The sequence below is a fragment of the Oryza glaberrima genome, chromosome 9 (genome assembly GCF_000147395.1).
Source record: "Oryza glaberrima chromosome 9, OglaRS2, whole genome shotgun sequence".
Taxonomy (NCBI): domain Eukaryota; kingdom Viridiplantae; phylum Streptophyta; class Magnoliopsida; order Poales; family Poaceae; genus Oryza; species Oryza glaberrima.
In genome coordinates this window covers 21,621,664-21,745,589 of record NC_068334.1, presented here as the reverse complement: position 1 = coordinate 21,745,589, position 123,926 = coordinate 21,621,664, and the positions used below count along the sequence as shown (strand labels likewise).

At 44.7% G+C, this 123,926-nt stretch overlaps 16 protein-coding genes and 1 pseudogene across 17 annotated transcripts; 9 read left to right on the top strand and 8 right to left on the bottom strand.

Moving 5' to 3' along the window:
* Positions 1-2,661: 2,661 nt before the first annotated feature.
* Positions 2,662-4,524, bottom strand: LOC127784101 (probable serine/threonine-protein kinase PBL23). Its single transcript, XM_052311291.1, has 2 exons — positions 4,009-4,524; positions 2,662-3,894 (listed from the first exon to the last, which is right to left on the bottom strand). Exons 1-2 carry the CDS (start codon positions 4,223-4,225, stop codon positions 2,852-2,854), a joined length of 1,260 nt encoding a protein of 419 aa, XP_052167251.1. The 5' UTR covers positions 4,226-4,524; the 3' UTR covers positions 2,662-2,851.
* Positions 4,525-4,896: 372 nt separating this feature from the next.
* Positions 4,897-10,056, bottom strand: LOC127783859 (glucomannan 4-beta-mannosyltransferase 1-like). Its single transcript, XM_052311005.1, has 3 exons — positions 9,763-10,056; positions 6,247-6,345; positions 4,897-6,161 (listed from the first exon to the last, which is right to left on the bottom strand). The coding sequence occupies exons 1-3, from the start codon at positions 10,054-10,056 to the stop codon at positions 4,959-4,961; spliced, it is 1,596 nt and encodes a 531-aa protein (XP_052166965.1). The 3' UTR covers positions 4,897-4,958.
* Positions 10,057-21,684: 11,628 nt separating this feature from the next.
* On the top strand, positions 21,685-26,255 carry LOC127785276 (ABC transporter F family member 1-like). Of its 2 annotated transcripts, none has more exons than XM_052312714.1 (6): positions 21,685-21,946; positions 22,041-22,114; positions 22,205-22,415; positions 23,248-23,482; positions 24,373-25,662; positions 25,760-26,255. In XM_052312714.1, exons 1-5 carry the CDS (start codon positions 21,767-21,769, stop codon positions 25,428-25,430), a joined length of 1,758 nt encoding a protein of 585 aa, XP_052168674.1. In that variant the 5' UTR covers positions 21,685-21,766; the 3' UTR covers positions 25,431-25,662; positions 25,760-26,255. The 2 variants fall into 2 exon arrangements, with proteins under 2 accessions (XP_052168674.1, XP_052168673.1); XM_052312713.1 differs by having other exon boundaries at positions 25,757-26,255.
* An 11,193-nt stretch (positions 26,256-37,448) lies between these two features.
* Positions 37,449-41,185, bottom strand: LOC127784590 (P-loop NTPase domain-containing protein LPA1 homolog). The gene is made up of 7 exons (XM_052311924.1): positions 40,881-41,185; positions 40,541-40,800; positions 40,354-40,435; positions 39,735-40,130; positions 38,813-39,553; positions 38,555-38,686; positions 37,449-38,127 (listed from the first exon to the last, which is right to left on the bottom strand). Exons 1-7 carry the CDS (start codon positions 41,028-41,030, stop codon positions 37,741-37,743), a joined length of 2,148 nt encoding a protein of 715 aa, XP_052167884.1. The 5' UTR covers positions 41,031-41,185; the 3' UTR covers positions 37,449-37,740.
* A 784-nt stretch (positions 41,186-41,969) lies between these two features.
* Positions 41,970-44,226, top strand: LOC127784592 (chitin elicitor receptor kinase 1-like). The gene has a single exon (XM_052311925.1). The coding sequence runs from the start codon at positions 42,249-42,251 to the stop codon at positions 43,314-43,316; it is 1,068 nt and encodes a 355-aa protein (XP_052167885.1). The 5' UTR covers positions 41,970-42,248; the 3' UTR covers positions 43,317-44,226.
* Positions 44,227-48,307: 4,081 nt separating this feature from the next.
* Positions 48,308-49,429, bottom strand: LOC127784593 (ethylene-response factor C3-like). The gene has a single exon (XM_052311926.1). The coding sequence runs from the start codon at positions 49,365-49,367 to the stop codon at positions 48,663-48,665; it is 705 nt and encodes a 234-aa protein (XP_052167886.1). The 5' UTR covers positions 49,368-49,429; the 3' UTR covers positions 48,308-48,662.
* Positions 49,430-59,954: 10,525 nt separating this feature from the next.
* Positions 59,955-64,155, top strand: LOC127783857 (uncharacterized). The gene is made up of 2 exons (XM_052311003.1): positions 59,955-60,138; positions 63,608-64,155. The coding sequence occupies exons 1-2, from the start codon at positions 59,955-59,957 to the stop codon at positions 64,153-64,155; spliced, it is 732 nt and encodes a 243-aa protein (XP_052166963.1).
* Positions 64,156-76,350: 12,195 nt separating this feature from the next.
* On the top strand, positions 76,351-76,746 carry LOC127785433 (ethylene-responsive transcription factor ERF096-like). The gene has a single exon (XM_052312883.1). It carries the CDS (start codon positions 76,351-76,353, stop codon positions 76,744-76,746), a length of 396 nt encoding a protein of 131 aa, XP_052168843.1.
* A 7,705-nt stretch (positions 76,747-84,451) lies between these two features.
* LOC127784296 (uncharacterized) lies at positions 84,452-87,285 on the top strand. Its single transcript, XM_052311503.1, has 7 exons — positions 84,452-84,826; positions 84,931-85,115; positions 85,356-85,706; positions 85,790-85,990; positions 86,093-86,163; positions 86,426-86,565; positions 86,709-87,285. Exons 1-7 carry the CDS (start codon positions 84,520-84,522, stop codon positions 87,008-87,010), a joined length of 1,557 nt encoding a protein of 518 aa, XP_052167463.1. The 5' UTR covers positions 84,452-84,519; the 3' UTR covers positions 87,011-87,285.
* Positions 87,286-87,592: 307 nt separating this feature from the next.
* On the bottom strand, positions 87,593-88,690 carry LOC127784299 (peptidyl-prolyl cis-trans isomerase CYP19-3-like). Its single transcript, XM_052311506.1, has 2 exons — positions 88,590-88,690; positions 87,593-88,265 (listed from the first exon to the last, which is right to left on the bottom strand). The coding sequence occupies exon 2, from the start codon at positions 88,255-88,257 to the stop codon at positions 87,718-87,720; it is 540 nt and encodes a 179-aa protein (XP_052167466.1). The 5' UTR covers positions 88,258-88,265; positions 88,590-88,690; the 3' UTR covers positions 87,593-87,717.
* A 1,380-nt stretch (positions 88,691-90,070) lies between these two features.
* LOC127784298 (protein SRC2-like) lies at positions 90,071-91,146 on the top strand. The gene has a single exon (XM_052311505.1). The coding sequence runs from the start codon at positions 90,163-90,165 to the stop codon at positions 91,033-91,035; it is 873 nt and encodes a 290-aa protein (XP_052167465.1). The 5' UTR covers positions 90,071-90,162; the 3' UTR covers positions 91,036-91,146.
* Positions 91,147-91,169: 23 nt separating this feature from the next.
* On the bottom strand, positions 91,170-92,523 carry LOC127784297 (putative pectinesterase 14). The gene has a single exon (XM_052311504.1). It carries the CDS (start codon positions 92,396-92,398, stop codon positions 91,178-91,180), a length of 1,221 nt encoding a protein of 406 aa, XP_052167464.1. The 5' UTR covers positions 92,399-92,523; the 3' UTR covers positions 91,170-91,177.
* Positions 92,524-94,589: 2,066 nt separating this feature from the next.
* On the top strand, positions 94,590-96,721 carry LOC127784295 (protein SOSEKI 3-like; annotated as a pseudogene).
* A 2,370-nt stretch (positions 96,722-99,091) lies between these two features.
* Positions 99,092-103,634, top strand: LOC127784764 (ACT domain-containing protein ACR10). Its single transcript, XM_052312132.1, has 6 exons — positions 99,092-99,534; positions 99,623-99,877; positions 100,221-100,326; positions 102,357-102,684; positions 102,784-103,068; positions 103,180-103,634. The coding sequence occupies exons 1-6, from the start codon at positions 99,375-99,377 to the stop codon at positions 103,327-103,329; spliced, it is 1,284 nt and encodes a 427-aa protein (XP_052168092.1). The 5' UTR covers positions 99,092-99,374; the 3' UTR covers positions 103,330-103,634.
* A 264-nt stretch (positions 103,635-103,898) lies between these two features.
* Positions 103,899-104,897, top strand: LOC127784766 (uncharacterized). The gene has a single exon (XM_052312135.1). It carries the CDS (start codon positions 104,128-104,130, stop codon positions 104,722-104,724), a length of 597 nt encoding a protein of 198 aa, XP_052168095.1. The 5' UTR covers positions 103,899-104,127; the 3' UTR covers positions 104,725-104,897.
* A 238-nt stretch (positions 104,898-105,135) lies between these two features.
* On the bottom strand, positions 105,136-106,394 carry LOC127784765 (probable 2-oxoglutarate-dependent dioxygenase SLC2). The gene has a single exon (XM_052312133.1). It carries the CDS (start codon positions 106,289-106,291, stop codon positions 105,155-105,157), a length of 1,137 nt encoding a protein of 378 aa, XP_052168093.1. The 5' UTR covers positions 106,292-106,394; the 3' UTR covers positions 105,136-105,154.
* Positions 106,395-113,542: 7,148 nt separating this feature from the next.
* LOC127783856 (uncharacterized) lies at positions 113,543-123,470 on the bottom strand. The gene is made up of 17 exons (XM_052311002.1): positions 122,828-123,470; positions 122,617-122,729; positions 121,332-122,138; positions 120,938-121,244; positions 120,531-120,696; positions 119,965-120,067; positions 119,714-119,827; positions 117,770-117,874; positions 117,603-117,640; positions 117,320-117,508; positions 116,847-117,026; positions 116,045-116,229; positions 115,862-115,957; positions 115,437-115,482; positions 115,243-115,349; positions 114,676-114,777; positions 113,543-114,608 (listed from the first exon to the last, which is right to left on the bottom strand). The coding sequence occupies exons 1-17, from the start codon at positions 123,188-123,190 to the stop codon at positions 113,976-113,978; spliced, it is 3,654 nt and encodes a 1,217-aa protein (XP_052166962.1). The 5' UTR covers positions 123,191-123,470; the 3' UTR covers positions 113,543-113,975.
* Between the last annotated feature and the right edge of the window lie 456 nt (positions 123,471-123,926).

Sequence of the window (123,926 nt, the reverse complement as noted above, 5' to 3'; positions counted from 1 at the left end):
ACTCCCTCCATTTCAGGTTATAAGATGTTTTGACTTTGGTCAAAGTCAAACTATTTTAAATTTAGCTAAGTTTATAAACAATTATAATAATATTTACATTACCAAATTAATTTTATTAAAATAATAATTAAATGTATTTTTATAATAAATTTATTTTGTGTCGAAAATATTACTATTTTTTTCTATAAACTTGGTCAAACTTGAAACAATTTGACTTTGACCAAAGTCAAAAATATCTTATAAAAATGAGGGAGTATTTCTTTTTCTTTTATATAAAATCCACCGTTTAGCGGTTAAGAAAACGTGATAATAGAAAAATGAGAAGGTTGTAGTATGGAGCGAAAGTTTAGAACTAAATCAATTGGGTCGCATGAACGATTAATTGGAACTGTCAACTAGCGTTTGTATTACGTCCGTCCGTGCATCTACCTAATACGAGTATAGTGCAATCCCACTTCCACTATACGCGGACATTTCAATTCGATTGACTTTGTCTCTTAGGTTGCTCGATCATTTGCGAGAAATTTGATAATATGTCATCCATTCCAATGCCGTGTACTTTTGCCCTTCGCCACGTACACATGTCAGATCTTAGGTCCCGCCCAACGCCGTTGCCGCTACGCCCTTCTAGTTGATCTATCCACTCAAGATCGATCCAAGCCAAGCTTGCCCGCCCCTATCTATGTGCCTCGCCGCCTCGGCCACACCTTTGCTGCTGTCGTCAAGAGGAGGAGCTGGTAATTAAACTAGCACCTGTTTTCTTTTCAATTAAGTAATAATATAATTTTCAAATAGTAATTAAGCTTATTTACACCTGCTTGCCTGCTTAATTGGAAATTATAGTATATTACATGGTCAGCATGTACTGCAGGTGGCCGGTCGTTGTACGCGTAAAAGCGTAACACCGTGTAGATCCTAATTTTTTTTCAAACTTTTAACTTTTTCTATTACATTAAATTTTTCTACTCATATAAACTTTTAACTTTTTTGTCATATCGTTTTAATTTTAACTAAAATTGAAAGCGTGAAATAAACCCAGGCTAAGAAGAATTGGAGGAGGAAGAAGAAGAATTCTGCAGGTTGTTGGCCTGCTGCAGTCTCATCTTAATAATTTCCACACGATATAATTAATTTATACTAGTACCACAAGAGAGTTCCAAATTGGCGGCTCAAGACTACTGCGGCTAACTGGTCATGTGACACGTATGTTAGCTGCCAGTTGACTACTCTGCTGGCCTGTGGCGTATTACGCAACTAAACTAATCAGATCGATCCATTGATAGATCATCATTCAAATTAATTCTGCTGACGACAATTCGATGTACACTAAGGCTGCGTTCGATTGGGGAACAATGGGAGAATGTTTGTTTCGTTTTCTGCGCGCACGCTTCCCAAACTACTAAACGGTGTGTATTTTGTAAAAAATTTCTATATGAAAGTTACTTTAAAAAATCATATTAATCTATTTTTAAAGTTTAAAATAGTTAATACTCAATTAATCATGCGCTAATGGCTCACCTCGTTTTCCATATCTTCCCAATCTTCTCAATCTCCTCTCCCTCAAACATAGCCTAAGGCTGGGTTCTTTCAGGAGAGAGAGATAGGGAGATTTCACTCGTTTTCCGCGCGCACGCTTTTCAAACTACTAAACGGTGCGCTTTTTGCAAAAATTTTCTATAGAAAAGTTGCTTTAAAAAATCACATTAATCCATTTTTGAAGTTTAAAATAGTTAATATTCAATTAATCATGTACTAATGACTCACCTCGTTTTGCGTATCTTCCCAATCTTCTCTATCTCATTCTCCTCAAACACAGCCTAAGAGCAGGTACAATAGCAGGCTATAAGCCAGCTGCAAACATATTTTAAAGAGATAAAAGATGAGAGAGAAGGGCAATGGGCTACAGATTTGTAGCCAGCTGTAGCACGGACTCCAAGACGTAGTGTATGTATGACAAGTGGGACCAGATATTAATAGTGTAGTATATAACTATTGTATGAATTGGCTATTAAGTTGGCTATAAGTGAATTGGAGCTAGTAATTGTCTATACTATTAAACTTGCTCTAAGGGCAGTTCCAACCCATAGTGTCCATAAGCAGTATCTATGATGCCATGTCAATAAGACATCACAATAGAAACTACACTCTACAACCCATGGTTTCTTAAAATTGGTCATTAATAAATACATCATATCTCTTCTCTACCAATAATATTTATTCTTCATCTATTATGAAGACACTATTCTCTTCCAATGCAAAACTTGATAGTGTCTAGTGTATAGGTTCTCGTGTTGAAGCTGTCTTGCATGAGATCCAATTTCTTTCTCTCTTCACTCTTTCTCTTAGTTAATATAGTGTCACATAAGCTAAAAACCTTACATGACAATATAGTTAATACCATAGACACCATCCTAGGTGGGGTTAGGACTGCCCTAAGCATATCCATGCGTCAACTTGCTACTAGCATTTACAGGTTTAGGACCTTTGATTTGTTGGTGCAGAACCCAAGGCGCTTGGATCAGCCACCGGGCATCGATCAGTTGATCATCAAATTAAAATTTCAGTTGATTAAAACTACGTACTAACTGGTCGTAATTATATTAATTACTCCTAACTAGTATACTATATAGTTATATTAGCAAATTAATTAAGGACAGCAATCAGGGGTAAGGACAGTCAATCGTATCGATCGAGTGTATATGCATACGTGCGTAAATTAAGCTAGCATGTATGTAGGTAGGTACTGTAGCTATATACTGTATAAGTGAAGTAGAAGTATATGACATATTATATAGATAGTGGTAGTACATGTATAGAGAGAGAGAGAGAGAGAGACGATCGATATGATTGATTATGCGGCGGGGCGTTGGTCATCGTCGTCGTCCTCCGGCGGCTGCAGCTTCTGGGGACGAGGGGCAGGCTCGGAGGAGGCGCCGGCGACGGTGAGGTACTCGAGCGCGGTGACGACGTCGCTGATGGCAGGGCGCATGGCGGCGTCCTCCTGGAGGCACATGGCGGCGATGGCGAGGGCCTGGTAGAGGCCCTTGGTGGGGTAGGCGCCGCGGAGCAAGGGGTCGGCCATGTCGGCGAAGAGCTTCTTGTCCTTGAAGCGCGGGGCGGCCCACTGGACGAGGTTCTGCTCATCGTGAGGGCGGGCCATGTCGATGGCGCGGCGGCCGGTGATGATCTCGAGGAAGACGACGCCGAAGCTGTAGACGTCGGAGCAGGTGGTGAGCTTGCCGGTGAGAGCGTACTCGGGGGCGCAGTAGCCGTAGGTGCCCATGACGCGGGTGGAGACGTGGGTCTTGTCGCCGACGGGGCCGACCTTGGCGAGGCCGAAGTCGGAGAGGCGGGCCTGGAAGGAGGAGTCGAGGAGGATGTTGGAGGCCTTGAAGTCGCGGTAGATGACGGGGGGACGAGCAGCGTCGTGCAGGTGCTCAAGGCCGCGGGCGGCGCCCTGGGCGATGCGCATCCGAGTGGTCCAGTCCAGAGCCGCGGCGCCAGGGGGCAGGTCAAGCAGGTGGTCCTCCAGGGAGCCGCGGGCCATGTACTCGTACACCAGGATGCGGTGGTCGCCGTCGGTGCAGTACCCCAGCAGCGTCACCAGGTTTGGGTGCTCCGCCAGCAGGCTCAGCATCAGCACCTCCACAAGGAACTCCCGGTTCCCCTGCATCCCGTTCCGGTCCAGCTGCTTCACCGCCGCCTCCGTCACCGTCCCCTTGATGCTCAGCCTCCCCCGGTACACCGGCCCGAACCCTCCCTCCCCCAGCAGCGACTCCGCCCTGAACCCGCCCGTCGCCTCCGACAGCTCGCCGTACGTGAACGCCCGCGCCGTCACCTTCCCCTTGCCGATCTTCAGGATCTCGTCCGCCACGCGCTTGTGCCGGTAAGTCACTGTCCATTCATTTATCCATGAAAATATACAATGTCTGTTTCTTTGTTTGTTGTATTCCGAAAATGTAAATATATGGAGTAGCTTAGCTAACTAACTAGGAGTACATACGATACCTGACTCTGCCACGATCTCGTTCACCAGGTTCACCAGGTTGCTGTTGTTGTCCCTGCTGCTCCCGCCCAGGCTCCGCTCCGACGCTAAATTCTTCTTCTTGCTGCTGCTGCTGCTGTTGCTGCAGCCGCTAGAGGAGGTCGAGGGAGGCGCTCCGTCGCCATCGCCGTCCCCCTCGCCTCCTCTGTCCTCGGACTGGAAGCAGCAGAAGATGCCCATTATATTTATGGTGTGCTGGGCCCTCCACCAACGCCAGCAGGAACGAATCCTGGAACCAGATGGATGATCCTCCAACTCTGCTCCTCAACCAGCATCCGGTTCCAAACTGATAAGGCCTAGCCAGCCAGCCACCAATCTGATGATCGATGATCGATAACAAAGGGATGTATAATTTTAATTGAGATTATCAAGGATGATCGCCGGACGGCGAGCTTGTACCGTACGTACAAACTGCCGACGAGCGAGGCGCGCGCGCGCGAATGGAATGGGGAAATCCGATTGCTTAATAACCTTTCTGGCATTGCCCATTGGAATGGATGGGGTAAATTAATTCGTCCGTTATTAGTTTATTATTATTATTTGTTCCGATGAAAAAAACAAAAAGCAGAGGTGCTCTGTTTTTTTGGATGGCTCCTAATCTGAGCCAGAAACACAACCAACCGCATGCCGGCCTTGGCCTGGCAACGCCAACTATATTAAGACTGCCTGCAGTTATCTATCGATCCATGTAGTGTACGTAGTAGTAGTATTTTATTTATTTATTTATTTATTGGGTAAATATATATATGTATATATTACCGGTGCCCAGTGGCAGGCTGTGCATACTGTTGCTGATGAGTGGAGTAGTAGTTAACTTGACAGCCAATCGATGGATATAATTGAGGTTTGTATGCAGGAATATAATGGATGGAATTATACATGGATGCATGTAGAGTAAGAGTAGTAGTAGCTGCTAGGTCCCGACGTAGCCGAAGCCGACGATGAAGGCGGCGGCCGACTGGAGGAGCAGGTAGATGTAGAAGCTGTCGCGGCCGTAGGCGATGTCGTAGAGGGCGCAGTAGAGCAGGCAGGCCCCCAGGAGGATCTCGGCGACATGGACGTCATTATTGAAGAAGCTTGTGCGGCTGGAGCTGGTGGTGGTCTTCCTCCCAGGCCTGGTGGTGGTATTAGCTGGCTGCTGGTGCTTGGGGTTGGCGTTGCCTCGCTTGTCGGTGACGACCCACTCGTTGGCGCGGGTGGCCTCGAGCAGGCCGATGAGCGTGGCCTTGGTCCGGTGCATGGACATGACGTTCTCGAAGAGGATCCAGAAGATGAGGAGATGGCAGGAGCGCGGGGTGCAGGCGGCGTTGAGGAGGGTGATGGCGGCGGGGACGTAGAGGGCGACGTACTTGGGGAGGCGGACGTGGTCGGAACCGGCGAGGACGCAGGCGGGGATGACGACGCAGTAGAAGGAGAAGGTGAGGAGGTGGGCGACGAGCTTGCGGAGGAAGAAGAAGTCGTAGAGGAGGTGGAGCTTCTTCCAGGGGGACACGCGGGCGGTGGGGCTGGTGAGGACCTCGAGGAAAATCTTGCGGAACAGGTTGGCGGGGCCGCACGACCACCGGTGCTGCTGGTACCGGTACGCGCGCAGCGTGCTGGGCAGCTCGTTCCGCACCCCGACGTGCCCCACGTACACGAACCGCCACCCCCTCAGGCTCGCCCGCACCGCCAGGTCCATGTCCTCCACCGTCGTCCGCTCCTTCCACCCGCCCGCCTCCTCCAGGGCTCGCACCCGCCACACGCCCGCCGTGCCGTTGAACCCGAAGAAGCCGTGGCACGCCGACCCCACCTCCTGCTCCACGCGGAAGTGGTAGTCCAGCGACATCTCCTGGATGCGGGTCAGAAGGCACTCGTCCGCGTTCACGAACCGCCACCTCGCCTGCACCAGCGCCACCCCCGGGTCCGCCACCAGCACCGGCACTGTGCGCAGGAGGAAGTCGGCGTCCGGCTGGAAGTCTGCGTCGAAGATGGCCACCAACTCACACTCCCTCGCGTACGCCTTCCGCAGCCCCTCCCGCATCGCCCCCGCCTTGTACCCGCTCCTGTTCCGCCTGTTCTCGTACCTTATGCTCACGCCCTTCCCCGCCCATCGCCCGCACTCTCCCTCCACCATCTCCTGCAATCATTATATATATGTTCTCTAATTAATTTCCTCTTTCCAAATTACTAGTATATACTGTATGAAACACAGACGTACGTACCCTTATGGCTGGATCTGTAGAGTCATCCAGCACCTGAATCACCAGCTTGTCAGATGGCCATGTCATCCCACACGCGGCACCGATAGAAAGCCGGTAAACCTGCGCATTGCACCGTACACCCCTGTTTTATTAGGCCAGATCGATTTGGTAAAACCAACTCTTCATATATATGCACATTAATTTCATGTTCTGTTCTGGACAATATACTAGCACTATATAATTACTGTGGAAATTGACATATATTATATTAACTAGCGTAGTGGCCCGCGCAGATTGCGCGGCTAGCATTATTATATTTTCTATCATATAATTACATATATGTTTTCTCAATGTATTATTCAAATATATTAAAATGAAAACATTATTTTAAATATTGTACTACCTTTACAAAACTACTAATGTATAATATTCATGTATAATATTCATATTGTTTTTTATATACATGTTAGTTATTAATTATTTTTAATATCAAATTTTAGTTATTTGTAAATTATATTCCTATGTGGACTTTAGGCTCTTCTTTCAATATTATTTATTTTTAATTCTGAATTTTTATTATTTCTAATTGTATTTCTATGTGGACTCTAAACTCATCTTTCAATATTCTTTAATTTTTAATTTCGAATTTAAGTTACTTCTAAATTGTATTCTTATATTGACTTTAGACTCCTCTTCCCATGTTTTTTTAATTTTGAATTTTAGTTATTTGTAAATTATATTTTTATACGAACTCTAAACTCTAATTTTAATTTTATTATGTTTATTCTGAATTTTAGTTAGTTTTAAATTCTTATATGGACTCTATACTCTACTTCTAATATTCCTTATTTTTAATTCCGAATGTCTATTATTTCTTAATTGTATTTCTGTATGGACTATATACTTTACTTCTAATATTCCTTATTTTAATTCCAAATTTCTATTATTTCTTAATTGTATTTCTATATGGACTCTATACTCTACTTGTAATATTCCTTATTTTTAATTCCGAATTTCTATTGTTTCTCAATTGTATTTCTATATGGACTCTAGTCTTCTCTTCCAATATTTCTTATTTTTTAATTACGAATTTCAACTATTTCTAAATTGTATTTCTATATGGACTATGTTTTTCTTTTTCTCTGATTAATGTGGGAATTTCTAGGCCGTGAGAGCGAACGTGGAGGCTTCTTTTTCTATTCCTTTAATAAGTTAATAGATAGATATTTCTTAATATGCCTTTTTTTTTCTTTCTTCAGTTTTTAACTAATCCTAATCTATTTCTATTTTTTCCGCATCCCCAAAACATTGTCCGTTTCCAGTTTTTCCCGTGTAGAGTATGTTTAGGTTTTCCTTTTTTTTACCGATTGTCCGATTCAAGTTTCTTAATGTCTTTTTTTTCTTTATTCAGTTTCCAGTGTGTAGTATGATTAGGTTTTCCTTCTTTTTTTTACCGGTTGTCCGATTCAGAGTTTCTTTTTTTTTCTTTCTTCAGTTTTTAACTAATCTTCTATTTTTATTTTTTTTATTATTTTTTTGGATTAATGTGGGAATTTTTAGACCGTAAGAGCGAACTTGGGGGCTCTTTTTTCTATTACTTTATTGATATAATAGATTCTTTTAGACCAGCCGGAGAGAGTAGCAAATTATCTAGACCAGAGAAGTGTATTTTATGTACATAGTTGAATTTGCTGTTTTGATTTTTATATATATATTCTTGCACATGCACTTCAAGCTGGGAAAGTACTCCCTCTATTTCATATTATAAGACTTTCGAGCATTGTTCACATTCATATAGATGTTAATGAATCTAGACATATATATATATATATGTATATATATATGTCTAGATTCATTAACACATATATGAATGTGAGTAATGCTAAAATGTCTTATAATATGAAACGGATGAAGTATATATTTTCATCCCTAGAGAGGATAATCTCATTTTTCATGAGATAGATCAAATATATATTTTCAAGCTGGGAAAGCATATATTTTCATGCACTTCAAGTTTATATTTTTTGATAATATCATTTTCTCAATACACAAACATGCAAGTTCAAATTTAATTTCTAAAAATTATAACAAAAATATCAAATAAAATTGTGGATTCACATTAACTGATTTCAGTTTAATTTATTATTTTTTACAACTCGTAGAAGTCAAATTTGATCTTGCATATATTGTAAAGTGATATGTCTCATATTAATTTATCTTATCATTTTTTAAAAAAAAATATGACTATTTAGATGGTAAGAGATGTCTCCTCGATGGATAAAAACCTATCTTCCTTAGATCTTAAAATCTACTTTCTGCATGTGCTTTTGTTAGTTAGTGCATCATATGTGTCTATTCGGTCGTTTCGCACGAGCTAGCTAGCGATCTAGGCACTACAAAAATTGATTTTTGCATGCTTCTAAAGGTGCGTATCATGGTGCTTTCTCTGTTTCATGCTACAACATGTTTTGATTTATTTATTTGTCATCTAGGCTCACTAGTGTTCATATAATATTTTTAGATGGGATATATCCATATAAATTTGGACACAAACACATTAATTCATATATAAATATGTTCAAAATCTAAAGTATATATTATAATTAATGTGAAATAGATAAAGTAGTTGTCTAGAAACGAAGATCGGTACGGCTGGGAAGCAAAAAAAAACCAGAAAGGAAACATGACAGTAGTGATGATGCGTGGGCCAGGCGCAATCAATGGAGATTTTCTGCAATACTGCTGGTGCAGTAGCAGTGGCTGACGTGTGGACCCGGAACTATATGTCAGCCTCTGCTACTGCATCAGCAGTACTGTATAGGATATGCATCCAGGCGCAATATATGTATATCATCGTTAAGTACTAGTTTGTTTGTTTCGAGATGTAATGACGTGCACTCCTATAGTTGACATATATACTGTTGCAGTACCATGCATATATTATAAATGCACTTTTCATACTAGCTAGCTGATTTGTTTTGCGTGTATATATAATTAATTTCTTACTTTACATTAGACGACGTGGACAAGCATGTAGTGGAAGCACGGAGAGCAAGTTCAGCATGAACGCACCCAACTGACCATGCATTTGCGCGAACTAACAATGTACTACATGTGAAGTTCGTTTTTTTTTTAAAAAAAAAAGAAGAAGAGGAAGAAGAGAAGAAATCAGGCATTTTGCATGAGGAATAGAAACCACAGGCGCGGCAGCGCGCAGCTGGGGGATCGCCGCCGCGGCCGACCGCAGGCCAAGCTTGATTAATTGTACGTTCTGGTTGCTCGATCGCTTAATTAATTAGTATATGTGTGTGTTAATTAATTAATGTTACACATATGCATTGCTGTTTCCCAGCGTGGTGTGGTATGTACATATACAAGTGTAGGCGGCTAGGCGGTGGCAGTGAGAGATGGTGGATGGATCGATAGGAGTAAAAGTGTTGGGTCGGGAAAAGCCAAGAAATTAAAGAGGACGTATATACAGTACAGTACAGTACAGTACAGTATAGCAAGAGGTAGCACGCACAGATTACTACTGACCTGTTTCTCATTGAACATGGGGATCTGCACCAGGACCATGGGGCTGTTGGCCGCCTCCGGGTCCTGCAGCAGCTGGTCGTTTTCAGCGCCATCGTCGTCCTGCTCCCTCCTGTTGCTGCGGCGGCGGCGGCGGCGAATCAGCCACAGGGCGGCGACGACGAGCGCCATGTAGAGTCGCTCGAGGAAGAGCATGATCGACATGGCGACGCAGACGTAGACGGCCAGCTGCAGCGTCGGCAACACCACCCCGCACCGCACTGCCCGCCATGCCCATGCCAACCCGCCGCTCATCATCCGGACCGACCTGCCTAGCTTGATCGATCTTACTTAAATTAATTAATTGATCAACGTACCAGCCGATCGAATATATCGATATACAGGAGTACAGTATATATGATCAATTAATCGATATGATCGATCAGTTCCCCGGGCGCCCTTCGACTTGGATTTGACCGCCCAGGAGCTGATGACCCGCCTGTTCTATTTCTATACATATATACATACGTACACCTTTATTGTCATATGTAGCCTACCATTGCCATACAGCTAGGTGCCTACTCAGAAGACATGTTTGAGACTGCTGCTACCTACTACGTCCGTCCTAAAATATAGTAACTTTTGGCTATAAATTTAGACACATAGTTGTCTAGATTCATAGCTAAAAATGCTTATATTTTGGGATAGAGGGAGTATAATTCTCATGTAAACCTCTTAATTAGTACACGCACGCATAGATCGTTTCCTTTACATTATATATATATATCTCACAAGTCAGATCCATTTTCCCCCCCTAAAAAAAGGAACATGCATTTGTTTAATTAATCTCTGTTTAAATCTAGAGTTGAATTTGCCGTTACACTAAATACGGGATACCTCAAAGATATGCACATACATCAAAGAAGTAACACTTACAACTTCTACGAGAAGACAAATCCCTTAAACAAGAGATGGCTAGCAACCTCACTCTAGCCAGCCCGATCCAAACAGCTAGCAGGTTGAGAAGGTCGCAGATCCGATGCAACTGATGACCTCCTCGCTTGGTGATGCGGCGGCAATGATTGCGGTGGTTGTGGGGAAGGGGAGGGAGGATGGATCGTGGGAGGGGAAGGAATGCAAGGGTCGAAGGGGCCGAGGGACTTACTGCAAGCTAACTTCTCCTTGTTTCATACATTCCAATTTATTTACTGAATTACCACGATTCATGTTGTGAACCGACAATGATACTGTCATGTATCTGGTGGGCTGCATGGGCTGCTGGAGAAATGGGCTTGGCCTAGCTCACATACTGAAGGTGCAAGCAACCAAGAAGTATAAATACCAACCGTGGCAGTGAGAGAAGACATCGATAAATTAGAACCTGATGGCTGTGGCCTCTTCTTCCTCCTCTTGATTTCTCCTCTAATCCCCTTCTCTGTGTTTCTCTGATTCCCTTTACCCCCTGCTTCTCTTCCCAATCTCTGCTGCTAGTTCTTCCAATTTGTATCCCTGAACTTGATATACAGAGTTGGAGAGGATATATTGCTCCTGTGCTTGTGTTCACCAGTGAGATTCATGTGGGATCGTGACAATATGGTATCAGAGTAGTCGATTCATGGGATTCCGATCTGGGAGATGCAGTGGACGACACATGGTGGCAGTGACGACTGTTGGGGCCAGGATTTGAGCCATGGAGGTGACAGTGTCGGAGGCGCCCGTCAGGTGTTCGATGAAATGCCAAGCCGGTTAGGAACTGCTGCAGGTGCTGCACTCCATGTCCAAGTGAACCACCTCATCTACCCTGTGTCTACCAATGTGATGCATCAAGTCTTCAATCCCTACGGAGTAGTGGTGGTGCAGATGCTTGTGGTCGATGCATGGCATGTGGAGGCAATTGTTTGGTTTCGGACGACCTTCGACGCAGAGTGGGCTCAGGCTGAACTCCACGGCCGCAATATCTACGACGGGGGCTGCGTGTTGGATGTGCAACATGTGTCTACCTTGCTCGAAGACAGAGCCGACATTGCGCCCACCAAGTGTTCGATGCAAGTACCAGGATGTGCCACCACAAAGTCTGATACCCAGAGCACTCCTACTACTCTGGAACACGTGTTCCCGGCCACCATGAGCCCATCTGCGGCCTCAACCAAATCAGCAGTCACAGCAACGTCGGCTTCGCTCACCGAGGCCATGGAGGCTGAGGCTAGCATGGACAAGGTGGTGGAGAACGCAGGCAAGGCCATTCAAGACCTGTGCACTAGGATCGATCGGATTTTGGAGGCATTTCGCGACACCAAGGTGGATTTATCCGAGAACAAGGATTCCACTAGAGATGTGGCAGTGTTGAGCGCCAACACTAGTCCAACTACCATTGCATTGGAGGTCAGTGCTGAGGCTGGCCCAACTAACCATGTTGACTCAGCCAAGCTTGGCATGGGAACAACCATCGAGTGTTCAATGAAGGGGAAGAATCAGTTGGTTGATGATGATGGCAAAGACATGGCCAACGATGAGAGAACTGAGCTCATTGAAGTGGATACCAAGTTTACTTCTGTGAATTTATGCTTCAGAGATCCATGGTTAGCCCTCAATGCAATTCCTTCCAGGATCTTGATTGGGTGTCTAAGCCATGACCTTGGTGTTAACAGTCTCTCGTTGGTTCCATCTACGTTGGAAGTGCCATAACATTGCTTTGTATTGGGCTCAGTATGTAGAGTTAGCTCTCCACCAGTACCACTTTGGAGAGTGGCAGTTCCATTGTACAGCGATCAGGTCTATTTAGGTTCTCGGCCCTCGCCATGGCCTGATCCATGGTTGCATTCAGGCAGCGGAAGTGTGGTGGTATTTCAGCCTCTCCAACCATGGCCACCCCCTCTACAAGCCAAGAGCAAAGGTTCTATTGTTGAGCAGCAGCTAGAACTGTGGCATGATCCTCAAATAAAACAAAATAACAAAGGTGTTGTGGTGAATTTCCTACAACCCAGACTTTCACCTGACAAATGGAATGAGTCTTGGTTCAGTTGTGATAATGCTTGGGAGTTAGCACAAAGTCACTGCAAGTTCTTGCTGACAAAACACATGGCCTTGATTGCACAATATGAAAAGAATCGCTTTGAGCAAGATCTAAGTCTGTGTATGGTAAGCAAAAGGGCATCCTGGAATCTTTGGAATCTGTTGACTGAGGGATCAATATCATTAATGGAAGCAAAAGCACAATTGTTTAGGAGGATGCATTGGGTTGGTAGTAAAACTATGGATCAATTTGTGTGGAATTTATGCATGCCGAATATGGAGAAATCACCATGGCCACCACCTCCTCATAAGATCAGAACTGATTTATTGTGGTTGAATTCGCATGAAGTATCATCTCTCCAATTCAATGCTGAATTCTGGAGGTTGCTGGCAAGAATCAATTTGTTTGATTGCCATTCTGGACAAGAGGATATGCAGCTGTTCCAGGCAGGTGCAAAGCAGTACTCTCCTTTGGTGGTTAGAATGGCCCTTGCCGATCATTTGCAAGCACCCTGGGACCCTGGAGGCAGTAACCTGGTTACTCTCTTGCATGTTAGGAAGGACAGGCAGCAACCACCACCACGACCACTGCAAATTGTCTTTCCTATTGGATTATCTGGTGTGAAGGTCTGGCTATTGTTTGCTCTCACTTTGGTGCAGTTCCTTGGATCGGTTACCACGTATAATGCAAAGTTTTGGAGATTTTTGCCTGATAGTGTTTCAATCCAAGGGAGTAAAGAATCCAATTTCAGGGTTGCATACCTTATGTGCAGAAGTTCAGATAGGCAATTTGCAAGCAGCAATATAGCTCTGAACATTCAAACAAGCTCTTCTTGTCATGTTTTACACAAGTGTGGTCAAGTTCTAAATTCTTGTCAAGCACCAAGTTCATTTTAGCTCAAACTTACAGCAAGTTGTTTACTGGGCAAACATTCTCTTAGAAGGAAAGGCATAGGTTATGTTCCTACTGACAAAAGAACCCATTTACAAGTGCTGCTGCATCAACTTATGTACAAGAAATCATATCAAATGTATGAGACCAGAGCTCAAGTGCTGAAACTGAGAAGGCCTTGGAATCTTGGAATTCTTCTTCTCAACAATTCCTTGATGGCTATCTACAGCAGAAGTTGTTGCATCGACTTGGGGACAAGTCGATTTTTAAGGAGGGAGGAATGTCATGTATCTGGTGGGCTGCATGGGCTGCTGGACAAATGGGCTTGGCCTAGCTCACATACTAAAGGTGCAAGCAACCAAGAAGTATAAATACCAACCGTGGCAGTGAGAGAAGGCATTGATGAATTAGAACCTGATGGCTGTGGCCTCTTCTTCCTCCTCTTGATTTCTCCTCTAATCCCCTACTCCGTGTTTCTCTGATTCCCTTTACCCCCTGCTTCTCTTCCCAATCTCTGCTGCTAGTTCTTCCAATTTGTATCCCTGAACTTGATACACAGAGTTGGAGAGTATATATTGCTCCTGTGCTTGTGTTCACCAGTGAGATTCATGTGGGATCGTGACAGATACAAATTTATTACGGTAGTCACCCGAGTCGCCTAACAACCCATGCCCTTCCCCTACAAGGGTGATGATGGTACACGCGACCGATGTGCAGGCATCATGCCATCACTTGTCACTCCTTACTAAATGCGAAATTCGCTTGTCGATGAGCACGTTGCATCCCGTTGTCATTAATAAGTTGTTGTTTCCCTCAAGTTACAGATGTGCAGGCTCGATCATCCCGTCGTCGCATATGCTTTCAATAGTTGTATATAGCTTTGTATTTGCACAACTTTAACCTCCCTCCATACTAAGGCCCTGTTTGGATCCGGAGGGCTATTTAATAGCCCTTCAGAATCTTGCTATTTAAGAATATTAAACGTAGATTACTGACAAAACCTATTCCATAACCTCTAGGCTATTTTGCGAGACGAATCTAACGAGGTATATTAATCCATAATTTGCTACAGTGATGCTACAGTAATCAGCCGCTAATTATGGATTAATATACATCATTAGATTCGTCTCGCAAAATAGCCTAGGGGTTATGGAATCGGTTTTGTCGGTAATCTACGTTTAATAATCCTAAATAGCAAGATTCCGGAGGGCTATTTAATAGCCCGGAGGATCCAAACAAGACCTAAATGTCTAGGGGCTCGTATGTACTTTTTTCCAAATAATTGGCTCGATCATCCCATCGTCACATATGTTTTCAATAGTTGTATATAGTTTTGTATTTGCGCAACTTTAACCTCCCTCCATACTAAATGTCTAGGGGCTCGTCTGTACTTTTTTCCAAATAATTGAAATGTAAACATAGGAGTAGGGTGTATTTATAAATAAAAATATATTAAATGTTTGAGGGTTTATTGGCAATATTATTTATTAGCCGGCACAAACTGGGTTTCGTGCAAACATCATCAAAAGTCAACGACATTATCTATAAAAAAACAGCAACTGAGAAAGTGTTATTTGTGCGCCTACATTTAAATAAAATTACATTATGCATCATTGTGAATATAATATAACTTGCTGAGATTTATTCTTATATAAAGTGGCTCAAAGTATAGCCAGACGATTTAAAGTTCTTTTACTATTCCACTAAGTACCGATCTAACCTTTTTCTTGCCATTTGTCTCTCTGTATTGGGCCTGGTATTCCATAGCCCAAAGGCTCACATGTGGAGACCCACTTAGTGGAGCAACCTAAGCAGCGACTCGATCAAGTTGGTCGATCTCTCTCCCTCTTCGCTTGATCCCTTTCTCTCTCTAGTCTTATCGCGTAACACCATCCTTCCGGTCCTCAGCCGCCTCTTTGATACTCCCTCCATCCCTAAATATTTGACGCCGTTGACCTTTTTAAATATGTGTGACCATTCGTCTTATTCAAAAAATTTAAGTAAGTATTAATTCTTTCTCTATCATTTGATTCATTGTTAAATATACTTTTATGTATACATATAGTTTTACATATTTCACAAAAGTTTTTGAATAAGACGAATGGTCAAATATGTTTAAAAAAGTCAACGGCGTCAAACATTTAGGAAATGAGGGAGTATATCGTTTAGATTGGTCCACCTCCGGGGACCGCTACCATCACCACCTACTGGAATCAACACGTCAAGTTCCCTCGAATTCGGCCTCTCTCCGATATCCGTTGCTCTCGGCGGCGGCAGGATCTTGGGCCAATGTATCTCTGAAGCATCTAGGCCCCCTGTAGGATCAAGGAGGCCGACTAGAGGGGGGTGAATAGGCGGTTTTAAAACTTAATGGCACTTAAACAAAACTAACCTAAGTTGCTAGGCAAGGTGAGGTGCAAGGTTAACTAAGCAACTAAGTTAAGTTTTGCAAACCTAGGTGATATGGGCTCAAATATGTCTCTATGAATGTAAATTGCACAAATGTAAATGCAACAAATAAATGAGACAAGAGACAAGGAATTTTTCACTGAGGTTCGGAAACTCGCCGGTTTCCTAATCCCTGTTGAGGCGAGCCCAACTCTACCGCTCAACCACAAAGCCCCGCACGCCCCCTTCGTCAAGGGGTGGGCAAGGTGGGAGCCAGCCCACGGAGAGGACTACCCAAGCCTCGATCACTAGGGTAGTTCTTCCTTCACTCCGAAGGTGGTGAACTCCAAACCACTCACAAACGGCGCCGGGCCTCCTCCACAATCTCCTCGGAGAGGTCACCGGGCAACACCTCCATAAGCCGTCTAGCAGGCGGCAACCTTCAAGAGTAACAAGTCTAGGATGCTTGCCAAGGATGATCAAGTGTCACACTAGCTATAACAATGAAGCAATGCACTTGGATTGGCTTAACTCATTCTCTAACACCTCACTAGATAAACTAAGTGCCCAAGGGTGTGAGAGCTCTTGTAAGGGTTCAAGATAATGCAATGGAGTGCCAAAACCTTTCCCTTGCTGCTGGGGAGTGGGTATATATACCCCCAACCACCAAAACTAGCCGTTGGAACCGAAATCCCCAACTATGTGCTCTGCCGGTCAGACCGCCGTTGTGAGGCCGGTCAGACCGGACTACTTTGTAACGGCTAGAAAACTAGCCGTTACAGGGCAATCATTGAGCCCACTCAACTTGGTCGGTCTTACCGCAGTGTAGTGGCCGGTCAGACCGTCCACGGCTCGGTCAGACTGCCGTCGGCTCGGTCTGACCGGTTGCGGCTCTGGCGGCTCTGTATCGCCACCAAAAACCAGACCAGTGCAATAGACTAGTGGGGCCGGTCAGACCGGCCTTACCACGCCGGTCAGACCGGCTAACAAGCCCGGTCAGACCGGCCTAATGCCCATGGTCAGACCGCAGGTCACTTTTCAGCTCAACCGACCGTTAGTAAAACGGCGATATCTCTTGACTTGGGTCTCGGAATTTGGCGTTCTTGGACTCTATGGAAAGCTTATTCAAAGGGCCATCCAACCCATGAAAAAACCATCCAAGAAACACAACTTAAGCCAAGGATAAAGGGCTCACACTCCAAAGGATATCCACCGGACATACCCACAAGATGTCACTCACTCCTATTGGACATGCCCACTTCTTTCTTGGTTTAGGACTTGATAAAACTCATCACACTTGGCTAGACAAGCCCACCAAATGCACCTATATGCATATGAACTAATATGGCACAAGATCATCCACAAGCTCCCGCTTCATAGACCCCTCTTGATAGTACGGCGACTATCTAGCAAATCCGGTCTACACCAAACACCAAGACCGGGAAAAGACTAAGAAAACATTCTTAGCTACATTATACCTTTGCCTTGCGCCATCCATCTTGGGGTCAAGCTTGAGTTGAGATCAACACTTGTGACCATTTGATTCAACCAAGTTTATCCAAGGTATTTACCATCATTTGTCAAGACTTTCTTCTCATCACAAGCTTGATTTCATTCTTGTCGACACGGCGATGCCCTTGGCTTGGTGACCATCAACCCATGGTGTCATCCATTAGCCTCATCACAATTAGACCTATTCCTTTGCACATCTCAAAGAAGAACATTAGTACCAACAAATCGGTTGTCATCCTCCACTTGGTGACCAACCGGTTGCATATGAAAGATATGGATATGTTTGTTGAGTATTCATTAACATCACAAGTGTCATATACTCGTATACAAGCTCAAGTGCAAAGATCCGATATAAATAATAGGTGAACAACATGGATCTAGAACATGCACAATAAATGTATAGGATTTGCTCCCTCTAAATATATGCATACAAATAAATATACCAGAGATGCAAGTGTATGAATAATTAGAGAATGACCAACGGGGGTTTATCCTATACACATAGAGAAGGCATATGTAGTAATGATGTAGATCAACATAAAACACATACATTCATGATCTCCATGTTCTTAATGTAAATGAGACTAAATAAGATACGACTCGAGTAAAAATTAGTCTCACACTTATATATCAATAACATGGAAATCATATATATGAACCTATCAAAAAGTAGGAGATAAGAAGTGCTACATATCGTTTTATCTCCATACATTTCATCCTTGTCATGATTAAGGTCCATCACAAAAGAATGCATGTCTTCCACATCTCATTATCGGGAAATAACCTAGTAGACAACTTATGCAAAAGAGAGGTTAATCCCATAAACATTGGTTTATCATCTATCACCAAAGTAACAATTACACAAATTGTTTAATCCAAGGTCTTTAAATCTTTTCTCTCTTTGGTGATGGGTAATAACCCGATATAAACAATATAGAGAGATGAGATGAAAGATGATTTCAAATCAAGATAGAAATCTTATAATAAACAGAATATAGAATAAGCTCCCCCTCAAGATGTGCATACATATGGATATAAAGGAACACATATGCACATAATCAATCAAGATCAATGAGGGAGCTCACATTATATTTTGGATCCACAAGAGAGACCAAGTTAGAATATGTGAAGTTTGATACATACCTCTCATCATTTTTATTTTCATATCCAAATGAGACTAGTCAAAGAAAGGCTCATAAAAACGTTAGTCTTATATAATTAGATTTGTCATTAATCACCAAAACCAAATTAAGGCACTTGAACTTACACCCCCGTTGTTAATTTTGGTAATTAATGACAAGCACTAATTGTGGACTAACCATTGTCTTTGAGCTATATATTTTTTGAGTTAGGTTCACATTATGTGTGTGCGCATGAGTGACTACCGATGGATTAAAATTGATGGCGCGGAGCGAACAAAAGAAGACGGTAAAACTAGTGCTTTAGTTTTAAATTGATCGAGGTGTAGGGGCGATCAAATTTGCTAGTTTATTTTTAGCTTCTCCATACTATTAAGAGGAGTAATGACATAGCAAAGAGATGATTTTAATTGCTATATTAGGTCATTGCATTTAGACTTGTGCTCACTTTTCACACACACTTGCATTCACTGAGTTCGGCCTGACAAGAGCCGGTCTAACCGCGCGCTTGAGGCCGGTCTGACCGTAGGTCACTAGCGGTCTGACCAGCCACCTAGTGGCGGTCTGACTGGCCCTACAGAGGCGGTCTGACCGGTGCTAAAGCCCGGTCTGACCGGTCCCCTGGAGGCCGGGATGGTGTCCTCGGGGTTGACCGATACAGAGCCGACGGAACCGTATTCGGTCAGACCGAGCTGAGGGCGGTCTGACCGAGCCGAGGCCGGTCTGACCGGCCACTCAACGTTAGTCTGACCAGCCAGGCCGATGGGTCCCTTTGACAGGGCTACAACTAGCCGTTGCAGAGTAGCACGGTCTGACCGGCCACATACCTCCGGTCAGACCGCCAGTACACAAAATTGGGGGATTTCGCCCCCAACGGCTAGTTTTGGTTGGTGGGAGTATAAATACTCCCCCACCAGCAGCAAGGGGTCTTTCTTGGCACCCAATTCAATTGCATACATCCCTTGCACCTCTCTCACACACATTTGAGCTTAGTGCTTATCCATTGTAGGAGGTTGTTCTAGCCAAGAGTCAAGTGCATTGCTTCCATTATAGAGCTAGTGTGGCACTTGATCATCTCCGAGCCGCGTCATCGCTTGTTACTCTTGGATGTTGCTTCCTCCTAGACGGCTTGTGGAGGAGTTGCCCGGTAACCTCTCCGAGAAGATTGTGGAGGAGGCCCGGCGCCGGTTGTGAGTGGTTTGGAGTTCACCACCTTCGGAGTGAAGGAAGAACTACCCTGAGTGATCAAGGCTTGGGTAGTCCTCTCCGCAGGCCGGCTCCCACCTTGCCCACCCCTTGACGAAGGGGGCGTGCGGTGGCTTCGTGGTTGAGCGGTGGAGTTGGGCTCGCCTCGATGGAAAGTAGGAAACCGACGAGTTTCCGAACCTCAGTGAAAAATCTCTCGTCTCCTTGTCTCATTTACTTGTTGCATTTACATTTGTGCAATTTACATTCCTAGAGACATACTAGAGATCATATCACCTTAGGATTGCTAAACTAGACTTAGAAAGTGTGATTTACTTTCCTAGTGATAGACTTGAGCCACTTTCACCTTAAGATTGCAAAACTTAACTTAGTTGCTTAGTTAGACTTGTTCCTCACCGAGCCTAACAACTTAGGTTAGTTTTGATTAGGTGTCATTTAATTTTAAATCGCCTATTCACCCCCCCTTTAATCAATATCTCGATCCTACAATCTCGCACAATGAGAAGGGGATGACTCATGAGGGGTGGCCTTTGCTTGCTGACGACCAAGAAAGATCAAGCAACAGTGACGCTCAGATCCAGAAGTCCGTGGAATTCTACGGTCGATGGTGTCCTCCATCTTCCTTTTTTTTTCGAACACGCAAAAAGATTGCACGTCAATATATTAGCAGGAAAAGAGTTTTTGTTACACAAAACAATCAGTTAGACTGACTTATGCCTAAAAGGGGGGACTTGAAGCTAGGAACTACTACGACGGTTGTGTCCTCCATCTTCCCAATGTCGTCTTTTACCAACCCCACCCCCCACCCAAATGGTAGGCGTCACTATCGCGTGTACCAGACGCCAGCAACTAAGAGGCAGGAGACGGAAGCAGGGAGGCGCAGCAGGGACGGGTGGTGATTGGTGAATTGCTGGCGAAACCGAGGCAAGGTCAATGGACGATGCCAATGTAGTGTTTGTACTTTGCAGTGTTATTTCTTTTTTTTTTCTTTTTATTGCGCTCTACCTCTACCACATTGAATAAGGTGATAGAAAGTTCAAGAACATTGTGTTCTGTTGTTTTTACCAATTCGATCGAGCTATCCCCTCATATAGATGGTACTTACTCGTTTTAGTGGATCAAAACATATACAATAGCATACTATAAGCTAGCTATAAACATATATTGAGGAGATAAAGGAGGTAAGAGAAGAGCAGTAGGCTACATATTTATAGTCAGCTGCAACACAGACTCCAAAGCGCAATGTGTATATGACACGTGAGACCAGATATTAATATGTGGTATATGTTTATAGATAACTATTTTATGAATTAGCTATTAAATTGGTTTAGATGATTTGGACTTAGTTGCTCTCAATCAAAAATTGGTTTAGATGATTTGGACTTAGTTGCTCTCAATCAATTGACGTTTGGGGGTTTTACTTTTCACATAGGGTGTGTTTAGATAATAGGAAATAGGGGGTGTGATTGTGATTAGGAAATAAATGAAAGGTTAAGATTAACTGGAAGAGGAGAACAACGAATAGTTAGGGTTTAAACTTTAAAGATGTGTTTTGGTGGGTGGAAAATTATTTCCCTATCCATTAGCCAAACCATGTCGGATCAATTTTTTTTAATAAAGTTAAGTTATATAGTGCTTTCAAGGGGTGGTAACGTGGATAGGCAAAAGCCCAGTGCTGGCCTGGCCCAGAAAGTCCAACACGTGGCAGGGAAAGGGTGTCTCTCTCCACCGCCTTGGGGCCACGTTTTAGAGGAAGGAAGCCCATTGAAGCACGGCATCTAGTATCTTGTTGTTGGAAGAAAAGCCCTTTCTCTCTCTCTCATTCTTGTGTTTCTTCTCGATCGATCTCTCGATTTCTCTCTGTGCACCAGCATCAGCTATGGTGTCCGACGCCAGCAAGAAGAAGGCGGCGCAGAAGAAGGCCGCCGCCGCTGCCAAGAGGGGTGACAAGGCCGCCTCATCTTCCTCCTCAACCGCCGCCGCCAAGGCCGCCATTACTCTCTCCGAGCGCACCTGCACCGCCGTCCTCACCTCCCATCCCCTCTCCCGCGACATCCACGTACCACTATTTTTCTATTTCTTCCATCCCCACCCCCCGCCCCTATCTATTTATCTCCCCCTAAGTAACTAATTAATCCATCTTTGTCTCGCAGATCGAGTCCCTCTCCCTCACATTCCACGGCCATGACCTGCTTCTTGACACCGACCTGGAGCTCAACTACGGCAGGTAATCTTTATTATTTTTTTCATCAATCAATCAATCCATCATCTGTAAGTAAGTACTAGTACTATAGAGACCATTCATCTCGTCTCTTAGGCGATATGGTTTGCTTGGCTTAAACGGCTGTGGAAAGTCCTGTCTCCTCAAAGCTATAGGATGCCGGGAGCTTCCTATCCCTCCACACATGGACATCTATCATCTCACCCATGAGATCGAGGCTTCCGACATGTCTGCGCTACAAGCTGTCATCAGCTGTGACGAACAGAGACTCCAGCTCGAGAAGGAGGCTGAAATCTTGGCCGCTCAAGTATGTTTATTTTACTTCCCTTCCTTCTTACCATCCCATTCCCACCAATAATGTCTGTCTTAGGCCCTGTTTCTTTCAGCTTAAGATTATTATAATCTAGATTATTGAGTCCGATTACTATAAGCTAGATTGTTATAATCTATAGTAGAATAAACGGTTAGTTGTTTCTTTCCTAGATTATTAGAGCCTAGATTATTGGGTTTGCAAGTCTAAAGAGGGAGTGGGATGGCATGGTGGGTAATTTTTCACCCAATAATCTGGAAAAAGCTCACCTAAATGAGCTTATTAGATTATAATAAGCTGGGCTCCAGATTATAATAAGCTACTTCAATAAGTTGTCCGTTTCTTTCAGCTTACTCCCAATAATCTAGATTATAATAATCCAAAGCTGAAAGAAACAGGGCCTTAGGTGGTGTTTGGATGAGAGGGGACTAATGTTAGTCCCTGTCATATGCACTAATTAGGAGTATTAAAAATAGACTAATAATAAAACTAATTGCATAAACGAGGGCTAATTTGTGAGACGAATTTTTTTAAGCCTAATTAAGCCATAATTAGCACATGTTTAATTAGGCTCAATAGATTCGTCTCACGAATTAGTCTAGGGTTATGGAATGGGTTTTGTCATTAGTTAAGTTTAATACTTCTAATTAGTGTCCCAACCTCCGATGTGATGGGGACTAAAATGTCACCCTGCATCCAAACACCACCTTACTCTTCTTCTGCTGGACTACTAGTTTTATTATACCTATATATAGTTTTTTTTTCACCGTGTCCCCATTTCTGAGGATTTCCCTTCCTGACGTATGCCCCTGCTGATTGAATTACTAAGGATGACGGTGGCGGCGAAGCCCTGGACCGCGTTTATGAACGCTTAGAAGCCATCGACGCATCCACCGCTGAAAAGCGTGCTGCAGAGATTTTGTTTGGCTTGGGTTTTAACAAGCACATGCAGGCAAAGAAAACCCGTGATTTCTCTGGCGGTTGGCGCATGAGGATCGCTTTGGCTAGGGCGCTCTTCATGAATCCAACTATCCTTTTGCTTGATGAGCCCACCAATCATCTAGGTGAGTCTCTTGAGTTACCATCTTCCAAAGCCAGTTTAATCGTTTGCAATGCATCGACAACCAATTCACTTAGAGTGGGTGGGATCAAATTGCACCTGTTTGAACTATACTTCTTTTTTCCATCAGATGATATAAATATTTTTTACATTATGGTCTTAGGCATCAGCGCTAGTTAATGTGCTGCGTGATGAAACAACATGCAAATCAGCATTCATTTGTTTGGCATGTAGGCTACATATTTGATATTTCTACTTTATTTGTTTCATGTACTGGTGCATATGAAAAAAAGTCTGAAGTGCCTCATGTATATTATTGATTTATTGAGTGAATATATGCTGTGTGTTAACTTCTAGTTGCATGTAAACAGGGAAAGCATTACCATTACCATTATGGCTTTGTGTTATGCTACAAGCTAGAAGCAACTACATGAAATCTTGTGTTGTCTGCTTTCCATTACCATGCACCTAGATTGTGACTGGTCCATACTACTATATACATCCGACAAATTTGGGTTTGCATTCCTGGATTTATTTTGCATCGAACTTCCCAGAAATGTGTTAAACTCATTTTAAAAAAAAATATTGCTGGTTTTCATTATGTGAACCATATATTCATCTGTCCTGTCTGGCTTAACAATGTTGTTGGCTTAACCATATATATATTCAGTATAACTATGGTTTCTGTGAATTGTTTGCTGCCACATTGTTTCTGAATAATGTTTAGCACTAGGCTACCATGTGACTTATATTATTTCAGATTTATCAGAGATATGGATGCTCTGTTCAGGATAGATCAAAAGATCTCTGATGCATGGTTCCTATGAAGTTTTCTGGCCCTGAAATGTGCTTTTTTCTTGATTAATATTAGCAATCCATTGCCACTGTTTGCAGATCTTGAGGCCTGTGTCTGGCTGGAGGAAACCTTGAAGAAATTTGACCGTATACTTGTCGTCATATCACACTCCCAGGACTTCCTAAATGGAGTATGTACAAATATCATCCACATGCAAAACAGGAAGCTCAAGCTATACACTGGCAACTATGACCAGTATGTCCAAACACGAGCCGAGCTTGAAGAAAATCAAATGAAACAATACAGATGGGAGCAGGACCAGATTGCCTCGATGAAGGAGTACATTGCACGGTTTGGTCACGGATCTGCCAAGCTGGCCCGACAGGCTCAAAGTAAAGAGAAAACTCTTGCTAAGATGGAGCGTGGTGGGCTCACGGAGAAGGTTGTAAGGGATAAGGTATTGACGTTCCGCTTCACTGATGTTGGCACGCTACCACCTCCAGTGCTGCAGTTTGTGGAGGTCACATTTGGGTACACACCAGACAACCTGATCTACAAGAACCTAGATTTTGGTGTTGACCTTGACTCAAGGGTGGCGCTGGTTGGTCCTAATGGGGCTGGGAAGAGTACGCTCCTTAAACTCATGACAGGTGATCTCATACCGCTGGACGGCATGGTGAGGCGACACAACCATCTCAGGATCGCACAATTCCACCAGCACCTTGCAGAGAAGCTGGACCTGGACATGTCAGCTCTGCAGTACATGATGAAGGAATACCCAGGGAACGAGGAGGAGAGGATGAGGGCAGCCATCGGCAAGTTTGGGTTGTCAGGGAAGGCACAGGTAATGCCAATGAGGAACCTGTCGGACGGGCAGAGGAGCAGAGTGATATTTGCATGGTTGGCGTGGAGGGAGCCACACATGCTGCTGCTGGATGAGCCAACGAACCATCTGGACATTGAAACAATCGACTCTCTTGCAGAGGCGCTGAATGAATGGGATGGAGGGCTTGTGCTGGTGAGCCATGACTTCAGGCTGATCAACCAAGTGGCGCAGGAGATATGGGTGTGCGAAAAGCAGGCGGTGACCAGGTGGGAAGGTGACATCATGGAGTTCAAGGAGCACCTGAGGAGCAAGGCCGGAGTGGACGATTGAGTTGAGTTGAGTTGAGTAGTTTTGATCTTGCTGCCTGGCCCGGAGAGGAGATACCATCACTCTGCTAGTTACTAGTATTTCTTCGGCTGTTACTAAACTATACTGCCCAGCCTAACGGGGACGACGACTGCATCATCATCTCTTGATCTCTCTCTCTTAGTTAAGTTGGATGTTTGTCACGGATGTTTGTACCTGATCTCCATCAACTACATCTGATGCTATAGCCCATATGGTACCACTACTGTGTTTATTATCTATATTCGTCTTGTTGCAAGCTTGGTAGTAATTATATATACTTGACGCTCTTGCTGCTCTTCCATTTGCAGCAGATGTACCGTCCTCTTCTTGGGGTCTCTGGAGAATGAGGAAACAGCAAGATCCAGCCAGCATAGCATGTATGTATAGTGTAATTAGCTGGTTTGTTGGCGGTGCACATGCATAAGATATACTTCCTCCGTTTCATATTATAAGACTATCTAGTATTGCCCACATTCATATATATGTCTAGATTCATTAGCATCTATATGAATGTGGGCAATGATAGAAAGTCTTATAATATGAAACGGAGGGAGTATTATCTTGGTTTGCACTTGCATGATCACCTGCTGTAGTTATTATTATCAGTGACCAAGTTCCCCTAGCTAGCAGTAGCACTCCATGAAAAGATATCTACATGAAACTGTACCACCCCCACGATATTATATATGAGATTGGATTTTAAACTCTCGAGGGGACGTCTCATCGTTGCTTGTATGTTAAATTGAGAAGATGTATTAACATGTGATATATCTTATTATAAGCATTCAACTTAAAATTTAACTTCTACATGTCGCAACGAAAAAATAAATTTGACTGTGAATATATGTTAGCTAGTTGTAGACCTGTAGTAGTTTAATTTGTTTTTTTTCGATATGTAGGAGTTGGATTTTAAATTGCATGTTAATTTGTTTTTTTCGATATGTAAGAGTTGGATTTTAAGTTGCATGTTTGTGAAGTAATACATCACACATTAATACATATTGTCATTTTTTTTTCAATTTTTTCCATAACTATTTGGGTGACACGCAAACAATGAGGGACATTCCCTCGAGAGTTTAGAATAGTTCCCTATTATATATACTTGGATCGATACCTATATATGATTTGTTCTTAGTAATGATGGTCCATTATTAATTGAAAGCTTGGATGACAAGGTTTAGCCCAAATGAGGAAAATTAAATCGGTGAATTAAACAGAACATCTAGATCGAACCTCTATTCTATATAGCCTATTTTTATTATAACAAAGAAAGTGAAAGGGCGGTATTTTAAGGTCTCATTTAGATGCGAGATTCCTAAATTTTGTGGGGATTGGACCGATTCCTTCAAATGTGCTGTAGATATCCCACGAGAAAAGAACCAAATTAACCTACTAAATAGCCTGGATTTTTACTACTACTGGAGAAAAACAAATCACTAGATTGAATCCATAATAAACAAGAAAATGAAGTGGTGGATATTAACATGCAAAAGTAGGAGCATACACTTGTTTCTTTCATGAAAAGTGTAGATTTTTCATGATGGGATGTTGAGAACCATAATAAGATTACGCCAGCATGGAATTTGAAGCTAAAACAAAGGGAAAGGGAAAAAAAGTATCAGACAGACAGACAGAACTGATATAAATTTAACCAGATGGAAACGAAATGCATCTCTGACCTCACAGAAATTATGTATTTGGGGACGGCCATATATAATACTCTCTCCGTTTCACAATGTAAGATGTCTAGATTCATTAGTATCAATATGAATGTGGAAAATGCTAGAATGTCTTATATTGTGAAACGGAGGGAGTAACAAGGATGAAGATGATGAACAACTAATGTATGGTCTTTGAATAGCAGAGGGGCTTACCTTTGAAAAGAAAAAAAGGCGCTTGTCTGCGGATGCAGCATCATCAAGATTCTCAGCCAAATCGGATGTATATGTGCGTCTTGTGATATATGCATGGATGTGAATCTTGATGATGCCACGCCCGCAAACACCGACTCTACCGTTCCACCCATGGATTTACTGTACTACTGAGCATTGTTCGTATCTTCTACTCCAGAGTACAGTAAATTCAAGAGATGCATTGGACACAAGGGAGAAGGGAGAGATTTGCTCTTCTCTAGCCTCTTCTAGCTAGGAGTTTACTCCAATTTGCATTGCAGGTAGACGAGAGAGCACTGTCATACTATATAGGAGTACATCTGTCTGTCAGAAGTAGATCGAGTTAATTAAAGGAGCTTAATGGTAGTCTACGTGGCACAGTTGGCAGCGCCAGCAAGTGCACGAAGATGAAAGTGATATAATATATAGTAATATACACCCTCCGTCAAAAAAAGAAATCAAATTCTGGGTTTGAATTTAGATATACACTATGTCCAGATTTAAATCTAGAGTTAGGTTCTTTTTGGAACGGAGGGAGTACTACTTATATTATTAACTACTACGACTAGTATAACTAGCCAATTAACCACTAAAGTAGAGTGTACTTTGTGTTAATTGGCCGGAGTTACAAATATGGGCAAGTTGGTAAAACCGTAAAAGGAAAAGCTGCTGCTTGGCCACCTGATGACGTCCCCGCACAACCTAGCCAAAATGCAACAGCCTTTTCCTGCAGATCAATGGCTTTACTTTTCCATTGTCCGTTTTGCAGATCGATGACTTGGCTGTGTTCGGGAGGCACCCGACACGGAAAACCAAGCACGGATTATAGTGAAATTAATTAGTATAAGCTTAAAAAAACTTGAAAAATAGATTAATACGATCTCATCTCAAAACTTTAGAGCCTGTTCACTTCGGTGCCATTTTCAACCATATCATTTTTTTTAAAGTTGTCAAAAAAAATATCACGTTTAGTTGTTGTCAAATTTGATAAATACATAAAAAATCATGCCAAAATTTGGTAAGGTTTATTTTAGCTACAATCTAAACATACTCTTATATCTTGTCACATCGAACGTTTGAACACCTGTATAAAGTATTAAATATAGGCTAAAAAGTAACTAATTACACATATTGCGACTAATTTGCTAGATGAATCTTTTAAGCCTAATTGCTCTATGATTTGATAATGTGGTGCTACAATAAACATTTGCTAATGATGGATTAATTATACCTAATAAATTCGTCTCGCGGTTTACTAACGGATTATGTAATTAGGTTTTTTTGTTAGTGCCCAAACATCATATGAAAAAGTTTTTTATTAATACCCAAACACCATATGGAAAACCGTATACCTTTATCATTATGCTAGCCAGGCTAGCACATCTCAAGTTTATTGTTTACTCATTTTATCATCACTTATCTATAGGTATACATGATGCATATCTCAAAATATAGTTTCTCCGCCTATATTTCCTACTCAATAAATTATAATATTTTTTTCCAATTAATTTTACTTACTTTTAATATTCGTATCTAAGATTAAAATTTAGCGAAGGTGGTACAAAAATATGTCGGCGAGCACTAGCTCGTACTACCTCCGTCCTAAAAAATTGCATTTCTAGCTCTAAGGCTTTGTCCCACAAAAATTATATTTCTAGCCATGTGGGGCCCAACAAATTGATTCATCTAGATAAGTTTCCTTAAGTTCTCTCAGCTTGTAATTTAAGTATGCTAATTATATGGGTTAATTCTCTCAAACTTCCTTTTAATCATTTGTATATATGGAATGTGTGCATGCAATGGGTTAAGGTCATTGTGGTCATTTTCCAATCCTACTGTTTTGTCCTAAATTAGCTAGAAATATAATTTTTATGGGACAGAGGGAGTAGCTATTGTTTGCACCATAATTTAGCTTATAGTTAGTGCATTTGTGCAGGCCAGATTGTTTTAGAATAAAATGATAAAACTGTCAAATGATTTACTTGGAAAATATACTCAGTTTGCAGGTGCAGGAATTTGTGATGCACTAAGAGATCGTGTGTGCAAACTGTTGGGTGTGGCTGCAGCAATTAACCTGGTTTGGTGACATGTAATCAGAGGTGTGTCGCAAGTAGTAGTCCACATAGTCAGTGTGCAGCTTACATGCAGGGAGGCATCCGGATCCTTTGTGGAGGAATAGGCTACACGAGGCCACAAGGTGTCGTGGATTATAGAAGATCATTGATTGATTGCATGTAGTATACCAGTCCAGAATCCGGATAGGAAGGAAGGAAGGAACAATAGCAGAAAAAGGAGATCGTTGATGCAGCCTGTGGTGCTTATATAGTCAGTCCCTGCGTCGGCAGAAAGGAAGCCCGAACAATCTATCAATCTATTATTTTTCTTGTTCTTTACTTTTCCGTTATTTTCTATTTTGCTTTCATGACTGAATTCTAGCAATACTAGGATTTGTTTAATTTTTGCCGTTTTACGTTGAAAAACGGTCGTGCTTCTCCACGAAAGCGAGGATGTTATTCTTTGCTAGTTTGCTCGGAAACTAGTCGTTCGTCGTCACGTAAGTACGATATTTATCCTCTTTGTTAATTTGCTAGTAAATTAGTCGCTTGATTCCGCGAAAGTGAATTAATCTCGAAATCGGTTTCACTAGCCGATTTTTAATCTATCGATTTTGGCGACTCCGTTGATTACACCGCAAATCGTTAGGTGATCGTGTGTTGGCCACGAAAAAACATCAACATATTTTGGCGACTCCACTAGGGACGAGAATTTCGGTCATATTAATTTGACCGAAATCAATCCTGTACCATCGATCTATTCGGCTGTAGTTCGGCCGAATATTTTGATCTATTTGGTTTTTGTCGTAGAATCTTTCGGCCATAATCTATCTGCTATTCTTCTCATGCGCGCGCTGACGGTTATCTGATCAATCTGACGCGATTGATCGTTGCCGTGCTGGAGCCACGCCGATCTGGAATTCTGCTAGCCGCCCAGTCACCGCTTGAGATAAAGTGTACGCTAATCTAGAAGCACAACAGCAGCACACTTGCATTAACAGAAGGGAAGAAAGAAGCCATCAGGTCAGTGCTTGTCTGCTTTTTATTTTGATAAAATTTGGTTGATGTACAGATCAATTGCACAAAAAATAAATAAATAAAGACTTACTGGAAAATACATGGAGGCATACAGGAGTGCTACACCGCTACCTCACTACATCAATTACGAGGTACAATCTGCAAATACTTTGCCTGTTCCTTCAAATTATTTTGCTAGTACAGTGAATTCTCATATAAATATTGCTAGACCTATTTTTAATGGACATATTGCATTTGGTAGCGATTATTCAAATAATTATTCGAGATCTTTGACTTACGAAAATAATATGTCACTGCTTATGCAAAGTACTTCACATACTTTAAATTTTAGTAATGCTAGCAATATACAATATGTACACGCACGTTTCAATTCATCGGCGATTATTTCACAACCTATTCCTACACAACAAATTTTGCCGATGAAAGACATGTATGGCCATGACAATATTAATTATCCAGTTAATTCTATTAATTCATTACATGCCATGCCAAATGCTGCTCAATCAGAGATTACTTCTCATGCTTATGGTTCACCTTATATAGTGTCTAGAAGTTATAATTCGGCTTCATGTGATGTTAATGATTATGGCCGAATTAGTGAAAATTCAGCAAGCAAGCATTTACCTCCACATAATTCCACAACATATAGTTTGTCCCCTGCACAGCCACAGAGTTTCGGCATCGAGCATATTCCATTGCCGAAACCAAGTGTTAATAATTTTCAACAAAATGGGTCATTTGTGCAGTCCACAACGCATAAAGCCGAAGAAACGCATAGAACAAATGATACCAAATTAGCAAGTTCGGCTGGGGGGCAATTTGTGGAGGATTTCGGTTCCAAGATAGATAACCTTATTGAAGAAATTTGTAGAGATGTGGAGGAGAAATTTAATGCATATATCTTAAGCAAGGGTTCGAAACCAATTTTTAATCAACAACGAAAGCCGATAAATTTAGAATTATCGGCTAATGAAAAGGAGTTAGCTATGCTTGATTTATGTGGAAACATAGGTCCTTTTGTTTTGCCAACTAAATTTCGTGCTAAGGACGATGATGAGCATCTTGACGATGGAGCACGAAATCGTGATGACAAGGTGAACATATTGGAGAGCCATCAAAGAACGAACCTAGGCATTACCCGGGTGAAAAAATCGGAATGCTTCTCCAACATATCAAATCAGGTAAAGTCTACAGGTAATGTAGTTATTTCCCAATTTGATCATTTATCTGAAAATAATACCTACATTAGTAATATCATCATGAATAACTCCAAGGGATTGATTGGGGAGGTTAATTTTCTTATTGGCAATAGTAAAGTGTTTAAATTTTCCATATCATCATTGCCAAAGTTTATGTCTACATGGTTTGCTTGTGATCAATCTAGAGCTAGAGGCACAAAATTAAAATTGGAAAATGTTAATGAGGCTGATGCTAAAATTGTGGATACTTCTAAATCATTGGATAAGGGAAATATAAGCAACTGTGTAGCTGAATGGGTAGATAGCAAATCTGAATCATTTGTTTGCTTAGCTTTAAAACCGTCTCCACAAAAGTGTCAGTTAAAGGAAAAGAAGTATACTTTTGATTGGACTATGTGTGATCATATTTTTGATGCTTTGTTGAAAAATGATTATATTAGATTATTTGATCACTATGCCATGCCATCGTTTCCAGATTTAAAAGAACAAATTTATTGTGAGTGGCACAATTCGTTCGATCATTGTACTAGTGATTGTAATATTTTTTGTCAGAGAATACAATCGGCTATTAATGAAGGCCGGTTGCAATTTGCAACTCCAAGAAAGTCACATGCCAAGGATGACCGTTTTGATAAAAGAAACCAGTCTAGGTGGTCTAGCAGGAAGAAGTCTTCGGCACAGTCGGGAGGTAGTTCAACAAGGAAGCAAATCTGGGTGCTGAAGTCTAGAGGTCAAGAAAAGGGCTTAGCTGCTGGTGCACGTGTGAGTGTACAAAAGGCTTCAGTTTCAGACAAAGGTTATTGAACTTGGGGGGCATGCACGTGTACAACAACTAGAAAATTTACACAATGTAAGTATGAAGCGAGAGTCTTCTTCGGCAGAGTTAGTAACAAATCAGAATCCGCCGAAGAGCTTCGTGGGCAATGGTAGCCAACCGAGACACTCATGTAGCTTATCAAATTGGCAGAAGAAGCAGTTACACAAACTAAGTGCAGAAAAGCTGAGGGATAGAGGTATGGCATGGGTTCCTAAAGGAAGTGTTCAGGTGCATAATGAAAAAGATGTTAAAAGAGAAGTGGAGGCAAAAGAGGAGAAGGGAGTTCGGAGGCATGCACCAAATCAATGGTTTGCATCCAATCGTCAGGTTCTTTCGCCACCACATTATTCATATTCTTCACTTATGCCACCGATAACTATATCATGGAATCAATTCTCTGGTATGTATGCTTATCCCTTATGGTTTTATTCTTATCCTTGGATATCATATGTGTCTTTATATTATGGAGGGATGTTACCGTATAGTCTTGCATATTGACTATTAGTTGTAGGTGTTGTTATCACTTTTAGAGACCGAAATATTTAGGTGCTAGAAATAACCGTGATTTTTTATAACTCTTTAGAAATTATTTCGGTCATATATAGTTTGTGTGAGTTGGCAAGGAGCTGGTACTGTTTTAATTTCACTAAGTAATATTGCTTATGACACATCGGTCCCTATCAGTTCGTTTAGAGTATCCTTACACTTTAGACTGAGTAGATGCTCTATTATTCGGTTTGCAAAGCTTGGTAAATATTAGTGCGAGGGATGCATATGCTTTTGATGTTTCACTTTTAGTAGTTCAATTGATTAATGGGAAGTTTAGTATTTTTATGGACTGCTAAATAGTTATTTGGACCGATGTTTAGATTTTATTAATTTGTCATATACCTTTACTGTTCGTCATATATTCCGGGAGGAAAATAGCAAAGCAAATTACTTGACGCAACAGTTTTCTTGTTATCTGATTAGTAGAGGTGTGATTATATTGAATAAATCGGCTTAAATAGTAGTGTTAGTTTGCATAGCAATTCAGTGGAAGCCGATTTATCTAGTAGTAGCACCGTGGTGAATACATGCAGTAGTGCTGGCTCCTGGTAGTTCTGATAGGGGTACACAGTGCATGCGTGTGGTCTTGGTGCTACGTTCTAGTAGTAGTGTACATGCGTCATTGGAGTATGATGGTTCGGCCAGCTGAATGCAATGGAGACAGGGACTTGTCTTGTCGTTCTGGCCGAGCTAGTAACTGGTGGTTAATAGCTACTGATAGTGTAGTATCATGACCAGATCGAGTTGGAGGTTAGGTTAATTCGGTTTAGTGGACATTAGGGATGACCGAATTAGTAGTAAAATTTGAATCAAATGAATTATGAGTTTCTCTGGTAATTACTTGTAAAGACTAGGTAAGATGGAAAAGTTCGGTGATTGGTTGTGAAATATAATTTGATGAATTATATCGCCGGTCTATAGATTGGGTGCTTTTACAGGGTGTAGGTCTTGATTAAACTAGAGTAGTCAAGGCTTATAAAAAAATAAGTGAAAAATCGTTTCAAATAGGTAAGTTAGTATGGCAAACGATTTTTTCTATTGGTTTTGGGAATAATAAGTTTGTTTACTTTATGAGGGGTGAAGGTTGCTTAAAATTCTTAGTGGAAAATACTGGAAAATATTTTATCCTAGTGTATAGCAGGAAGTTTGATTGTCTCAGAACGAATATTTATTTGAGTATCATTTTGAGAGGACGATTATGGGTGGTCTTAGGACGGCTACTTGTTTGAGTATCGTTTTGAGAGGATGACTATGGTGGTCTCAGGACGAATACTTATGAGTATCGTTTTGAGAGGACGACTATGGGTGGTCCCAAGATCGATACTTATTTAAGTATCGTTTTGGGAGGACGACTGTGGATTGGCTTAGGACTAACATCACATTTAGAGTATAGTCAATCATGAGTGGTTAATTTTTCTAGTGTTTTCGGTAAAACAAAAGTTCTAATTATACCGAAAACAGGGGGGCATGTGTTTGCACCATAATTTAGCTTATAGTTAGTGCATTTGTGCAGGCCGGATTGTTTTAGAATAAAATGATAAAACTGTCAAATGATTTACTTGGAAAATATACTCAGTTTGAAGGTGCAGGAATTTGTGATGCACTAAGAGATCGTGTGTGCAAATTGTTGGGTGTGGCTGCAGCAATTAACCTGGTTTGGTGACATGTAATCAGAGGTGTGTTGCAAGTAGTAGTCCACATAGGGTCAGTGTGCAGCTTACATGCAGGGAGGCATCCGGATCCTTTGTGGAGGAATAGGCTATAGGAGACCACAAGGTGTCGTGGATTATAGAAGATCATTGATTGATTGCATGCAGTATACCAGTCCGGAATCCGGATAGGAAGGAAGGAAGAAACGATAGCAGAAAAAGGAGATCGTTGATGCGGCCTGTGGTGCTTATAAAGTCAGTCCCTGCGTCGGCAGAAAGGAAGCCCGAACAATCTATCGATCTATTATTTTTCTCGTTCTTTACTTTTTCGTTATTTTCTATTTTGCTTTTATGGCTGAATTCTAGCAATCCTAGGATTTGGTTAATCTTTGCCGTTTTGTGTTGAAAAACGGTCGTGCTTCTCCACGAAAGCGAGGAGGTTATCCTTTGCTAGTTTGCTCGAAAACTAGTCGTTCGTCGTCACGTAAGTACGATATTTATCCTCTTTGCTAATTTGCTTGTAAATTAGTCGCTTGATTCCGCGAAAGTAAATTAATCTCGAAATCGGTTTCACTAGCCGATTTTGATCTATCGATTATCGATTTTGGCGACTCCGTTGATTACACCGTAAATTGTTAGGTGATCGTGTGTTGGCCACGAAAAAGCATCAACAGCTATAACATATTTGACGCGATTTAAGAATTTAGACTCGAAAATCTGTGCCACAGGAACATGCTCTCGCTTGATTTTCATTAGCTGGAATTATTGACTTTTCTATGTTGCGCTGCCCCAAAAATTCCGCATCGTAGATCCTTTTGGGTCTGTCTTGCTCCGGCTGCTCTGCTCAAGTAGGGGGGATTTGGCTTTGGTTTCATGCCTGCTCTGCAGAGCATATATGGAAATCTTCAAAACGACCAGAAAGATGTTCCTTCCTTGTTTCTTCCCCTTTTGGTGTTGTAAGAAAAAAGAGTTTAGGGGGGTGTTTAGGAGAGAGGAGCTAAACTCAAAACCATAAGTCCCTAAGGGAGGAACTTATGTTTTTGAGTCCAAACACCCCCTTAATTCTTTGGAATAATTAACTATTTGCCACTCTTACGAGTGGTGTTAAATTATTTACCACTGGACCCACATGTCATAGACACATAAGGGCACACATATCATAGACAGCCAGTGGCAAATAATTATCCCTAATTAAATGTCCCTAATTCTTTTCTACCCAGTGAGTAGACCCAAGATTTATAAAACTGTGGGTTATTGTAGTTATCACATATGATAATATTTCTAGTTTCTGAAACCACGGTATACCTCAATCATACGGTTTTCATGGTAACTGCACAATTACTATGATAACCAATAAACTGTGGGGTGACGGTAACCCCATCCAACACGGTTTAGTAAATCCGGTAGGACCGCATATCAGATTGCCTTATTATTATTTACCATTTGGTTTTGTATTATTTATCATTTGGTTTTGTTAATCATCTAATAGTACACTACAGTTCAAGGGTAGATGAAACACTTAGGGCCTTTGATTCGTAGGAAAAATATAGGAATTTTCTAAGATTTTGATCCTATGGAAAAAAAATCCTGTAAAGGTCTTTGAAACAAAGGATTGAATAATATCCAATCCTTCAAAATTCCTATGGAATGGGTAATCCTATGTATATTTTGGAGGAAAGCTAGCAATAGGTCTAACCCCTTCAAAAATTTCATGAGTCTATCTCTCTCATCTGATTCCTATGTTTTTCCTGTGGTCCAATCAAACGGTCATTCCTATGTTTTTTTCTGTATTTCACAATCTTCTGTTTTACAATTGCATTTCTCTGTTTTTCTTATTCCTCTATTTTTTTATTTCTATAATTTTAAGGGGCCCTTTGGACATCTTTTCTATTAATGCCATTTTGCACGTTCAGTTTGGTCCATCTCACGTACTGCGTCAGAAATACCTCCACCACGTAGGGTGGTACACATGTTTTGGGGCTTGCTGGGGTAGAGTGCCTAATGGCATGAAACCACTTATCCTGTGGTTTTGAATTAAAAAAAACTATCTTTTCTTCTTTGCTGATTATTTTCTTGCTTACTCATTGAAGCCATACATGAGTTATTTTTACTCACTGAAGCCATACATGAGTTATTTTTCAAAAGCCTGGTTTGTAGGACCTGGTGGATGTGACTTGTCAACGATAAAGACAAGGCGGTCGGTCCGGTGCTAGCCTTCTTCCGGGTTGTATGTTGACGCTGTCGGTGTGCGGGTGGTGGTTTTTTTTCCTTTTCCTGGTTACGACCCTTTATGGTTGTAATATTGTAATTTTTTTCTGCTCTATTAATAGAACTTCGCATGAGACGGTGCGAGTCGTTAAAAAAAAATAAGACAAGGTGATCAAGACTCGAGAGAAGTGTTTTACCCAAAAACATACTACTCGAGAAGTGGTAAGTACGTAACAATCTAATCTCAGGATTGATGGTCCTTAACATTCCCTATGATCTCTTTCTTTTAGTACGAGTGTATGTTTTATGTGTACATCTTCACTACGCAGAGAACAGAAGTATTCCTAGGGCAATTGGATCACCTTGATGGAATTGACTAACATCAATAAAGTTTCCATTATCTTTTTTTTAAAAAAAAAGTACACTACAGTTCAGGGCTAGAGCACGAAAGAGTGATAAAGCAGGGCCTAGAAAAAACTGAATGTCGGTTTAGCAGCATTGCTAATCTAGTACACTACAATCTGATGTGGATCTAATACACAACAGAGATCATAGAATTGCATGCCTGTCAAGGTAAATTGGTGATGTGCAGCATTGATAAGAGCAACACATTGCCTCAAACTTCTCTACATCTCGGAGGGTTCAGACAGTACATATACTGTATTTTCATCATTTACAGCTTAGGCATATGCAAACAGAAAACATAACTCCCAAAAGAATCACGCTGTGTGAATTTTTATCTGCATCCTCTCCAAGTCCAGGAAAAAAAAAGGCATGAGGGTTAAAGACCAGAAAGAAAGAAAAAAAAATCGGTTATTCATCTGTTAAGTCTAGGCCTCCTGCAAAACACTAGTTAGGCAGATATACCCTGGTTATATGCAGAGTTCTACTTGTCGGGAGCCACCTCTGGAACGGCTGAGCCCTTGTGCTTTGGCGTCAATTCCACTAAAGATGGAGCACTCCGTGGCCGTGAACGAAATGATTCACTCAAGGACCGCTTCCACCTCCTTGTGCCATTTCGCTTGCTGCTTGCGCTAATAGGAAGAGCAGAAGAAGAGCGTGCAGTGTCAGGAGAGTCTAAGTCGATCTTTGATAGGGTACGCAAATTAACTTGACGCTTTCTCAATGTGCTGTGCTTCTGTCCGTTGCCATCAAATACGGTGTGAACAACACCATCGTCGGTCAAAAAACCATTCTCCATGCAATCACGCATGGCCAGGTCATCATATTCCTCATCAGACCTATTGCAATCTTCATCGACGGAACCTTCCATCTATCATGCAAGTTACCAGAAAAAGATGTTCACAGTGGATTCGAACAGTTTGTTAATCATGATAAAAGCGTAACATAGCCAACAGAAGATAACCACCTCTTACCTAGGTTTCAGAACATCATCTTCAGATCCTCAAATTAGTGTGGTTTTATTTTTTATACCTTAATACACCATATTACACTTTTTGTTCAAAACCCTAATGTATGATGGGCTCAAACTGCCTTTATATTTCACATGTTATGGATCTTTCCTGTTGATATCTAAGCATTCAGAACTTATCATAGGTAAGCAAAACAATCATCACCAACATAAGTTGAATGCAATTTATCTCTAGTTTTTTTAATTTAAGAAATATTAGTCACCACAACGAAACAGTAAGCTGTACCAACATAGATGAAGATTAATGTAACAGACCACATTGTCTCACCTCCTCATGGATCGCCCTTATGTCTTCTTCACTTAGGTCCTCCTCACTCCCTGAATTAGGTGGAACATCAGCCGCTTCTTCTTCTTCTTCTTCGTCATCATCACTTCCAGATGCCGCTACTGATTCTTTAATCTAATCCCCCCAAAAAAGCACATGATAAAGCAGAAAAATAAGATTGCAGGTCGGCAGTACTTCCTGTTTTAGTAATTCTCTCTCCACTAACAGTCACATGACAATGTAAGGAATAAAAATGTGTACCTCTTTACAATGTCCATCCAACTTCTTAGGAGAACCAGAAGAAGAAGGAACATGGCTTCCAGTGCCTTCATTAGCATTGTCCCATGACTCGTTGACACTTCCAGCTTGACTTGTACAGCCTGCATCAGTAGGCCAGGCACTTATTCCGAAAGCGCCAAACTGGAGATTGACTGACTCTGCCCTTCCAATATTTAGAGGCCCGTATATTGGATCGCCTACATATTTCTTACTGCCATTTTCCGAACCACCTTTTCCATCCCCGCTGCTGGACTCAACTGGCCAAGCCTTTGAAACAGATCCATCCACATTGACAATGGCCATGAGCTTTCTTGAGGATCCTAACCTTTGAATCAATTTGAACATCCCCTTGGAACTCATGGAGTTGGCCACACATTGGTTTTTGTATTCCTCGTTTACAACTGCCACTGTGTTTGTAGCAGGGTCATATAACTGATCACCAGCAGCTCTCCTACGGAGGCAGCTAAAGACAGTGGCATGGATAGAAGCCACACTCCGATCAACATTAGTGTTGTTCACCTTGGGAACTAGGTATTTGTCGGCTCGGCTGCAGAGGTACTCTTGGATAGTTCTAATGTTGCTGATGTATTTGACGTACTTATTTTTTGTTGGGTCAAGTGTCATGTACTTTGCACGTACGGCAAACCTCTCGGTGTGCTTGCCCTCATCGGATATGTAGATCATAAAAGGTATTATAGAAGGATGTTTCCTCATTAGCCCCATCTGAAATATCAAAATGATTCGATAAAACCAACAAGGTTAAATTAGGATAGATGAATGCATGAAGAAGCCTATCATTGCACTTTGCAGTGAGTATAGTGTATCTATTTCTATTGGCATAATAAATAGAGTAAAATATAAATTTGGGAAACTAAATAATGGTAACAGTTTAGGAAGCACGTACCACAAAATTAAGGCTTAGGTGAACACCCTCAACAACAACTGATTCCTTGCGATCCTCCCAGGCAGTAATCAACCGATCCAAACTATCAATGACCATCTCACTTTGTGCTTTGTAGCCTTCTATGGCCATCTGCTTCTTCCCAATTGGTTTGCCGTCAGGTTTGTCATTGAGAGGCCTGGTTTTATCAAAATTGATGGTTGAGGTCGTTGAGATGCCTGAGCGTTTTTTGGCTTTGCGCCTAGCTTTAGCATCAGCGACCGCTACTGGGTCGAGGCATTCGCCTGCATGATAGGTAGATGCCCAGAGAAGGGGATTTTGTTTCTCTTCAACAAAGCTCCGCATCATGTGGCGAATGGAATCGGTGGAGACTACAGTAGTGATTCCTAATCTGCTCCCCTGTTGAAAGAATAAGGTCCAGCTTAGAAAGCATATATACACTGTGCTGTGCTGCTCAAGAGCAGCAAGGCATGGGTGTAGTTGTTGTTCTGTTTGTCTGTCTTATATAGGTAAAACATGGAACAACACATTTATTAGAAGGATGATTGTTATCCTGGTGCGAATGAGAGGATGCCGTGGCATGAAGAAAGTAAACATCCCAGGGAGAGAGAAGGAGACCAACCAGCAAGGTGGAAAGAGTAGACTTGCCGCAGCCGCTGGTTCCGCAGAGAAGAATGGTGACTGATTCCTTCCTTTCCCGGATCCTAACCAAAGAAAAGAAGAAGAATATGTATTACTCCAGTAGAGAAGAAGCATGGGGGATCTGAAGAGAAGAAATGTTAGGAATAGAAGAAGAGAGAGAGGGAGACCTGCAGGCTCGGTGGAGATCAGAGCGCTGGTCGGGGGCGACATACTTGTAGAGGGCGAGGGCGTGGCAGACGAGGCGGAGGAAGAGCGGGCGAGGGATGAGAAGGGTGGTGCGGCGCTTGTAGAGCTCGAACTGGAACTGCCTGGGGCTGGCGGCTTCCGCGTCGGCGGCCAGCTCGTAGCGCTGCACGCCACCGCCGCCGCCCATGGCCATGTCACCGCCCATGTGACCTCGGATCTCGTCGAACACCCTGCCGCTGATCTGCGGCGGAGGGGGATCTCAATCGACAAGATAAATGGAATGGATTGATGGGAAGAGAGGGGAGGGGAAACCTATCTCACCTCGAAGGCATGGCGCGGCTTGCATCCCATCAGCTGCAGAGTGCTGTGGAGGAGGGAGCGCGTGTAGCGGAAGGTGGCGCCATCGTCGTCGACCACCACAATGTACAGGAGCTTCCCCTGCCCCTGCCCCTGCCCCTGCACGGCGGCCATGTCGTCGCCCCTGGAATTCCAATCCTTTCCTTTCCTCTGCACCGTCCTTCTTCTTCTTGTCCTCCCCTCCGTCTCCTCCTCGGTTGGGGTTGGGGTTGGGGCAATTCCGTAATTCCTTTTGCGCCTGCCCTGCACCCCCCGACACCGTCTGCACCGCACCTAGCCCAACCTCACCCAACACACTTTCTACCGGGGCTATGTAAAAGAAAGAAAAAACAAATAAATAAAAAGGAGCTATAATCAAATCAAAATAGTACTACTATATTGCTAGCCAGATAAGGCCCTATTTGTTTTAACTTAGAATTATTACAATTTTAATTATTAATAGTAAAGTCTAAACCTAAAGTACCAAGTAGCACTGCCAGCATACTATTATTGTTGTACATGGATATCTATCGGACCGAATTCAAACTCATCAGAGTGAAGGCTTTTGTGACGCATTGGAGTCATGATCAAGAGTGTCAGGGCGGTTCGAGTCCTTCGACACGGCGAGGACGGACTTGAGCGCTAAGCCAGAAGCGTTGGGTCTACTGGATGACAACAGACTCAATCTGTAGCATCAGCACGTCCTGTTGGCTGCTTTTGACACCGTCGTCGTGTTGTTGGCCATAACATCTAATGCATCTGCAGTAGCACTGTAGCAGCGTCAATGACAACCAAATGCCAATGGTGTCGTAAGCAAATGGCATCAATTACGTCAAGCTATACATTACCCCCTCCCCCGAGATCCAATAGATTTATACCCCCACTGCTTGTTAGCACACGACCTACACCCCTATCGTCTCTAATGCACCGCCCTCCCCTTGTCTAGATGTAGCTAGATCATGATTGGCACGTGTTTTGCCAGAAAACCCCGTTAGTTTCATCTCCTAGCCAAATGTTCATCCAGAGATAATAAGAAAAAAGAAGGGGATAAAGGAAAAAGGAAAAGCAATTTAGTCTTAGAATAATAGAAAATAAAGTAGAGGTATCTAGAGGTCTTATTTGAATATTTATAAAATTATAATGACACTAGAAATGATATATTTTAAAATCATAAAATATATAAGGCATAAAATCCAATTAACTGTACTGTGGCACAAGTGTAGGAAGTAGTGGAGTGGAGTAGTAGGTGCTATAAAAAAAAAACAGCAGCAGCAGGACAGGGGAGCGGAGATCGAATTGGGAGTTGGGGAGGATTGGATTAGATTGGATTGGAGAAGAAGAAGAAGAATTGAGATGTGCAAGTCCAGATCCGACGCAGTGCCCGTCTCCTCCGTTGCTTCCCGATCCCGCCGCTCCTCGGCCACCACCTCTTCCTCCTCCTCCTCTTCCAGGCGGCCGGGCCCGGCCTCTTCGTCGATCTCCGGTAGCACAGCCAGCGCCGCGTCTTCCAGTTCAAGCTCCCTTGCCGCCGCCCGCGCCTCCCTCCCGGATCCGCCCGTGCTCTACCCGTTCCAGGAGGTCGCCGGCGCCACCAACAACTTCCTCGCCAAGCGCGCCCCGGCCTCCACCTACTGGCCCTGCACCCTGCGCGGCCGCCACGCCGCCCTCTTCCAGCTCCGCCGCGCACCACCTCCACGCGACACCGTGACCGGCAAGCTACTCGCCGCCACCGCCAGGTACCACCATACCAGCCTCGCCCCCCTGCTGGGCGGCTGCGTCGCGGGAGCCCACCTGTACATCGCCTACGAGTTACCCCCGGGAGCCGCCACGCTGAGCGCCTGCCTCCGCAGCCCTCGCAACCCCAGCTTCACCGCCCTCCGCACCTGGCTCTCCCGCGTCCAGGTAGCCGCCGACGTCGCCCAAGGCCTCGACTACATCCACCACCATGCCGCCGCCGTGCACGGCCGCGTCTCCTCCTCCACCGTGCTCGTCTCCGACCCCGGCCTCCGCGCGCGGCTCACGCACATGGGCGCGGCGCAGTTGGCGGAATTGGAAGATGAGGAGGAGCCGTCGCGGGAGGCAGACGTGCGCGCCTTCGGGCTGCTGCTGCTGGAGCTGCTGTCCGGAGAGCAGGCGACCACGTACCGGGTCCGGGAGGCGGTGGTTGAGACGGCGGCGGCGGCGCGGGCCAACGGGCGGGTGAGGAGCTGGGTGGACAGGAGGCTGGGCGACTCGTTCCCGCAGGCGGTGGCGGAGAGGCTGCTGGATGTGGGGCTGCGGTGCGCCTCCGCCTCGCCACCGCCGGAGATGACGTGGGTCGCCGGAAAGATATCCAAGGCCTACCTCGACTCACGGGCTTGGGACCACTCGCTTCAGCGCCCGCAGGCCCACCTCTCGTCTGTCTCGCTCGCCCCGCGCTGAGGCCCAGCTGCTTCTTCTCTTCTCATGTTTCCAAGGCCCAACTCAATATTTGGGCCTTCTTTCGTTTCGGTGCTAATTCCGCCCGCCAAACTACTCTTCTTCTTTCCTCTAATTCATTCATGATTCCTGTCAAATTCATCCACTATTTACTGCCTGACAAGAAAAACCAAGGACTAGCAAACAAACATCAATTCGTACGTGGATGGAGGAACTTACCTTTTCTTTGACCAAACTCTGCATTCAATTCATTATTACGTGCGCGGTGCTAATACTAAGCTTGTCTTCTCTGCGCCCAAAATTTTTTTTTCTTCTCTTCAGTCTGACCAGCACGGAATAAAACACAACAAAAGTCACTAGCTACTTCTTCTGTACAAATATGCATTTGACCAGCTACATGTATACCTAGCTCCTCTTGCAATGGTTGGTTCCATATCATATCTGACAGTGACCATTTCTTAAGTTTGACTTAAGCCCTCTGTTCCTTGTTTTAGCCCGGCCGCTACAACAATCAATCATACATCCAACCTGGTCATGCAAGTTTGTTTGTTAATTTGTCATGCAAAACAACAAGTGAGCATGGAATTATGACTAGTAGCTCCGCTGGATCAGGAGCATCGATCTATTTTGACCTTTTTGCACCTTATGCACCCAGCTCGTAGCTACTATTACTCTGTCTGTGGTAGTAGTTCGGTCAATTCAAAAGTCGCAGCTATAGAATGCATCTATCGTTATACTTAATTATAATTTAAAATATGATCGATGTGTCTACGTACACTGTTATCAGGTCAACGTGAGGAAGGAATTGAAGAAGCTACATGCTCCCTCTGATTATTTATTTATACATTATATCGATATTGTGTTTTCGTGCACATGAATTAAACAAACAACTAATTAAATAATTAATGTGGTTATACCATTTGTTTATTTTTTTTTGTTTGCTTGCTTGTAAGAGTGATACATACAGTAATGTTAATTTATCGTGAAAAAGGCATAAAAGGATGAAAAAGTAAGGAGTAGAACATATATACCAAAATGAGAAACAACCTAGCTACGTACGTTTGAGAATTAATTGTAATTACTAGTGGAGTAGTACATTGATATTTTAGAGGCCAGGCAACGGTCGATATGATGAACGGATCGCTTATTTGACCAGCTGGGAGTGGAATTAAAGGAAGCATCTGGGTTTGTTCCTCCACCATCTGCGTACTCGAGCAGTCGAGTCGATTGCGTTGTGTCGATTCAATTCGTTGATTCCCTCCAATTAATATTTCTCTAGCTAATTAATATTTCTTTCAATTAAATCTCCTCTCAGGCATGATATTACCGTATATAGTGGAGTAGATAGTAACCGATGGGGCGATGGAGACAGCATACAACAGTTTCAGGTAGCTAGGTAGCCTTAGAGAAGGATAATAATAAGCTATAAACTTACTATAAGCTTAATACAAGCTGTAAGGCCCTATTTCTTTTAACTTAGGATTATTATAATCTAGATTATTGAGAGTAAGCTGAAAGAAACAGATAACTTATTGAAGTAGCTTATTATAATCTGGAGCCTAGCTTATTATAATCTGATAAGCTCATTTAGGTGAGCTTTTTTCAGATTATTGGGTGAGAAAATACCCACCATGCCACCCCACTCCCTCTTTAGACTTGCAAACCCAATAATCTAGGCTCTAATAATCTAGAAAAAAAACAACTAACCGCTTATTCTACTACAGATTATAACAATCTAGTTTATATTAATCTGACTCAATAATCTAGATTATAATAATCCCAAGCTGAAAGAAATAGGACCTAATACTAATACATTAAATGTATAAGTAAGAGATAGAGAGATAAGAAGAAAAATGTAGCCAACTTTATAACTAATCTATTATATATGTTGGTTTTAAGTTGGGCTAATAGTATGAACAGAGCTTTACTATTATCCTTCCTCTTAGATACTGGAGTACTAGATATTTTGATCAACTACTACTATACCATTACTCATCCATGCATGTATGGAGTGGAGTGGAGTGCACCCTCCGTCCCAAATTAAGTTTATTTGTGGGAGTCTTTGACCGTTCGTCTTATTTACAAAATTATGAAAAAACTAAAAAGAAAATAAGGCACACATAAATTACTATTTATGTTTTATCATTCAATAACAATAAAAAATATGGATCATAAAAAAATTAAATAAATTTATTTTGGAACGGATGGTGTATATATATTTTAATACGATGAATTGTTAATCATCTATTATATAATAAAAGTCCATTAAACTTCCTACAAACGCTCTCAAGCCGCCACGTGAGACTCCTACAAACGCTCCTAGGCCGCCACATGGCTCTATCTAATCTGACCGTCGATTTTCACTTAAATTGGTGGATCCAATATTTTAGACCATTAGATTATATTTTCACTTAAATTGGTGGACCCGACATTTTAGGTAGGTCATTAGATTAGATGTATTTTATTTTAAAGAAACTAATTATTTCGTTACTCTGTTACGTACGTACATGGAAGAAACAAGAAAAAAAACCACGCACAGAATTACTATAAAATCAATAAGCAAAAACCATACGTACTTGGTAAAATTGATTATATTTAAAATAGGTTTTTCTATTATTTAAAGATATAAAATATTTTACTCTATAAATTTACGTAAATACCAATGTTGATTTTCATTTAAATTGGCAGACCAAATCGATATTTTAGAATATTAGATTAGATGTATATATTACAAACTAAAAGTCCATTAAACTTCCTAAAAATGCCTTCTGACCATCAGTTTCCACTTAAATGGGTAGATCCATCATATATACTTTTAGGAAAATCGTAAGCCATGATGTGTTATGTCTTAAACATTAGATAAAATAACAGAAAATGTGAGAAAATAATGGTTCATCGGTTTCACTTAAATCATTTAGATAAAATCGAAAAAACCACCCCTCCACTTCGCCCTCCCCCACACATACGCACAACACGACATTACTCGTCCCATTCCTTCTCGGCTTGAGCTCTCCACTCTACCCATTCCTGTTTATATAGTGAGAAATAATAAATAATATTAAAACATGCATAAATTCAAAGCTACACATTTTATTTCTAATCTAAATATTGTTCTATTTATAATTAAACCAAAGATTTAAAGATCCATGAAGCCTATATTTTGAACTGGTATAAAATATAAAATAAAGCAAGTAATAGAATATGTCGAAAGGGACTCAATTGAACTATTTAGAGAAAACATAATAAGTTCACAAAAAAAATGGTTCTTGCATTCACTAAAATTGGACCAACCATCGCATGTTCCATTTTCGTAATAATTTTAAAATGCTTAGACATTAATAGCCCTACATCTTTCCTATATATTACACATATAAACCGCACAAAGGTTCGCAGTATATAGTTCATTGAAAAGTTATATTTGTTACTATTAAATTGAAAATTTTGGATTCATCCTAACTAGGTATGTTCTTTTGAAAAATATAGTATAGATCACACAAATCACAAGGAAGCGAGGTATATGATATGTCTTTATTAATTTATATATAAGTATGTAACAACTTGCATCAACTTAAACCGACTAGAAGGAGAACTACTTGATGGTACAAATAAAACATATTTATTAACAATAATAGTTCTTTAGAATTTGTTAAAAAAAGCAAGTAAATATTCTATTAAAAAATGACAAAACAACTTATTTCTAATTTACACTTGATTTGTTAGACACGTTTTCCAAACAAACTGAATCGAACTTCTTTCTATATAATAAAGAGATCATATATAATTATTTATACATATGTATTAAATATTATATATTTTAAAACCAAAAAAATATCTTGGTAAAATTATCAAAGTAAAATGCCGATGAACAACGGAGGCGTCACCTAATGTGTTCTATTAGAAAAAACTTGCCCGCGTAAATGCACGGGCTAGTTATATTAAAAGTTAACTGTGTCAGGAATGCAACACAACAGCACAACATACAGCGTTGAAGTGATGATTTGAAATTGGCTTTTGTGCAGCGCATGGTTATCGTGCAACATGCATATATGTGGATCCTGTGTTTATAGTCAAACGTACAGAGGCTGAAAACACATGGGCCGGGGAGGTGGGGGGCATTACTATTATTTTATATAAATCTTAATTTGTTGTATATATATACTACTCTAGTTAGCCTGTGCTGACCCGGCCATGAATGGACCAATTAAGCGGCGCACTGACCAGACTGCGTCCTCCTGCCTGCCTGCAACCGTGCGTGAATAACAATAATATAGTATACACGAAAGATTTTATATATATATATATATATATATATATATATATATATATATATATATATATATATATATATATATATATATATATATATATATATATATACTCTAAACTATATACATATACTACCTCCATCCCAAAATGTTTGACGCCGTTGACTTTTTTAAAAATATTTGACCGTTCGTCTTATTCAAAAAATTTAAGTAATTGTTAATTCTTTTCCTATCATTTGATTTATTGTTAAATATACTTTTATTTATACATATAGTTTTACACATTTCACAAAAGTTTTTAAATAAGACGAACAGTCAAACATGTTTAAAAAAGTTAACGACGTCAAATATTTAAGAAATGAGGGAGTAATTAGTAGTGGTAGTTTTTCCACAAACATTGCACACGCGTGCGTGCGTGCGAATGTTACGTACTGGGGCGTCAATGTGTATGAAATCTTGGATATGATCGATTTTTCTCCGCCGCCTAGCTTGCTTTGGAGGTTTTGCCTTTGCTAATTTGCGGCCGCCGGTGTGATTGCCTTGCCGTACGTATATAGTATCGATTTTGGTCGATCGATCGTTTGATTAATTGCAAGAAAAAGCCCAACATAATTTCACGTACGTGTGCATTAGCGCAACATAAATATATATAAGTCCAGTGAAACGTATGTAGTAAGATATAAGAATCTGCCTCCGACCACTGAGATTAATCACTAATCAGTGGCAATATATATATAAAGCAAGCATATATACAACTTGTTGGTTCCATGCATGGGGGCGGGTATTAGATATCTGAAACCTTAATTTGAACAAAAATTAAACAACCATCCATGCACTGGTATCGATATGCTTGATGGATCTCCAAGTGATGGATGGATATATATATATATATATATATATAAGAGTATATATGAATGGCGTGGAGCTTGATTTTGTCTGCCCATCCATCTATCTACTCCTCTATCTAATGGTAAGAAAAAACATATATATAATCCTCTACTGATTACTGAACATGAGAAGCTAGATCGATCGCGCGAGTATACAACAACAACAAGAAGAAGACAAGTTGATCGATCGTGAGTAGCTAGCATTGGCAATGACGATTTGGTGTAGTGGTGAAGTTGGAGATGGAGGAAGAAGAGGAGGAGGAGGACTCGGATAGGCGGAGGAGCTCCTCCAGGTAGTCGGCACCGAGGTCCTCCAGCTCCACCACCGTCGGCTCTTGTTGTTGTTGTTGCATGAGCAGCATGTGCTTGGTAGGCTTGCGGCGCTTGCGGATGGAGTGGCGGCGCTTGAGGGCGAGTACCGGCGATCCTCCGGCGGCGCCGAGGGCGAGTGCCTGGAGCGACTCCTGGACGCGGTGGAGGGGGAAGTTGAGGACGGCGGAGGCGCCCCGGACGGAGAAGGCGGCTTGGTCGTAGGCCATGGCGGCGGCCTCTGGGCTGTCGAAGGTGCCCAGCCACACGCGAGCGCCCTTGCGGGTGGAGTCGCGGATCTCGGCGGCGAACTTGCCCCATGGACGCTTCCGCACCCCGATCAACTGCTGCTGCCTCGGTGGCGGCGGCGGTGCAGGGCTCCTCCGGTGCTCAGGCTCAGCTGCTGCTGCTGATGCTCGCATGTCGGAGTCGTCGGATGATGATGAGGAGGAGGAGGAGGATGACGAATCGGCCATGTCGGCCATGAGAGCGGTGAGGATGTGCATGTCGACGTCGCGGTCGCTCATCTCCGGCGGCAAGCTGCTATGGATATGGTGGTAGCTGTTGCTGTACGTGTACGGTGGCTGCATCATATATCCTCAAAAATCAAAACTCAAATGGAAATGGAGCTACTCTACTGTAGTAGGAAAGGAAACAGAGGAGCCGAAACTTTGAATGCGGCCATGTGGCATCGCGCGCTTTTTATAGGCGCGGCGCGATGCTATCTTTCCAAAAATAAATAATAAACAATGCTAGTACTCACTTCTACTGTGGGCGGATGGATGGATGGATTGACTAGTCTACAGTGGGACCCACCTCCAGCCATCCAGGCAGAGGCAGTATTAGAGGCCTTGGGGTTGGGAGGGGATGGATGCAATTCAAGACGCAGATAAGGCAGGCAAGCAAGCATGGAAGGAAGGAAGGAAGGAAGGAAGCCAGGGGCACGTGAGTGTGGGACCCACCCCACTCTTCGCTGACGTAGGGCGGCGACATACGACAATCCACCCTTACGTCCTTCATCCTCTGCACCCACCTCAACTTCTTCTCTGGAGTAGTCAGTGACGGTTTCTTTTTCTCATCAATGATTTTCAGGATACAAATTATTCTCGGTAATAAAGTAAAACAAATAGATTTAAAAATAGTTTCGTACATAAAAAAGCTTTTTACAATACCATACCGTTTGAAAACCCAAAAAAACTATATTGCACTCTTCCATTATTTTCAAAACAACAAGCCCTATGATAACTTACTGTATTTCCTAAAATAGATTCAAGGTTCAGGGGGTCAATAAACATCATTACTTGTATCATTACCTATAAATTTTGGACCCTTCAATCTCTTATAATAATTATCCAATAGGGGAGGGAGGATGTCCATTATTAGCAATGGTTCATCTTTGCTAATTAATACTCCCTCAATCTTGGGATATAACAATTTAGAATTGGATTGGACTCATCCTAAAACTACGAATCTAATTAAACCCCTATTCAAATTTGTAGTTAGTATACTATCATCCGATTCTAGATTGCTATATTTTAAAACGGAGAGAGCATATCTAGCTTTTAATTACCACAACAAACAATCATATTAGCGTATATACATATCGTACATATATACTCCTAGCTATTTATTTGAAAGAAAAAAAATAAATTAATGTGCATTGCGCAACCGATATGTCTGAATAATCCAGCTTCTATATTAATTAATTTCTTGAAGAAAGGAGAGGGATAATTGTGTTTATATATGTTCACACATAAAGTAGTAGCTGATCCAAAAAATATGTGACTTTAAATGTTGCTTCCAGGAAGGCAGCAGGAGAAACAAAAGTTAGTTAACCTCAGGATGAGAGGAGGCAGGTGCAATGCATGCATCACTGATGATGCCTGCTACTGCTACTCCTAAATACAACCTCCTGCGCGATATCCATATATGACCAAGTCTGTCTCGACTGTCCCTGCACGATATAAATTCATTGTTCATGTACCTACAAATGCAGTTAATATATATTGATAATAATAACTAGATAAACTTCTAGTTAAATCAATTCACAGGAGGAAGGATCGAGGAATGCTGCTTCCCGCGCGCCTATGCACAGCCGGGTACATAATCCTTGTGATATCGAATAGTATTAATTAATCCTTAATTAATTGTCATCAAATTGGGAACAGTTCTCTCTGTGTGTCTATATATATATATATATATATATATATATATATATATATATATATATATATATATATATATATATATATATATATATATATATATATATATATATATATATATATATGCTTGCTACTAATATAACGTCTATAATATATTATCTTGCTCTCATTCTCGTATAAGTCAGAAGAAAACGCTCAATTAGGATGATGATATGGTTTATAACAATTTAAATCATATATGTATTTATCGTTCAAAAACAAAATTAAGGCAACATCACTCAATGAGAAATGGAAAAGAAAAAAAATGTAATATAGATTAATTATCCAATGACAATACTAAGGTGATAGCATGACTTTATAAGAGAAGATAAAAAAAGGAAGATAACTTGGACCATATATCACTCACCAAATATATCACTCACCAAGGGTAAGCAACAATTGAGATGACGTAGCTTAATGAGAGAAGAGAGAAATAACATTATAACTAAACTTATTAGTGGAGATAAACTTTATAGATATGTAGGATTCCATTCAAGCCACCGTTCAGTTACTCGAAAAAAGGTCCTCTATGTATTGTGGTATTGACTTTTGAAATTGAAATTCAGCTTGGGCCTATAAAATTTTGAAGTTGAGTTTCAACTTCCAATGCGTGCATGACGCCCTTAATTTTATTGAAAAAGATTGTTTTCCCGTTATTTCGGTAAATGCTTTTTCTAGGGTAGAGTACTTTTACGGCGGTCTCTACCGGTAATATTCCACCACTAGTATTATCAACACTCATTGAAGCGGTCTAAACCATTGATTTAATTATGAGTTAGAGTATAGCATACTGTAAATGATATCCATGGGTTGAGAAAAGATTGGATAAATTGTACTACGAGGAGGAACGACCAAGAAAGCATTCCTATAGCTCAACTATCCAACTACAGTGGAGGGCCACACCTTTACAACGAAAGTAAGGTAGGTGTGGCCAAAGCTACGGGGAGCGAGGGCAGCGCCAAGTATCAAGGTTGAAAAGGTAGGCTAGCTTGGTTTAGGGTCAAACAATCTTAGTTAGTAAGGCCATTTGACAATAGATTGGTTGGTGCAAGCATTGAGGTTGAAAGTCCAGGCTAGCAAAGGTTAGAAGATTGTTTTACAACATATATATTGATGGGTTGGGGTATCGAGGTTGACAATACTAGCTAAAATTTCGTGCGTTGCAACGGACATTATAAGAGATAAAAGAAAAAAAATTTACAAGTTTATATTATGGCAAAATTGGTTATATAGCATCGAAAGTTCACGTTTTTGGTTTTATAGCACCGAAAGTTACCGGTTCACTTTAATAGCACCCAAAGTTCACCATGTTTCTATTTTTAACACTTCCGTCAATTCTCGATCGTTTTCTGTCCGTCTTGATCGTTGTTGATCCAGCCACACACACGATATGACGTTTTTATCCCTCACAAGTACAAGTATAATGCATGTCAATGAGGGGTAGAAATATCATATCGTGTGTGTGGCTGGATCAATAACGATCAAGACGGACCGAAAAATTGACGGAAGTGCTAAAAATGGGAACATGGTGAACTTTGGGTGCTATTAAAGTGAACCGGTAACTTTCGGTGTTATAAAACAAAAAACGTGAACTTTTGATGCTATATAACCAATTTTGAAACTGTGAATTGAAATCTAAATATGCAGTTATCCATGTGTCAGTGTGTTTCAAAATTTCTTCTAATTCTCTGCTGTCGACGTCGATGTTGTGCTTGAAAGTAACGTTGACATAGACACACACATATACACATGTTTAGCTGTTTAGCTAGGTTTACCTGGATTCACTTATTAGCTACTCTATCTGTTTTAAAATAGATTTACTTTTCACTCACCTTACACGTACCAATACAAAGTAAAAAAAAAAGCTAAAATACCTGTTTTTTTTATCAAATATCACTAAAATTATTTTCTATTTATCTACTCCCTACATTCGTACCATGTTTTCACAAACTCTAATGTAATAATTACTAAAAATTAACTTATTTTAGAATAAATATAAAGAGCTAAAAACAAACTTATTCTAGGATGGAGTGTGTAGGTAGATACTGTTAAGAGATTCCATCCATCCTAAGGGCAAAACATAGTACTGCAAAACGTAGGAAAAACACAGCAATGACTCTTTGATTGAACTGCAGAAAAAACACAGGAATCGGATGAGAGAGATAGATCAACTCAAAGAAAAGTTTCCAAGAGGTTGGAGCTATTGCTAAATTTTCTCCAAAATCTCTATAGGATTGTCCATTCCATAGAAATTTTAAAGGATAGAATATGATTCAATCCTTTGTGTTAAAGGGCTTCATAGGAAAATTTTCTATAGGATTAGAATTCTCCAAAATTCCTATATTTTCTCTAAATCAAAAGGGCCCTTAAAAAACCAATTTAGGTGAGGATTTGACACCACATAGGATAATAAATCTGGACCACGAGGGAGTATGGTGTGAGTGTGGAATATTTAATTGGAAAAATGGTGAAGTGGTTGATTATATAGTACTTCTATATGGTAGGAGCATATATATAAGATAAAATTTGTGATAAAGAAATTAATGTAATTTCTTAAGCAGATAGTACAAAAACAGTGGACCAATGTCCTAAAAGAACTTAATTTTAAGCATGCTTATATTTTCAATCATCTAGATTTTTCTAAGATTAAAATATTTAATTTGATGTATGAAAACGATGTGTGTAAATTAGTTTTTTTTAAAAAAAGATCTTTATAATATGACAGCATTGGTGGATTTTTGTACACATAGTATTACAGAAAAGATTCGACGTTGTATTTTAGGGCCATATATATCAATCGATTAGCTAGGTAGGTACAGACGGTTAAGTCTGGTGTGAGTGTGGAATATTTAATTGGAAAACTGGTGATGTAGTAGGAGCATATTATATATTATTTATATATAATATATATATATCTATATATATATATTTATTATATATATATATAATAATCTATATCTTATATTACTATATATCTATATTCTTATTATATCTCTCTCTATCTCCTCTCTCTCTTCTTATCTTCTATCTCATCTATATCTACTCTATATCTATCTATCTCATCTATATATCTATATCTATCTTATATATTCATATATATCCCTGTTTAATTCGATTTAGATTAATGCAATTTATTAATTAATATAAGTGCATATTATATATTTTAGGCTGAAGTGAGACAATATATGCATGCAAATGAATGGGTCCCGGCCGGCTGGTGGATGGGAAAGGGGATGGGATCGGAAAGGAGGAGCAAGCGGAGCGGAAGCTTCCTTAATTCACAACCATGGCCATGGCGGCGGCACTCGATCGATCAGGAGATCGATGGGGATGGACATGGACGTTTTTGTGTCCAGGTCCATATATCGAACGGCCGCCCGGCGCCTCATACACAGATAATTAATTACGGAGTACTTACGAGTAGCTAGCAAGCATATATACACTCAGGTACGTAGCTAGATCGATCGAGTACGTACATGTAGATACTAAGCAGCTTGCTTGAAATTTCGGGGATGCTACGTAACTTATAGCCGGCAGCCGGAAGCTCAGCTATCTAACAATAATGAGCGAGAGCCGAGCTGAGGATGCATAATTATTATTAGGAAAATGATGTACTAATACTTTTTTTATTTCAAAATATATAACGACTTTATCTTTTCGCATAATATTTGATCATTTGCTTTACTTTTTTTTAAAAAAATATACAAATATTATTTATTTTATTGTGACTTGTTTTATCATCAAATAAAATATAAGCTTTAACTTACACTTTTTTTTATATATTTATATTAATTCTTTTAAATAAAACAAATGGTCCAACATAGTACGGAAAGTAAACGGTGTCATGCATTTTGAAAAAAATTACTACATCCGTTTTAGGTTATAAGACTTTTTAGCATTACTTATATTCATATATATGTTAATCTAGATTCATATATATATATATATATATATATATATATATATATATATATATATATATATATATATATATATATATATGTATATATGTATATGTATATATGTGTGTGTACGTATATATATATGTGTATATCTATATGTGTGTGTATATATATATGCGCGCGTACAATGATATAAAATCTTATAATATGAAACGGAGAAAGTGGTATATAATAGTATATTGGCATGTCGCGATCGATATATCACTGTCACCATCTTTATCTCCCTCAACTCGATCGTTATATCGGCGCTCACTCTCCTATCGTTTTTTAAATGAACCGTACGTACGCATAAATAAAATCACTAGAAAACTGTATAATCAGGAAAATCGAAAACACTAGCCACACCAAACAACTACAACATAAAACACCCATTACTCGGAACAAATTAATAGGAACCCTCCTCTATTGTTAATCAGTAGTAAAAAGGAGTAGTTACGGCCCTGTTTAGTTCTCTAGATTTTTTTTCCAAAAAAACATCATATTGAATTTTTGAGCACATGCATGAAGTATTAAATATAGATGAATGAAAAAAATTAATTGCACAATTAGGGAAAAAATCGCGAGACGAATCTTTTGAGTCTAATTAATCCATGATTAGCCATAAGTGCTACAGTAACCCACATATGCTAATGACGGATTAATTAGGCTTAAAAGATTCATCTCGCGATTTCCAGGCGAGTTATGAAATTATTTTTCTCATTCGTGTCCGAAAAGCCCTTGACATCCGTTCAAACATCCGATGTGACACCAAAAAATTTTTCTTTTCACGAACTAAACAGTCCCTACGTATCAAGATTTTGGAATATACTATTGATGTGATGGTGGAGTCATCACCTAGCGGCATTCAAAGATAGAGAACTTTTATGGTACAATATACTACAAGTATATACTGGCAGTAGTTGGTGCGGAGATGGCGAGTCATGATCAAAAATATATCGTGCCATTTAAAAATATTGTATATATGTAAAAAAAACAAGTACCACTCCACGATTAATTCAACAAGATTTATATATACTCCATGATACTATATATGTGCATATAGCAATAAGCTTTGCTAAGCAGAGACGACACTACTAGCTACTTTGGGCCGGGAATAATCGTCTTTGGAGGCTAAGCCCAAGTGCGGCCCATAAGCAGTGGGCTTCTGTCGCAAGATTATTTGATCATGCCGATCGATAATGAGCTTACCTATTTATTCCAATCATCAATTAATTTATCTACTAATCTCCCACAAATGTAGTATATAATATTAATATATATATATATATATATATATGCAGACCTGGGGGATCAACCAGCAACCATACTGCATAGCTAGTAGCTCGCTTATTCTCATGCATATACTGTACTCCCTCCGTCAAAAAAAAAAAAAACTTAACTAAGAGGAAATGTGACCCCTACTAATAAAGTGAATCTGAACTAACCTTTATTACCCCTTCTACGTTGAGTACTTTTTTGGACGGATGGAGTGCTTCACTACTGGAGTTATGCAATCATCTACTCCCTCCGTTTCAGGTTATAAGACATTTTGAGTTTGATCAAAGTCAAATTGTTTTAAGTTTGACTAAGTTTATAGACAAATATAGTATTATTTATAATACTAAATTAGTTTTGTCGAGGAGTGATCCTCTCTAGCGGGAGATCGTGAGACCCCCCTTTCATGAGTTCGGCCGGGGGAAAAAGCTCGCCTCTGGAAATCGCGTATCCGTCCCCAAGGCTCCTAGCTAGCTCGCACACAATGAAATTATACAGGTTCGGGCCGCTATGAAGCGTAATACCCTACTCCTGTGTATGGGATTTAGACTGAGAGTTACAAGGGTTCCTAAACTTCGGAGAACGCTCTTACTTCCCTCCTCCTCGAGTTCAGATTTTCTGAGAGTCGTCCCCTTTCTCGGTGGGCAAAGTCCTCCTTTTATACCTTAAGAGATACCACATGCACCGTCTCTACCTACTCTTCTCTCGGGTGGGGACCCGCCCTACCTTGACCGGAACTCGACCCGTGCCTTCACCTGGAAGCTAAACCACAGCTTGTCCTTGAGCGGGGCCCAGCGCCGTCCCTCGCCTGACACAAAGGACAGCCCTGTCAATCCCTCATTAATGGGTGAAGACTTGTGGTGGCCGCCCTCCGAATGACCCTCCGATGGGACGGGTCATACCTACTTCCACTCCGCCGGAAGCAGACGTGGGAGCACGGTTGTCCGTCCAGTCAGACGTGACCGGCGTCAGGCCGGTCACAGCTCAGTCATTCTTGACCATCGTGCGCCAGTCGGGCTCGCCGCACGTCTGCCCCACTGCATTAAATGCGACAGGGGGCAGTTGGGGCGCTACGTGCATTAAAGGAGGTTCAGCCTGGGCCCCCTCCTCACTTGCTCCCCCCCCCCCGCCAAATGGCGGCTGGGCGAGGGCCTCGGGGCAAAGCGGTGCAAGGGCCCGAGGGGCATGACGTGGCACCGTGAGGCCTCCCCCGGTCGCTCCTGCGATTCGCGGAATGCGGGGGTAGGACCAGGCTGTAGGGACATGTGGCAGGATGGGAAGGTAGATTCCCCTCACCTCGCATACCCCCGGGCCCATATCTCCGACAGTAGCCCCTGGCACCACATCGGACGTTTGCCTCCTGAGGTCGGTCTGATGTGGCGCCTCACGACTTCCCAAGCTGGGGTTGTGGGCCCGGCGGGGAATATAAGCGGATGCCGCCGAGTGGCCAGGTTGGCGTATCAACAACAACGGCGATTTGACCGTCACTAACCGCGCTGATAACGACGTGCTTAAGGCGTGAAAATCAGAGGGTCGGTTGGACCACACCTCGACTCCCTCGCCCGCCTCGCATGCGGCAGTACTGGTGGCAGTTTGCCCAGATTGCGCCCGTGAACGTCGCACGCCCTACGCCGAGTGTGCCGCTGACAGGAACACTAAATGCGGGGCGCTGATTCAGTGGGCGTCGTGATGAGTGGTCGCGGGAAACGATGAGGCAACTGCAGGCGCGAGAATCGTGGGGGCAACCGTGAGGGCGTGAAACGAGGAGGCGAGCGCGGGCGAGGCAGGGATAAAAGGATACGGAGGCGGGGACATTGCCTCCTTCCTTTCGCCAACTGCTCACCCGCACACTCGCTCCCTAAGCCCTTACATTCTTGCCACTCCACGCTACTCCGCACGCCAAGCCCCTCGTCGTTTCTCCGCCAGTCATCATGGCCCAAGATGCTGGCGACGCTGTGCTTCCGGCATCACGCATTACGGCGGATAGGCACCTTAGTCTCCCTCGCAAGATCATGCTGGAAGGCGCTGCTGTGAGGGCGGGGGAGTCACAGCCGCGGCCGCGGTACCCAGAGCGATCCGTGCACCTCCTATCCTTTGCCATGGCGGGGTTGATCCCGCCATTCTCCGGATTCTTCCACGAGGTTTTGGATTTCTACGAAATCCATGCCTTGCATCTCGCACCCAACGCCGTGATGACGCTGGCCATCTTCGCGCATCTGTGCGAGAAGTTCGTCGGGGTGCGGCCGATGATGCGGTTGTTCCAGTCTTTCTTCGTCCCGCAGCTGCTGCAAGGTGCGGGGGTGGGGGGATGCTACTTCCAGCCCCGGCCAGGCACGGCGGGGTAATACATTGAGAGTCATCTCCGCAAGAAATGGGAGGACTAGAAGAAGGACTGGTTCTACACCACGCTGCCGGACCACCCGCGACTTTGGCTCCCCACCGGCCCTCCCGAACGATCCGCCGCATGGCTGGCGGTTTCGGAGCTGGGCGAGGAGTACGACGTAGTGCAGGATCACCTCAGGGGCCTGCGAAGCCTGGGCCTCACAGGGGCGATGATCTTTGGCGACTACTTCCGCCGCCGCATCGCGCCTCTCCAAGATCGATCCCGTGGCGTGTCACGCCCAGAAATTCCCGAATAGAATTCCAAGTAGAATGTGCATTAAAATCCCCGTCCAGGACCGGCCGGGGTACACAAACGACAATGTTGACATTCAGATCCACGTCTTACAAACATCATAAAAGTCTTACATAAATGCAGCAGAAAAACGAAAGACAACAGGAGCTAAGCCTTGACTAGATCTGCAGCGGGAACACCACTCCACAGGCATCCTCGACGGCACGGACGAAGCCTACTTCTCGGAGAAACCTCCATCTGACACATACTCGTACTCTGGGGTTGGGAAAAATAGAGCAAGACTGAGTACTACCCACTGTACTCAGCAAGTCATACCGGAATACGGGTATGATGCAGGGAATTATCAAAGGAGCTAGAGTGGTTCATTTGCATAAAGCGAGCATTTATAAATAGAAGTTTAAAGAAGAAAATAGTCGTAATAATTAATCAATATTAATCATCCACTGTCCAACGCTATACCACGTTGCGACAGGCCCAAGCATCCACCTATACTATCCAATTTCAATAGACTAAATTAGGGTGAGTCTAATCACGGTGAATCTGGTTGATCGCCCATAACCGCGGGCACGGCTATTCGAATAGTTTTACTCTGATCAGAGGTGTACAACTGTACCCACAGGACACAGCCCCACGACACGTTTCTGTGCGCCGACATGCCACCACGACATACCGGAAAGAGGCCGTGACAGGACCCTTCGCATAACCCCCTCTAGCCAAGCACACCACACCTCAGGTTTCACCCCCGTCCCCAGCGGGCGACGGGCAGTCCCCTCTCGTGCCTAGGTGAATCCGGAAGCCGCATAGGCCGTCGCAGGGCCCATCCAAACTCCATCACGCCCACCCTTGCCTGGATGCGTCAGCTAGAGAAAAGCTACACTACAAGCCCTGAGCCTGAGGCCGAGGCCGAAACTGGGGGCGGGCCCGAGCCTAAGGCCAAGGCCGAATCTGCTCATGGGCCCGAAGCGGGGGGCGAGAGGAACAACCGCTCCCCCTTGCACCTGGGCGCCCTCGGGGCTGGCCGCGCAGGAAGGGGCTGAGAGCAGCCCTCAGTCTCGCGGGGGATCCAGCAGCACTATGTCGTCCCAGGGGCGGACCGCAACTTTTTCTTCTCCGACTCCGGGAAGTATGGAGATGCTCCTGCAGGTGCTCACCGCCGCCGATTCCACCGTCCGGGAGGGGCTCAACGCCCAAGTTCAAGCCCTGGTGGAAGAGCGGGCGGCCTTGGAGGCAGAGTGGGCACAGCTCACTGCGGACCGCGCGTGGGTTGACGAGGGGTGCCGCGCCGTGGACGACATGGTGAAGGTGGGACGCAAAATGCGCCAAGCCCAACTGGCTGAAATCTAGGCGCACGAGGAGACGCTGGACTCTGTCATGCGGGAGACGGAGAAAGAGCGGCAGGCAGCACTGATTGCCTCAAGCATCCTGTCACGCCCCGATTTTCGTTCGGGATTAAAAATCATTTAATAATGCATTTTCTAGAAATTAAATAAAAGTTAAACCAATTTAATCAAGTGGAATTATGGAGGAAATTAAAATTTCCTTTAAAAGTCATTGGTTGAGAATATTTTGTAATACTCTTTGTGCCCTAAAATACCCTCCGGATTTTTCCGTGAATTTTCAGAGCTCAAGAAATAATTTTAAAAGCACCAAGTTCATTTTAACCAACTAAATAAAGAGAAAAACAATTAAAATCCCCCTTCCTCTCTTTGGGCAATTTTCGGCCCAAGTCTTCCTTCTCTCCCGCGGCCCGCGCGCCCCTTTTCTCTCCCTCTCGGGCCGGCCTCCTCCCTCGGCCCGTTCGGCTCTCTCTCTCCCTCAAGTCTGCTTTACCTCCCTCGCCCGTTTTCCCCTCTCTCTCTCCCCGACAGGTGGGACCCGAGGCCCCACCTGTCATCTTCTTCCCCAACTTCCCGTCGCCCCAACTGCCGCCATGGCCGCCGGTTTCGCCCCATGACGCCGCGGCTCCCGCGCTCCACCCCGCCCCACGAGCGCGTGAAATCAATCCCCTCCACCTCCTCCACCTTTCCCCCCACTCTCCCCGCGAAAATCGGCGCCGGTTAACCCCTCCACCACCCCACGTCGGCGCCCCACTTCGTCGGCCGATTCCGCCACGTTCGGCCTCGATCCCGCCTTCCCGAGCCCATAAAAAGCACCCCCGTGCTCCCCTCGTCCATTTCCCCTTGTTCCCCGAGCCCGGCACTCTCTCCCTCGCTCTCCCCACGCCGCTCCCGCGCGCCGCCACACTCCGGCGAACTCTGGCCGCCGTTTCCCGTCGCTAGGGTCGCCGCCGCACTGCTCCGCCGCCACCGCTGGCTTTGCCACCTCAAGGGCACGCTCGGCCGCTGTTTCTTCCTCCCCTTCCACCACGCGAACCACCACTCCACCGTGCTCCCTCTCTCCATCGGTCCCCGGCGAGCTCCGGCCACCTCTAGCCGCCGCCCTAGCCGCTGCCGCGCCGCGCCGTTTGCACCGTCGGCTTCTCCGTGCCTCGCCGCACCCCGGCCTCCGCTCCGTTTCCCCATTTAATCGCCGCAACCACACTTCCACCGTGCATCCCAAGCCACCTCCACCCTACGCCGCCGGGCCGCCGTTCCGCCTTCGTCCCGAGGAGTGCCGACGCCGAGCTCCCCCGCCTTTCCCCGCCCCTCGTCGTCGTGTCCTTGCTGAGCTCCTCCTCTCCCTCTTTGCCTCCCTCCTCTGTCTCCCGTGTGTGCTGCCGCGCCGGTGGCCGCCGCCGGCGACCACCGGGCCGTGCGCCGCCGCCGTTAGGTCGGCCGGCTGGCTTGTCACCGCCCCGCTCGCCTATGCCGCCCGGATACCCTTGCCGCGCCGCGCCGCCGCTTTCCCGCGTGCGTCAGTTGTCGTCGCAGGAGGCCGCGCCGCCGTGAGCCGTCGCTCGGCCGGGCCGGCCTGAGCCATGCCCGTGCTCAGCCGCGCCACCCCGTGGCCGCCCGATCAGCTCGGGCTGATCTGGGCCGTCGGTTCCCGTGGACCGGCGGTGGACCACCCCGTGGTCCCGGTCCACGGTGGACCACTCCCTTGCCCGCTGTCGTGTGGGGCCTGCCTGTCGGCGCCGCTGCCCTTTGATGACGCCGGCAGGAGCCTTTTCCTTTGATAAAATAATTAACAATTGCACAATAATTCGTTAATAATTCTAGAAATTCATTTAAATGGCTCAAAACTTCTAAAATTCATATCTAATTCATTCGAACTCCGAATTGAGCCATTCAACTTGTAAAATTCATCTAAAATTAAGCTCTACATGTTTGTTTACTTTTTATGTGCTGTTTCCTTGGTTTTTATTAGAGTTTTTCCTCGTTTTGCATGCCTGCGTGTAGAATCCGTCGTTTCGGAAGATCGCGGTCGCAAGGATAAGAGTTCGGAAGATTGTTTGAAGAAGCAAGGCAAGTCACACATTCCCCTTGAGCATGTTGATCCCAATTTACAAATGTTTTACTGTTTGCAAATAAATATGCATGTTTTGCTAATTACATGGGATCCGGGTATTACCTATCTGCTCGCTGTGCCATGTTTACTTGATATCTGTCCTTTGTCAACCGGGGGTAATAAATCGACTAGCTCATGTTACTTATGTGACCTAGCTAGAACTATATGCTTAGCCATGCTTAATTACCACTAGCTCAGTTGATGGGATAATTACAGTATTAGACCTTTTAGTATCAGAATGAGCTGCGTGCTCGAGACATCTGGCCATGCTTCATGGTCGTAATTATCCAACTAAAATGCGACTGAATGGTGGGCTGTGGGTGCATGGTTTTGCTGGTCGCACCCATGGCAGTTAAGGACCGGTTCGCGGGATGCCATGGAAGAACTTATTGTACTTACCACAAGTCAGCGTGGGCAACGGCTGGGCTTGTAGTGTAGCTTTCCTCTAGTCGACGCATCCAGGCAAGGGTGGGCGTGATGGAGCGGGGCGGGCCCTGCGACGGCCTCTGTCGCTTCCGAATTCACCTAGGCACGAGAGGGGACTGCCCGTTGCCCGCTGGGGACGGGGGTGAAACCTGAGGTGTGGTGTGCTTGGCCAGAAGGGGTTATGCGAAGAGTCCTGTCACAACCTCTTTCCGGTATGTCGTGGTGGCATGTCGGCGCACGGAACGTGTCGTGGGGCTGTGTCTTGTGGGTACGGTTGTACACCTCTGATCAGAGTAAAACTATTCGAATAGCCGTGCCCGCGGTTATGGGCGGTCGACCAGATTCACCGTGATTAGTCTCACACCTAATAAATCGACCCAATGCACTGTAGTTCAGGTGGGTTGGTTGGGCCTGTTCAACGTGGTGTAGCGTTGATCAGTGGAGATTTAATGTTACTTTAATTACTCAACCGTTTTACCGTTTTCTCAATAAAATGTTTTACAACCGCCTTTATGCAAATAGCCACAAACCGTTCTTGTATCCCTTTGCACGTCTGCATTGTTGGTGTGGCTTGCTGAGTACGGTGGTTGTACTCAGTCTTGCTATTATTCCCCCTTTTCAGAAGTGTAGTGCTTCTGAGCTGAAGATGGAGTTAGAGGACCAAGGCTCAGACCCCAGTTGAGTTTTGCCTGTGGAGTGGAGCTGAAGCCCCGCTAGGATCGCCTTTTTCCGCTGCTGTCGTTCTGTTTCGGTGTGAGGACTAAGTGCCTCTTCTGTAAGTATTTTACGCTTTATTTACGTTTGGAACTGTATATTACTTGTCGTTTTGTGTACCCTGGCTGGTCTTGGGCAGGGATTTAATACGCAAAATAGTCTGAAATTTGGGTTAAATTTCTGGGCCTTAGATGAGCGCGCCCGCTTCGCGCAGGAGTTTGAGGCCACGATTCGTCGGCAATCGAGGTCCTCAACCGGAACCAGCGCGCAGGACGCGCACAGCCAGGAGCAGGCGCAGCGAGCCCAGGAGCTGGAAGGGCGGGCTCAGGCGCTGGAGGAGCGAGCGCGTCTGCTAGATCAGCGGGAGTCCACCTTGGCCACTCACGAGAGAACGGCGGCGGAGGCGGAGGCCTCCCTTCGCCTTCGTGAGGAGGCCGCAGCCGAGCGTGACCGGACCACCGTCACCGCGAAAGCTTCGGCGGCCCGTCGCGCGGAGGAGCTACGGCTCCGGGAAGAGGCGTGCCGGGAACGGGACGCCGTACTCACCGAGCACGAAGCCGAGGTGAACCGCCGTGAGGTGGCGGAGCGCCGGCTGGGCGAGCAACTCGCGAAACGCGAGGAGGCCGTCGCCGGGCGCGAGGCTCGGCATCTGGAGAGTGCTCATGCCGAGCGCGCGGCGATGGCAGCGAGGGCTTCTGAGCTGGAGGCCCGGGAGAAGGACCTGGCGGCAGGCGGGTAGCCCGGCGGCGTGGAGTTGGTGAGCCAGCTTACCGCAGCTCAGAGCACTCTTGCCGACCTAGAGCGCCTGGTGCAAGACCAGGTTGGGGAGATCCTGGCCCTCTGCCTTACCAACGAGATCAGACCCGGGCAGCTCTCCGATGCCGTCGATCAGCTGGAGCGCGCGGGGCACCGAGTTGGCATCTCCGTACGCCGGGATAGTAAGCTCCCGCCCACACAGCCGGCACTCGCGCTCCGGCTGGACGGGCTGGCGGCAGATCTGGAGAGGCTGGAGGAGGAGGTCGTCGCAATAGTTGCCAAACAGCTCACTGGTGAACTGGGTGCTGTTATCTGTAATGATACGGTTGGGCACTCCGAACCGGGATGTGATGCCCCTGATGAACTTGAGGGCGGAATGCTTGTCGATCTTGACGACCGGGTAAGCTTCAGGCCACTTGGTGAACTTCTCGATGGCGACGTACAGGTGCTGATACCCGCCTCGAGCCGCTTTGAATGGTCCGAGGATGTCTAGCCCCAAGACCGCGAAAGGTCAAGAGAGTGGGATGACATGCAATGCTTGGGCCGGCTAGTAGGCTTGCTTGGCGTGGAACTGGCATGCCTTGCACCGCCGGACCCATTCTTGGGCGTCTTGCAACGTAGTCGGCTAGTAAAAACCTTGTCGGAAGGCTTTACCGACCAAAGTGCGTGAGGCCGAATAGGCCCCACACTCACCCTGATGGGCGTCGGCTATGAGCTCGATGCCTTGCTCCCGAGAAATACACTTCAAGAGTATCCCATTGGCGGCACGCCGGTACAGGGTCCCTTCTACGAGCACGTCCCGCTTGGAGATGCACGCGAGCTTCTCAGCTTCTGCGCGATCCTCAGGAAGAGTATTTTTGTCAAGATACGCCTGGATGTCAGTCATCCAAACGACCTGACGAGGGGGGTCGGGGTCGACCCCCTCAGGCCCCGGGGCCCGTGGGTCGTCAAGGGTCAGGGCGGAGGGCGTGGTGTCGGGGTCCCTCGGGGGGTTTAGTCGCGCCGACGGCTGCGCGAGTCTTTCCTCGAAGGTCCCAGGGGGAGTGGGGCCCGTGCTGACGCGACACGCGACAACTCATCAGCGACTGTGTTGTCGCGTCGGGCCACGTGCCAGAGCTCGAGTCCATCGAAGTGACGTTCCATGTGCCACACTTCGCAGACATATGCGTCCATTTGTGGGTCGGTGCACTGGTACTCTTTGGATACTTGGTTCACAACCAGCTGGGAGTCGCCTAGGACCAGGAGACGGCGGATACCCATTCCGGCCGCCACCCTCAACCCCGCGAGGAGTCCTTCGTATTCCGCCATATTGTTTGTGGCTCGGAAGTCGAGCCGAAAGACGTATGAGGACGTCCCCGCTTGGCGAAGTCAGCGTGACTCCGGCACCTGCACCTTGAAGGTTGAGGGAGCCGTCGAAATGCATAACCCAGTGCCCGACGCGAATGTCAGCGTTTGGGTCCTCTCCATCTCCGGGAAGGGAGGGAACGTTGGACGTAACAGGGTCGTCCACTGGGGTCCACTCCGTGACGAAGTCAGCTAGGACCTGGCTTTTGATCGCATGCCGTGGTTCGAAACGCAGGTCGAACTCAGCAAGCTCGATGGCCCACTTTACGACCCGACCAGTACCCTCTCGGTTGTGCAAGATTTGGCCGAAAGGGTAGGATGTCACTACGGAAACCCGATGCGCTTGGAAGTAGTGGTGCAATTTCCTTGAGGCCATTAAGATTGCATAAAGCATTTTCTGGGCCTGTGGGTATCGGGTCTTCGCGTCTCGGAGTGCCTCGCTGACAAAGTAGACGGGCCGCTGCACCTTTCGGTGGTGCCGATCCTTGTTGTCAGGGGCAGATGATCTGGGCGCCCTTGCTCAGGGGCCCGGGGGGGGGTCTCGAGTCATGTCAGGACCATGGGCCTCGGGACCACTCGCCAAAGCCCCCCCTCCTCCCACGGGGGCCTCGGGGTCCTCCCGGGGGTTGGGGACTTCGGGCACCGGGCCTTCGGGGGACGAAGGGCCATCGCGAGTCAAGGGGGCCTCCGGTCCGCTCTCGTCGCGCTCGACTACTAGGGCGGCACTCACCGCATGGGAGGTCGCGGCAAAGTAGAGCAGCAACGGTTCCTCCGGCCCCGGGGCTACCAAGATGGGGGGGAGGTGAGGTAAGCTTTCAGCTGATTGAGAGCTTGCTCCGCTTCCTCCGTCCACACAAACGGCCCGGGGCGCTTGAGGAGCTTGAATAGGGGCAACGCTCTCTCTCCCAGCCTTGATATAAATCGACTTAGGGCGGCCATGCATCCAGTGACGCACTGCACATCCCTAAGCTTGCTGGGGGGCGCATCCTCTCTATCGCGCATATTTTCTCGGGATTAGCTTCTATGCCTCGGGAGGAGACTAGAAAACCGAGGAGTTTGCCCGTCGGCACATCGAACACACACTTGTCGGGGTTCAGCTTCACGCGTGTGGACCTATGACTGTCGAAAGTCTCGGTCAAATCCTGCAACAACGTGTCCTGCTGGCACGTCTTTACCACCAGATCATCGACATACGCCTCTATATTGCGCCCTATCTGATTACTCAAAGTAATACGAGTCATACGCTGAAAAGTAGGGCCTGCATTCTTTAACCCAAAAGGCATAGTTGTATAACAAAAGGTGCTCACAGGAGTAATGAAGGCAGATTTTTCCTCATCTTCCCTAGCCATGCGGATCTGGTGATACCCAGAGTAGGCATCTAGAAAACACAAAAGGTCGCACCCCGCAGTGGAGTCGACTATCTGATCTATGTGTGGTAAAGGGAAGGGATCCTTAGGGCATGCCTTGTAGAGGTCCGTGTAGTCGATGCACATCCGGAGCTTGCCGTTGGTCTTCGAGACGACCACCGGTTCACCAGCCACTCCGGATGGATAACCTCGTGGATGAAGCCAGCCTCCAGGAGCCGCGCCACCTCCTCTTGGATGAAGGCCTGCCGCTCCGGGGCTTGACGCTGTACTTTTTGCCGGACGGGTCGCGCATCCGGCCACACGACGAGGCGGTGCTCGATCACCTCCCTGGGGACCCCGGGCATGTCCGACGGCTTCCATGCAAAGACGTCGGAGTTTGCCTGCAAGAAGGAGACGAGCGCGCTTTCATATTTGGCGTCCAGGGTCCCGCCAATTTTGGCGGTCTTGGACGGATCATCGCCAAGGGGGATCTCCTAGACAGGCACCTCGTCAGCCGAGGTGAGGCGCTTCTTGGAGGCGCGGGACGCGGAGGCCTCCGGGGCCTGTGGCTCCGTGACCACCGCTAGGTTGTCGGCGCGCTGCTCCGCGCAGGCGAGGACGACTTTGACATCGCCAAAGACGGTGATAGGGCCACTAGGGCCCGACATTTTCATCTGGAGGTAGGCGTAGTGGGTGGCGGCCATGAACTTCACCAACGCAGGTCTACCCAGAACCGCGTTGTAGGACAGATTGAGGTCCGCCACATTGAAGTCAATTCGCTTGATACGGAAGTTGGTGGAGTCGCCGACGATTACCGGGAGTTCAACATGGCCGAGGGGCCACGTGTGTCTCGGAGTCACGCCGATGATCAGCAGCAACGGCTGGAGCTTCATCCCTGGGGCCTTGAGCGTGTTGAAGGCGGCCGGGGAGATGATGCTCAGGCTGGGCCCCCCGTTAACCAGGACGCGCTTCATCCTGACGTTATGAATGGTCGGGGAGACCACGAGGGCCAACTTCCCTCCTCGAGCGAGCACTATCGGATGGTCGCTCTGGTGAAAGGTGAGCTTCACCTCCGACCAGCGCGCCTTCCGAGCCGCTTCGTGGGTTGGGACAGCGGCCATAAGCTCTCGCCTCATGGCCTTGAAGCCTCGGCGGGAGGTGTGAGCGCAAGCCCCCCCCCCCATCGAGCGTGGTGACGGCTCCCTGAGGTATCTGGAACTCTAGATCCTCGCTGTCATCGCCATCATCGGCGGGGGCCTTCTTCTTGGTCTCCCCTCGCCGGTCATCGGCTGGGGTCGTGGGGGCTTTGCCCTCTCGTCGACATTGCCACTTCTCCTCATCGGCTTTCCGGAACCGCTCGGCCAAATTCTTGACCGAGCGGCAGTCGGCGAGACTGTGCCGATAAGTGTTGTGCACCGAGCACCACTTGTCTGCCGACCGGCCCTCGCCGGATGGAGCAGTGGAGCTCGGCTTGTCGCCGGTGGCCTTTCCCTTGCGCGGGGCCTGTGAGGGCCCATCAGCCGCAAGGACGTGGCCCTCGTCATTGGAGCGGGCCAGTTTCCTTTTGCCCCTCCTATCTCACCGCTTAGAGCGGGGAACAGACTCGAGGGTAGCCGCAGCCGCCGCACCGGTGCCGGGGGAGTTCCAGGCCCACGCCTCCTCCTACCGAGCCACCTTGTCCGCTAGCTCGAAGAGCTCGGTGGTGGTCTTGGGCTTCTTAGAGGCGATCTTCTCTAGCATACGGTTATGCCACATGCCATTCCGAAACGCATAAACGACCGCATGGGCCGGAATGCATGGAATAGTGTTGCGGACCTAGCAGAAGCGCTGTATGTACGAGCGGAGGGACTCGTCGTCCTTCCGCTGCACAGCGTGCAGGTCCGCCTCTTCTCCTTGGCGGGGGTATGTGCCCTGGAAGTTCGTGACGAACTACTGGCACAGGTCCTCCCAGGAGTGGATGGAGTCGGGGGGCTGGGTCATCAGCCAGCCGCGCGCCTGACCCTTGAGGGCCATAGGGAAGTAATTCGCCATGACCCGGTCGTCGCCCCCTGCCACCACGATGATCGTGGTGTAGATCTGGAAGAACTCGGAGGGATTGATGCTACCATCATACTTCTCCGTGAGGTTAGGGCGAAACTTCTTGGGCCACCGGACATTCCGGAGACTCGCAACGAAGGCCCTACAACCAGTCCCTCCAGGGGTGAGCGTGGTGGGAGGACCGCTTCGTGAGGAGGAACGCGCACTCCAGATGAGGAGGCGCCTTCCCCCATGCGGGCTCGGCGCTCGTTCCGGCGTCGCTCGATATTGATTCGAGCGTCCTGCTCCCCGTAGAGACCGTCGGGAACCCTCCGACTTCCCGAGGCCCCCGACGATGTTGGAGCCGTGGACTGCCTCGAGGCCGTGGCCGATCGACGGTCCCTCCTCCTCACTGACGAGGAGAGGGCAATGGGGGTATGCGACGTACCGGTGACGGCGGGTCAGCCGCCTGCGGCCCACTACCGCTGGGCAGTGGTGACCAAGTTGGCCACGTCGTCCAACCAGCGCTGGACAAGGGTCTCCGGCTCCGAGTTCACGGGGGGATACCGCAGAAGGACACCCGCCGCATGAATCGCGCCTCGGGGCGAGCCGCCGTCACCGTAAGTGAGGCGGCGCCGTGCCCCGACGCGTCGTGGCCTCCCTCTGCCCGGGGGCGGGGAGAGGGCCGAACCACCCGACCGGGTGGGGTCCTCCCTCCGCGAGGGATCGCGGCGGGGAAGAGTTGGAGAGTTGCGGTGGCGGTGACGAGGGCCGCGGCTCTCGCTAGCATCCTCACTCCGAGACGGAGTGGGGGTGTGCACCACCGCCTCCTCCTCCAGGACCTCGACCATGATCGTCAAGGGCGGAGGGAAACTTGGGGTGGAAGGAAACAACTTCTCTTTAAAGCGCGCAACTTCCCCCTACCTGGCGTGCCAACTGTCAAGGAGTGATCCTCTCTAGCGGGAGATCGTGAGACCCCCCTTTCATGAGTTCGGCCGGGGGAAATAGCTCGCCTCTGGAAATCGCGTATCCGTCCCCAAGGCTCCTAGCTAGCTCGCACACAACAAAATTATACGGGTTCGGGCCGCTATGAAGCGTAATACCCTACTCCTGTGTATGGGATTTAGACTGAGAGTTACAAGGGTTCCTAAACTCCGGAGAACGCTCTTACTTCCCTCCTCCTCGAGTTCAGGTTTTCTGAGAGTCGTCCCCTTTCTCGGTGGACAAAGTCCTCCTTTTATACCTCAAGGGGATACCACATGCACCGCCTCTACCTACTCTTCTCTTGGGTAGGGACCCGCCCTACCTTGACCGGAACTCGACCCATGCCTTCGCCTGGAAGGTAAACCACGGCTTGTCCTTGAGCGGGGCCCAGCGTCGTCCCTCGCCTAACACGGGGGACAGCCCTGTCAATCCCTCATTAATGGGTGAAGACTTGTGGTGGCCGCCCTTCGAATGACCCTCCGATGGAACGGGTCATACCTACTTCCACTCCGCCGGAAGTAAATGCGACGTGGGAGCACGGTTATCCGTCCAGTCAGACGTGACCGGCGTCAGGCCGGTCACAGATCGGTCATTCTTGACCATCGCGCGCTAGTCGGGCTCGCCGCACGTCTGCCCCACTGCATTAAATGCGACAGGGGGCAGTTGGGGTGCTGCGCGCATTAAAGGAGGTTCAGCCTGGGCCCCCTCCTCGCTTGCTCCCCCGCCAAATGGCGGCTGGGCGAGGGCCTCGGGACAAAGCGGTGCAAGGTCCCGAGGGGCATGATGTGGCACTCCGAGGCCCTCCCCCTCGCTCCTGCGATTCGCGGAATGCGGGGGTAGGACCAGGCTGTAGGGACACGTGGCAGGATGGGAAGGTAGATTCCCCTCACCTCGCATACCCCCGGGCCCATATCTTTGACAAGTTTCATCAAATTAATAATTAAATATATTTTCATAATAAATTTATCTTGGGTTAAAAATATTAGTATATTTTTTTACAAACTTAGCCAAACTTAAACGTCTTATAAAGTAAAACAGAGGGAGTATCGATTAGCTTCTGCTTTTAATTAACTTACTAATATCATTATTAAAAATTAACCTACTAATATAGTAATAAAGTACTAGGTAGTGCGTGGATCCGATTGGCCTAATCTGATGGACGATTATTGAAGTATTAATAATTAGTTTACCTAGTACTGCTAATTAAGTATATGTTTAATTGTTCGCACGTGCGAATATTAGTGCATTCGCGCGCGTGCTAGCTAGCTTCCTTAGCTTTATAGTTTCGAGCGAATAAAATATTTATTCTGATACTCTTATATAAATATATATAGAGGCAGTAGGGAATGCCGATCGCTTTCACCTAATGGATCCGAGTGTGTGTATGTCGTTTGGTATATACTAGTAATTAAAATTAAGTATCAGTGATACGTACGGTGGAGCTTATATAGTTTTGTGAATATATAGGTCATCTTCTTTCTAATCAAGATGTAGGTTCGATTTCTGTTCACATGTTTTTAAACTGTTAAATGGAGTAATACGTTTCGTATAAAAAAGATTGATTGATTAATTAAAGATGAAAAAGAGAGATCGAATTGAAGAGGTACAATAGAAGTGATGCTCGCTGATGCTGATGCAGTATTATATTTGCGGTGGACGTTCCGGTCGAGAAACACCTACATGCAGATAGCTATAGCTAGTGGTCAAAATTCTCATCGACCAAAAGTCGAAAGGAAGTAAAATTAAGTTCGGAACAGATCGAGGCCCATCTCAAGTCAAGATATCGAATGCAAAGGTATATTATCAATCGATCGATCGATACATGTATATGTATGTGATGATATCATCCTACGTACGTAGTGGTACTATATATATATATTTATTTGTTGATAATTTAATACGAACACATATATATATATATATATATATATATATATATATATATATATATATATGTATGTATGTATGTATGTATGTATGTGGATGGACGGGCGGCGTGAAGCTAAGGTTGAATAATGCCGTTGTGTGTGCTGTGGCCTGTGGTCAATTATAGTGGTCATGCTTTAATCAACGGACGCACGCACGCACGCACGCAGACACGTGTCCAAGTCGCAAATTCTTCCAAAACGAACGAAACGTCACGTCACGTGTCACTCCAGATATATACAGTATACTCCTATGTACAGTACCTACCAAATACTATACGTACTGCTCCGTATATGCCTACATGCTTAGGGCCTTTTGAATCGCAGGATTCAGAAAACAGAAGAATAGAAAAAACGTAGGAATTGAATGCCATACTTATTTGATTTCTATGGGATTTTGAAACACAGGAAAGTCTTCAAACTGTCGTTTTATTAGCCACAGGAAAAACGCAGGAACCTTATAAACATGAAGAGGAAAACATGAGGTGAGACCTCATACTTATTTTCCTCCAAAATTGCTCTAGTAAGGTTTATTCCATAGGAATTTCAAAGGAATTGATAAGAAACAATCATTTGTTTCAAAGGACTCTATAGGATTATTTCCCATAGGATAAAATCCTCTAGAATTTCTATGGTTTTTCCTTTCAATCAAAGGGGGCCTTAGTTTGGCAGTAGGTCTTGCATTTCGTCTTTCTTGCATGCTGTGTGTGTTTGGGAGGTGGAGTTTGGCACTAGGAAAACATGATGGTTTATTAATGTATAATTAATTAAGTATTAGCTAAAAATATTTAGAAAATTGGATTAACTTTCATATAAAAATTTTTGCAAAAAATACACCCCCTTTATAGTTTTAAAAAGCGTGCTCGCAAAAAAACGAGACAGGTTAGTTAGAAAAGTGAAGTAAACAACTCAGCCTAGGTATGTGCTCAATTGGAAGTGCTTGCTATATATTATAGATGTGTTCATCTTCTTTTTATTGCGACACATGACTTCTTGTGCTATCTGTATGCTAAGCTCTTGAATATAAATGAACATAATTTCTATGCTTGATGAAATCATTGTCAAAAGGGGGAGAAGAGAAGAGACTGTGCATGTTTTTAGGTCAAGGGAGAATTTCTTTCTTTTCAAAAGTGAGAGAAGTTTTCTTTTGGATTTTGAGCACGATATGTGTTTTTGCACGAAGTGTGCTTTTTACCACTTTTGTTTTTAATTTTCCAAACAACAAAACATTTTTTATGGGTTTGCCAATATGTTCATCAAGGGGGATTGTAAAATCAAAGTGTTTTGATTCTTATTCTGTGATGAACAACTGGCATATGTGATGTTTAGTTTTGATATTTGGAGATTATCGGCGAAGTGGTTTTGGAGATGATTGGTTTTTCAGGTGATGAACAGGTGCTGCTGACAGGTGAGAACCGGTTAGACCGGGTAGTGGTTGCCGGTCAGACCGGAGGTATGCACGCCTAGCACGCGGTCTGACTAGCCAACTCTGTGTCGGTTTCGGTTTCGGGTTGTTTGTTCGGATATCCGTGATTAATACGTTTTTTTGGCTTCTAGATGGATACTATGCGTATGTAATACTGTTGTTTGCTAAAAATGGGTCAGGTTGAAGATAGCTTGGTTTCAGAATATGGTTTCTTTGTTTGATTCATGTGTAGGTGACTTGATACCTCGGGAGAGTATTGCCGGTGATGGATCGGGAGTCGACTTGGAGATAAGGCGACGTCCGGATGGTTAGATATCATGCGGGATACTTAGGCTAGAGTTCAATGCACGTGGTTGGTGAAGATTTCATATGGCATATGATAGAGATATTGTGTGCGTATGGGATGCAGAGTTGAATTTGGGAGGAGTCCAAAATTGGTATGATTGGAGTTTATAAAGTTTGTTTCTTGTACGGGAAGGTTTCCTAGGTAGATTAGGACTTCATGTATGAGTTTGGTTCGTGGCTTTAGGCTGCCTACCTCATATATAAATAGAGAGGGAGTGTGAGGCTTCCTGGTATCGCTTTTGACAGCATTGAATTGAGAGTTGAGTTAGGGTTTCGAGTTTAGTCAAGATATTCGTGAGGATTGCTGTTATTTCACTTTGTAAACACAGAGAGAAGTAATAAAGTTGTTATCTACCTTGAGAAATCTTCAATTTGTGTTTGCTCGGGTTTGGCGGTCTAACCGGCGAGACACCGGCGGTTAGACCGACGGCATTGTGGCGGTCAGACCGGTGGATCAATTGGTGTCAGGCCGGCGGCGACTTCAGGTGCGGCAGCTAATCTCGGCGGTCCGACCAGATAATCAATCTCGGTCAGACCGACGACTTCCAGGCGGTCAGACTAGTGCATCTACTTCGGTCAGACCGGTGGATCAATTGGTGTCAGGCCGGCGGCGACTTCAGGTGCGGCAGCTAATCTCGGCGGTCCGACCAGATAATCAATCTCGGTCAGACCGACGACTTCCAGGCGGTCAGACTGGTGCATCTACTTCGGTCAGACCGCGATCCATCGAAATTGTGGGTAACTTTTATTTCCGCTAAAAGTTTTGATTTTTGGTACATCAACCATTCACCCCTCTCTGGTTGGCTTAGTTATTTATATTCGATCCTACAATGGGAGTTTGGATGAACAAATTATGTAATTCGACAAGAATGCTGGTGGCGAGTGTTGCTACTGTAGTTTTATGGGTAATTTTGGGAACTTAGTAATAACGCTTGCTCCGAAAGCATTTTACCCAAAAACCCTATTGAAGTAATTTTTCAGGTAGCTCATTACATCTTCAATTGGGGCATCTTGTAGACCTAGGAGGCAGAGACAAGAAATCTTTAGCAGAGGGCCAAGCTTTTGTAGAAGAAAAAATTGTCAATCACAAACTCTTACAGTATGTCAAAAGAGTGAAGTGTACCAGCGGTCCCTAAACTTGTTTAGGTGTGCCACTTAGATCCCTGAACTCTCAAAATGCATTTTTATGTCCCTCAACTTGTCTCGGGTGTCATATAGATCCAAACGAGCTCTAACCCGCTTCATGAGATGACGTGGCATGCCGCGGTGATGCTTACGTATCATTGGGATCCACATGTTAGTCACTAAAAAAATAAAATTTAAAAAGAGAGGAGAGAGAGAGGAGAAAAGGAAGTTTTTAATTTTGAAAAATAAATAAAAAAATATAGGAGAAAAAACATGTTCTTATTTTTTTTTCTATATGTAACTGACATATGGGTTCAATTGACACGTATGCGCCACCATCGCATGCCACGTCAGCACACATAGCATGTTGGAGCCCGTTTGAAACTATATGACACCCAAGACAAGTTGAGGGATCCAAAAATGCATTTTGAGAGTTCAGGGATCTAGGTGACACACCAGCACAAGTTTATGAACTGCCCGTGCACTTTACTCTTGTCAAAATATCACTCACGTATGTTTTCACTCAAGCTCTCCTGCTAAGGATGCTTTGGAGTCATCTCCTTATATGGAGAATGCATTGTTGGTTTATGTACTCTGTTTCTAAAGTTAAATAAAACTGTTTCAAAAAAAAGGGGCCAAGCTTTTAAAGCAGGTGGCAGATGAAATCTACTATGCTCATCATGGATGGAGTTCCAAAGACAATGAAATTACAAGACGGGTTAAGGATAAAGTTGCTGGAGGTTTTGCTCGATGACTCTGATCTAGGTGGGATTGTTGTATCAATTGGCTTCATTTTGCAGCTATTGATCAGTACGATGTAAGATAGCTTTGTTTCTGCCTGAAGGAAAAATCCTTACTGTAAACTTCTTCCCTAACCATGGTGGGACGTCGCTTGGTTAGGGGGAGGGCTTTTAAGCTCCAGTTAGAAAAAACATTTTTGTAAAAAAAAAACATTGGAGCAAACAATAAATAAAAAATAAAAAAACAATCATTAAATAAGTACTAAATGTATAAATTATATATGCGTATAAACTTTATATATATACCTATAATTTTTTTCAATATGTATACACTTTATATGTATAAAAAGTTTTATACAACACATAAAGTTTTTACGTATATATAGAGAGAATAAAATGCTGTGTGGGTCCAGAACCGACCGGTGGTGCGGCTGATCGTTAATAAGCGATTGCAGATAGATAGATAGATTATGGCGGGAGAAAAAGGGAAGAAGTGTAGTGTAGGTGTATTAGTATAGTAATGAAGGGGAGGAAATAAAAGTGTAGGGGGGGAAGATTCGGCACGCGCTGGGTCCACAAATGCGATGCGTTTCCCACCTCCCACCTCCCGGCTCTGCTTCTGTCTCTCTCCCTCTGCTTCCTTTTAAACAACCCCCGCCCCCGCCGACTCCCATTCATTCTCCCGCCGAGCGGAGCTCATATATCGATCGTCGGGTCTCCCCAACACAGACAGAGCGATGCGATCATCTTCTTCTTCCTTCCTTCCATAGATTTCCCCATCTATCTATATATCACCAACACATTCATTCAGCTCCACGTACGCGCTAGCTGATCGATCGATCATCTGCTACGACTAGCTAGTCGATTCAACTATATATATATACTCCATCTTAGGAGCTGCTTGATCGATCGATATATATATAACTAATGGATCATCATCAGCAGCAGCAGCAGCAGGAGGGTGAGCTGGTGGCCAAGTACAGGGGCGTGCGGCGGCGGCCGTGGGGCAAATTCGCGGCAGAGATCCGCGACTCGAGCCGGCACGGCGTCCGCGTGTGGCTGGGCACCTTCGACACAGCCGAGGAGGCCGCTCGCGCCTACGACCGCTCCGCCTACTCCATGCGCGGCGCCAACGCCGTCCTCAACTTCCCCGCCGACGCCCACATCTACGCCCGTCAACTACATAATAATAACGCCGCTGCTGGCTCTTCATCTTCCTCTTCCGCCGCCGCCGCAGCAGCCAGGCCGCCGCCGATCGAGTTCGAGTACCTCGATGACCACGTCCTGCAGGAGATGCTCCGAGACCACACCACCAACAAGTAGCTTACTACTCCACTATATATGCTGCCTGCTGCTATGCTATATATATCTATCTATCTCCTCTGCTTCATGTATCCGGCCTCCCACCGGGCGCCGCCTATTGCGTTGCACCAATTAATCCATAAACGAATGGACCAACCAAGTACATGTACCAACGATCGATCAATCGATCAGCCAACATACTCCCTCCGTTTACGCCGTTGACTTTTTAGCACATGTTTGACCGTTCATCTTATTCAAAAAATTTAAGTAATTATTAATTCTTTTCCTATCATTTAATTCATTGTTAAATATATTTTTATGTAGGCATATAATTTTACATATTTCACAAAAGTTTTTAAATAAGACGAACGGTCAAACATGTGCTAAAAAGTCAATGGTGTCAAACATTTCGAAACAGAGGGAGTATGTTTTTTTGACGGAACATGAATACGCCCTCTGTTTCGAAATGTTTGACACCGTTGGCTTTTTAGCACATGTTTAATCGTTCGTCTTATTCAAAAACTTTTGTGAAATATGTAAAAGTATATGCCTACATAAAAATATATTTAACAATGAATCATATGATAGAAAAAGAATTAATAATTACTTAAATTTTTTTTAATAAGACGAACGGTCAAATATGTACTAAAAAGTCAACGGCATCAACCATTTCAAAATGGAGGGAGTATTACGCATGCATTAATTCATCTTCAGTTCCTCATGATGAATTAATGCAAATGGCTATCTACCTCCATCGATCGTTTCTAGCCGGCACGGACATTAATTAATTACATTGCATATATTTAATACATTTGCATTGCACCACGTACTCACATTCCAAATTAATCCTACTAGCTAGCTACTCCAGATACTAGTGGTATACAGTAGGAAGCTGGAGAGTAGTACGTACGTACGATCGAGTGGCCAGTAGCTATAGGATCAGGAAGTCCGTCGATCGATCGCCGCCGGCCGCCCGCCCGGATGCTTCAGCTGACGATGGATCGAAGGAATCTAAGTGGACTAGAAGGTAGCTAGAACAATCCAGAGAGTAGAGTGTACCTCATGCATGCATGAATGGTAGCTACCTGCATGCTTCTCTGCTTCTTGCTCTGATCGCTGCAAGAAAGTTCCTGGAACCAACGTACATGACATATTACTAGCTTAATTTAGATCAATCGACCACACTCTGCCTCTCTAGCTTATACACATACAAGTACTCTCCATCGCCCCCAAATTTAATTTCCTACCGTTACTTATTATACTGTACTACTATTAACCACCAAGCTAGGAGGGATATGTACATATATCCAACAGTCTTAAGTTGCACCGGTCCAAAATTTCAATAATGGGTATTTCTGCCCCCCCGGCCCGGTGGGAGTGCTAGGACTTACTGAAGGGCCTATTCAGATTATAGCCAAAATAAATTTTATCAAGTTTTGGCAATGTCAAAATTTTGGCATTTAGCAGGATTTCTTATATATTAACTAAATTTGGCAACAAACTAAACATAGATATTTTTTGGTAACTTTACCAGAAAATGGTATGGTTGAAAATGGCAACAAAGTGAACATGCCCGAAATCTTGGAATTTCAAACGAAATTTGTGTTAAATTTGAACAAGTTTTGACTAATTCAAAAAAAATCTATGAATTTTGGCCGACATATTTCGTGCTGGGGAGGAGGGGGTTCCAAAATTTCAGACACGAGCCATCATGCATTATCGTGTCGTACTCCCTCCTCCCCCAAAATAGGTTACTACTATCATTTAGCATTTACAAGCCAAATCATAAGGGATAAGAACTGACCTCAATTCCCCTTATTAAATGAAGCTAGCTGGTACCGTTGGAAGTGGGAGGGTAATTCAGGTAAGATAGAAAAAATGAATAAAAAGTTATAAATGGGGAAATAATACTCTAAAATAATTATTTATTTTGAGATAAATTTTAAATACAAAGTGCTCACTTATTTTGAGATAGAGGGAATAGTAATTAATTTATAGTGGGCCCATTAATTAATACACACCATCACCATCATATATATATATATATATATATATATATATATATATATATATATATATATATATATATATATATATATATATATATATATATGCATGGTTGAGGGCGGCAGCAAAGGGGACGACGGCGTTCCGCTGCCAGAGCAGGTGCGGTGGTTTTCCCAACGCAGGGATGAGGGCGGTAATGGAGGGGAGGCAAAGGCGGTGGTGGGGGGGACGACAACGCAATAACAACCTCCTATCTCACCACTGCCACCATCCTTATCTCGTGCTTCCTCCTCCCCCACGGCAGCAAGCGAAAGAGGGAAGAGGAGCGGCGCGACGATAGCCTCCCCTCGTCATCATTGCTTCTACCGGAGAGGAAAGTGAAGGAAGAGAAGAAAGAGTATGTGACACTGACATGCTGGCCCCACACAGTGACTGCAGGGGTATGTATATATATGAAAAGACTTGTGTATATAGGATATACGTTCCCTCATATGTACTGCCTAACTAATAATTAATCACACAAGACAAATATATACGTTAAGTAGGTTAATTTCATTTATGTTATATGAAAGGAAGGGGAAGGGAAAACATAGTTGAGTTTAGTTTACTGATCGATGGACGTACATAAAGTAAGTACTTACGTAGGGTGTGATCCGTTACCCATGTCAATAAACAATTAATAGAGGAACGACATTTATTATTTATTTTTTTTTTGATAAAGAGAGGAACAGCATGTACATGCATAGATAGTACATAAAAGCGTTGATTGGTTAATAATAACCAGAGGGACAGCAGCAGCAGACAATTTAATTAGTCGCGCGATAGGGTCGTTTGGGAGAAGAAAAATGGAACCAAACAGTTGATCGATCGACCACATATTTTTATAATTAGTATTAAGACAGATCGAGTTAGAATTATTTGATGTAGACCTTTTAGTTAATTTGGAGTTCACCTGGTGTTTGGGTGGGTGTATCGTATTATACGTAGGCATGGACGTCATGGAAGGAGGAGCGAGATGGCCAAACTCCAGTGATCATCGATTCCATTCCAAGTCAACGGTAAAACAGAGACCAGCTGCAGGACAGGGTCATGCTGACCTCACTCCTCTACTCAAACCAAACTCACTCAGAGTATAGTAATTGGGCCTCAAAGAGAAGACTGAAGGACAGCAGCCCAGGAGGCCGTGCGGAGTACAGTAATTGGGCTTTCTTGCGTTGTTAATGGAATAAAGTTTATTCCTTCCTCCCTCATCTCTTGCTCCTGATCGAATCGTCTCCCTGAACCATAAAACCGTGTATAGCGTCTCTCACATCTTCAAAAACCAGTGCAAAATGACTCCTTCGGTAGTTTGGGAAGCGGTTTATACTAACGTGGCAGGACCGCGGTTGACTCGTCGGTAGGTGGGACCTACATGTCAGTGAAACATGTAATCCTACTCCTCTATCCTCCCTCTCTCTTTTTCCTCTTTTCTCCATTTCTGACTTCTCTTGTTGTTCCTATGAGGAAGACCTTCGGTTGTTGAGCAAGGCTGCAACAGTGGTGCTGGTTGACGACGAACGCGATAACAGCAACTGTGGAGCAAGGTGAACTTGAGCTTGCAATCTCGTCCACCGTAAGACAGTGGTGGCACCCGATGAGGAAGGCGGTCCATGGCAGTGAAGGAGGGAGGCGAGGGAGCCAGCGAGCTCGAGATCATCATCTCATCTATCGTCTTCCTCCCTCGATGCGCCATATTGTCCCTCGATGCGTCGTGGTCCACAGTAGCAGCGACAATGGCGGCCATATCACTGCGTTGGTGGGAATCCTCGTGTCTAGCTCTCGCATGCTCTTGCTCCATTGCAGCTTCCCCAAGCTTGTGCCTTTGCCTCGGGAACCTAGTCTGCCTTCCCCTATCGTCTTGCTGCCGTCGAGTTTCTTGTGGCGAGACGATGATATGGGAAGTGGCCGACCCTCACTTTGTACGATTTGAAACACCAAGCAGCCAATGAAGTGGATCAACAACATGCAAACCAACATAGAACACCTTTTATCTCGCCATCGCAAAACCATTGAATGTGGAATATAACAATTGAACCATCAATCCCAACGGAAAGCAAGCACGATCTTGATGGGATCACCCTATTCCCATCTATGTGGTTGTGCCAAATCATAAGAAGAACGGGGCAAGACCCTCATATGGTTGTAACTATATATAAGCTAGTTTTTATTTATAATGTTTGAGTCTCCCTTACAATAGATGCACATCCTTGCTTTCTATAGTAATCTTAAGACCTCTAAAATAAGAAACAAACTCGTTACATGACTTGGATACAAAAAAAGAAACTTCAGCTGTAGCAACTGTCGATTGGTTTGGTAGATTGCGGATAAACCACGAGGAATATGAGGCCCCCTTTGATTCAAAGGAAATTCATAGGAATTTTAGAGGATTTTATTTTATAGGAATTTTTCCTACAAAGCCCTTTAAATCAAAGGAATGAACCCTATGGAATCCTATGAAATTCCTATGGAATGCCTCTTCCCATACAAGTTTTGGAGGAATTTTAACAAGAGGTAGAACCTTATGGAAGAAATCATTTGAGTCTTTATCTCTCCTCACATTCCTGTGTTTTTCCTGTGGTCAAATCAAACGGTCATTCCTATGTTTTTCCTGTGTTTTGCAATCCTCTGTTTTACACTTAGGGCCTATTTGGTTCACAGGATTTTCAAATCACAGGAATAGGAAAAACGTAGGAATAACATAGGAATGCATATGCAAAACTAAGGATAGGAAAAGCATAGGAATGACTCTTGCAGATAGTTGGTAGGAAAAATACAGGAATCTTTGTATTAAGTTACCACAATCAAGATTTGAATACTCAAATTTGTGTAACTTAGGTTCAAATACATAATGAAACGAGTGATTTGCCTCGATCCTACGCGTAGGAATAGAAAAATGAGGTCCAAGTGGATGTTAATTTTCCTACAAAAATCCATAGGAATCACATACAAAGGAATTGTTCCTATGCTTTTCCTTTGCCATAATCCTATAAAACGAATGGATGAACAGTGATTATTCCTATAGGAATGGTTTTTCCTCCATATTTCCTATGAAACGAACGAGCCCTTACATTCTTGTCAGAATCCTATGTTTTTCCTATTCCTCCGTTTTTTTCATTCTTGTGATTCAAAGGGGCCCTGAAGGTGGGAACAAAACCTTGGCGTGTGCCATCTAATTAGCTTTCCAATAAGAACTCAAACATTCAAAACATAGTTTGGATGCGAAATCCACGACCATTTTACCGTAGGACTATCCAAACCGAATCCAATGAGATGAATCAAAACCTTTACATATTCAAAATTTTCCTTTGGAAACAATTCAATCCATGTAGATGAGTTACTTGCCGACTTAGGGAGAGTCTTGGAATAGTAGGAACCATATAATCATGGTGTAGAAAGCACAAATTCTTAAAACTTAGCAATTCTTGCATGTCACTTTTCCAGCCTTCGCAACATCCAAATCATGTGTTTCTTGATAAGTTGGAAAGTAGACTTGATAACCTTTCTTATATGACTTTTTGATACCTTGAATCCCTCTAATTTGATGCACAACTCTTCAGAGAATTGACGGCTAGTACTGCACCACATCCTCATTAGACGGAGTTTAGGTCAATGCATGGGCAGGCGAACCATGTGTAGGGACAGGGCTACGAACCCAACCCACCCGGTTCCCCTTCGTTCCCCTTCTCCTCTATAGTAACTTCCCCAAATATTCTCTCCTCCGACTCTTCTTCCCCTTCGATTCCGGCGGTTCGCTGCCGACCAGGGTTGGAGAACGGGTCTAGCTAACTTCCCCTTTTAGTACTTAGCCAGGTCTGTCCTAGTTTTCTAGCTAGTCTTGTGTCCTAGGGTTTGGCCAGTGTTCCTCCCGTGGTGGCGGTCGGAATTTGGGTCCTCGTCGGTGGCAGTGGTGGGAGCAGGTGCCCTCGTATCTCCTTGATGGCAAATCGAAGCTTGGGTGGTAGCATCTTCCTCGAGCAACGGCCCCGAAGCGAGGTGAAGTCTTCAGATCTAGGCTACCTTGGTGGTGGTGGTGGAGGCGGGTCTGGCGACGGCCGCCGGTGCTCTACTTGCGTGTGGGCCGGCGTTGGTGGCGGCGGCGGGGTTAGAGCAGTGCTTGGTGTTTTGGCGGCCGCTGTCGAGGTGGCATCAGCCTCTGCGCCGTGCTTGGCGTTTCAGTGCCAGTCGTCATCTCCCTACGCCGTTCTCGTGCTGGCGGTGGTGTCGGCGGGTGCGCCATGTCCGAAGTCGCGATGGGCGTTGTCTCCCTCTGTTAAGCTGGTGCTGGTGGTGGTACTGGTTAGTGTCGATGAGTACGCTGCGCTCGGTGGTGTGGCTCCCGTCGCCTGCTGCGCGCTTGCCAGTGCTCGCCCGGGTGCAGCCTCTACCTTAGCTGGCGATAGTGGCCGGCTTGACGTCATCACCCTCCTCCAAGCCAATGACCATGGGATTCTTGTTATTGGGGTTTTGTTCTGCTCAGAGTCTTGTGGTTCCATGTTGCGGGTTGCTCCCTTCTCAGCCATCTCCGTCCTAATAGCAAGACAGAAGTCAATTGGCAGCCTCTCGAAAGCTCCTTTGTTGATGGTTGGCTGGTCTACATTTTGGCCATTTCATTTGTTCCCTTGCAGCAGATCGCGTTTGGTTTGTCATTCAGGTTGAGCTCAGACCCCCTGCGCAATTTTGATTGTCAGGGTTGTTGTTAGAGTTCCTCAGATTCAATGACGAATCCCGTGGGGATGCTTCGCTAAGTCCAGTGATGCTCACACCAAAATCTACGGCTCAGCCACCAACCTCGATCTTGTGCTGTTTTCCATATAGGCAACCGAAGGGGATCAATGGTTTGTCAAGCAGTGTGCACTTCAACTGATGCCCAAGGTAGCAGTCGTCGCGGTTTTAAGACGTCGTGGCTCTACAGTTATCACGGCAGCACCGTAGTTCCCTACCGACTTGCTCCTTTTTCTGCTGTCTGGTCACATCTGGAAGACTTCCGTAGTTCGGTTAACCCTCTTTCTTCAGGGTTGTCTCTTATGCTTTCAACTACTATCCTCTGTTGTGTATTGGGGTTTATACCCTAATTTCTATTTTTGCTTAATAAAGTTGATTGTGTTTTAAAAAAATGCATGGGCAGGCGAAAGGGGATCACTGGTTATAGTGAGACCAAGCTGCGGCGTGGGAAGCCGTAAATCTTGTACATTACTCCCTTCCCCTGGCCACCACCGTTGTCGCCCCCACATCATTGTCTCCATGCCCAACTTCGACACCTCCACGAGGGACCTCTTCAAGCATGAGGTCAAGCCAGCACGTGCAACAGCAGTGGCCATAGTTTTTGTTGGTTCTATGTGTCATCGTCGTCGATATCCATTATTTCTAATTCCTTTGATGACTTGGCTATCACGTCAGTATAAACCGCTTCCTGAATCACTATCCAAGGAGTTGGTTTGCACAGGTTTTGAAGTTGGGGAAGGTATTATACCCGATGTGATGTTAAGGTTGAGAGATGCGATTCAACCAGGGTAAGAGACGAGGAAGGGAAAAAATAGACTTATACCTGTTGGTTGTTAATGGCTTCTTCTCGCAGTAATTTAATATAACTGGGCCTTTTAGTTGTTGTTGTAATTTGTTAATTGGGCCTTGTTCACTGGTCGGCCCAAAATGTGGTGCTCCTCCTCCTTGGAAGAGAGGAGAGGAGAGGGAAAGGAGAACGGAACCCTCGACGGAACCGCCGCCTCCACTGTCCGGGGGGCGGTAGAGATGGCGGCGAAGAGGCTCCTCCTCCTCTCCCGCTGCCGCCTCATTGCCCACCGCCCTTCCTGCCACATCCCCTTCCTGCCGCCTGCGCTCGCCCGCTACCTCGGCTCCCCATCCAGCCCCAACCCCAACCCCAAGAATACTAGTAGCATGGGGACGGCATCGTCGGGGGAGGAGGAGGAAGACGACGAGGGCAAAGCTTTCCCGTGGAGGAGATGGAGGCCTGACGTGGCCTGGCTCCCCAAGGCCCTGGAGCCCGCACTGCAACTCTACAACCAATACAAGCCTTTCCTCACTAGTGCGCCTACTGGTATGCTATCCTTCCTGAATTCCTTGTCTGTCTCTGCCTCTCTGGAGAGACCATTTGCTACTTCTATTACTAGTAGTAATTGATTGATGAAGCAAAATCTTCAGACAATATCCCCGCAAGCACCCGCACCTTCAGCGAGATCCTAAGCGACCTCCAGCGGAGCAAGGTCAGCATTAAGGACTGGAGTCTCACTGATCTCACCATCGGCCTCTACCTCATCTACCTCAGCCAAGCTTCTGCAAAGGATGCTCAAGCCTTCAAGGGTCTTCATATCTCCTGCAACAACAAGGCTAGCCCCCCTTCTCTTCTCTTCCCTATCACAATTTCACAATTTATAATCTTGCTAGACTTCTGTAACTCTCATTTCTCTTAATGAAATGGGAGAGCTTTGCTCTCCTAGTTCAAAAAAAAAAACAATCTATAATCTTGCTTCTTTCTCAACCCATTTATACTATACAATACAATTAAATGTTCCTTTCTTTCCACTGTTTATCATACACTCTTCTAAGTTCCAACTAACACTTTCTAGGTTCAACAACTAATTTATCACCTTGAGCTTGCAAGAGGTTGCTATAAGGGCAATGCCACTGGCCTTGCACGCCATTCTATGCTTCGCAAGAGGAACGTTCTCAAATTCGTCAAGGACTCCAGTATTCTCAGACCTGGCTATTACATTGCCATTGATCCACGCACTAAATTGGTCATCCTTGGGATTCGTGGGACTCACACTGTTTATGACCTAGTTACCGATTTGATTGCTCTAAGTGATAAGAAGGTATCACCTAAAGGTTTCTCGACACACTTTGGAACATATGAGGCCGCCCGTTGGTACCTTCGCCATGAGTTGGGACTTATCAGAAAGTGTTTGGAAAAGCATAAGGTGGGAAACTGACTGTCTTCAAATTTGCTCCGCATCTTTTCTTGGGTGATATATATGCCTGAGTTTTACCCTTTTCAAAGCAGGATTACAAGTTGCGCCTGGTAGGGCACTCCCTTGGAGGTGCTTCAGCCGCGTTGCTTGCTATAATGCTAAGGAAGAAGTCAAAGGAAGAGCTTGGATTTAGTCCTGACATTATATCAGCTGTTGGATATGGAACCCCGCCTTGTGTCTCAAGAGAAATTGCTCAAAGTTGTGCAAGCTATGTTTCAACTGTTGTACTGCAGGTTATGCTTGACCCTTTCTCGGAGTGACATCCTATTTATGATATCTTTGCTGCATACTAGAATTTTTAAGTGAGCTGACATTTTCTGCCCTTTTTTTTCTAGGATGATATCATCCCTAGATTAAGTGCAGCTTCACTGGCAAGATTGCGAGCCGAAATACTCAAAACAGATTGGTAAGCAATGGCTTTTGTTGAGGTAGCATTTATAGAAAGAAGCTTGTGATTGTTCTCCTTATTGGGATAATTTGACTTCTTGTTGAACAATTCTTTTTACCCACTCTGAATGGCTTAATCCTGACATGTAACACAGCTTTCAGCCGCACATTTGTGACTTGCACTCGTAGTTGTGAAACATGAGCAACATCATGACACAGTGATAATAAAACACTAAATGGGGAACTATGTATACAATTGTTTAAATCATGTTCTTTTGTAGGGTAAGTGTTTTGGAAAAAGAAGACTGGAAGCATATAGTGGACATTGTGACTAATGCTAAGCTTGTAGTTTCGTCAATTCAAGATGTGGCGCGCAAGCTTGCTGATTATGCTAAAATTGTCACAGTATCAACTAGTTCTGGTAAGCCCCTTGCCTTTTTAATAATTTTGCAAGTTACTATTATTTATTTATTTCAATCGTCAGTTTCTGCAAAAGTGGAAAATTGAGAGGGTTTGGGGGGTTAGTATTGTATTGAATCGCATTGGTCTTTCTTGTGTTGTTAGATGCCATCAAAGATCAAGATCGCCCCCTGAGCGCCAGTGAAGTATTGTCACCGGATAGTAAAGAGGATGTATTTGTGCCAGAAGATCTGTTCCTTCCTGGGACTCTGTATTACCTCAAGAGGGACATTGAGGATATAAACGGTGTAGAAGATGAGTCGTATACACTCTGGAGAGGTGATGCCGGGGAGAATTTTCAGAGGATACTGTTATCTGGCAATCTGATATCCGATCACAAATGTGAAAGCATATATTACGCCCTGAGGGATGTGCTCAAGACTCTGCCGCCCCAGGAATCAGGATGACAAGTAGAAGTTCCTTTTCAAGCTTTTTGCAGTTGCACGCCTGCCTGCACTGATGGATAATCTCCATCTATTCTGTAGTTTGTCATCTCGATACAATAGAGGAAAGCATATTTTTGTTGCTCCTTAGTTCTCCCATGGGTAAAGGCGAAAGTCTGCCGGCTTTGGGGGAAATAGAAGAATAGAGCTTGTTGTACAGTTTTGTGTGTGTGTGTGTGTGTTTGTAAGGGAAAAAACAAGAATAATAGAGAAGAAATGCTTAACACTATCTTGATGCATGCAGTGTAAGACATTGCAGCTGGTGTAGTTACTTTGACTAATTCTCCCTAAGTTTTGGAAGAAATTATTACTGTGTGAAAGTAGGGACTAATTCTCCCTAAGTTTTGGAAGAATTATTACTGTGTGAAAGTAGGAACACATAAGTAGGAATCTGCTCGTTGTGCTAGTCAGGTAGTAGCTACTGCGTTCTTCTTAGGGTAACACACAAGGAACACAAATTGTGAGTGTGTAATGTGTTGTTGTTCGGCTAGAATCAGTCAGTTTCAAAGCAAGGCAATAGCTATATAACATTGAGGGCTAAGAGCATAGTTATAAATAAATGTTTTCTAACATTGGATTGTTATTGATACAAGAAGAAGAACGGAACAATGTCACAAAATTCCTTGTAAAAGGAAGAAAATATACTCTAGTAAGTAAGTAATCTAATATAATCAGTTGGCGTGGTCGTCGGCGAGCTGGCCGCAGTCCTCGATGAGGACGCGCTCGGCCGTGCCGCCAGAGCCGGAGCCGACTTGCTCCATCTTCTCGACGACGGTGTATCCGTCGACGACCTTGCCGAAAACGACGTGCTTGCCGTCGAGCCAGGTGGTGCGCGTGGTGCAGATGAAGAATTGGGAGCCGTTGGTGTTTGGCCCTGCGTTGGCCATGGAGAGCACGCCTGGGCCGGTGTGGCGCAGCTTGAAGTTCTCGTCGGCAAACCTGTCGCCGTAGATGGACTCGCCGCCGGTGCCGTTGCCGCGGGTGAAGTCGCCGCCCTGGCACATGAAGTTGGGTATGATACGGTGGAAGGCAGAACCCTTGTAATGCAGCGGCTTGCCGGAGGCGCCGAGGCCCTTCTCGCCGGTGCAGAGGCAGCGAAAGTTCTCGGCCGTCTTGGGGACGGTGTCGGCGAAGAGCTCCATGACGACGCGGCCGGCCCTGGCCTTGCCGATGAGGATGTCGAAGAACACCTTGGGGTTCTTGCTCGCCATGGCTTAGCCTGGAGGCTAGTTCAGTTCAGTTAATCAAATCGAACGAATACTCCTACTACTCCATTACATATATACAATCTCCATAACATGCTATTACTAGTGAAGTAGAAGCAAACAAAGATTGATAAAGAAGAACAAGTGAAGTGTGGACAACATCCATCCATCCCAGATGCCTAATGGAGGCGGCAAAGGTGTGGATGGAGAATTGACAAAATCGATCGATCTTGCACAAGCTTTGAGCTCATTAGGCCTTTTGATTACTCGACGCCTAAAAGCCTTCGATATGTGCGCACCAAATTAAAGCAGCAGCACGCAAAGGAGGAAGAACCCACCTGGAACTGGAAGAAGGAGATCGGCGCGTCGGCGGCGGAAACAATCTGATGAGGAAGAAGAGGAAGGGGACGGCTCGGCGGCATAAAAAGACCTCAGGAAAGGGTTTAGGGTTTCGTCCAATGGGCTTAATGGGCTAGGCCCTTTTGAGGGACTTTGTTGGGCTGTGCAAGTAACAAGCCCAGCCCATTTCCCCCAACTAACCACTTCTGCCTTCTCTCTCCTTTCGTGCAAAACAGTTCTTTTTCGTCCGGCAATACAAGATGTCAGAAATGTGGCGTGCATTCAACCTCCATCGACCGTGCCCATGCTGCGCCTTCAGGTTTTCTTCCTGCCGTGCTTTGGGTTTGGGCGTTCTGAAATCATCAAACATGATGATGCAATCTTTAGAAATGTTTTTATTTGAAAGCATTTAAACTTAGGCTGAGTTTAGTTCCAAACTTTTTCTTCAAATTTCCAACTTTTCCATCACATCAAAATTTTCTTACACACACAAACTTCTAACTTTTTCATCACATCGTTTCAATTTCAATCAAACTTCTAATTTTGGCGTGAACTAAACACACCCTTAGTAAGATGTTTATGTTACTACAAGCAATTTAGACATAACTAAAAATTGAAACAAAATAAAAAGTAATCGCCTCGTAATTGATGGTGTAAAACTTATGATGGGAAAGCACAAGTGGCGTGATGGTAGAGACGTGGATGTATGACTTCATCCACCAGGGTTTAAATCCACCCACGAATATTATGTACCTGATAGGGAACGTATTTACGAGTGTGGTGGAGTTTGTTTCGCGTGTACGTCTACCATGTAATAAAAAAAGTGTGTGAGTGTAATGTGATGTACTCCGTCTGTCCAAAAAACCTAATCCTACGTTTGAATCCAAACATAGTGAGTGTGCATCTTCTGTACAATAAAAAAAACTTACATAACAAAACCTACCTACTTTCTTGAAGAGATGCACAAAAAGAAAATTCTGATAAAGCAATTTCCATCGTCCCGGTTAACCTGAGGTAAAAAAACATAGTCCCGGTTAACATGAGTGGGAAAAAAAAACTACAGTTTCAACAATGTAAAGTCAAATTTGAGCCTTAATTTATTTTTTCTTTAAAAAAAAGAAACTGACGCCCTCACCAAACCGGCGATGAATGAGTGGGGGTGTTGTCGTTCCTTAAGGGCTAAGCTGTTGGAAACAAACAATGTAAGAAAACTGCCATTTGGTAATATTATGTATATAGTCCAAAGTGCAATTAAACTAACAAAAAATATTTAATTGGATTTAGTAGGGATGATTGATGGATGACCCAAGGAAAGAAGGGAGGAAGGAAGGAGCGAAGAGCGAAGGTTGAGGTGAGCATGCATTGACAAGTGGAAGCAGGCCCACGCTGGGTCGGTCAAACATGGCAGCTCCTCCACCAGCCAAATCGCGTCCAGTCACCACCTCTTGTTCGGTTCTTCCCCATCAGGCCATCACCCACCCACGCGCCTCGCTGACCTGCCCTCCTGACTTGCCTTACCATTAAAAAGCAAGGGGAGCACAAGCATTATTACACAAAGCAAAAGCACTAGCCATGGCAGCGTCGCGCTACGAGGTGGAGGTGACGGTGGCCTCGGCGCGCGACCTCAAGAACGTCAACTGGCGCAACGGCGACCTCAAGCCCTACGCCGTCGTGTGGATCGACGACGGCGCCAAGTGCTCCACCCGCGTCGACCTCGACAACGCCGACAACCCCACCTGGGATGACAAGCTCACCGTCCCTCTCCCGCCCTCCACCCGCCTCGACGACGCCGTCCTCTACCTCGACGTCGTCCACGCCAACGCCACCGACGGCGTCAAGCCCCTCGTCGGCTCCGCGCGCCTCCCGCTCCGCGACGTCCTCGCCGACACCGGCATAGGCGCCCGAGCCTCCCGCTCCCTCCGTCTCAAGCGCCCCTCCGGCCGCCCCCATGGACGCCTCGAAGTCCGCGTCGCCGTCCGCGAGCCCAAGCGCTACTACGACCCCTCGCCGGCGTACCCTGCTCCCTACCACCAGCAGTCGTCCCGTGACCCCTACGCCTACGGTAACACTACAACTGGTGGCTATGGCTATGCCTATGGCGGGGCCCCTCCGGCTCCGTACTCCGCGGCCCCTCCTGCTGGATACCCGTCGGCCTATGGAGGAGCGGCTCCTACTCAACCTGCCTATGGCTCCGCCGCGCCACCTCAACCTGCAGCTGTCAGCTATGGAGCGCCTCCTGTGGATGCAAAGAAGAAGAGCAAGATGGGCATGGGGGGTGGGCTGGCGGTTGGCGCGGCGGCCGGCGTTCTTGGCGGTCTGGCGCTGGCGGGCGGCGCCAGCTACCTGGAGAACAAGTTTGAGGATCGCGTGGCGGAGCGGGTGGAGGAGGACCGCTACGGCGGCGGCGGTGGTGGCTACGACGACTACGGCGATGACGACTATTAATAATTTATATGATATTCGAATTGCACTTGCAGGGGAGTGAGATTATTGTAATTGAGTCTTGTGTTTTTATCATCCTTGTCTTACAAATCAATATCAAATTAAATTAAAACTCGTGTGTGTGTGTGTGTGTGTGTGATCCTAGCTAGCTGGGAGTATATCTCGATCCGTAGAGTTCCGGCGTCGACGGTGGCAGCGCCCACTGGTTGGCGTCGATGTAGGAGACGTCCATGAAGGGCGCGGCCTGGCGCTGGTCAAGCTGCCGCGCGTAGGACACCCTGCCGGTGGCGGCGGTGGCGGATCCGGGGCCCCAGCACGCGTACTCCGCGAACCACACCTGCTGCCGCCTGCCGGGGTCGCCCCAGTCGTCCCACCCCTCCGCCGCCACCACGTCGCCGAGGTACGTCTCCGCGAACACCACCGTCGCGTACGGCCCCCACGCCCTCCCCAGCCACACCTGCCCCGTCCCCACCACGCTGCACCGCACGAACGCGAACCCCGTCCTCTCCGCCGCCGACGCCCTCCCCTGCGCCGTCACGCTCCCCGTCACTTCCTTATTCCCCGTCGCGCTCGCCATGGCCACGGAGCTTATGGTGCAACCCACGTAGAGGGATCGTGCGTTGCCGAAGATGAAGTCGATGGAGCCCTCGATGTAGCAGCCGCGGAACAGGTGCCGCCCGGACTCGTCCAGCAGCGTGTCCTGCGCGCTGTACACCCCGCACCAGTGGAACGCCGCCTCGTCGCCGGCCACCCTCAGCGCCACCGCCTGCCCCCCTGCGTCCCCGGGCTCGGGCGGGGGCGACGTGTTCTGGAAGGTGATGTTGTAGGCGACGAAGGCGGGGGCGAGGACGGAGAAGGTGGCGCTGTACACGGTGCTGCCGCCGGTGGAGTTGGAGGTGGCGTTCCAGGCGACGGTGGTGTTGAGGTTGCCGCGGCCGTGCAGCGTGAGGGCCGTCTTGTTGGACCACAACACCACCTTCTCCCTGTAGATGCCGGAGTCCACGGCGACGAGCGTGCGTGTGGCGGCGTAGTCGGGCACCGCGTCCACCGCCTTCTGGATGGTGGTGAAGTTGGCGCAGCCGGCGGCCTGGTTGCGATCGACGGTGAGCAGGAGGGTGGCATTGTGTTGAGAGGCGAGGGAGGCCGCCCACCTGAGGTGCTCGGCGCACCGCTTCGTCCTGCGGCGGTGCAGCTGCGGTGGCGGCGGATGATCGTCAAGCTTTAGTTGGTCGAATTCGAATTGGGATTGGGAAAGAGGATCAGGTGGAGGCGGGAGGTACAATACTATTACTGTTAGTATAAGAGAAGTGAGGAGGAGAGCATACAAGGCCCTGCTACTGCTACTGCTAGACCTGCACTTGTTCATCTTCCTCCTTGTCGATCTAATACTAGCTAGCCCGCGTGTTGCTTCATTGTCTCTGATCGATTAAGCATCGGGCAAATCAACACAGCATTGGATCAATAGAGTATATGAATTGATGGGTGCATGCGTAGGAGCAAAGATTTGAGTGCTTCCTTTCCTTGATCAAGGATGTGGTGGGAAGGGATACATGCGGTTGCTTCAATTCTTGCTCTCTGGGCCTGCGTTGCGTTACCGTTACCCAACAGCTGCTAGCTACTCTATATATGTATGCAATAAGTCTATTTTTTTCTCCCTCATCCTTGCCTTCGTCGCTTCGCATCCCTCAGCTATAAAACCAGGTATAACACCTCCCCAAATCCGAAAACCGGAGTAAATATACTGTCGGTTTTAGCTTGTCATGTCCACACTAGATCTTCGTCCTACGTGGCACTCAGCTTAAAAAAAAAGTGTGACCCATATAGGCCTCACCTATCAGGGATTCATCTTCTTCCACCAGCCTCCTCCACCTCTCCCTCTCTTCCTCGGGCTCTCCAGACCATAGAATGACAGTGAGAGCGGTGATGGTGGAGAACTCGACCCCGCACACGGCGCACTCGTGGACGTGTGCCCTGTTCTTCTCGGCCGCCGCAGCGGCGGGGTCGCTCAGCAGCTTCGCCTGTAGCCGCGTGTGGCTCGTCATGTACCCACCCAGTGCCTGGAACGACGGGAACCTCTTGTTGCACGTCTTGCACTCTAACACCAACTCCGCTGCCAGGCGCCAGCGTGGCCCGTCGGCGTCCACGACGACGTCGGTGCTGTCGGCGCGGGTGACGACAGCGTGAGCAGCGGGCTGGCGTGTATGACGGCGACGATGACACGGGAAGACTGCTCCATCATCTCCCGCTCACGCGCGCTCAAGACGCTAGCCTTTCCCCTTCATCTACTCCAAAACAACGGCGCACGGTGTGCGGCAGGCGGCGCCTAGCGAGAGAGGAGTCAGTGACTCCGCAACAGGCAGTGGGCAGCGCATGGCGGGAGAGGAGTCGACGGCGTCTGCAGAAGCGGAAGGAAGCGGGGCACGAGGTTGTGCACGGTGGCGGGAGATAGCTTCGCCATGGCTCCCCTCTCCTTTCCTCCGTTGCTGCGCTGCTCTGCCACACGCCGACGCCGGCCTCCTGCGGCGCCTCAACGACCTGCTTGATCTCCTCGAATCGGAGCTCGGCCTCCTTGATGGAGTTAGAGGTACGCACGAGCACCGCGCGCGCGTCCCGCGTCGCCGGCCGCCGGACCTCCTCTCCCGCCTCGCCCGGACGATCTCCTCCCCACCGGACGGCCGGCTTGCCCAGAGAGAGAGAGAGGAGGAGGAAGGGAGAGGAGGGGGAAGAGGTGTGCGTTGACGTGGTATCCTGACATGTGGGGTCCACATGGGTCTCAAGCTGACTCAGCGTCACGTAGGATAAAACTAGGGTCAAAACTACTGAAGAACCTATTTTGACTGGTTTTGATTAGTTGGGGGACGCCGGATATCTGGTTTTGTGTTTGGGGGATGATTTTATAACTCGATGACAAGTTGAGGGACCTTGGGTGTACTTTTTCCTATTAGATACTACAAGCCCATCGAGTAATATTATTGTGGGCCGTCTCGGCCTGACCCATATCCTCGTTCCTAAACTTGTTAGGAGTAGAGTATTGAGTATCAGTACGTACCATTGTGTGTTTTAACGTACTAATTAAATGGTACTAGTTGGAGTAACAGTCCCCATATACAAGCGCCACCAACTGTGTCGTATCGTACGTACTTTTGTAACGGCTTAATTGTCAGACGTACGTACGTACTCTACGCTCTTACTTACTGCTTGTCGTTCACTTGAGTACGCTACCTCCACCTCTCCTCAATTGCATCCTCCATCGATTTGAATTGAGTATATTGGATCTTAATTATTGTTGTTGAAAAAGCTTAGCTTAGCTTGTACTAGTATGTAGTGGTACTATGGAAGAAATTAAAACGCAGTTGTAATGACAGGGATGAAATGTACGCTAGTGGGCTGGCTGGCCGATCGAAGAAGAAGCCAGCAAGCTAGCGTGTGAAATTAAACAGAGATCGATGATCATTCATGTACTGGTAGGTACATCATATATCTTTATTGTGCGTGGTACGTACGTTGTATATATATCGTTGTTCAGACAGTTAGAAAAGAAGATCGATCGAGCTCGATCTGTCATCGACAATCCAAAATATCATTCCACTTGCATCTGCATGCATACAGATACAGGCTCTCTCTGCCTCCTGATCTCTTTGTATCATATCGATGTCGTGGTTGTCGCAGGCAGAAGCTGGTGGTGGTGGGCGCAGCAAGAAGTCAGCAGCAGGTGAGTTGACGACGACAAGTGAAAAGAAGAAGACGACGAGGAGGAGGAAGGTGGCGGTGGTGTACTATCTGTGCCGAAGCCGGCAGGGAGGGCTGGAGCACCCACACCTGATGGAGGTGGAGGTGGAGGTGGAGGCGGAGGTGGGCGACGGCGAGGAGCAAGTGCATGTGCAGCTGCGGCTGCGAGACGTGACGCGGCGGCTGGACGCCCTGCGAGGTAAGGGGATGGCGGCCATGTACTCGTGGTCGTGCAAGCGGAGCTACCGCGGCGGCTACGTGTGGCATGACCTCTCCCACCCGGACGACCTCCTGCTCCCTACAGGACCCCACGACTACGTCCTCAAGGCCTCCCTTCTCCATCTCCACCACCTCATCGATCCTCCTCCTCGCCACCATCCCTTGATCACCTCCACCAGCAGCAGCGCTCATCACTCTTTGCCACCTCATGCTGCCGCTGCTGCTCATGTCTCTCTTGTATCCTCTTCTTCCACCGACGCCAACGCCAACATCGTCGTCGTTGGCGATGACCAATGCACCTCCTCCTGTAGGACTCAGCCACATTCATCATCGTCGTCGTCGTCATCTTCTTCCTCCTCTGCCTCTTCTTCAGGCAGCAGCTCGTCCCATAATAACAACAGCAAAGAGAAAGAGGACGAGAAGCAAGTAGTGGGCGAGGCGCGCAGGTCTGCAGCAGCTGTGGTGGTTGCGTCGGCGGCAACGCAGACAGATGACGACAGCTCCTTTACTGTTACTGGATCGATTGCGGCGCCATCTGCCCAAAAGCAGGGGGCGGCAGGAGGAAGAGGCAGCAGCAGCAGCAGCAGCCGGAGCCTCGAGTCACTGATAATGGCCGAATATTCCGGCTTCAGGAGTATGCTGGAAGATGATTACGATGAAGATGATGAAGAAGAATCAGCAGGAGGCGCAGATAACAGCAGCAGCAGAAGAAGAAGCTGTTCCATGTCGATTTACAGGGTGAAGCCGGCCAACCTGCTCATGCGTCTCATCGCTTGCGGTTGCGGCTCCTCCATTCCCATTCCAGCGGCTGCGGCTGCGGCTGCTAAGCAGCAGCTACAGCAGGTTGAGTCTTTGCCATTGTCGCCGGTGCTGTCTCCTCTGTCTCATCTCGTCAATAAGCAGCAGCTGCCTCATGAGCAGGATCGTTTTTCCGGTGGTACAATCAGTACTAGTAATGCTAATGCAGCAGGGAAGCTCAAGTACGTATATACATGTGCCGGCCACTCCTCCTGCACCTGCTAGCGCGATTACATTCATACATTCAGTACTTATTAATTATACATTCTTCTTCGGCTTAAAATTAATTAATTGCAGAGTTGCTGATGATAATGCACCACCACTAGTACAGTCCCAAATAGAATGCTCAAATGCACCCAGGCCGGAGGATTTTGTTAGCTCGGCAGCAGCAGCTGCTGGTAATACTACAAACGAACTGGCACATTCAAGGCCGGTAGTCGTAGCATTCCGTCTTGACAAACACGACGACAAGGTCATCAAGATCGAGGAGAGGTAACTAACAACATTTTTTATACTCTATATAGACTAGATTACTCTGTTTCTGTTTCATTGCTTGCTGCTTAATCTCATCTATTATCTACGATCAACGAGTATATATATGTGCAGGCTTGCTTCTGGAGCCCGCGTTACCATATCCAGTAGCACTGTGCACCCAGCTGCAGGTGGCTTGGCTTGTTCCTCTAATTATCAACTCCATCGTCGTCGTCACAGTGGCGGCCTTGCTTAATTATTTTCCTCCACTATTTCGCTGTCAAACTCAAATGTACCGTCCACAGCACATCTTCCACGAAAATAATAATAATAATAAGCTGTACTGGTAGAGTCACACAACCAGATCGATGTCTCTATCCTCCTCTTCTTATACCTTCAAAAAGAAGCTACAATTAAGCTTTATGTATGTGCCAATAAGCTATCGTCTGTTAATTGTGCCTTAAAAAAGTTACAGTGAAGGATTGGAATCCTTAGGATTTTTTTTCCTATGAAGATTGTTTGGTTTGTAAGATTTGGGCCCCGATCGAGAGTGACAGGAAAATCCCTCCGGCACGAAAAACGGAGCAGGCCATCAGCGTGTGATTAATTAAGTATAGCTATTTTTTTCAAAAAATAGATCAATATGAATTTTTCAAACCAACTTTTATATATAAACTTTTTTTAAAAACACACTATTTAACAGCTTGGGAAGCGCGCGCGAAAAAAACGAGGTGGCGGGAGTGGTTGCCCGTGGGAACGAGCGCACCCTTGGACTTGCAAAAATCCTTTGGAATTCATTCCAATGCCCCCAATCCATTGGATTTTAAGGGTGTGTTTAGTTCACGCCAAAATTAAAAGTTTGATTGAAATCGAAACGATGTGATAGAAAAGTTAGAAGTTTGTGTGTGCAGATAAGTTTTGATGTGATGGAAAAGTTAAAAGTTCGAAAAAAAAGTTTGTAACTAAACTCGGCCTAAGTTACTTTCTCCTATGGGAATTCCAAAGCAACATCACTCTTTCTCCCTCTTCTCTTACTCAATTTAAGTAACACGTAATCTAAAATATCCTATATTTTTCTTGTGAGCCATCCAAACACATATTTTTAGCAATCCCGTGACTACTTTTCATAGGATTCAACATGTCACGGCAATCCAATCGTATGTTTTGCTTTTGAATATATCCCGTTTTCCTACTCTTATGTTTTTAAAATCCTAATTTTTTTCATCCCCTCCAATCATGAATATATCTACGTTGCCATCCTCTCTTCACTATCGATTTTATTATATATATGTATGTTAGAAATATCACATCTGAATTGCGAGCGGGTTTTATTTTTTAAATACGGTACAAATGCAGACATTTAAAACACGCGTACACCCTACCTCTATAAGCACATTCAAAAGATTGAGCCGGTATACATTGAGATCGACGAAGTCACATTTAAAAGATTGAGCCGATATACATTGAGATCGATGAAGTCACCACAGACGTCTCAATGTCAAGGGCATGTCGGCTAACACTAAAAGAATATAGCCATAGGCCGTGTTTAGTTTCAAAGTTTTTCTTCAAACTTCCAACTTTTCCATCACATCAAAACTTTCCTACACACACAAACTTCCAACTTTTCTGTCACATTGTTCCAATTTCAAACAAACTTCCAATTTTAGCGTGAACTAAACACAGCCATAAATGTGCGAGTACCCATATAAGTCTAGGATTTAAATCCGGGTGGACTGATTCCATCATAAGAAACCTAACTAGATGAGTTTTGGTGATTTTATTTTTCACTTGAATAGTTTGATGAGTTGGTTAAGATATTGCAAGATGCAATATTACTGTTTCTAACTAACATGCCGTTAATAATTTTATAGAATTTAAGAAGAAAGTGATGTGATGCAGGACGATATGTGTTAGTTAGATACTGGAGTATATATATACTCCAGCTGCAATTTACTGGACGCGTCTACAGTGTAAATATATGTTGTACTTTTGCATCTGACCTACCCCTACTTAACCTACCGGGGCGGTCATTGATTGAGTGTATTGTTGAAAGAAGATTACTGCATACTCTCTCCGTCATTAAAAAAAAACTAACCTATTACCACATAAGATAATTAATCTGGATATATGGTTGTCCAGATTTATAGTCTTAGATGATGTCAAATCTTCATCTAGATTTTTTTTATAGAGGAAGTATGTTTGCATGTGGCTCTAATTAACAAGTACTTAATGATTAAAATGTGCATGTGCCGAGTATATGGAGAATAGTACGTATATACCGAATGAATTTATGTTGGAATTGCTGTGGACCAAGTGAGCAACAATTCGATCGATGATGATCGTCGAGTGTACTAGTAGTAGGTTAGTGGTGGCTGGGTCGTCACGTCATTGCATTGCAAAGTCCAAATATCACCCCATACACATATATAGACGGAGACGACCGACCGACCAGTGGATTTAGTCGCAAATGCGTGCTGTGAAGGATTCTAAAGTTGGATTTACTTTCCAGTCCAATTTCCAAGCTACCACGTTATTTATTTATTTATTTTCTCCGGCACCAAGTCGCAGTAAGAGTATGATTTAATGAATTATATGTGGAGTATGTGTAAAGTTTGACCTAGCTAATTAACGGGAATGAATTCCATTATGATATATATATATATATATATATATATATATATATATATATATATATATATATATATATAAGAGAGAGAGAGAGAGCAGTATTACTGTTTGTCAAATCTCATAATAAATAAATAAATAAAATAAAATGCCTTTGGCAAAAAAGAAAAAAAAAGGGGGTAAATTGGAATATAGGAAGTGGCCGGAAATCCGAAAAGAGAGAGAGGGGAAAGGGGGGAATCCACCTCGAAGATTCCTCGTCTCGCTTCGCTCTTGGCTCTTGACTACCCGCCGCCGCCGCCCAAACGACCAAACGACCTCCTCCTTGTTCGGACTTTGGAGCAAGCAAAAGCAATCGCAATTAGCAACACATCAATCAAATCCTTTGTTAGATTTGATGCGAGCGTCCTCCAATCCAAGATTAATTTCCATCTATTATTAGGGTACTCCTACGAAACAAGTAGCTAGCTATTAGTGAGTGAGTGGAGATTGAGAATTGGATGGGGATTCCGAATCCCAGCGACGAGGTGGTGCAAGTCCGGCACGGCGATGTCGCCGGCGAGCCAACCGTGGTGACCATTAGCTGCCCCGACAAGACGGGCCTCGGCTGCGACCTCTGCCGCCTTGTCCTCCTCTTCGGCCTCAACATCGTCAAGGGAGGTAAAATATATAACATTCCTCTAGTATTCCCTCTTCTTTCCTCATTATAGCAGTCCAAGAGAAGAGATTGGATTGGATTGGATTGTAGACATGAGCACTGATGGGAGGTGGTGCTACATCGTGCTGTGGGTGGTTGCAAGGCCCGGCCGCGCCATGGCAATGAGATGGGACCTCCTCAAGGACAGGTTGATCCAGCTCTGCCCTGTCGCCGCGCCATTCGGCCTCGACAACCACCACCTCGCCGCCGCTGGTCTCCACCACCACGACCACGATGCACCTGCCCCCTCTCCCAACATCTTCTTGCTCAAATTCTTCTGCTACGACCGTATGGGCCTCTTGCATGGTGGAGTACTCACTACCTTTTCTTTTCTTTTCATTTCTCTGCCCCATGGGTTTCCTTTTACTTTTTTGAGCCCTAATCTCACCACACAATGATGAATGAAATTACCAAGTTAGCAACCAATTCATATGCCCCAATCTCTTTGCAACAAACTGATTTACTAGTTTAGCCATAAACCTTTTCTTCAGCTTCATTTCTTCAAAATGTTGCTTCAATTCCTCACAAGACTTAGGAGCTCAGGATTACTAGCGAGCTAAGCCCTAAAAAAAATATTTAAGTGCTTCCAGTGAAGATATTTTACTAGAAAAAGGCCTAATTTGGAGCTGCTTGCTTCTGTGCTTTGCAGACGTGACACGAGTGCTGTGCGAACTGGAACTCACAATTCGTAGAGTGAAGGTCTCCACCACACCTGATGGGAGAGTGCTGGATCTTTTCTTCATCACAGATGCTAGGTCCACTTCTTATCTCCCCACACATCCTTTTCACTACTCCCATCCAGATTCTTTTGCTATAATTCCCAGAACAAAATATTATCTTTTCACAAATATCCCGCCATACTTTCTCTTAACCCTTGCAAAGTTGCTTATTGTTTGGTTCTGCCTCTCTACTGAAACTTACATGGTTGCTGATTATACACTTCTTCCTGAGGGATGTGCTATTCATTCTTCTAGGTAGGTAGTTATAGAGGAGTATCATTGCAATAGTATATACAACAGTATCTTGTTCATGTAGCAACTAGCTGTCATGTAACTGGGCCGGATTGGTATGCATATTGAGCTCAGGGCTGGCTAGGCCCAATCCGGCGACAAGCCGACCACTCCAGCCACTACAAAAGGAGCAGAGCCAACAAATGGGGAGGGAACATAACAGAACAGATGAAACTTGACTTCTTCCTTCCGATGCTCTCTCTTCTTCAACCTCTGTATCTCTCTTCTCTTCTCCAATCTCTAGCTATGTCTTCTTCTCCAACCTACTGCTGATTCTCAGTCTTGATTCCTTTTCCCCCATTTGTATCCTCAAATACTCATGTATCAAGTGTTGGAGGAAGAATTATTTGTTTGTGCAAGAATTCACTAAATCACATGGAGTGGGTTCGTAACACTAGCCTGACAGGGTGAATACATCCATTCTTCCTTTTTTCAGATAAATCTGGTTGACTAGGTAGGTAGGTGAGAAATTCAGTATTTTCCATCCAATTCACTGGCCCGTAAGCCTTTCAAATTTTGCCATCAGGACTGCGAATTTCTTCATTCCGTGCTACTTCCCTCAGTTTGAGTGTGTCATCCGTCTGTGTTCGCCTGTCAGCTGGCACTGCCACTCTTGCTAGGTGTAGCCGACACCTGCCATTGCCGCTCAGCCGGAAAACATTTTCCCCTCCACAAGAGACCAAATCTATGCAATCAGATCATCGAGAACCAGATCGCCATGGCTGAAAGGCTCAGAATCAACTCTGGAGGAGTTTATACTACGATTACCAAAGAAAAGCACAAAATTGAGAGCATGCTAGAACAAACAAGCACAAGAGAATGTACGGGACAGTGGCGTCCATCGGCGGGCAGGGAGCAGGAAACAAACTCCATCCCACCGAATTTCGCTTGACTTTCGCTTGACTTTGCCGCTGTTTTTCTGATCTAAAAGAATCCAAAGAAAAGGAGAAGGGGATCCTTGTTGGGAGCAGAGCCATCGCCATTGCCATGGCGCTGAACCGATTCACCCAATGGCTGAGGCCAGTGAGCATGGTGCATGTGGCGACGATGGACGAGCTCTCGAGTACCCTAGGAGCCAGCGCTGGCGAGCGCAGCTGTGGAACGCCGGGAACAGCCACTGCCACCATGGAAGCAGTCGTGCGGAGCCCACAGCAGAACGGCTGAGGAAGGGCATTCGATATAGTTACCGTGCCATCTGACGGCAGTGGGTGCCTGTCCACTGGCAGGAGGAGCTGTCGCTGGAGGCTAGAGCTGCAGACGGACGACGACCCCCAAGAGCTGCTTCACGGTCCTCGTGCGGTGTTACTGTTGGGATGCCCGAGGCAAGGGGCCAGCGGGCTGAACGGCAACACCAGCGATGGGGTGAACAGATGGACGTGTCAGCAGGCAGACGGACGGACGGACAAACTTAGACAGACGACGCGCTCGAACCGAAAGGAAGTGGCACGGAATGAAGAAATTCGCAGTCATGATGGTAAAATTGAAAGGCTTATAGATCAAATGGTAATTTCTTAAAGGGCGGCAAATTGGATGGCAAATACTGTTACAAAGGATCTTCAGTTTGGTGCAATTTATGTTCAGCAAGTTCTATCATGTGAAGTATAATCTCCATGCCTGGAACAGTGCTGAATGCTTTATCTGTTTCTGTACAGTAAAATGGGGCTTGGTTGTAAGCCCTTTGTTTGTGCAAAATAATCTTCACGTCCTTTTTATGTAATGTAAATGATCAAAACTCTCATGCATGTTATATCTTACGACGTTTGCAATGACCTCAGGGAACTTCTACATACAAAGAGCAGAAGGGAAGAGACCTATGACAAACTTCAGAGTGTTTTAGGTGACTCCTTGACAAGCTGTGAAATAGAATCTGCTACGGAGGAAATGTCCTCTTGCCTCCAAGCTTCTACTTTGTTGCCACATTCTGCGGTGGAAGAGATGTTTAACGTAGAGGTTGTCGAGGAGCAATCCAGGTCTTGTGGTGGTTTGTCAGTTGCAATGGACAACTCTCTTAGTCCTGCGCACACTCTTATTCAGATCCAGTGTGGTGACCATAAAGGCCTCATATATGACATCATGAGAACACTCAAGGACTGTAACATCCAGGTAACCACAAGAGAAGAATGATTTGGTTCGAAGATACCAAGTTTTGTTGGCTTTTTTTTTGGAATAGTATGTATGAAGAATGTTCAATTTTGGTTTCAGATTTCGTATGGACGATTCTATGCCAGCCAGAATGGGAGCTGTGAGGTAGATTTGTTTGCTGTGCAATCAGATGGGAAGAAAATAGTTGACCAGCACAAGCAAAGAGCGCTGTGTTGTCGGCTGAGAACAGAGCTCCACCGTCCGCTGCGCGTGGCATTGGTAAACAGAGGCCCTGACACGGAACTGCTGGTGGCTAACCCAGTGGAGGTGTCGGGCAAGGGTAGACCGCTGGTGTTCTACGACATCACCCTTGCTCTCAAGAAGCTTCACAAACGGATCTTCTTGGTACGCATTTCAACTTACTACTGTATCTGTATAACTTGTATAACTTGCTTGCATTTGTGCCTTGAGTCCTTTACCATCGATTGATTGACGACACCTGTTGCATGCATGTAGGCTGAGATTGGTCGGCATGTGGTGGGTGATAGGGAATGGGAGGTTTACAGGGTGCACCTTGGTGAGGGAGATCATTCTTCATTGCGGAGCAAGATTGTTGATGGAGTCACCAACATGCTCATGGGCTGGGACGACACTCCTCCATCCTAATCCTACTAGTAGTAGTTCTAGTTAGTTTTTTTATGGAACACACGTCCTTTGCCTTGTACATAGTTGGTAGTGGCTGCTGTAAATTGTGTGCCTTGTTAAGTCGTTCGTGGTAGAATGCGTTGGCAGTAGCTAGCTTTGACTAATCAATCAGCAGCTAATTTCAGTCTGTTTAGTTAGGGAGCACTCCCCTCTAGTTGTATCACTATCAAAACTGAATAGTGCTCAAGTTATCTAACAGGAGGAAATGCTTACTCCTAATTACTAAAGTGGTAGTGCCCGCAATTAGTAAGCAAGCCAGTGAACCAATTGAATGCATTCATTCAATAGCCTTGTTGGCAAATGAATCAGGAGTAAATCTCAAGGTTAAGGCCAATATTCAATGGAGCTTTGGTTTTGAGTAGAGAGTTGACTGGTCGTATAGCTGAGGGCCAACATGCACGACACTGGTCTCTTGTCCAAACACTTGACATATGGCGCATTGGAATGATGGGGCCAGGCTCTTGTTTACTCGGGATGGGACGGGAGTACTCCACTCCACTGGCAACAGTGGTTGCCAAGTCCAAGGCAGGGCAGCTGGTGTAGTAGAGAGAGGGGTGGAATCGTGCAGAAGTTACCACGTCATTCCTGGGCGGCTGCCGCGTGTTCACCCGTATGTGACGTGCCGCGCCCCCGCGTCGCCATGGACATGGAAATGGTTTGCAGCTTCAACCCATAAATGAAAGGAAAGGAGAGGAGCTTTGGTAAATAATCCACTGACTTGAAGCAAAACCCAAATAAGCCACAGGTTGACGTAGGTAAATGGCTCCGAAGCAGAAGGAGGCGGCGAACAAGAAGAAGAAGGAGGTGGCAGTGTTGGTGAAGACCAAGACCAAGGTGGTGCAGGAGACCGTGCAGGTGCAGCTCACCACCACCACCGCGGAGCTGGAGCTGGAGCCCACTGTCACTGTGCAGGTGGACGGCAACAAGACGGGTGCAGCTGCAGATGAGACGCCGCCGGTGGTGCCGCTGCAGAGCCAAGAGACGCAGGACCCCAACGAGCCCAAGGCGGCGGCAGCGAAGAAGAAGAAGCGCGCGGGGCATGGAAGAAAAAGGAGTAGAAGGAGGAGAGGCGGTGCATTGGAGTATGGCGGGTACAAGAGGTACGTGTGGCGCGTGCTGAAGCAGGTGCACCCTGACTTGGGCGCCTCCGCCCAAACCATGGACGTCCTCGACATGATGATGGCCGACATGTTCGAGCGCCTCGCCGACGAGGCCTCTCGCCTCTCCAAGCTCTCCGGCCGCCTCACCCTCACCTCCCGTGAGGTTCAGTCCGCCGTCCGCCTCGTCCTCCCCGCCGACCTCGCCAACCACGCCATCTCCGAGGGCACCAAGGCCATCTCCAACTACCTTTCCTAAGCTAGCTAGTCTCTGTTTCCCTTCTTTTAATTGCTCCAGTTTGCTTAGCTCAACAGAGTATGTACGTAGGATCGATTAAGTGCAGGGGATTTGAAGCTTTAGTTGTAGCCTCTGTACAGAGCTACTTGTAGATCAGTCTGTAATCTCCCTTGCTAGCTGATGTGATTGTGATGTCCAGTCAGTACTAGTACCTGTTTGCTGCTTAATTACCGTCCTAACAATATATAATTTGGATTATTTTTCAGCAAATTAATTAATTAAATCACTGCACGTACACACATGCTTGTACAGTGATGGATTCCGTGCTAGCTTAACACTACAGTTGCAACCAGGGTGGATATGTTTGTATAGGAACTAGCTAGAAGGGACGACGTACTCTTAATTTGGCGACTAGTATTAGATAGAGAGTCCGTACGTCCAGCTAATTAATTTAGTTGCTGGGTTGGGTCAGTCCGGAAGAAGAAATGGTGTTGATCCTGCGGGAGTGGAGGAAGGACTTGTGGTTGCCCTCTGCGGAGGCGAGGTAGGCAAGGAACGCGGCCATGTCGGTGTCCATGTACCGCCGCGGCCTGCCCCGCTGCTCGTCCACCAGCTCCGCCGCCGGCCCGATCACACGCTCCGCCGCCAGGCTGTGCAGCGACGCCACCGACACGCGCGCCCGCCGACCGTTCACGCGCACACGGTGCAGCACGCTCCGGTACAGCCCGTTGCTCAGTATCTCCAGGTGGTCGCCCACGTTCACCACCACCGCGCCGGGAAGCGGCTCCACCACCGCCCACCCGCCGCCGTCGCCGTAGCTCACCTCCAGCCCTCTCACCTCGTCCTGCAGGAGGATGGTTAGCAGGCCGTAGTCGGAGTGCGGCGGCATGCCCAGCGTCAGCTCCGGCTCCGGGCACGCCGGGAAGCAGTTGACCATCATCATCTGCGACCCGGCGTCGCACTCCTCCAGCAGCTGGCGGCGGCACCGCACGATGCCCAGCGCATCCAGCGCTGCCTCCATGAGCTCCCGGAACAGCCTCTGGCACGCCGTGGCGTACGCCGCGGCGGCCGGCCTGAGGTCGTCGGGGGCGTCGGGCCAGGAGGGGAGGACGTCGGCGAGGCGGCGCGTGTCGCGGATGAGTAGCTTGAGGAAGTCGCGCCAGGAGAGGACGGCGTCGTTGAGCTGGTTGAAGCTGGTGCCGTAGCGGACGGCGGCGCGGATGTCGGCGGACATGTAGCGCTTACGGGCGGGCAGGGGAAGGTCGAAGAAGAAGCGGCGAGCGGCGTACAGCATGGCGTCGGGGGGCACGCCGTGGTTGAGAAGCTGGAAGAAGCCGTAGTCCCGGCAGGCGGCGTGGAGCGCGGCGAGCTGACAGGGGTCTCGAGCACGGAGGGCGGCAAGGTCGACGACGGGGAGCAGAGCAGGTGGTGTGACGTAGCGGGCGGGGCGGTCGGCGGGCGGGAGGACGTAGCGGGCGGGCAGGGTGATGATGCCGCTGTCGCACAGCTGCCGGACGCCCAGCTCCCACTCCGACGAGCCTGAGCCTTCGCCGATGTTGGCTTCCTCTGCTCTCTCCAGGATGGCCATTAACTAGGTCCGTCTAAATTAAATTAGGGTGGGAGTAGATGATTAAAAGTGGGAGTGCGTCTGGCTTGCTTAACAAGTCATTGATTAGCCGCGTATATTTATAGCCGTCCACCCGGAGCAAATGAAATCATCTTTTCCTTAATTCCCCACTTCTCCCTCCTCTTCCCCTCGATCATCTCTCCCTTCTAATCCCACAGGACGGCTATATATGGGGAAACTATTCTAATTTTTCGAGGGGATGTTTTCTCATTTACCTAAAAACCATCTAAACGGTTATACATTCATACAACAAATATATATAACTCCACAAAATCTTGAGTCCAAACTCAACTCATACGTCAAGATATTAAAAAAAAGACAAATTCAGCCTATGAATAGTAGTGTACTGTTTATATCTAAATTTGTCTTTATTGTTTCTCGATGTGTAGATCTAATTTGAACTTGAATTTTGGTGGACTAGTAGGTATCATTATACTATACATTGTCAATTTTTTTTAGAATTTTTCACAACTATTTGCATCAAATTTGAAAGAAAAAGGTATACGAGGGGATATCTCCTCGAGGGATTAGAATCCGCTCCTCCATATATGAACTTTAGCTGAGAAATGCCCAGGGGTCTTCCGGTTAGCTCCACAAGGTGGTGGGCTAGACGATCTAAGTTCGAAGCCTCACCCATTCTAATTATTTGATATTAGATCCTTCCCTAATATTTGTGTCATAGATGAACTTTAGCACTGTGGTTATCGCCTTTTTAAAGTTCATGCAATTGTTAAAGCTATTAATCTTAGAAAATCTTGTAAATTCCTAACATTATACAATTCAATTTGTGGTTCAGTCACCCACCTCTTCCTTCTTTCTTCTCCGGTAAACTCCTGGGTTCGAGGTGGATGTAGGGAGAGGAAAAGAGGGGAAAATCGCCAGGCTTAAAGGGATGGATGTAGGAGGCGGTGGCCCGATGATGGGAAGTGGATATAAGCCCGCGTTTGCGGCGGGGCAAATTGAAGCTTGTGATTAGGAGGCAGCAACTGGTGGTGGCGGATCTAGCAACGTGAAGCTGTCGAGGCTAGGAGACTCACCACCACCAACTTAGGGAAGAGTATAGGGAGGGGGTTACATGTGTCATTGACCCCTTCTGGTCAACCGGCGAGGCCGGGAGGCATCGCATGGAGGTGCATGAGCTCACAACTCACTAATTGGGGTGACGTAGGGAGTGACGAGAGGGGAGAGGAAGGGTTAGGGCTAAAGGCACGGTCCATAATTATCAATATTTGTTAGGTGTTTTATGTAAATACCCTAAAGTTAAATGTCTCATTGAAGGGGATAGTCATTTTCAAAGATCATTCCCCAAACTAAACATCTTGAAAAACGGGTTTGCCCAAACCGGACCCATCTAGCCCCTCAAACCAAACATATACTTAAAAAGGTTGGGTCAACACATCATGACATTGATGAAATCACTATATATATCTCACGGTTAATGTAACATATCACCAACATGAAATAAAAATTAATTTTGACCAACAATACACGGAGAAATCCATTCACATTCTACAAAGCATTTCTTGTCACTCAAATATATCTATACTTATCTTAGTAAAAGATATGCTACCATCATCCCAACTACCATACAAGGCCCACAAAAAGTGAGGGAAGGCTTTACATTTTTCCTATATATCCACACAATCTAAGATCCTACATGCACATGAAAAATATGTTAGTCGACCCTTATTATAAAATTTTTCATCACTCCATGACATATTAGACAATAGAAATAACTTCTTTTAGAGGCTTTAAAAACATATAGAATGAACTTTTTTTTTAAAAAAAAGAAGATCCATTGCAACACCACGGGCATTAGGCATTACGCTAGTTGATTAAAATTTCTAAAAAAATATTATGTTATATATCATTGCTCTATGAAAATGGAAGACTATATTGGAATATTTGATCTACACGTTTAGAAAGAACATAAATCTGGGACTATGAATAAGGTACATACTTTTTAAACCAAGTTAATCTGATTTTGGGACAAATAATTTGTGGGACAGCATATACTAAGAGAAGCCAATGCATATGGTCAAAGTTATTAAATACTAGAGAGATCATGTCAATCAATTATGTACTCCCTCCATCTTAGATTAGTGTGCTCCTTTTAAACTAGAGAAGTATATTTATTTTAGGACGAAGGAGTCTAATTTCACCCATATGTTAAAATCAATTTCTTATGGTCTAGCCCGATGTAAGTCCGAAACCTAACATATGTGCTCGTATTTTCTTATGACTTTATCTTTGAACTCTTGCCAGGACGTGTCAACGTGGGTGTGTAGCGGGCGTAAAAGTGTGGTACGTGCATGTGCCCTTTTTTTAAAAAAATGAAGATGGATGAAGTAAATGTCAGTTAATTACATTTCAGCGCATATACTTCTTTGATTTGGTTTGATATACTTTGGGAGTTAGGGCACGGTACGACTCAGAGAAAGGTGCTTAAATTGCTACTTGATATGTTAATATTAATTTAGAAACAAGAATAAGTTCTAGCATGATCTGAGATGGATTTGCATGCATCATATTCAGTGGGCTTAATCTATCATGCCTGCAGCATCTCTGCATGGTGCTTGATCATCAGTAATTACTAATTATTATCAACAATTCGATATATTGGAATCTGTTTTTTATTATATGGAATGTACTCCCGGACAGACCACAAATGTTGGGCCTAGATTTATTGACACTATATTTATTCAGTGTTGATTCACACTAAATTCCGCACTAGCACTATAATAATAATACAATAAGAATATACTGTATATATGGGCTACCGATTGATCGGTCATTAATTTAGTGCTTCCAAATTAAAATGCATGCGTGCTGTCCTGGATATCTATCTCTAGCAAAGTAGATTAGTAGAGTAGCAAAGCATATGCATATGCATGATTTTGCCTCAGCTAGGCTTCCGACCAGACATGACTTAACCATGACCTAACCGCACGAAATATTCTACACATGCACGAATTAAGCTCCCTGACTTTTTTATATGCCATTCCTAGCTGCTGCTACTAGCTACTCCCTCCATCTCAAAATATAAACATTTTTAGCTATGAATCTGGACAAATGTAAGCAGGTACTTCCTTCATCTCCAAAATATAGGCCAGTTCCCAAAAAAAATTCCCAAAAACATCACATTAAATCTTTTAACATATGCATGGAGCATTAAATATAGATTAAAAAACTAATTACACAGTTAGGTGGGAAATTACGAGACGAATCTTTTGAGCCTAATTAATCCATAATTAGCCATAAATGCTACAGTAACCCACATGTGCTAATGATGGATTAATTAAGCTCAAAATATTAGTCTTGCGGTTTCCAGGTGAGTTATGAAATTAGTTCATTCATTCGTGTCCGAAAACCCCTTCCGACATCTAGTCAAACATCCTACGTGACACCAAAAATTTTCTTTTCGCGAACTAAACTAGCCCATAGTAATTTTTAGCATTTAAATTCTATTTTAAAAATATAGTTATTTCGTTACCTAACATTTTATCTCAACCAATTACAACTATGGCTGATATAAATTTTTCAGCTATTTACTCTTTTTAATCAATCACGTTATTTCTTATTTAGTCTCACGTAGTTTCTTAGTACCTATGTTTTGCTTTAAAAATACTTATATTTTAGCACTGAGGAAGTAGTAGCCACACTGGCATCCACGCCTTGATCTTTTTTAGATAATGGAAATGGATTACATTTCCGGCTTCTGTCATAAGACACACAGCCATAAGTTTAATAGTAATAAAAAGGTAATATAAAAGTAAATCAAAATGAGAAATAAGGTGATGGGACAAATCCCCAACTCCTCTCTATTATTGACTAGCGTTAAACCACATAAAATATTTTAGCTAGCAATTCTTATGGAACTACGCCACCCATAGTGGAATAAGAGATCCTTGGCCAGCGATTTCAAGAGTGTAGCACCATTGCGCATAGTATCCTGCTCCTCCTGTGGTAGCATTGTAGACCAAAAGTGGAGCCAGTAGGAAGACATAAAGATAATCTGCATAGGGTTAGATAATTGTTTACCATTAAAAACTTTATCATTGCGACAACGCCAAATTGACCAACATACAGCACTAGCTCCAATTAGAATCATCTTCTTAATGGACCTAGATACCCCTCTAAGCCAATTACTGAAAATGTTTTTGGCATTACGGGGTGGGGGATATTAAAAGCAAAAAACACACATCTCCAAACAAACTAAGTAACATGACACTCAAAGAAAAGATGTTGGATTGTCTCTTGTGCATAGCAGAAAGAACAATGTTTGTCTCCCCCCATTTTCTTTTAGCCAGGTTATCTTTTGTTAGAATTACTTTCTTGTGAAGAAACCACATAAAGACCTTGATCTTTAGTGGAATTTTCAAGTCCCACAGAATTCTCTTTTTGATCCGAACATTACAGGTCATGATCGCGACATAAATAGATTTGATGGAAAATTGACCATTCTTATGGAGCGACCATACAAAGTAGTCCTTTTCATTTGACAGAGTTATATTAGCTAGACTGAGGATCAAATCGTTCCACTCGATTAGCTTTTGGCCAACAATAGCTCTTCTAAAAGAGATATTTAGCGGTGTTGTGCTCATGACCTCTGCACAGTAGACTGCTTCTTTCAAGCCACATTATATAATGTAGGGTATTGATCTTTGAAAGCACGCGATCCTAACCACGTGTCTTCCCAAAATCTTATGTTTGTCCCATTGCCACATTTAAAAGAACCAAACCTAAGAAATTGGTCTTTGACTTTCATTAAACCGGCCCAGAACTGAGAAATACCTATCTTGCTGGACATACCAGAAAGAGGTTTACCCTTTAAGTATTTATTTCGCAAAAGGTCTTGCCATAGGCCTTCACCATTAAACAACTAGAAAAGCCATTTGCTTAATAAGCAGCTATTTTTTATATCAAGCTTATGGACACCTAGTCCACCTTGATCTTTTGGTCGACATATCTTTTCCCACTTAGTTAGTCTATATTTTCTTTTACGGTTATCATTACTCCAAAAAAACGTGACCTAAAGTAATCCAGTCTTTGAAGCACACCTCGTGGAATTTCAAAGAAGGATAACATAAACAAGGGAAGGCTCGAAAGAACTGAGTTTAGAAAGGCCAATCTCCCACCATATGACATGTTTTTGCCTTTCCATGTGCTGAGTTTCCTCTCAAATCTATCTTCAACTCCTTTCCAATCAACATTTCGGAGTTTCTGATAATGAATAGGAATACCAAGATATCTAAACGGGAAAGATCCAGAATTACAACCAAATAGTTATCTATATTGATCCTCCACTTCCTTGGCTTTTCCAAAACAAAAAATCTCACTTTTATGAAAGTTTATTTTCAGCCCTGAGAGCTGTTCGAACACACATAGGATGGCTTTCATATTTTTGGCCTGTTCAAGGTCATGATCTAGAAAAATTACTGTATCATCAGCATATTGTAGAATGGACAAACCATCGTCCACTAAATGTGGAATGACTCCTCTAATTTGACCATCGCCTTTAGCTCTCTCAATGAGAACCGCTAACATATCAACCACAATATTGAAAAATATAGGTGACATTGGATCCCCTTGTCGCAGGCCTTTGTGCGTTTGAAAATTATTACCCAAGTCATCATTGACTTTTATACGGACACTTCCTCCTTCAACCATTTTAGAAATCCAATGACACCATTGCTGAGAAAATCCATTCATGCGTAGTGTTTGTTGGAGGAATTGCCATTTGACTTTATCATAAGCCTTTTCAAAATCAATTTTGAAAATAACCCCATCCACGCCTTGATCTATCAAAGTATCGATCGATCCACAGTGCTTGATTAATTGACCGATGAATGCAAAGACAGCCGTGGCCCGTACTTGATTAATTAAGCTATACCTATATGATAGTGAGCACAGTGTAAATTAAGATGCTTAAAATTTACGGCAAAAAAAAACTATATGTACTGCAGGTACACACGCATGGATACTGGATAGATCACTGCCCTGTACGACTCGATTGGAATCTGTATTATCTGCATGGATGCAAATTAAGTCAAATAATCGTTCGCTGCTACGAATAGTACTAGTAGCTAGGTAGCAATTAAAAGGTTTCATGCCTGCGATGCACCGTGACTATATTGTCTTTTGCAACCGATCCATCGATGTTGAATACATATGCAAAGTCATGTGGTTTTGTCACCGACTTTTTCATATTCGTTTTACAGAGACCTCTCATGATCTTACATTCTTAAAATTCCAAAATTGCGTCGCAGTGGTCAGCTGGTAATTAAGAACAATACCGCATGTACAATTGCAAGATCTGTCAAATGAACCAAACACACGTCGCAATTAAGTCCTAGATTCAAATACTATTCGATAGCGGGGGCAGCGAATGAAGATGGGTCTCTTCAATTGTGGGAGCTTTAGATAGATGCAATGCACTGTTCGGTGACAGACAGACTGACAGAGAGTGATGGTGCAGCGCATACAATCTTGTGTCAACTGAATTGAATTGGAATGGATCGAATCGAATTTTGCAAGGCACGGATTAGGCCCTGTTTAGTTCCCAAAACAAAATTTTTTACGTTGTCACATTAAATATTTAGACACATGTATGGAGTATTAAATGTAGGGAAAAAAACAATTACACAGATTACGTGTAAATTATGAGACGAATCTTTTAAGCATAATTACACTATGATTTGACAATGTGGTGCTACAGTAAACATTTGCTAATGACAGATTAATTAGGCTTAATAAATTCATCTCGCGGTTTCTTGGTGGAATCTGTAATTTATTTTGTTATTGAACTACATTTAATACTTTAAATGTGTGTCCGTATATTTAATGTAACAACTAAATCTAAAAATTTTCCCCACATAAACAAGGCCTTAATATCAATTATCACTGCTATGTTATTAGGCAGACAGAGAGACAGGCTTTAATATTATTATTGATGGGCAACAAGTTGAGCAAGTTGTGTTTATGCTGTCGGTCGGACCCATTTCAACCAAAGTGATGCATGTTTGATAGATATGGAAAGCAGCCCGTTTTGGCTATGTCAAGTGTCCCAAAGATTTGCTTACTTAATTTCACCAATCATGCATTCATGCATGCACCTTCGTCATCGATCCAAGCATTGTCCTGCCCTGTCCTGCAATCTCGAAGACCTTGCTTGTTGGGGCATCAAAATCATCTCCCCGTACTCGAAAACACAGCAAAATCAACAGTCACCTTATCCAAACATTTGTCCTAACAGTGATATAGTACAAAAAAGAAATACAGAACAAACTACAGGTAGACATTTTACCTACCTGCAGTGCAGGCTGCATTTGGGTTGGGTGTCATATGGTTTGAAGGAAGGCTGAGCTGACACAACCCAGGAGCCCATATATACAAATGTAGTTCTTCTGGTTCAGCACCCAGAAACCACCTACTATGTGATACAGTACGTACTTTTACAACCGAAGCACATGCCTTTGCCTTCCAAAAGAAAGTTTTGCAACTTCAATCAGTAGCAAAAAGATCTGATGTAATCCCTTCTGCAGCACACCAACATGAACAGCTAAGTTTCCGTTTGCCAATGCAAAGGGTACATACTCTTTCTTACCCATATAACTTGGCAAAATAGTAGCAAGATCTAATCATCCTAGTTTTCGTTGCGCTGAAGCTGCTGAGCTCCAGCATAAGTAACTCCACTGTTACTGCCAGCTGCTTGTTGGGACGGCAGGGAAAGAAGCAGACCTTGCTGTGGTAGCTGAGCTCCATTATTCAAGTGAACTAAATTAACTGGTGGGGGTCGGCCCAGCAATCCTCGACTAAGCTGAGGAGCCACTGGCAACTGAAGCGATAAACTGTAGCCAAAACCAGAAGGGATAATAACAAAAGGTGGCGTTGGCTTGTGCGCACACTGAGTACTAGCCTTAGCCTGGGTGGGATGTCGATGTACAACCTGAGGAGCTTCAGCAGTTGTAGAATTAGCATGCTGGTCTGATCCTACTAGGTGCACAGCATGCTTTCCCTTTCCGAGCCCATATCTGCTATCTGGACTCGTTTGTGGCTTGCGTTTTCTCTTGCCACGCTTCAAACGAGGTTTACTGACTAGCTCATCTGGTTTAAGGCATCCAAACAGAAGGGTCTTTAGCTTTGATGTATCTAGTTTACCCCTCATGAAATCTAACAAGTTCAAAGCACAATCTCGAAGACATCTGCAAATCTTCTGCATCTCCTTTTTCCCAACTGACCTAGCAAAATTTTGTGACCGGTCCAAGAAATCTTCAACCTACATGAACAGGAGTAAAGGAAAATTCTTGTTGAGGGCATAATACTTAATTCAAAACAAATCTTACATTTAAATTGCCAATTCCTTTCTTCCAGGTCTTAGAGATCCATGATGCTTCAAAGTTGCTAGCGCATAGCCCATGCTCCCATAAGCTCTCCGCTGATAATAGCTGGAGAACAAAAGGCCAACTTTGTGACTTATTAGCGACCATAATAAACTATCACACAATGGTAATTAAGGTGGTACAATTGTAAAACAAGTTCAAGCTAATACAAGTGACCAAATAATTGTACACACAAAAATGTTAATTGCAATATTGGGGAAAAAACGTTGAAATTAATAGTGTGCAGTGTATTTTTCCGTGTAATGAAAATAGCTAAAAGCCCCCAAAGCACAAACAAACAAATACATCCTGCTAGAACGGGTACATTATGAGAATTTCTGGACGAGTATTATCTTGTTTGGGCTTGCCTAACCCAAAGTTCTTAAAGAAAATGATACAAGGAGAATCTGAGTTCAAAAGGAACCTAGGCACAGTAATGAACATTTAAATGAGTCAACAAATCACATTATTAATAAGGAAAGTAACTTAAACATAAAAGCTATATAAAAGTTATATCCCAAAGGAACTCACTTTACTGATCAACGATACAAACAGTTCAGCTACAGTTTCTTTATTTGTTCTCCCAAACCCCTTAAATGCCAACGTATTCCTCTCAACACTTTCAAAATCTGAACCATCTGCAAGGAATCTCATCATCAGCTCAGAGTGACTCAGTTGCTGCCAGCACATGAAAAAAAACAAAGATAAAAAATTATTTCAAAAACCTTTTAATAAGGCAGATAACGGGGGTAATATTGGAGGATCCCGGGTCTGCGCTGCACATTGCACCAATGGTAAGAAGATTCAACTTATACTTATTCATATAAAAAAGGAAAAGAAGTATTAAATGCCAAATGTTTGTTTTCTTAAGCATAGATCCAGTGAGTTACTAGTAAAACACCCAGTTTCATAAAGTTCGATGCAACAAACTCCAAAACGAATGTGTAAAAAGACTTCATCTGTTCAATTGAAATTCAACATAAACCCCTGGCATCATTCCTTGATATTATAAGGATATGAAAAACTTTTTAGTGAAAATCCTCTTTGTTTGCTAGACATATTGATTCAAATCCAATAGTTGAAACAAAATATGGGAAAACAACTAATCATCATATAATAGTCAAACAGTGCATTGTGAAATCCTCTGTACCTGCAAATGGAAAGCAACTAATGAAACTATTGACATGGAGCTCAGCGTTCGCTCTCTCGGGCTATTCACATCATGTATCTTAGCCCAGAACTTCACCTTCAAACACAAAAGAAAAAAGAACATTGTTATCACCTTGCATTTGTATAGTATATCTTTTTTTCTCGGGGGAGGGGATTACATTACCAGGTAACTTAGTATCTGAAACCTTGGATCAAGTGAAGAAATGAACTTAAAGATCATTGATCTTGTCATGCCATCTTTATTTTCAACCGTAATATCACACTCAATCCCAGTTCCCCGATCAATAACATTCACAATAGGCACCCTAGCAGTTACAACAGGCAGAACCCCACAGAAAATTCCATTCCCTGAAAATGTGAGTATATTACTGCAGTTGGAGATAGATGGGCTTAGAAAGATGCATAATTATAGCGGGCTATTTTTATGCTTTCTCTATTTGAAAAAAGAAAAAAAAAAGTGGCCAGGATGGTCCATTAGTGAAGTATATCAGTCGGCACACCCAGTGACTTTGTAAAGCTCCAATTTTCAGATAAGCTGATTTGAACTAATTATCCTATGATTACTTTTGAAGTGCACTTTTTTCACTTTTATGAGATTTAGTAGCAACTGAGGCTTAGTACATATAAACCATCTGCAATGTTGTCAGTTTTGATATCCTTTTTTTATCCCTGTATGAGCTATCGTTGCAATTGGAAGTAAGATCAGAAAACCAAGTGGCATGTCACAGGAAACGGGGTCGAAGGAAGCATTCCTTGACACCGGGGAATGCCGTCCCCATCCTGGAAACGTGGGTGCATTTTCATTCCCACCTTATAAAAACCTCTCACAAGTAGCATACCACGTTCCTCGATCCCATCGACCTGGGAACTTTGTGACTCATGCAAAGGAGCCTAATGATAAAAATTGGTGGACACGCAAAGTACTAGTGAATATTTAGAGATACTGTGCTCTAGGCAGTAGTTACTTTGATGAGAATATAGAACTTTGGTGAACTTCCTAATAGCAGAAATTTTTTTCTTGCGAGCATACTGATCGTCAGTATTAGCAGTAAAATTGACAGAGAGGTCCAGGTCACTTCTAGGGGTAAATAAATCCATTGTAAATGATCCAAATGCCTCCACGACTGGAAACCCATTATTGTTACCTGAAATGATTTGTTAAAGAGGATGGCCAATCAGCATGCTAGAGACAATGTTTAGCAACTAATCAAACTATCACTTTATAAAGAGTTGTTTTACAGTCATTGGGAGGTATTGACAGATATGGAGGCATATTCTAGATTTCTAGTGGTAAACAGTGGCCAAGTAGTGAAGTAGAGTATTGTGAAGAACATTAGTATAGGATAGTAGATGAACATTGGTATTAGAAACGATTACAGGGGTATGCAATAAGCAGATGAGTAAGGAAATGAAAGAAAAATGATGCCTCTTAGCATACCGAAGATTTGGTTTGCTATGTTGTTGAAGACATGAACCAAGGTAGTCCGTTGCTCGTAATCAAGTGGTTTTGGGCGCAGCATAGTATACACCTGAAGAAGCAAATTATCGAGAATAGGAAGAAGAGTGCGATTGACTGACAGGGCTGCCAACTCCTCCGACTCGAGACATTCGGCATGCGCGCGTAACACTGAAGAGAAACAGGAAATCGAAATTAAAAGGAGAGCTAGCGCAAAATGCATGGAAGATGAATGGGAGCAGCAGCTAGTAGCCTAGTACCGTACCTTGGGGATCCCATGCGCTTACCTCACTGTCACTGGACCTAGGTGGAGCACCAACAATCAAATCAAAGAGGAAAACATATGAGATCCAGTGGAGTATGATATTCCCAGCCCCAGCGAGCGGGAAGGAATAACACGGGATTGGATTGGAGTAGAGGACGCCAACTAACTCTGTGCTTTCGGAGGAAGATGATGGCATGGAGAAGACCGCCGGCGGAGATGGTGGCGGGGATCGAGTAGTGTCCTCTCCTGTCATGTGGGTCCTACAAGTCAGTCTCGCTCACTGCTGGAATACTGACTACTCGCGCAACTACTCCTGTCAACTCCTCCGACGCCCCGCCGCGCTCCCCAACTTGTCGCCCCCGGCCCCGCAGAGGACCGGCGGATGAGCAGGGATCCCGTACCACCCGACTAGGCCGCTGGGTGACGAGCGACGAGGGATGACGGGTGGTTGAGGAATGGGCGTTGCTACCACCGCCGCCCCCGCCGCTGCGCTGTCCCTGGCCGCCGCCGCCGCTGCCGTCCGTGCGTGGCCGCCGGTGGACTGGGTGGGGTGGGAAATGAAATGAGGATAACATGGGCTTTTTAGACTCGCAATATACTAGTAGTTATTATTAGTCTAATATACATCCTCCGGGGATCCACGGGTCAACCGCCCCCGATCCTACTCATGACCGGGAAATCAACACGCACCCGGCACCCCCCGGCCTCTTTCCTACTGATTAAATTCAACTGTTAGTAGTACAGTATTTGATAATCACGCTGATTAGCGTTAATCCTTAGGGTTCTTCCTACTACAAAACATGACAGACAGACAAACAACCGTCGTCAATCTAGCAATCTCAGATACCAATTAGAGCAAGGATAATAATAATATAGCACACTTCCTACTATTAGCCTATTTTAAAGCTAACATATATAATAAATAAGCTATAAGATTGTCTACAATTTTTTTCTCCTCTCCCTAGGTATTTATCTTGGAGATTGTGTTAAGTTAGCTCTTGCATAAGAGCCAACTCTCTTTTTTTTATTACATCTCTCATCCACACTAGTTAATTAAATCGCGCATTCGCGCGACTATGACATGTCCTTTTATGTATTAAAATTAGAACTAAATATTGGGATGTGGATTTTTATTTCTCGAGGGGATGTCCTCCTCTCATTGCTTGAAACATATCACTTCTAACAAATTCGATTTATACATATGGCCATAAAATATGTTGTATTTACAAAGGGCTAATTTGAGTTGTTTCAGCTTTAATATACGTGCGTAGATGCCACATCAAACTGGTTAATTAGCTGGTGAAAACAGCGGTTTTCTTTATCGTTAGTTGGAAGAAAAAAAATCAGCAGTAATGTAGGAGGCTGCTACTTTTTTTTCCTTGGAGATGGCCAGCAGGTGAGTACCACCGCCACATTGTTGCCACGTGTCTGTGTTTATTGCTCTGTGTTGGGAACCAGAGAAACGATCACACTCTTCTAGATCCTTCTCTTGCCTCTTAGCTTTTGATCAATCCAAGCCATCCCTCCTTAATCCAATGACTAATATAATGTTGTATACGTGGCTCAATGGCAGAGGGAATAAACATTCTACGTTCATATTATGATGATGATGATAAGCTTATAATAGGCTTGTAGTTCACTATTATACTTTCTCTTAACGTGATCACTCCAGTTTCATTCAACAAGCGAGGTCTATGCGTATTGTCTGCATCAAAATTACATGACAATGTGCAGGTAGGCGCATGCGGCCAGCATTTTATGTTGTACTAGACAGGAACATTAGTTCCCTCTTACTGTATCCCATCAATCAGTTTGTTCAAATGATCAGTTGTGAAATGAATTAGTAGCTGCCTCCGGTAATCCCAGTTCCCAAACAAAACACTTTCTGCCACCCCAAAACCATATATTACACCAAGGCAGACAAGCAGGGCCCCAATCTAACAAAACAATGGAACTCATCAGAGACAAAAGACACACAAGACAACACAGGCATAGGGCATAGCTAAAATTGAATATAATCATACATCCACTAACACCTACAAGCTCTAAGTAGGAAAAAGAAAAGAAAAAAACATTTCTTCTTCTTTATCTTCCTTTCTCTCTGTATCTACATGATGAAGTATGCTCGGATCACCTCAATTATGGGTGCACGGCACAGCGGGCATTTCCCTCCGCTTCGAACCAACTCATTCGCGCATTTTGAACATGTGCACATGTGCCCACATCTGATAGAAAGTCAACACCCCAACCCCCAACAAAGAGGCAAAACAAACCATCATTAGTACTGTTATACTGTATTAGAGAAGAACAAACTACATGGACCTATTATTCATTATTTCAGAAGAAAAGCATGAGTTCAAACCTGTACAAAAGAGAGTCAATCGGAGTATCACAGCATATACAGCACGTCCCTTTTCTCACATGGATCCATTTTGATCCATCGTCTATAGTTTCTTTACTTTCACCTGAGATACCAAATACAAAGCTTAGGTACAAGTCTGAGCCAATGCGACAAGCATCTAAGCATCAGGCGTTACAAAACTGCATATGACGAAACTTTATTGTATACCAAATTTATCGTTCCATGATAGATCCAAACTACCTAGCTAGATAACAACTTAGGTCAAAATTAATATAGCTTGACCGCACATCTCCCAGGACTTGACATGTTATTGACTGGAAGGAGTATAACAGCATTCGTTCTTGAGGAACCTTATTATCTTAGCTAAGTGACAATTTGAATTGTAAGGCGCGCCTCGCAACCTTGACAGTGTAAGCACTATGACGAAGAAACAACATCCACGTATCATATAAATATACTATGCATCAAAGTGATACACCAAGGGATAATCAAAGATTAATTTCAATGCTAAATTTTGTCTTGCTAGTGTTGTTAATAGATGAGTACTTTCCAGATGAGTTACTAACCTTGCTCCCCGATGAAGCGATTCAAGGCTGCAGAAACTTCCTGCCTTACAGATCGCTGTAACTCGAGCTGCATGTCCATACAAGCTTCCAACATTCTTTGCATATGACTCATGCCCTGCTGAAGCCTAGCCATATCAGCCCTTAAATCATTAATAGCCTCCCATTCCTGCAAATACAAACCAAAAGAAAATGAGCCTTTAACAACAAATATAGAAGCAACAGTGCACTATGCATGGAGGATAGAGAGGCTGAATGTGGCAACCTAATTTTAAAAAAAAGTGCAAGTCTCAATTAAAAATGGCATGTTGGCTTGGCCATTCAGAAAAAAAGAAATTGTGCACTTGGAACAAACTGAGGAAGATGAAAAGCTCACACATGTGACAAGAATAACATAGGTAATAACTTACAATATCAGAGCGATGTATGTTTTGTCTGATCCAGTTATTACGATGCAACTCCGAATGCCAAAGTGGCTGGCGAGGAGGTATAGGCGGAGGTGGAATCACTAAGGGAGGCCTAACAACATTATCATGAAGCTCCTGTTCCTCTTCATCTCTATGCTGCTCCTGGCTTTGCTCGGGTGAGTCAGGCGCAGGAGGTGCTCCTTCCAAATCCCAAGAGAGAGGAGCACGACCTTGCCTTTCAACATATGACCGGATAAGTCGGTCCAAATTTTCACGAAAAGCACTATGAAGAAGATTAGAAACACTCCTTCTGCAGAATTAACACTAATTCAGTATTTACGCTGAGAACTAAAGAAATATGTTGCAGAGACTTTCTTCATGAAAGAAATAAAAAAACCTGCTTAGGAGTTCCCTTAGTTCTGTACTGTACACATTATCATCATCAGCTGGGACAAACGTATTAGCTCTTCTAATAAGAGCAGAATCATGATCAATTGGTTGATCAGAGTTGTCATCATGCCAATTATCTGCAGTATCATTGGACTCATCATCATCATGCCACTCTTCATTTACTCCTTGGAAATGATCATCGCTGTGCCACTCGTTGTGTACTTCTGTAGGAATAAATGGATTACTGCCCTCATTCCACTCTCCACGAGATTGTTGAAGATCACTGTCATGCAGCTCTTCATTCTCCTCGGGAAGATGGCTATTGTCCTGCTGTTCTCCATGAGATTGAGGAGGAAGATTGTCACTAGCTAATTCATCATGTGATTCTGGAATATGTGCATCTTGACCACCTTCAACTTCGGTACCCTCATGAGATGAACCATTGTACGTATTTTCATGCCAATTTATTTCAGATTCCTCTCCAGTAATAGCATGGGAAAATTGTTCCCAATCTCTTCTCTCTTGTTCCAAATCATCCTGCCAACTCTCTGCTTGACTATGAGGTTCATACAGGCCTTCAGCAATACTAGGAGTATTGCTTCCAGATTCAGATACTGTCGCTGTACCTTCAATTTGCTGAAGACCAATATTCAGCCTTGTCCGTTGATGTCTCTCGAGATTATATTCAGAAGAAGAAGGGCTTGATTCAGTACGGCCATTTATAGAGAGCTCAACATTTTGAGCTGAAGAATCATCGGATTGGCTAACTGCATGACCCCTGACGACGTTCTCCAATCTGAAGCGGAACTCTTCTCTAGTTATTAAAAATAATAAGTATTGTTATTATATTTTATATCCCACAAAACTTAATGTATACAAGTAAATTATATCCATAAGTTGGTTTCAAGATGATGTGCTCAACAAAAACCATATGCTCTAATATCCATATCCAGTTGACAAGGTCATAATTACTCATTAGTTGTTCAGATATAGTCTAGAAGCTCTAATTGTACATTAACATAGGTAATCTGAGAAAAGATGCAACGTAAATAAGCAACATATAGCAATGGCGGCATGAATAGAAAGAATGAAGAGGTCTCATAAGAGGTAACACATGCAACCACCGAGCAGCTAAGGATATACTGACAATGACCTTGTAGGCCAATAATCACATGCATTCCAGAAGAGAAGTGGAAGACAAGCAGCAGCAGTAGTGCAGTAGCAAAAAGAAACACGCGAAGGCAGTGATAGTATAGCACAATGGAGTATGTATGTAGTGGGTAGAGAGAGACCTCAAACCAGAGACAGAATGACGCTGTCGTAGCTGGCCGAGCTCGGTGGCGGCGGTGGATGGTGGCCTTCTGTCGTCGTCACCATTGCGCAGAAACCTCCCCCGGAGTAGTGCCTGGTAGGGGAATCCGTAGATTAGATTAGATAGGGGCAAGGCAAATGGGGTCAACAAACAATAGAACTAATGGTATGGGGGATTGAGGAGCAGGGTACGTGGATTCGGTTGCGGTGGGGGAAGTCGGAGACGGCGCGGTGGTGGGAAAGGCGGTGGAGCTCGGCGTGTCGGTCGGCGGCCATGCGCATGACGAGCTCGAGGCGAGCCTGGCGGCCGCGGATCCGGAGGCGGGCGTGGTCGGGGGGCGGGTCGTCGTCGCGGTCGCGGTCGCGGGAGGCCATGTACATGTGGAGCGAGATCTGGGCGGGGCCGGGGTCGTCGGGCCAGCGGCGGGCGGCGCGGCGGACGGCGGAGGCGGAGGCGGGGTCGGGGGAGCCCTCGCGGCTGGATCCGTCCCAGTCCCAGTCGCTGTCGCTTTGGCGGCGGGTCATGAGGCGTGGCGGCGGCGGGAGGTCGGCCATCGTCGGCCGAGGAGGCGAGGAGGCATGGGTTCAGGATTCACAACTCCTCCATTTCTGAGTCTTCCTGACACTGCTGGAGACGACGACCACCACAATGGATTGGATTTGGATACACCACCACCACCAACAACAACAACAACAACAAGCCGATGCCCTCCGGCTCCGACGAGGAGAGTCCACTCCAACCCCTAGCTAAGCCTAAGCAAAGGAGTCCCCTCTCCCCTCCCCTCCCACCCAAAGCCTCTCGCCTCCGCTCCCTCCGATTGCTGTTTTTCCGCCCTTTCACTTCTTTCTGTTTTTTTTTCCCTTTGTAAATAATAATAATAAATAAATAAGCAAGACAAATATTCTGGAGGGAAACAACATTCCAAATGCATCACATTCATCATCATTATTGTTATTAACAATTATATTTGATAATAATCCAGAAACACTTGTATTATACAAAGTGAACTTATTCTTAAATATTATTATTGATTTATTTGTGAAAAGTCCATGAGATGCACATCATGCGCAGCGTGCACGATCATAAAGTCTAAGAGAGTGCAATGATTTTGTTCATGGAATAAATCCTTTGTACAAATCTAGAGCTTGTCAAACGACGACGACTACTAGATAGTATTTCACACCGCATAATAAATTTTACTTTGGATCATCTTTTATTGTCGGTCTAGTTATGTGGCATTTTTGATCAACCTCAACTTTTATCTATTTACATCTAACTTTGTCATATGTC

Coding starts and splice junctions, on each gene's coding strand:
- LOC127784101 (XM_052311291.1), bottom strand. CDS start 4,225: ATGGGCATCTTCTGCTGCTTCCAGTCCGAGGACAGAGGAGGCGAGGGG. Junction 3,895..4,008: donor CGAGATCGTGGCAGAGTCAG/GTATCGTATGTA, acceptor ATGAATGGACAG/TGACTTACCGGCACAAGCGC.
- LOC127783859 (XM_052311005.1), bottom strand. CDS start 10,056: ATGATGAGCGGCGGGTTGGCATGGGCATGGCGGGCAGTGCGGTGCGGG. Junction 6,346..9,762: donor CCATGTTCAATGAGAAACAG/GTCAGTAGTAAT, acceptor TGCAATGCGCAG/GTTTACCGGCTTTCTATCGG. Junction 6,162..6,246: donor CTACAGATCCAGCCATAAGG/GTACGTACGTCT, acceptor TAATGATTGCAG/GAGATGGTGGAGGGAGAGTG.
- LOC127785276 (XM_052312714.1), top strand. CDS start 21,767: ATGGTGTCCGACGCCAGCAAGAAGAAGGCGGCGCAGAAGAAGGCCGCC. Junction 22,416..23,247: donor CTGAAATCTTGGCCGCTCAA/GTATGTTTATTT, acceptor TGAATTACTAAG/GATGACGGTGGCGGCGAAGC. Junction 23,483..24,372: donor TGAGCCCACCAATCATCTAG/GTGAGTCTCTTG, acceptor CACTGTTTGCAG/ATCTTGAGGCCTGTGTCTGG.
- LOC127784590 (XM_052311924.1), bottom strand. CDS start 41,030: ATGGCCGCCGTGCAGGGGCAGGGGCAGGGGCAGGGGAAGCTCCTGTAC. Junction 40,436..40,540: donor GATCTCCACCGAGCCTGCAG/GTCTCCCTCTCT, acceptor TTCTTTGGTTAG/GATCCGGGAAAGGAAGGAAT. Junction 38,128..38,554: donor TAAGGGCGATCCATGAGGAG/GTGAGACAATGT, acceptor CTTGCATGATAG/ATGGAAGGTTCCGTCGATGA.
- LOC127784592 (XM_052311925.1), top strand. CDS start 42,249: ATGTGCAAGTCCAGATCCGACGCAGTGCCCGTCTCCTCCGTTGCTTCC.
- LOC127784593 (XM_052311926.1), bottom strand. CDS start 49,367: ATGATGCAGCCACCGTACACGTACAGCAACAGCTACCACCATATCCAT.
- LOC127783857 (XM_052311003.1), top strand. CDS start 59,955: ATGGAGATGCTCCTGCAGGTGCTCACCGCCGCCGATTCCACCGTCCGG. Junction 60,139..63,607: donor CGACATGGTGAAGGTGGGAC/GCAAAATGCGCC, acceptor TCTGGGCCTTAG/ATGAGCGCGCCCGCTTCGCG.
- LOC127785433 (XM_052312883.1), top strand. CDS start 76,351: ATGGATCATCATCAGCAGCAGCAGCAGCAGGAGGGTGAGCTGGTGGCC.
- LOC127784296 (XM_052311503.1), top strand. CDS start 84,520: ATGGCGGCGAAGAGGCTCCTCCTCCTCTCCCGCTGCCGCCTCATTGCC. Junction 84,827..84,930: donor CCTCACTAGTGCGCCTACTG/GTATGCTATCCT, acceptor CAAAATCTTCAG/ACAATATCCCCGCAAGCACC. Junction 86,566..86,708: donor CACAGTATCAACTAGTTCTG/GTAAGCCCCTTG, acceptor TTGTGTTGTTAG/ATGCCATCAAAGATCAAGAT.
- LOC127784299 (XM_052311506.1), bottom strand. CDS start 88,257: ATGGCGAGCAAGAACCCCAAGGTGTTCTTCGACATCCTCATCGGCAAG.
- LOC127784298 (XM_052311505.1), top strand. CDS start 90,163: ATGGCAGCGTCGCGCTACGAGGTGGAGGTGACGGTGGCCTCGGCGCGC.
- LOC127784297 (XM_052311504.1), bottom strand. CDS start 92,398: ATGAACAAGTGCAGGTCTAGCAGTAGCAGTAGCAGGGCCTTGTATGCT.
- LOC127784764 (XM_052312132.1), top strand. CDS start 99,375: ATGGGGATTCCGAATCCCAGCGACGAGGTGGTGCAAGTCCGGCACGGC. Junction 100,327..102,356: donor TTCTTCATCACAGATGCTAG/GTCCACTTCTTA, acceptor CAATGACCTCAG/GGAACTTCTACATACAAAGA. Junction 102,685..102,783: donor TCAAGGACTGTAACATCCAG/GTAACCACAAGA, acceptor TTTTGGTTTCAG/ATTTCGTATGGACGATTCTA.
- LOC127784766 (XM_052312135.1), top strand. CDS start 104,128: ATGGCTCCGAAGCAGAAGGAGGCGGCGAACAAGAAGAAGAAGGAGGTG.
- LOC127784765 (XM_052312133.1), bottom strand. CDS start 106,291: ATGGCCATCCTGGAGAGAGCAGAGGAAGCCAACATCGGCGAAGGCTCA.
- LOC127783856 (XM_052311002.1), bottom strand. CDS start 123,190: ATGGCCGACCTCCCGCCGCCGCCACGCCTCATGACCCGCCGCCAAAGC. Junction 120,068..120,530: donor TCGCTTCATCGGGGAGCAAG/GTTAGTAACTCA, acceptor TTGGTATCTCAG/GTGAAAGTAAAGAAACTATA. Junction 114,778..115,242: donor TTGTATCGTTGATCAGTAAA/GTGAGTTCCTTT, acceptor TTTGTTCTCCAG/CTATTATCAGCGGAGAGCTT.